General features: G+C 36.0%; 6 protein-coding genes, 2 long non-coding RNA genes and 1 pseudogene across 12 annotated transcripts; 1 reads left to right on the top strand and 8 right to left on the bottom strand.

Moving 5' to 3' along the window:
* Nucleotides 1–6323: 6323 nt before the first annotated feature.
* On the bottom strand, nt 6324–7388 carry LOC136064022 (uncharacterized). The gene has a single exon (XM_065765151.1). It carries the CDS (start codon nt 7386–7388, stop codon nt 6324–6326), a length of 1065 nt encoding a protein of 354 aa, XP_065621223.1.
* A 6920-nt stretch (nt 7389–14308) lies between these two features.
* On the bottom strand, nt 14309–19071 carry LOC112038614 (DNA polymerase epsilon subunit B). Its single transcript, XM_065765162.1, has 13 exons — nt 18828–19071; nt 18547–18739; nt 18244–18397; nt 18012–18144; nt 17710–17786; nt 16620–16724; nt 16411–16491; nt 16193–16323; nt 16009–16103; nt 15822–15921; nt 15448–15562; nt 15222–15332; nt 14309–14749 (listed from the first exon to the last, which is right to left on the bottom strand). The coding sequence occupies exons 1-13, from the start codon at nt 19000–19002 to the stop codon at nt 14609–14611; spliced, it is 1611 nt and encodes a 536-aa protein (XP_065621234.1). The 5' UTR covers nt 19003–19071; the 3' UTR covers nt 14309–14608.
* Nucleotides 19072–38366: 19295 nt separating this feature from the next.
* Nucleotides 38367–44080, bottom strand: LOC112038575 (glutamate decarboxylase). Its single transcript, XM_065765147.1, has 5 exons — nt 43848–44080; nt 41574–41774; nt 40656–41124; nt 39881–39933; nt 38367–39042 (listed from the first exon to the last, which is right to left on the bottom strand). The coding sequence occupies exons 1-5, from the start codon at nt 44043–44045 to the stop codon at nt 38545–38547; spliced, it is 1419 nt and encodes a 472-aa protein (XP_065621219.1). The 5' UTR covers nt 44046–44080; the 3' UTR covers nt 38367–38544.
* A 26389-nt stretch (nt 44081–70469) lies between these two features.
* Nucleotides 70470–72202, bottom strand: LOC111991483 (probable glutathione S-transferase; annotated as a pseudogene).
* Nucleotides 72203–80233: 8031 nt separating this feature from the next.
* Nucleotides 80234–80724, bottom strand: LOC136064025 (uncharacterized). 2 transcript variants are annotated; one of them, XR_010625674.1, is made up of 2 exons: nt 80681–80724; nt 80234–80450 (listed from the first exon to the last, which is right to left on the bottom strand). It is a non-coding gene; the product is annotated as an uncharacterized LOC136064025 (long non-coding RNA). The 2 variants fall into 2 exon arrangements; XR_010625675.1 differs by having other exon boundaries at nt 80653–80723.
* A 9058-nt stretch (nt 80725–89782) lies between these two features.
* Nucleotides 89783–94216, top strand: LOC111991443 (uncharacterized). Of its 4 annotated transcripts, XR_010625679.1 has the most exons (6): nt 89783–90115; nt 90350–90489; nt 90823–90905; nt 91619–91642; nt 91716–91811; nt 93236–94216. It is a non-coding gene; the product is annotated as an uncharacterized LOC111991443 (long non-coding RNA). The 4 variants fall into 4 exon arrangements; XR_010625678.1 differs by lacking the exon at nt 91619–91642 and having other exon boundaries at nt 89787–90104; nt 93236–94215; XR_010625677.1 differs by lacking the exon at nt 91619–91642 and having other exon boundaries at nt 89788–90115; nt 93236–94215.
* A 972-nt stretch (nt 94217–95188) lies between these two features.
* LOC111991490 (probable glutathione S-transferase parC) lies at nt 95189–95993 on the bottom strand. Its single transcript, XM_065765152.1, has 2 exons — nt 95811–95993; nt 95189–95479 (listed from the first exon to the last, which is right to left on the bottom strand). Exons 1-2 carry the CDS (start codon nt 95991–95993, stop codon nt 95189–95191), a joined length of 474 nt encoding a protein of 157 aa, XP_065621224.1.
* A 1365-nt stretch (nt 95994–97358) lies between these two features.
* On the bottom strand, nt 97359–99394 carry LOC111991595 (glutathione S-transferase U19). Its single transcript, XM_024023382.2, has 2 exons — nt 98995–99394; nt 97359–97970 (listed from the first exon to the last, which is right to left on the bottom strand). The coding sequence occupies exons 1-2, from the start codon at nt 99313–99315 to the stop codon at nt 97626–97628; spliced, it is 666 nt and encodes a 221-aa protein (XP_023879150.1). The 5' UTR covers nt 99316–99394; the 3' UTR covers nt 97359–97625.
* A 1639-nt stretch (nt 99395–101033) lies between these two features.
* Nucleotides 101034–102645, bottom strand: LOC111991587 (probable glutathione S-transferase parC). Its single transcript, XM_024023370.2, has 2 exons — nt 102178–102645; nt 101034–101699 (listed from the first exon to the last, which is right to left on the bottom strand). Exons 1-2 carry the CDS (start codon nt 102490–102492, stop codon nt 101355–101357), a joined length of 660 nt encoding a protein of 219 aa, XP_023879138.1. The 5' UTR covers nt 102493–102645; the 3' UTR covers nt 101034–101354.
* Between the last annotated feature and the right edge of the window lie 20544 nt (nt 102646–123189).

The raw sequence follows: 123189 nt of genomic DNA on the forward strand, positions 1-123189 counted from the left end.
TGGTTTGCCTTGTCCGATGGAAGAGGGACAACCAGATGGGGTTCCTAGGATGTATGCCCCTTATAAGTCAGATTAATTTATAATTAAAGCTATTTTTATTTCTGACAAAAATTTCCTCTCATGTTTTAATGATTTTGCAGACAAGCGCGCCACTAGACGTAATTTCAGGCTGATCAATAGGGAGAGCTTAGACAGAATCCTACGATCTGAGGTGTATGTGAATCCCTCCGACGGCCAATTAAGAGCAGCACATTTAATACTCAAATACGACCCCGTTTCAAAAGCCTTTCAGGTTCCCAAGTACGTGATAAAGGCAAAAGATCCTCGGCTCCACCGTATCAGTGTAGCCTTTGAGGGATTCATCGTTCCTGAAGGCACCCCCGTTCCTGAAGGTGTACCCTTCACTGAATTATCGCCTAAGGCCATTCCCTCTATAGGAGCTTCATTATCATGCTCCGTTTCCCAAAAAGTAAGAGAGGGAGAAGAAGAAAGAGAAAAAGAGGTAGAAGAAGAAGAAGAAGAAGAAGAAACTTTGGGAGGACTTGTAGAGTTGTTTGATTCTGCCGACGAATTCGAAGTTTTAAACCAACCCCAATCTCCCGAGGTGACTTCTGAGAAAATGGGTATCCAAAGGAGAAGCCAGAGGAGCTTGAAAGACGTAATCGAGGGCCAGCCCGTCAGGGTGGTGGAAAAGCAAGTTCAGCCCAACCCCCTATCTCTCCCTCCTCTACATCCTCAGTCACCCCAACCGACTGTGACCGAGCCCAGCGATCCAAAGAAGAGGAGAGAACCAAAGGGTAAAGAAGTGATGGACGCAGGGAGGACTCACACTACCCGTGAAGATGAGGACCAAAGAGCTGTTAAGCAGCAGAAAACAAGCCATGAGTCACAGCGAGGGGTGGATAAGACAACCACTCAGTCCTCGGAACCTGGGGCCTGGCTTCCAGCCCCTATGCTCGATGAGAAGCCTCTGAGGGAGGATGCTTCAATCAGGGACTTTAGTGACGGACTTGGGTGCCGAGTCGCCTCAGCATTAGAGGAAACACTTCTTCTTCCCAAGGACATGGCTGAGCTGAGAGCAATCAAAAGAAACGAGGTCTTTCAAAATACCAAAAGATATTTGGGCATGGTATGACGCTTTTACCGTTATATTTTTATTGTCTTTCATCATCCACATTTTTCTGTTATGTATTTTTAATTCCTTTTACTTTAGGCCGTTCAAACCACCTTCAGGCTGGAGGAGATAGCTGAATCCTGCCACCAGCAAATAGACGAGGAGAGGAAGAAAAGGATAGCAGCTGTGCGTACACTCAATGCTTCTGAGCAAAACATTGTGCAGCTGAAGAAGAGGTTAACCGCCGAAGAAAGTGCTCGAAAGAGTGCTAACTCAGCTCTGGAGGGGTTCCAAAGACAGGCCAAGGACCAAAGGTAGCTTCTGCGTGACGCCAATGCCCAGCTAGCAACGTCTAAGGAACAGGTGCTAGCTCTGCAGAAACAACTGGAGGAAGTCCAGAAGCTCAGAGATCAAGCTGAGAAAGCCAAAGCTGAGGCTGAAAAAGAAAGAGACGTCGCTGAGCAGCATGGTTACGATGTGTGCGTCGCTGAGATAGAGGACACTTTCCGAGCTGAGGTTCCTGCTGTGTGCCGGGAGTACTGTGCCTTGACTTGGCAAGAGGCTCTCAACCGAGCTGGGGTTGAATCCTCATCAGAGTTGAGGAAACCTGAAAATGTTTATCTCCCCCCCAGCTATTCGGGCCTCCACTCCTTCTACTCCACAAGGGAAGGCATCCTCTACAGCTGCTGAGCCACCTAAGGAAGTTCAGACTCAGGCTCCTCCCTCGCTCAATCAGCAAGAGCAGCCAAAAATGCTTGAAAAAGCAAAAGATCTGTCCTCGGCTAAAGAAGTAGAAGGGCCCAAAAATGGAGCGGCCTCTCAAACTTTTGAACAGGCCTTAGCCTCAACCACCCTGCCTGCTGGAGAAGCTCCTATGGCGCAGGAAAAGGACGTTCCTCCTGAGGCAGCTGGCAAGGCCCCTCCACCCAAGATCCAAATAAAGTTAACCAAGTAGTTACTTGTAGTCAAATTCCTGTTAGTGTCCTTTTCATCTCATTTTTCCTTTTTTTTAAAAAAAAAAATCCTTTTAAGGATGTTCCTGGTTGCAATGTGTACTTCTTTTTGAAAACTTATAAGAGATATTGGGGTTTCGTTTATCACTTATATAATTTCATGTATGACTGCTCTTCATTACTTACGTTTATTTATCTACTTTTCTTATGATCTCGGACTGTAAAAGGATGAAAGTTGACATTATAGGGAAGAATCATAACTTTATACACAATCATTGAGAACTCAAAACAGGCTATAATAGTGACCTCCACGGCCTTATAAAGGCTCCCTGTAGCATTCATTAAAAAAGTATACGTGTCTAGGATAGCACTTTTACATTTCATCTAGAGAGGTATTGACCCCCTTGAAACGCTTTAAGTGATGCTCATAGCATCTACTTCGATATGTATCTCTAGTCACACGAACCCCTTTTAGAAGACATAGATTCCAACTGAGTTTGATGTCTAAATAGTCTGTTATACCTTAACCCGAAAGTAATACTGAGGACCTAATATAGCTTAGTTTCGGTTTAACACTTCTATTTATAGTGTACTAATTTCCACTAAGTTGTGGTCCGAGGACCTGACATGACTTAGCTTCTGTTTAATACTTCCATTCATAGTGTACTAATTTCCACTAAGTTGTGGTTTGAGGACCTGACATGACTTAGTTTCTGTTTAATACTTCCATTCATAGTGTACTAATTTCCACTAAGTTGTGGTCCGAGGACCTGACATGACTTAGCTTCTGTTTAATACTTCCATTCATAGTGTACTAATTTCCACTAAGTTGTGGTCCGAGGACCTGACATGACTTAGCTTCTGTTTAATACTTCCATTCATTTCAGAAGCACATATTGCAGGAGCAAGATAAATTATAAAGGAAAGTAAAGCACAACTTGTTAATAATAATACCTTCTCAGGTTGCTTACATTCCAGGGATGGAGTATAGTTTTTTCATCTAAATCTTCTAAATAGTAAGCCCCTATCCCTGCTACAGATGTAATACGATATGGCCCTTCCCAATTGGGCCCCAACTTTCCCCAGGCTGGGTTCTTGGTATTTCCCAAGACCTTCCTCAACACCAAGTCTCCCGGAGCTAATGGCCTTAGTCTGACGTTTGCATCATAGCCCTGCTTCAGCTTGTGCTGGTAGTACGCTAATTGAACCATAGCTTTTTCTCGTCGCTCATCTATTAAGTCTAGACTTTTCCTCAACAGCTCATCATTTCCATCTGGGGTGAAATTACTAGTTTTCAGTGTTGGAAAGCCCGTTTCAATAGGGATCACGGCCTCAGCTCCATACGTCATTGAGAATGGGGTCTCCCCTGTTGATCGTCGGGGCGTCGTCCTATACGCCCAGAGAACATGCGGAAGTTCTTCCACCCATCTTCCCTTTGCATCATCCAACCTTTTCTTAAGTCCACCCACTATGACTTTGTTGACAGCCTCGGCCTGTCCATTTCCCTGTGGATAGGCTGGGGTGGAATACCTATTTTTTATCCCCAAGTCGGAACAATACCTTCTGAAAGCCTTGCTATCAAATTGCAGACCGTTGTCCGAGATGAGAGTTTGAGGAACCCCAAATCGAGTAATGATATTCCTTAATAGGAATCTTTTGACGTCAACATCCCTGATGTTAGCCAGAGGCTCAGCTTCAACCCACTTCGTGAAATAATCCGTGCCAACCAGCAGGTACTTCTTATTTCCTACTGCTCTAGGGAAAGGGCCAACGATATCCAAGCCCCACTGAGCGAAAGGCCAAGGACTAGAAAGAGGATTGAGAACTCCTCCAGGCTGATGAATATTTGGTGCGAACCTTTGGCATTGATCACATTTCCTCACATACTCCTGTGCTTCCTTTTGCATGCCTGGCCACCAGTACCCTTGGGTGATCGCCCTGTGAGACAAAGACCTTCCTCCAGTATGACTGCCACAAATTCCTTCATGTAGTTCTTCTAGCAGATCCTCCGACGCTTCAGGGCGTACACAGAGCAGATAAGGCCCAGAGTAAGAGCGTTTGTACAACTTCTTATCCTCGGATAGCCAAAATCGGGGAGCCTTCCTTCGTATCTTTTCTGCCTCTGACTTGTCCTCGGGCAGTGTATCCTTCTCAAGGAATAGTATTATAGGATCCATCCAACTACGCGCTGAACTGATTTGGTTGACCTGTAGCGTTTCCGTTGTTCCTCGGGTAGGTGTGCCCAAGTCCTCGATCATGATCATCCGAGGTAAGTTTTGAGCCGAGGAGGTGGCAAGAGTAGCCAGAGAGTCTGCATGGGCATTTCCACTCCTAGGGACATGGGTTATTTTAAAAAATTCAAAATTGGCTTGTATACGCCTAACCTGGCTCAAGTATTCCTGCATTCTTGTATCTCGAGCCTCTAGTTCCCCTCTGACCTGGCCCACCACAAGCCCCGAGTCCGAGAAGATTTCCACAGCCTTTCCACCCAGCTTATCGACCATTGCCATTCCTGTTAGTAAGGCTTCATACTCCGCTTCATTATTAGTAGCTGAGAATCCCAGCCTAAGAGACTTCTCAATGATGACTTCCTCAGGAGATATCAATACAAGTCCCACTCCAGACCCCCGCTGATTTGCTGCCCCATCTACATACACCGTCCAAGGTAAGATAGGTTGCGCGGAAATGAGGCCAACCGATTTTTCATCCATGCCACCTGGGCTTGTCTCTATCTCTTCAGGACCTTCAGCAAACTCGGCCACTAGATCGGCGAGCACCTGACCCTTCACGGAAGTACGGGGCATATACTTGACATCAAAAGCCCCTAAAATTGTGCCCCACTTGGCAACCCTACCAGTATAGTCTGCACTTCGAAGTACTGCTTTGATCGGATATTGAGTCAGGACAACCACTGTATGCGCCTGAAAATAATGGGGAAGTTTTCTGGTGGCGTGCACCACTGCTAAAATGGCCTTTTCCAATGGCAGGTAGCGTATTTCGGCCTCGTGAAGAGACTTACTCACATAGTAGACTGGCCGCTGTACTCCATTGTCCACTCGTATCAGAACAAAACTAATCGCATAAGTGGTGATCGCTAGGTAGGAAAAAAGAACCTCGTCTACCTCGGGGCTAGACATGATGGGTGGCCGAGATAGATACTCCTTCAGCTGTTGAAATGCTAAGGCACACTCCTCAGTCCATTCGTATCCTTTCCACTTGTGGAGCAGCAAGAAAAAAGGCCTGCACCTATCCGCCGACCTAGATATGAATCTATTCAATGCGGCGGTCATCCCGGTCAGCTTCTGGACCTCCTTGGGATTCCGAGGTGGTTGCAAGTTAGCTATGGCTCTAATTTGATTAGGGTTGACCTCAATTCTCCTATGAGTCACCATGTAACCCAGGAACTTACCTGAACTTACTCCAAATGAGCATTTGGATGCGTTCAGCCGCAATTTATGCCTTCTTAAAATCTCAAAAGTGTGGTTAAGGTCCGTCACGTGCTCGGCCACTACCTTACTCTTTACGACCATATCATCAATATAAATCTCAATGTTTCTGCCCAACTGCGGCTCAAACATTTTCGTCATCATTCTCTGGTAGGTAGACCTTGCGTTCTTCAGACCAAAGGGCATTACCTTGTAGTGATAATTTCCAGTGGGAGTGAGAAAAGTGGTCTTCTCCTAGTCGCCCAATGCCAGTGGGATTTGATGGTAGCCTTGAAAGGCGTCTAGAAAACTCATCCGAGGATGACCCACTGTTGCATCCACCAACTGATCTATACGGGGCATAGGAAAAGGGTCCTTTAGGCACGCTCTGTTGAGGTCCGTAAAATCAACACACACACGCCATTTTCCATTTTTCTTTTTCATTACGACTGTATTGGCTAACCACTGAGGGTAAAATACCTCATTGATAGCCCCAGCCTGCTTTAACTTGGTCACCTCGTCTTTAATAGCCTCGACGTGTACCCTGGACAGAGGCCGAGGTGGTTGTTTCTTTGGAATACATGAGGGATTGACGTTCAGATGATGACAAATGAACTCCGGATCCACTTCCGGGGCTTCATAGACACTCCATGCAAACACATTAACGTTTCTCCTAAGAACCTCAACCAACTGCTCTTTCTCTGACAAAGGCAACTGAGCCCCGACCTAAAAGTACTTCTCTAGATCATCACCAACGCTCACCCTTTCCAAATCTTCACACCTCATTTCCTCTGCGGAAGCGCCGAACTGGGCTCCCTGAATCCTTAATTGCTATAAATCATCCTCGGCTGCAGCCGAAGTACTTGTCTTTCGCCGATGTTGAATGGCCATTATCATGCACTGCCTAGCCATGGTCTGATTTCCCAAAATTTCTGAAACCTCGCCTCCCGAGGGATACTTCACTTTCTGATGAAGAGTGGAAGAAACAGCCCCTAAAGCATGCAACCAAGGTCTGCCCAAAATAGCCGTATACGGAGAAAAATCATCCACCACAATAAAATCCACCTCCACCATATCTGAACCAGTCTGCACAGGTAATCTAACCATCCCCAACGGAGTGACCGATTTGCCCTCGAAGCCCACCAGCGGGGAACTGTATGTTGTCAGATCTTCAGGTTTCAAATTCAGCCCCCTGAATAAATCAGGGTACATCACCTCGGCGGCACTTCCATCATCAACCATCACTCTTCTCACGTCGTACCCTCCGATCATAATCGTAACCACCAAAGCATCATCATGTGGTTGTATGGTTCCTCTCTTATCCTCTTCTGAGAAGCCTAACACCAACGACGTGCCCGGTCTGGCTCTCTTCGGCCTCAAACTGGAGCCCTCCTCCGAGCACTGAGACACAGACATTACCCTGGAAGGGCAAGACCCAGTTCTCCCCGGGGCAGCAAATATAGCGTTTATCGTGCCCAAAGGGGGTCCCCTCGAAGCATCCCCCTGAAACGCCGAGCCTACGTGGCCTCCTCGGCCGCCGAAGTGATGCAGAAGTTGGGTCAACTTCCCCTCTTGCACCAACTGTTCTAAGTGGTCCCACAGATTTTTACAATCTTCGGTGATATGTCCATGGTCTTGATGGTACTGGCAATAAAGGTTCCGATTACGCTTCGCAGGATCCCCCGCCATCCTATTGGGCCACCTAAAGAACGGCTCGTCCTTTATCTTCTCTAGAACTCGCTGCACTGGTTCTCGGAACACGGCACTAACCGCCTGGGAGTTGGCAGGTCCTGATTGCCCCCCAAAGTCCTTCCGAGGTCGGTTGTTATTATACCGGTCCGGTCTGGAATCCCTCCTCTCCTGAGTTACTGCCTTAGACTTTCCTCTGCCCTGCATCTAATCCTCCTCTACTCTTCTATATTTGTCTATCCGATCCATAAGCTAACGCACACTAGTAACAGGCTTGCCAGTCAAAGACTTCCTCAGACCGTGCTCGGTTGGAAGACCTTCCTTAAAAGTGTTCATAGCCACGTCATCGTGAGCTCCATCTACCTCATTGAACATTTCCCAATATCTGTCCGAGTAGGCTTTCAGGGTTTCCCCCTCCCGCATAGACATGGATAGTAGCGATCCCAGGGGTTGAACAACCCTCCTACATGTAATGAAGCGGGCACCAAAAGCCTGGGTGAGCTTCTCAAAAAAGTCAATTGTATTAGTTCTCAGGCCATTAAACCATCTCATTGCCACTGGGCCCAGGCTAGATGGGAAAACCTTGCACATTAAGGCCTCATCCCTGGCATGAATAGCCATTCTCTGACTGTAGTGGCTAACATGTTCTACTGGGTCTGTTCGACCATTATAAATGGTGAACACAGGCTGGTGGAATCGCCGGGGAAGACTAGCGTCCTCAATACGTTGCGTGAAGGGCGACTTAGAGACCTGACTCAAAGCTTTGTTCAAGGCGTCATTCCCCTGACCCTGGCGAGGCGGACTCTTATTCCTTCGCCCATGGTGGTACTCCTCCTCACACGAAAAAGATTCGCTGGGTGGAGTTCTCGACCTTCGCCTATAACTAGTGTCATCCGACTCCTCAGAGGAGTGCCCAGAGTTATGAGCCTCACGCCTCCGTCACTCATGTCGCAACTCCCTCTTCAACTTGTCAATCTCACGCTGCATATTTCCTTCGTCCTTTACAGGGGAAACATGGCCTTTCCCCCGAGAGCGACTTCTATTTGTATTAATTGTTTGTGGACTTCCCTCACGATCCCCCCTGTGTTCGTGGGCTACCAATGGATTACTATGCTGAGAGCCCTTAGACTCTGCCTGGTGCTGATTAGCATCCACCTGTTGCGGGCCCGTCAATGGTTGCAGCGGTACTCCTCCTTCCATCGCAAGTATCACACTTGCCTTTCCTTCTCAACAGATCAAGTTTTTCCCACAGACGACGCTAATTGTAGGGACTCAAATTGGATTGGACCTAGAGTATGCATGGGTTTTCAGCCCAACAAGCCCAAACAATAAATTTTTAGAGCATGGGTACAAGAACTAGTTCTGTTCGACAGGAAAGGTTATATTCGCTGATTAATAAGGGATATGTAAGGTTGATCTATGAGAAAAATTCTCCTCGGCTAGGTTTTAGTGAGCCTCTCTTATGCATGGAATATCCGTTCTTTCTTCTTTTTTTCTTTTCAATATCATCCGTTTCCATGTTATATACTCCGTTCTTTTCTCCATTTCCATCGTACACGTGTAGTTCTCATCTTGGGAACTCCTTTCTGTCCCATCCAGCACCTACCGGAACCTTTGCTCAGTGACCATAAAGCTACTTAGTTACTGTTCAGGTATCACCTCCACATTAATGCGGCCAGAGGGTTAGCTGGAAAGCATTTAATGTGGAGGTGATAGCATTGGAAGATATTTGCTACCTTCCCCGACTCCTCCTTAGGTTTATACTCAATTTTCAGTTCAAATACAACTTTGCAGAGTCTTCTAAATAAAATGAAAGTTACGTTCACTTTGGACTTTGATGTCCTCGGACGTGTGCCATGCCACTATACACGATATCCATCATTTTCTCCTATATTATCCCCTCAATAATTCTTTTACACTATCCTCGGATAACTAAGCGTCCTCGGATTGGGCCGTTGGGCCCTGAGCCCACTTCTGAGGATTTCTATACCCTTTTAAATAACAGGCCCCACAAAAAACATTTTTGGTTAGCTGAAATTAAAAAGATAGGTTTTTGAATAAAAAGTAGAAATACTAAAATATGTCGTTACTAGAATTTGAACTCTAATGCTAACTCATCAAATGAGACAAATTCATTAAATTAAATGCGTGTTTTCATTGACTTTCGAAAATTAAAAACTAAAAACAACTTTCTACATGTTTTCACTTTCTTTCACAAATTGAGTTTTGAGAACAATTTTTTTTTCTGTCCATTTTGGGTTATCAAACAAGTTTTTTAATTTCAAAAATAAAAAATTGATTTTGAACACAGAAAATAAGGGAAAAAAATAGTTACCAAGCATATCCTTACACTCTATTTGTTTTGACGAAAAATATCAACTTAAACATACTAAAATGTGACAAATTTTCAAATAATTTATTTAACTATATTTTTTGTGTGTAAATTGTGAGTTTGAGATATGTTTTCCATTTGAATTTCCCAAATATCCTAAAGAATTTTTTTTTAAAAAAAAAAGGTTTTCTATTTAGGGTATTTTCTTTATAAAATGGTTTTCTATTTAGGGTATTTTTGTGAATGAAAAAAATTATGTTCATATAATTATTTAGAATCATAAGAAATAGCAATACTTGTTCGTGCAAGTCATTTACAAAGTCAACCGAACGTAACCAAAGCATCACAAGACTCACAATAACATCCAAAGGTTGGCAAAGTCAACACTAACTAAGGACTGGGCGAGTGGAATTCAATAAAGGTTGAAAGAAGGGCTTCGTAATCAAAAACAATAAATTAAAATGAATTAGTTTTCTTGGAAAATGTTTTCCAAAAAATGAATCAATCATTTTTTGAGATATGTTTTATGTCGAGGGTTGAGGAAAAAGGAATGTTAGGTCTAAGTAATTAAAAAGTATAGTGAAATTAAGACATAAGAAAAGGAACCTAAATTCTTTTTTTAGGTGTGATAAAATAGAGTGTGGGGGGTATAATTACGCTTTTTAACATATATGATGGATTCGAGTACAAAGTTCTAGATAACAAAATTTGGGCATGTGGATTTGAATTTAAGTGATTAAAATTCAAATACTATATTTGATAGTTTTTAAAAATGAAAGATTTGGATTAGACCAAATCCATCATGGATTTTAAAATTTTAAAATTAATGAATTAACTAAAATCAATAAATTTAAAATCCAAACCAAAATTCACATTCAAATTTCCAAACGCAACCTTGGTTAAACAATCTTTCCCTTTTCTCGTAACAAATTCGTAAGAGAAGTTGCAGTCAACGCATGTAACTTTCTCCTACAAGCTTTGCCAAGCGAGGAATATCAAATTTGCAGCGATGTTTTTCCTTTCCGAAAATGTGTAGTCGAACCAATATAACTGTTTTAGCACTAACCTGAAGGGAAGGCCAAATATCTATGTTCCTTAAATTACAGATTACCGCTCCTAACTGCTTCATGTACGGAGAGCTCTTTCTTGACTGTTCACCAGCTTTACCTACTTTTTCTTCAAGCCATTCAGCGATTATATTGACCAAAATTAATTTTCTTTATACGAGGAAACTTCATTCTATTACACATTTGCATGTCTATTAGAATATAGAACCATAGGATTTCTTGTTGAAGCTGTCTCTCCTAACAATAAATACAATCTTGTCTAACAGAAACACCGAGTTAATTAAACCCAATAAGGCAAGGCATCTTGTCTATGTAATTAGTGAACTACAATCCAAGTATTCTTCACAGTGGATCACCAAAACACTCCCTAGCTAGCATAAGATTCCGGCTACATTTATTAATTAGCTAGTCAATCTGGATAATTTAACTAATCTTATATAACTGGATCTGGAGAGAATGTTGTTATAAACATCTCTGCTAGTGGAAAAACATGAATGCGTGTAAATGTAATCATCACACCTGTAGAAAATTTCCTTGTATATTACACTAGAACCTTAAAAAAACGAAAAAGATTATCAAGCATATCTACAATATGATATGCATGAGACACGCACAGTCGCAAATTAAACAAACCCATATATATATTCACATTAACAACAAGACTTAGCCATCTAATTTGAATAAACATGTTGACATATATGTTTTTCGTAAAACCTGTTACTTTCAGCTTTTTATTAAGCTGTGACTAAATTCAGATTTATGCCCTTAATTATTGGTTCAAGTCATCATCTGTAAAACCTGTTACTTTCTACTTTTTATTAAGCTGTGAATAAATTCAGATTTATGCCCTTAATTATTGGTTCAAGTCATCATCTGATATGACGCATAGTCACCTCGTGTGGGATAAAGGTTTTCTCAAGGCCATGGGTCCACACTCATCTAAACTTCTCAACTGTGAAACCACCGAATGAAAGCCAACTTGTGAACCATTTGAAAGGATTCTAGCTTTTCTAAGCTTGACTCAAGAAGAGGTACGCCTACCTACCAATGTATATTAGGAGTAGGACAATCACCGCCCAATTCACAATTTTCTTCCCTATTTTCATCTTATTTTCATTGTGTTTGTTCTCCAAATGTCAAGGCCATCTCTTTCACCACTACCAGTACCAGTATAGTAGTGTCTATATATATATATATATATCTATTCTTGACTCTTTTAGAACTTTATAAATAGTAAGTTTATTCTAAAATACAGCGGTTGTGGTAAATAATAAATAGAATAGAACATATATATATATATATATATGCTTATTGAGTGCAACTCACTTTTGGGCTTGTGGGTATTAGGTAGAAGACAGAGATGTAAGTGTCATTGTTTGGCACGGATACACATTCCTTTAAATGGATTTTTGTACTAACCTTGATGGAATATAGCACCTTTATATTTTGTAATTGAAACTGGATGCGCCTTTTCCTATATGTTTCCTGGATCGACATATCTCTTTCGCTTGAGTTGAAACAGTGAAGATTAACAGATAAAAGTAACAGCATGTAACTTTGTATCATATATATATATATATATAAATACATTTGAAGGTGATGTCTTCAAAACATGAGCTACTGCAGTCGTCAGTAAGTTATGTTTTGATTGATACTACAGAGCTCCCACTAGCGTATTGGACGTGTAATTGAAGAAAGGGTTTGCTTTATAGTATTATAAGTAGGATATTCTATCAATAGCATAAAGAACAAATGCACTCAAAACATTTCTTTCGGCTCAAGTGTAGATTGGCGCAATAAGCTCACAAGTCCAAAATGATTACAACATTTTGTCGTGTTCAAATTCTGACTGATGAAGAGCTTATATCCTCATAACAACCCAATCTAGAGGTAATCAAGGAGAAAAAGCATCAAGAATCTTCAACATTACTCAAGAGTGCAGCAGCATTCACTGAAAGAAGGCCACTAAGTTGATGACATACTCAATATCCAATCACAAATTCCCAAGCTAGGGGTGCAAATTGTCAAATTTCGTGCCACGGTGTATTCCACAAAGGTCGAAATTATTATATAATGTCTGCGTGAAGACGAAGGAATACCTGCTCATCAACTGTTCCTTGCCATCCCAATTTCTATGTTCTCAGTCAAAACATCAATGATGCTAAAAACAAAATGAGTGCTACCACTAATATGGAAGGTTCCTTCTGTAATTAACTCACATGTAGATGGATCTTTATACAAATCATATTAATACTGTCACTTTTCCTGCTATATATAACACAAGGAATTATCCTGATGTAAAGGATGATATAGAAGAGAGCACTTTGTTTTTTAGGTGATAATTTATAGCAGCCAATGGATTCTGCAAAACCTTATATAGAGCTATAATTTTAATTGAAAAAACATAAGTAGTATATCTAAAAGATCAGTATGCTTGTTTAAACCTGACATAGAGAGGAGACAAAACTACAGTAGTAGAAGGTATTGGAAAAAGAAAAACACACCAATGATGATAGATTTGAGAGTTGAGACAACTACGTAGAAAGATGCTATGGACGCATAAAAAAAGTTGGTATAGATCATATATTTCGATTTTGTTAACTCTGTCTATTACTGAATTCCTAAAAAGGGATTTGTAGAACCATATGCCCATGTTTGTCCCCATACAAACATATTGTTCAAGCACATCCCTGAAAACAAAAGGAAATGCATGGAAAACAGCTATTTGAATCTTCAAGACCATGGTCAGGCATACAAGGAGGAAAAAGGTCGAATTGTTTCTAATTTAAAAGTTTGGTTTACTTCCAGTAGTTTTTTAACTAGAAATCTCTTTTTGTTTTAAATACACAAAAGCAAGTGATAATGAGTTTTAATCTCCACTTTTTATTTAGTTAGTAAGTGATATGACAGTTTCTTATTAAAATAAAATGAGATTCCAGTTATAAAAAAATACTAGAGGTAAGCCAAACCTCTAATTTAAGTCTCCACACCAATTTGAGCCCAAAAAAAAAAAGGTTCCCTCTCAAGGCTTGAGATTTGAAACTAAGGGGTTTTATTACCCAAATGCCATACTCATCTGCTTCTTTTCATTGAAATAAAACCATGTGGAAGTTAAGAAGGTAAAATTTCTCGCTAAAATATAGTCCTCAATTTGATTTAAGAGAAAGGGGGGGGGGGGGGGGGGGGGGGGGAGGGACAAATATCCTCCAACTTATTATATTACTATTTAAATGACGATCCACATGATTCATTAAATCATGTAAGAAAATGTCACGACTTTTTAAATAAATAATGTCACACAACTTTTTAAATAAATAACATAATTAAAATACATGTGAATGCTCATTTAGATAGTCATTTGGTAAATTGGAAGAACTTTTCTTTATATTTGAGGGAAACTTCCATAATTTATATGAAAATGCTAATAGTGATCCCCCAAAATCAAATACCTATAAAAAATGACCCTCAACTCCAAATTATATTCATTTATACCTTTATTTTGGGCCCCTGTAAATAATATTCAGGTTCCCCTCCCCCCCCCCCCCCCCTTCTCTTCTATGTATAGAAAAGACTGCATAGTGCATACTAAGATTGACCAAAAGGGAGTTAAATAATTAGTGTGTTGACACCACAATCCTTATTATATTTTAAATCATTTCGTTAGTGAATTGATGGAATTGCTATTTTTCCACACTGTTTGTTGAAGGCATGATTTTACAAAGGAGACATAATGAATGCACGAACTGAATCATTTTGACAAGCAATATTTACATGACAGCAGAATTCTCTACCCCAGAAGTACCATGTGCTTCCACTTAAAACTATCAACTGCCTAATCTTCTACACCACAAATTTCTAGTGATTGAAGGGCTAATTTTCAATTAAATATTGGAACAATTGAGCTGTAATCCTATTCCACCTAACATCACATAGAATGCATTGAATCAGATTGGCCTGCTGAAGAACAGTGTAGAAAACCTTGCTCAGATTCCTTCATCACTGACAATCATGCAGCATCTCACAAATGCCTACAGGGCTGACAATTCAACTTCCTGAGTACAAGGTCGATATGCCACAAATGTATAGTCAATTGAGAAGGAACCGGGATTGAAACAAGTGATTCCTGTGTATTTGAATGCCTTCTGCTCACTTTTGTCCCCTAAAACAATCTGAATGAAAAGACAAGAATGAAACAAGCGTCAGATTGTTCTTGTCAAAACTAATCACTATGCAGTTCTGATGGCATCAGCCAGCAAGTCTAATTTCTTTCCAGTTATTCAGTTTTAAATGTTATGAATCAATTTAAAAAGAGCCACAAGTTCCCATTCTTCAATGTATTTTGAACATGTAATGAGTTCAAGTCAAGAAATCTGCCTCCAAGATCATAATTTAACGTTGTCAAGCAATTTTGCCCCCAACATCCGCTTCTTTCTTGAATTTATGAGAAAAGATCAGAAATATAATCAACAGATTCAATTTGAATTCTCTGGTTGTATATCATAGCTTTTAACATCATTACCATGGATGACCTTGCCTTTCATGTGTTTATTGTTCTAATGACGGGAAAATGAGCGATTCAGAACATCATAAAACATAACAATGTTAAACAAAGCACAAAACATTTGGAATTAGTATCAGTACCGTATGTGGAGTAGGATAGAGATAGAGACAGTGGTCATAATTCCAGACAATAGGTTGTACAATAAGCGGGAGTGGACAGAGATGACTTTGATGAGTTATGGTAGCAACAAGCTGCAATAAAAGCTCAAAAGCCATTTAGCACAATCAGCTAATATCCACAAGCAAAAAAATGGGTCAAAGATGTATCTAAAAAATATGAAGATATAAGAAAGAAAGAACAGATTACATGCTGAAAAGGATCGGTAGTTTCTTCCATAGAAGGGGGCATCAGACATGAGCGACGCATTCTATAGAGCAGATCCTGACGGAAAAATACAATTTCTTGGGTATAGAATTTGATTCTGTACACACATGATAAATGTATAATTATGAGGAAAATTATAGCCACATCAGTTTCTATTAGCAAGCGCACAAGATAATTTCAAATTCCAAGCAACAATTATGATCTCAATCTCATAACTACATTTTCTTATTTCCGTTATCAGATGGTACTTCAATCAAAGAACACAACTTAAAAATAACATTCAATGCTGCAGACATCAGGAGAGTGTCTTTGGAAGGATATTAAACCTATCTTCACAAGTGATCAGAAAGGTTAACCTGCAAGGATTGCTTGAAAATATGGCATTTGGAATGTGCTTCTGAAGCTCTTCAGTTAAATATTTAGGTAAAGCACACCTGGGTAGAACTGTTGATGGACCTGAAAATGTCAAAAAATAAGAATTTTCTCAAGCATGCCACTAAATGTGAGGGACATTTGAAGTATGTGGTAGTCAGTTTAGTATACCTGCATCATCAGGTCCTGGAATAAAAAGAAATCGACTATGTTCCTTAAGCCGTGGATGGGCTGCAATCAATTGCCCAAGCTTGCCGAACTGTGATCTGCACACCTCAGTTGCTCATTATTCCTTTTACTTGACATAATTATTTTTATTGTTGTTATTATCAGACAAGAGTAAGCTATATCTCACCTGAGACTTGAGAAAGAATGGAAGGAAAGGTTACAGGGGTGAGAACAAAAATTCCCCATGAATACAAATAAGGAAGGAACCACCTCAACACTCTCAAAACCATTGAGGACAATCTCCAGTTTTCCCATAACCTTCTCATGAAGAATAGAGTATAAAGATTAGACTGAGCTATTCAGGAGGTAAAAAAACAAATAAACAAGAGAGACATCATTAATCACCTCTTCATTGTCTAGCCAAATGTCAGAGAGTATGACAAACATGTCGTTAACTGCTCTCTTTTCAAACTCTGCAAGTCTGAGCTATGGGAAGAGTATAGGAAATTTTATGAATTCAAAAGTGTTAAAAGTTATCAAAGAAACTTCAATTTTTTTTTTACTAGAAATGCTTTTTCAATTCTTAATCATAGCAAAGGCAATTTATAAGATACAGTCTCTTCTTTAGTTAGTATGCCACCACCGAAGAAGTCATGTCCTGCTAGTGATTTGAGCGACTTATCTCTGTCCTCTAATGGAGGAAATCCACAAGTAATTACCTTCACAACAGAGAGCAAGTTTTAGCATAAAAATCAACTCAAAAGATGCTCATGGAACTTTGGAAAATAGACATGTGATTCTCAAAACAAGATTGCTAGCAGAGTATAAAAGTAGTATGTCCCTCAGTAATGACAAGTTTTATTCAAAATTATGATAGCTAGATAATTTTGGAACCTCACATCATAATTATTCCACTGAGCTTATTAAAATGATACTACCTCATTCAAACATTAAAACGTCTACACGTGAGAGACTTATTATGATGATTTCACAACAGTTGCAAGGTGAGAAAAAAAAAATTAGATTGGTTGCTCAACAGTTAAAAGAACAGCCAGAGTCTTAATTAGAATAAGGAAAAGAAAGGAAAAGAAAAGGTATGAGGTTCCTTTAGTACAAAAATTTTCTAAAAAATCATCAACTGTCTAGGTAAGGATTTGCCCACTATGTTACATTAATTGAATTCATACATTAATATCCTCCATCTCTATCGAGAACCCCACTCTTAGTCTCTTATACAATACATTTTGGTACCCTAGTTCCAAATTAATGATATGAGATTATAATTTTAGAAGAATTTCCTTATAAATTTATAGGAGACCATCCTAAATTATATAGCAGACACCATATTTTGTAGACAGGAACATTAAACTATCGGTATGAATATTAGTATTTCTTCCAGAACCAATATTCCCAATAATGCAAAACATGACTGCCAAGACAAGAGGTACTGAAAATTTCCAAGATGTTTTGATTGAATGTCCAATGTGCTGACCCAAAACATCATGGAAGCAACAAAAAAAACTTTTTTACCAAAAAATCCTTGTCATTTGCCAAAACCAATTGTTTTTGGACAAATTATTACAGAGTAATATATAATAAATATATAAAAATTAAAGCACATACAAACTTGAGAAAATATCTGCAGTTGTTAAAAGATCAGATTTATTAAAGGCAGATTTCAAGAAAACGAAATATAGCACCAACCTGAAATATGCCCTCTAGGAGCATCTCACCTTCTGCTACAACAATGGTATTCTCTGAGAAAAACCCTGTAGTTATCTTGTATTCCTTGTCAAAGAAAAACCCTGTTTGTATATCTCCATTTTGAACACAACAGGCAGCACCAAAATGGGTCCAAAGTAAAGAATACAAAATTCAAAAAAAGGGACAATCCACAGAGCCAATTGAAACTAGTGTAGCAAACAGAATTATGAAGATTTTATACGCCATTACCAAGTAGTTGTCAAATTAAGTATTACTACAGTCACGTAAGTATGTTAAGGATATTGCATTAGATAAATTGATTTCGACGGAAGCAGTTAGGTCTTCCAAGTAATAATGGCCATCTTCCAATTGAGATATCACACCCATGACCCATCTTCTTCCAGTCTGGCCAACTAGAGACTGAATTGGAGATATCTGGCAGACACAAGCATTCAGAATCAGAGTCAATGAATGAAAAATTAATTAATAAAGTGGATGTGGGTTTGAGTTTTGAGTTTTGAGTTTTGAGAGCACCTCACAACTTCCAACTTGTGAAATTTCAGTATCAAACGCAGGTTTGGAAAAATGGTGGTCACGAGCAAGCCTCTGGAACAGTAATAGGAAGCGGTCCCTATACAAACCCGCTTTGGCAGAAGCTTCCCCATGAATTGCTAGACTTCCCGTATGCCTATCAATATCATTCATCAAATTCAATAACCCACTCTCTATGCATAAAAGATTAGAACATTGCTGAATTGCACTTTTATCCTTCCCTAAGTTTGAAAAGTAATAGTAGTAGAATTTTTTTTTTGAAGAGGAGAGGGTGACATGACATACTCGTAGAAAATCTTTTTGATGGGGTCGTAACGAAATTTGGGGACGAAGAAGGCATCAACAACGCGAATAGCAGAGGAGGAGGAGGGCCCACCGGTGGCTTCGTCGTCAACGTCGTTGTCGACAGCTGCTTCGGCTTCTAGTAAAAGGGTGACGACACGGTGCACGGGTTCCCTGTCGATTATTGAAGATTTCACTGAAAACAAACAAACAAACAAACAAAGAGAGTAAAGAGAATGCATTTAGATTAGATTTAGATTTAGATGAGAAAAAAAGAGATATACAGGAATCGTGGTCGAGGAGATGGTCGAGGAGGAGGTCGAGGGCGTCGTCTTCAGCGCCTTGGAAACGGTTGACGAAAGAGAGGATCTCATCGAGAGCATCGACTTTCAGAGTGTATCCTCTTATCTTGCATTTCCTCTGCACCTTCTTCCTTATCATCATCGTCCCACTATCCATCTCTCTTTCTCTCTCTCTCTCTCTCTCTCTCTCTCTGATTTCTTTCTTTGACTCTTAGATCGATCGCTCTTGGCGGGAAAATTGAGCTTTTTCAATGCTCAAAATGGCGGGAAACTATTGTATTAAATAAATAAATGAATGAATATAACCTCTCTGTCTAATGTCTGTCTCCTCCTCCTGCCGGCTATTTTCTTCTTTGTATAATATATATATACATATATATCAATATAACTACCCTCCTAGGGTACGTTTGGTATGATAAATGGAAATTACAACATGAATTGTAATTTTTATTACTAAAAATAAAATATGTTGTAATATAATAACTAAACATATTTATAAGCTTGGTTGTGAGTTATAACATTAGAATAAAACTTAAGATTTATTTTAAGAAATATCTTACTCATGCAATTATATATCCTTAAAAATTATAATTTTTTTAAATTTAAGAGAAATATATGTTATTTTTTATTTTTATAATTGTTAGATATATATATATATATATATAGAAAGTTTGTTTATTTCGAAATATATTAAGTTTTAAAATTATTGCACTTACTAAAAAATAGCTAATACAACCCTTTTAAAGATGAATAGTTATTCCTCATTTTGAAGAATAGCTATTCATAAGGAATGACTATTCATTGTAATAAAAATATAATAAAACTAAAGAATAACTAAACCATTGGAATAACTATTTCATTACAAGACCTATTTCAGTTTACCAAACATACTCCTAATAGTGTAGTGATATCGTCTGAGCTTTTTTTAATTTTTACCTAAATGCTCCCTACCTCGAACTGGGGACATCCTTTTTCCACTTTCAACGGTTTTTTTTAAGGGGTAAAATTTGTACTTTTGCTTTTCAAACTCACTGCTTGATCATATAACAAGCCTGTTTGGGATCCATTTATTTTACTAAAACTGAAAATTTTTTACTAAAAGTATTGTAGATAAAGGTAAAAGTGAGCTGAAATAGTACAGTAAGACCCATGAATAGTAGCAAGAATAAGCTGAATAGTAAAATAAGTTGACAAAATTAATCATGCCGAATAGACATAACATATCAGACTTTTTTCTTCTTTTTTTTTTTCCCTTTTTTAGGTGGCAATTCCTAGAATCGTATTCACGCATCAACTTATAAATATTCGACTATATAGGTTGGCATCAAGGTGGCTTTTCGTGTTCATAGGTCGAGTTCATGTCATGTTGAACCATGAGTACTCGGCTATATATGTTGACCCAAACCCCACTTATTTAGTAAACGTGTCAAAAATTCTCAACCCTAACTCGACCCGACACGACACATTTAACCCATTTAATTTTCAAGTCATGTAAAGGTCAATACAAATGACCCGTTTAATAACCTATTTGATTAATAGGTCAAACCTGACTTGAATTACTATATTTAACAACTATAAATATAGTAATAAACATATAATTACAACAAAAAATTAAGCAATAATAACAAATTTTAATGCTTTTATAACCTAAAAAGGTCAAACGGGTCAGACAAGTTCACCTGTTGAACATGAACACGACTCGTTTATTAAATGGATCAGATGTATCGACCTGAATATGAACCAAACCCATTTTGCCTCAACTCATGACTTGTCTATAAACAAGTTAGTCGTGTTGATTTCACGGGTTGTGTCAAATTTTGCCACCCCTACTTGGCATAAACACAACACATTTATTAATAGCGTAAATGCACTTTTAGTCCTTACATTTTGGATTTTTTCCATTTTGGTCCCTACATTTTAATTTCATCACTTTTAGTCCCTAAATCAATTAACGTGTGTTATTTTGGTCCTTTCTGTCAGTCAACAGCCAGAAATATCTGAGGTGGCTAACGGAAGATTTAAATATTATTAAAAATCCACATCACCCATGACACATTAGCATATAAATTTAAAAAATTAATTTATTAATTTTAACTAAATAAAAAAAAAAATAAAAACAGAATTAAAAACCAAAATTCACATGAATTAATATCTAAAAGTTTCTTGAACAAGAACACCAATCCAGATCTAAAAGTTTCTCCCATTCTTTTCATTATTTTTTCTTTTCATCATTATTTTTTCTTTCTATTATTTTGTTGGAAGATCATGCATTTGTTATGTTCTTTTTGTTCTTTCCCACTTCCCCAGGATTGTTCAAGTTCTTCCTCACTTTCCCAGAATGGTTCATGTTCTTCCTCAAATAACTCGTTGCCCAGAAAATTATAAAAATCAATATTTTTTTTTTATTTCACTTCTTGCATTTTCTTAGCAACCAAACGTACAAAACACACAGCAATCTTCAAATGAGACCAAAACCCAACAATCACAAAAATACCAAAACACATCTCAACCCAAACACTAAAACATCTCTACCAGACCCAACCAACCAAACACCAAACGTCAAAACTCAACCAAACAAAGCAATAGACCAAGAAAATCCTCCCCTGAGCCACCACCTTCAAACCCCACCAATGGCCAAAAAATCCAAATCTACCCACCACCTGTGATCCCAACTAACCACCGCCACCCAGATCTAAAAAATTTCCTTTCACAAACTCATATTATCCCTTTTCAAATTTATCAAAAATGCAAAAGAAATACAGTAGACTCAACCCAGATAAAGAGAGAGTGAGATGAAAAAGTGAGGAGGGAGAGGGGTTTCGAATCTACCTAGAAACCCACATGATGGCACCGACGCAGACATCTTGCCACCTCACCATGCTTCTCAACCTCACCCTCACACTCACACCCACTCTCACCACCAGCACTAGCAAATGATTCTCGGTGATAGCAATGGCAGCGATGACAATCATGAAGTTGAAGTCGAAGTCAAGGCTCCCAAAGGCGAGCCGAGACATGGGTCCAAGATGAGAGCCCAAACGTGGGTCCAAGCCGAAATTGAACAAGAACTTATGGGAGCAGATTTCATCAGAGATGAGAGAAATTGATCACCCACTATGTGCATCGACAAGTGGAGGAACTTGCTTAAAGAGTTCAAGAAGGCTAAGCACCAAGATAGGGGGAGAAAGAAGAAAAAGGAAAAGAAATAAAGAAGACAAAAGAAAGAATGGGAGGCGGAGAAAGATCTGGGGAAGACTAAGAAAATAAAGAAGAAAAAGAAACTAAGTACAAACAAAACAAATCTAAATTCCACCATTTTTTTGTTTTTAATTATTTTTTTATAATTTTTATAATTTTTAAATTGATAAATTTAATTTTTTAAGTTAGATGCTGATGTGGACGTTGACGCAGATGTTGAAGTTGCCTTTTTTAATACTATTTTAATAGACACATTAGTATTTACTGTGCAAACAGTGCATTCCGTTAGCCACCTCAAATATTTTCAACTGTTGACTGACAGAAATGACCAAAATAACACGCATTAATTGATTTAGGGACTAGAAATGGTGAAATTAAAATGTAGGGGCCAAAATGAAAAAAAGCCAAAATGTAGAGACCAAAAGTGCATTTACGCCTTTATTAATTATATCAAATTCTCTCAATTCTAATATGATATATTTATTAAACAAGTTGATATGACACAACTTGTATAACTTGTTTCATAAACAAGTCTTGTTAAGGTCAACATGATCTAACACAAACCATTTGATAAATAAGTCATGTAATGAAGTTAACACGTTGTGAGTCCGTTTTTTGGACAATTCCCAGACCCAATGCTAACGTGGATCCTAGGTCACTAAGAAGGGCTTGGAGTAGGTATTGGGTGAACTGGGCTCAGCTCACCACGGCCTTGTTAGGCTATTATACAAATTGATCTGTGTACAAGTCAAATGAACTCCACAATAAATATATGTATTATATTGACTAAGCAAAGAGAACAGCAAGTACACAGCATGAAAGTGAATAATGATAATTGTGAATGCTTCAAGAAAGTTTTATTTGATTAAGTCAAGTGTTAGGAGTACATTTGGTCTCACAAAGCTTTATTTGATTAAGTGTTAGGAGTACATTTGGTCTCACATTGTGAGGATACTCCACAAGATCCAATAAGCCTCAAAGATCACAGACTTGGCTAGTCCCCTTTGGGTTCCTAAGACTTATGAAATTTGAGCCCTTTGAATCCAAGTGGTTCCTTGAATATAATTTTAGGGACCTCTTACAATGTTCTTTTACACTCAATGAACTCAATTTGAATCACTGAAAATTTGTTTCTTATATTTCTAGTCTTTTTGTACCTTGCTTGTCTTTCTTTTCATGTCTCCCTTGCTCCTCTTTTATACTGCTCTTTGAAGGCCTCAAATTGCAGTTTTATCCCTTTACTTCTCTTGGTAACATGGCTTAGTTTCTTTGCCTGGAACATTGGTGGTTGTTCCTTTCCTCATCTTCTCTTATTTTGTTCTTCTGGGAACTCACCCCCGAAAGTGTACTGGTGGGTTTTCCACTCATAGAAGCCTCTTTTTTGAGACAAATCAGATCATCCTCTAAGGTCAACGTTTCGAGACCTGTTTTCAAAGCTTAAAAGGACATTTCGAAGGTCTTAGAAGCTTGATGTCAACTTCTCTTGGTTGGGCATTTTCCTAGAAATGGCATAGATCCCTCCTTGCAATGGGTGAACTTGGAAAGTTTCTGACTATCCTTCCTCTTACTGCATATCCTCCACTCTAACCGAGTTCCCTTAGTTCCTTCACCGGGTTTAGGGACATCACTTGTCACTTTCACTTCTCTCAGCCTCCGAGGAACTTGATTTTGATAGGACATCCAATGGTTCCGTCCCTCTTTTCCTTTCTCAAGGATACATATGACTCATTCCCAGACTATCTTCTAGATTGCTTACATCCTTCTCAGCATTTTTTGACTTTCCCCCAAAGGACCCACTTCTTGGGGATGGATGACCCGTTCGTGGCCCAAGTTTGGGTTCTCTTCCTTTTGCCTTTTCTTTCACCTTTCTTTGACTTCCTTCACTTGTTGGGCCTTCATAGCCCTTCTTAACTTCACAAACTAGGCTTTCTCTTGTCAAGGCCTACGGCCCTTCCTAGATTGGACTTCCTTGTTGCATTTTTGGACCTCAACACACGTTTACCTAATACAAACAACCTGTTAACAATTCTCTTTATATACATATATATATATATATATATATATATATATATGTAATGCATAAGAATACAGCTAGATTCTAAACAAAGTCACCAATAATTAAAATATAATTACAAAACTATGAAGGGTAAATTGGTTGAAATTAATCTTTAGTTAAATGAGTTAGACAAATTCAAATGGGTTTTGCATGTCAAGCTCGAATTGTCAATTTGTGTTGACCTAAATTTATCACAAACCCATTAAGTCTAAAACTTAACCTGCTAACTTTGTGTTATGTTCATGGATCATGTCAATAATTGCCACCCCTACCTATAACTAAAGATTAAGAATTAGAGCCTTTTTTGTTTTTAGACGCATTAAAGTTTCTAATTAAAAATGGGCGGATTCTTTTACCAACCTTTTATTTTTTTTTTTTAAAATAATAATAAAAGAAAAGAAGAGTTTCTTGGGATCTAAGTGATAGCTTAATAGTAACAGTATCTTTTATGATGTTCGATGTAAGTTTTATTGTTGCATTACCAATGTTACATCTCTAAAAACTTGATTGAATCATAATTTCCTCTTTAATGCTTGTTGATACTCATTTTTGCAACACATTTTCTACAAGCCCGACTTCCTTGTGGGCTCAATTAATGTATTATATTTTATTTTATTCTTTTAAGCATGGCCCAAGCCCGTGCGACTTATTAGGGGAAATTGAGGAAGTGTGGTTTAGAGAGTATAGGTCGGTTCCTTTTGGACCTTTTGCATGTGCCCAACACATACATACTACCAAGTGGGTAAGGGACACTGGTAGCACCTTAGGCTCATGGAGGAGGTCTTGTACCTGAAATTTCCAACCAAAAACAGTTTTTATGCTCTGAGTGTCTGTGGCCCAACTTTTCTGCTATACCATTTTTGCCTAAAACACATAGCTGACCCTAAGTGGCTGGCCTGGTCTGCTGCAACAACCAAATGCAATCTCTAAGGACCTATCATGTCTAGGAAACATCAGCTCATGAATTTAGACTACTTTATTTCCCAGATTATGCAAAAAACAAGGCATCTCTCTTACCCAATTAAATCAAATATGACCATTGTGCGTACCCAAATTCTACTATATGGACTGGGCTTAGAATTGGGCTCACAATCTACTTGTATAGTGGGCCTAGTATTTTCTACTAAGGGCAGTTCCACCTCAAATCACTCTATTACTTCCCTTAATCCCAATAAACACCCTTACTTTGCTCTTTGTGTTACTCACTCCCGGGTCTCATTTATTTGCTCTCTCTCTCTCTCTCTCTCTCTCTCTCTCTCTCTCTCTCTCTCTCTCTCTCTCTCTCTTTCTTTTTCTCTCTAGAATTGCTAACCCCCTCTTCTCATTCCATTCTCCTAATTATAGCTTGAGTTGGGTGGAGGTTTCATGATTACATTCTGGTTTCACTTGTATGGGTGGGGGTCCAACGGGGTTATTCCTGACCAGGAATATGCCGCATTAGAAACAACAGTAATGGCATTGGAACTGGTTCTCGTCTCCTCAAGATGGCCTGGCAGCGATACTCTCCAAGGCAATACCGAACTATCGGGGACGTAGGCTGTTCCGAGCGAACGTACTCCTGAGCAAGCTATAATGGTCTGGATGTGGGCCTGTTTGTCATGCCTCCAAAATGACAAGGACTTTCTATATGTCTTGGTCTCAGCTTCGGCCCTTGTGAATATTAGGGCCAAGGCCCAATGGGCCTGAGGTCATATCCTTGACTTTCTGTGAGGATTAGACTTAACCTTGGCCCTTGGGCATGTTCGGGCCCAAGTCCAATAAGCCTAAGGTCACATCCCCTAAAACCATAACTTCTTTGATTCATACCTTAGGGTTCAAAACCTCTTCTATTGACCAAAAACAGTCACTTAGAGCACCCCAAGTTCAATACAAAAGGCCCAATCAGATTAAAAATCAATTAACCACGTTCTACCCATATACCTGAAACTTCAAAGCAAAAGCCTATTAAGCCAGTCAACAATCACAAAATTCTGAAGTTTTGGGGTGGAAATATAGGTACAAGGGAACCTTCCCTTTCTTCCTTACAACCTCTCTCAATTTTCTCTTCACACTGACTGTGGGTCGAAGTTTCAGACCTGTTGAACCACATTTTCCCCAAAAAGCTGAAACTTGAGAGCAAAAACCACTGAGCCAGGAAACATTCTCACAATTCTGAACCTTAGGGGTGGAAATATGGGTACAGGGGGACCTTCCCTCTCTTCCTCACAACCTCTCTCAATTTCCTCTTCTCAGTGATTGTGGGTCGAAATTTCAGATCTGTTATGTTTTTATACTTTTTCTGCACTTTTGTTATTAGCATTTTGATTCTCTTTTATCAAAGCACAATTAGCCTTTTGTTCATTATATATTGGAATTTGTGCTTGATTCTCCACAATAAACACCTCTAAAGAACTCAAGGGGAGATTTGGGCCGTTTTCGCATTTTTGGCCATTGTTGCAAAAATGTCTCCGACAATGCTCAAGTCTTTTTAACTAATACTCTAATAGTTCTCGTCAATGCCATTTCTCAACAAAATCCTGAAAGGAAAATTATACTCACTTCTTCACTCCTCAAAGAAGAAAATGAGAGAAATAGAATATCTCGAATTCTAAACAACGCTTTTAAAAGTTTTTCATCTTGTACTATGTACAACTCATGTCTCTTCAATGCCTATTGGCAAGTAAGGAATTTGTGATTTCATAACAAAGATTTAATTATTTTTATTATTATTATTCTTTCATATTCATTTTTCCTTGTGATTTTGTTGATTCTTTTTCCTTCTTTTTGATCCATTTTTATTCATAATTTTTTTTTCTCTTTTGTAACCTTTTTATTTTATTTTTATTTTTTTACTTTAGATCCATTTTCTTTTCAAAGTGTGATAACATTGAGTTTGTTTGAGTCATATTATATGGCCACTACTCAACAGACTTACATGGTTCCTTGGTTGAAGAGATCCAGTTACTTGATTGATAATATCACAAAAGAAAAAACTTAACCAACAAGAAAAAAAAAACAAAAAAACAAAAAAACAAAAAAAAAACAAAAAAAAAACAAAAAAAAAAAAACAAAAACAAAACAAAACTTATGACGAACGAGTCTTGTCGTAATGTTCTACAAGTCTGACTTAACCAAGCCCAACTTCCTTATGAGTATAATTCATGTATTTAATTATATTTTATTCTTTTAAGCATGACCCAAGCCCATGCTACTTATTGGGGAAATTGAAAAAGTGTGGTTTTGAGAGTATGGTTTTCTTTCGAACCTTTTGCATGAGCTTAGCCCATGCGTGCTACCAAGTGGACAAGGGATATTGATAACACCTCTAGCTCATGGAGGAGGTTTTATACCTAAAATTTCTATCTTAAAAGAGTTTTTATGTTTTGACTAACTGTAGCCCAACTTTTTTGCTTTACATTTTTTTTTGCCTAAAACACATAGATGACCCTAAGTGACTAGCATTGTCTACTACAACAACCAAATGCAGTCTCCAAGGACTTGTCATGTCTAGGAAACATCAGCCCATGAATTTAGGCCACTTCATTTCCCAAAAAGCAAGCAAACTCTCTTACCCAATTAAAGCAAATTTGACCATAACCTCTTTGATTAATACCTTGGGATTCAAAGCATCTTCTATTGACCAAAAACCAATCACTTAGAGCACCCCAAACTCAAGAAAAAATGCCCAAATCAAATTCAAAAGGAGCAAACCACGTTCTACCCTTAGAGCTGAAACTTTAGAGTAAAAGCCCATCCAGCCAACTATCATTCTCACAATTCAGAAGTTTAGGAGTGAAAATATGGGTATAGGGAAACCTTCCCTCTCTTTTTCACAATCTCTCTCAATTTCCTCTTCTCGCTGATTGTGGGTCGAAGTTTCAGAATTGTGTTATTTTTATGCATTTTTCAAAATTTTTGTTATTTGTGTTTTGATTTCTCTCTTGTTAAAGCATCATTAGCCTTTATTTACTAAATATTAGAATTTTGGGCTTAATACTCTCCACAAATAATCACTCCTAAAGAACCCAATGAGAAATTTGGGCCATTCTCGCATTTTTTGCCCTTGTCTCAAAACGTCCCCAGGGCATGTCCTTTATTTTGACTATTTCAGCAAATAGAAGTATGTTCTTTTTTTTTCTTTTTTCTTTTTTTTAATGAATAAACTTTCTAACCTCTTCTCAAAAAAAGAAGAAGCTGATTTTTTTTTTCTATATTATAATGGGGTTCAATTAATACCCAATGGTCCTAACACCTCTTATGTTGTCTAGGTAAGTGGGTATTAGAGTTGCAACCAAAGTAGTCGGATACTAGCCATTGAACTGGTACAAATTTTCTCTCTCAACCTTAATTCTCAAGTCCTTTTTAACCAATAATTCTCATCAACACTGTTTCTCACAAAATTCTAAAAAGAGAATTCTACTCTCTTCTTCACTCCTTGGAGAATAAAATGAGAGAAGAAGAACATCTCTAATCTAATTCTAAAAAGCAGTTTGAAAAGTTTTTTGTATTGTTCTGTGTACAATTCTTGTCCCTTTAATGCCTATTGGCAACTGGCAAGTAAGGAATTTTGTGATTTAAAAAAAAAAATTATTCTTTCATGTTCATTTTTCTGTGTGATTTAGTCATTTCTTTTTCCTTCTTTTTGATCCATTTCTCTTCATAATTTTTTTCTTTGTTTTTTTTTCTTTTCTTTTCTTTTCTCTTTCATATATGTTTTTGTTTTGTTTTTTGTTTTTTTTTTTCAGATCCATTTTTCTTTTCAAAGTGTGATGATATTGAGTTTGTCTGAGTTATATTATATGGCCATTATTTAACAGTCTTGTATGTTACTTGATTGAAGAGATCCAGTTGCATCTGACAATTTATTGTTTCTAGGAGTTTGCTTTTGTACATAGATATGAGAATAGAGTGGCCAAATTGATAATATCACAAAGAAAAAATTTATAAAAATAAATAAATAAATAAATTATGACTTACAGGTCTTATAGTAATGTTAATCTTTTTTTGGAGGACATAGCCTCTATTTTTGTGGTTGTTTCAGAAAATAAATGTATATTCATTTTTAAGTTTATGAATAAAATTTCTAACTTGAAACTCGAAGAAAAAAAAAAGAAGTTAAATGGGGTTGAAGGGATACTTAATGGTCCTAACACCTCTTATGTTGTCCAGCTCAGTGGGCATTAGGGTTCAAACCTTAGACAATGCTCAATTCTCAATACCATATTAGCCACTGAACTGATACAAATTCCTTTCTTGAAACATATTGGATATAGATAGCAACATATATATAGAACACCTAATCCTAGATGATATCTGACTAGTTTCAGCTTCTGTAATTTTCTTTCTCTGTTGTACTCCAATTTCGCTTGTTGAATGAAAGTTTTTCTGATTCCCCATAAAAATAAAATAAAATAAAATAAAAGATAGCAACATATATAAACTATAGTAGGAATTTTTGGGGTGTTTCAGCCGGTATTTATATTTTAACCATTGGTCTAGCTTACCTCCAATGAAATTTTAACAGGAATTCTCTTTTTATTTCAAGAAAAAAACCATAAGGAAAGACACATTGATGCTATAATTTCAGGAGGTGTTGGTGACAAGCAATGGAGGTTTACAAGTTTCTACGGCAACCCGGAGACCAGCAAGAGAGAGGAATCCTGGGAACGCCTTGAGCTCCTGGCGAGGGGAAACAATTTGCCCTGGATCTGTATGGGGGACTTTAATGAGTTGATGCATATTGGGGAAAAGAAAGGTAGGGGTCACCGCCCAACAAAACAAATGGACCGATTTTGTGAGGCAATTAACCACTGTGGTCTATGCAACATGGGTTTTGTAGGACAAGAATTCACATGGAGAAGGAAGAAAGGTGTCCATGGTTGGGTCCGAGAAAGGTTGGATAAGGCTTTAGTCTCCACTAGCTGGGTGTCTTGTTTTCCTAGGTTCCAGGTGTACCACAAGGCTGATTCTACCTCTGATCACTGTATGCTCTTACTTCGTGATTTGCCACCTCGTTGTAGACCTTCTACTCGGCCAAAGCTATTTCGGTTTGAGGCCATGTGGCTTCAGGATAAGGGTTGTGCTGAGGTTGTGGATAAGGCCTGGGAAAGGGGTATCAACAATACATTAGAGAACATTTTTCCTAAATGCCTAGAGGAATGTCGTTACTCCCTTACAATCTGGAACAAAAACAATTTTGGGCACGTGGGCAGAAAAGTAGCTTCCCTTCAGGAGCAATTACAAAGGCTGGAATGTCAGTATGATGCCTTAGTGAATATGGAGGAAATCCAGAACACAAAGATGGAATTTAACAAAATGCTCAACATTGAGGAGATTTTGTGGAAGCAACGTTCTCGAAATTCTTGGCTAAAGGAGGGGGACAGGAATACCTCCTTTTTCCACACAAAAGCCTCAAATAGACACCAACGAAATTCTATCTTGGGTGTGAAGGACAGCAATGGCTCTTGGTAGAAAGATGCAAATGAGATTGGAAAAATCTTTGTGGATTACTATGAGAATCTGTTTTCCACAAGCAACCAGATAGTCAATGATGAGATGTTAAGCGCCATCCATGTAAAGGTTTCTGCTCAAATGAACTCTGTACTAACTAGTGACTTCCATGCCCATGAAGTGGAGAGAGCTCTAAAGTAGATGCATCCCACTACGGCCCCTGGCTTGGATGGTAAGCCTCCTTTATTTTATCAGCATTTTTGGCCTACTGTTGGTAATATTGTCATAAAAACTGTTCTGAATTTTCTTAATAGAAGTATCATTCCCCCAAAATTTAACGAAACTCATATAATCTTAATCCCAAAGGTCAAAAACCCCTAACTTGTTACTGATTATAGGCCTATTAGCTTGTGCAATGTGATCTATAAACTGACATCAACAACATTGGCCAATAGACTGAAAAGGGTGCTGCCAAGTATTGTATGTGAGAATCAAAGTGCTTTTGTCTCTGAAAGACTAATAACAAACAATATCTTGATGGCGTCAGAAATAATGCACCATATCAACCAAAAGAGAAAAGGAGAATTAGGAGAGATGGCTGTGAAATTAGGCATGAGTAAGGCATATGATCGAGTGGAATGGAGGTACTTGCAAAAAATCGTGCTAAAACTAGGCTTTCATGAGAGATGGGTGAAACTTGTTATGCTATGTATTTCTACTATATCTTATGCTATTCATATCAACGAGGTTCCCCAAGGTCACATCACCCCTTCTAAAGGCTTACGCCAAGGGGATCCTTATCTCCTTATCTATTTTTGTTATGTGCAGAAGGTTTATCGGCCCTACTGCATAAAGCAGTGCATGTTAAAGTGTTGAGGGGCGTGTCGGCTTGCCAAAAGGGCCCTAAGATATCTCACTTGTTTTTCACTGATGATTGTTTGATTTTTGGCCAGGCAGCCATTAAAGAATGTGAGGAAATTTTGAGGTTACTGAAGGTCTATGGGGAGTCATCAGGCCAACAACTAAACAAACAGAAAACATCACTTTTCTTCAGCTGCAACACAAATAGGAGAATTCAAGAAGCAATCAAAGGTAGATTTGGCGCCCAGGTTATCTAACAACTTGAAACCTACCTAGGCCTCCCATTATTGGTGGGTAGATCTAAAAGGAATACATTTGCAGAACTCAAGGCGAGGGTGGCAAGCAAATTGGATGGTTGGAAAGAGAAATTGTTATCCACAGTCAGGAAGGAATTTTTAATCAAAACAGTTGCCCAAGCTATGTCTACCTACACAATGAGCTGCTTTAAGCTCCCCAAGGCCCTATGTGATAAACTAACATGGTAAGCCAATTTTGGTGGGGCTAAAAGAAAGAAGAGAAGAAAATGTCTTGGCTGAGTTGGGAAAAGATGTGCCTCCCGAAGGAGTAAGGTGGCATGGGGTTTAGGGACCTAAAAACTTTCAATCTGGCTATCCTAGCAAAACAAGGTTGGAGATTGCAAAATCTTTCCGACTCTCTGTTCTATCGAGTCTTTAAGGCCAAATACTTCCTTCATAGTAATTTTATGGATGCTGCCACAGGGTCTCACCCTTCCTATGTGTGGTGGAGCATTTTGGCGGCTCAAGGAATTGTGAGAAAAGGTTTAAGGTGGAGAGTTGGTAATGGGGAAAGAATTCAAATATGGCAGGACAGCTGGCTTCCCTCTCCAACAACATTCAAAGTACCTCCTACCAAGTGATGCAAATGTGAGTTTACTCATTAATGTTGAAAAAGGGGAATCGGATGTGGGTTTGGTGAAATAGATCTTCTTAGCTCATGATGCAGAGACTATTCTAAGCACACCGCTTAATAACCGTTGTTAATGGTCATTTTCGCGACAAATTTTATGGCTCGACGGAATGACTAAGCCCAATTGCTTAGCGAGTCCGAATAATGTATTTTTGTCAATGTATTCTGCTTTGTTGCATGGCCCGAGCCCATGTGAATGGTTGGGGAATTGAGTAGGAATGGTTTTGGTGGGTGTGGGTTAGTTCCCATTGGACCTTTTTACATAGGCCCGACCTGTACGTGCCGCGAAGTGGGCCAAGGACGTTGGGGGCATCTAGGGCCCATGAAGGAGGTCCAATGTCAGAAATTTCCACCCCAGACTTTACTCCATGCTCTATGTGACTGTGCCCTTTATTTTCAGCTTAACTCCATTTTCCCACACCAAGGCAGCTGACTCTAAGAAAAAGCTGAGTAGCCTAGCCCACTCAGCCACCCAAATGTGGTTTTCAAGGCCTACAAAGACCAGAGACAGCAGCTGTAAATAGGAAATAACTTTGTTTCCAAAATCATGCAAAAAGCAACCAAAACCTTTCCCTAAGCATAAAACATAATGCACCAAGTCATAGAAATAGCATCTGAAAGGTCCAAGGGCTTCCTCCCACCTAAAAACTGGTCACAAGCATCCCCTAGAGCTTGATATAAATATGTATCACCAGCCCACAAGAGGGGCAACGTTTTTCCCTACAAAAAACCCAAAACTTTGACACAAAAAGCCCAAAACTTTGACACAAAAAGCCCAGTCAGCTACCTAGTGTATGGGACGATTTGAAGGCCTGGGGGTGAAAATATTGATATAGGGGAACTCTCCCTCTCTTGCTCGGGACCTCCTTCGATTTCCTCCTCTGTGTGACTACGTGCTGAAATTTCTAACTCATGAAATATATAGTTTCTGCACTTTCTTGTGTTTTCATTTTTGTGTTGTTTTCTCTTTCCATAAAGCACCATTAGCCTTTGTGTACCTCACATCGTGAATTTTGGGCTTGGCTCTCCAAATAACTGACGAATTTAATGAACCCAAGGGGAGTTTTGGGCTCATTTCTGCGATCTCGGCCCTTGTCGCAAAACGTCCCCGACAACCGTCTCCCTCCAGACAAGGTTATTTGGGCTGCCAACAGAAATGGAAGATTCTCCGTTAGAAGCGTTTACAGACTAGCAATGGAGGAGTTTTGGAAGGAAAGAAATGGAGATTGCTCAAATTGCTCTACAATGAAACAGGTATGAAAAAGAGTCTGGGGATTGGAGACTCCAAATAAAATCCAGAACTTCACTTGGAAAGCCTGCCATAATATACTAGCCACTAAAGAAAACTTACTGAAAAGGCACATCACTACAGATGACAAATGTGAAGAATGTGGTAAGGAGTCTGAACCCATCTACCACTTGTTTTGGTTTTGTGATAAAGCAAAGGAAGTTTGGGCAAACACTAAACTTGTTTTCCCTTTCCAAATAGGTCGGACATGGGGTTTTGTGGATATGGTTTGGCAAATTGTTAGAAGCGCTTCAGTCTCTCCCAATCTATTGGAAAAGGTTGCTGCAATTTGTTGGGGCATCTGGAAGAATAGGTGTGAGGTGTGGCATGGGGGGCATCGTCGTTCAAGTAGTGACATTGCCCGCAGATCTCTTATCTTTCTGGAGGAATTTCAAGTGGCAAGTAAACTGTCTAATCCCCCCATCATTAAAGAAAACATTAAGTGGTCCCCCCCAGCTGTAGGCCGATACAAATTAAACGTTGATGGGGCAAATTTCTCCCAAATCAAAGCAACAAGTTTAGGTATGGTCCTTTGTGATGATGCGGGGCTGGTTGTTGCTGCCATAAGCGAGAAGATTTCCTTCTCGTTGGGCCCATTAGAAGCTGAAGCAAAAGCTATGGAAGCAGCTATTCAATTTGCAATTGATATTGGGGTCAGAGAAGTTACCTTTGAGACTGACTTCCTTCTCCTATACAATGCCCTTCAAGGGAACAATGCAGCTACCTCTTCCATAGAGAATGTAGTCTCTGGTATTCTCTTTCAAATTCAAAACTTTAGATTTGCAGGTTTCTCTCATATCAAAAGGCTTGGCAACTTGCCTACCCATGTACTTGCTTAGCATGCTAAACATGTTGAAGATTTCGAGACTTGGTTGGAGGAAACTCCTAGCCTAATTAAGCACTCGTGCACTCAAGATGTAATCAACTTGTCTTCCATTGTTAGTTAATGAAATTTCTAGATGTCCTATCAAAAAAAAAAAAAAAAAAAATAGCAACATCACCCACTATTAAACTAGCGGTAGTAATTAAAACTCAATGTCACGCCATTTTATTTTAAGCAAAAACTAACAGAACAAACCTTTTGAGCTAACAACTCGTTAACGCTTGAAGTTTAAACATCTTTTTTTTTTTTCTTCTTCTACAGCATCAACTTTGCAGTACTGGTGTGAACACACAACTGGGCAAAACTTTAATCTGTTCCCCATTGTTTCAGAGTAAGCATCTGGCTTTTTTTGTTCAAAATTTTTTATGTGATTTCCGCACACAAAGGAATAGTCAGATAAAAACAAATCTCAGAAGAATGCCAACGATGTGGTTTCTAAATCTTCAAATTATGTTGCTAAGTAACAGAGAATCAAAACATAAATAGTCTTGTTATTTTGTAATTTTCCATGATGAACGCAGGTTGCTTTGAAATGGGGGTGGCGTGCTTTGTAAAAGGGTGACAAAATATGCAGAAAAGCATCTGTTTGGAAAAAAAAACCTAGCAAAAAAGCATGCGGTTGATAAATTTTAGTAAGTTAGACTGTTTTTTTTTTTTTTTTTTTAAAAAAAAGTGGAACTCGAGTCTATGAAACTCGAGTTCCAAGATTTTTTACAAGGAACTCGAGTTTACGAAACTCGAGTTCTGTTCAAATGGAAGTCGAGTTTCCTAGACTCAATTTCCACATTTTTTTTTTCCAAACTTCACGTAAGAGGGAATTGTACAAAAACAGTCCAACTTACTAATATATTTCATCTGCATGCTATGCACCAAAATTTTTTCTAAAAAGCTACTATTTGGCAAATTTTGCTGTAAAAGGGCAGTTTTTTATTTTGGGTTTAAAAATAAGACATGCCAAGTGTTTGAGAAAAGTTCCATTTAGAATTTCAAATTGGGGCAACTATTAATTGGCCAAAATGGCCATATACTACTATTTGGGAAAATATATATGTATCTACAACTGTTTGCAAAATATTTAGGAATCTATCCTTTTTTTGAAGAAATAGCCATCAAATTTGTGGTGTTGTTTTTTATGGAACTCGAGTTTCATAAAAAAATTTCAAAATTTTTCCATAGAACTCGAGTACAATGGAAAAACGCGAGTTCCCCAATCTCGAGTTCCCAACTAGTAGTAGATTCTTACATATTTCAGAAATAGTGGTAGATTGCATAATATTTTCAAAAACAGTGGTATTTAGCCATTTTGACCGCTATTAATTATTTCAAAAGTACAGGTGTATTTACCTTCTTGTAAATCTTCTTCAAGATTAGATCAATAAAAATTTCTCATTAATATTAGAAGTCTCTCTTGATGACAATTTTCTTTAATTTTTTTTTGAATAAGGAAGAACTAGCTATCTAGAAAAAAATAAAAATAATAAAATAAAATAAAAAGGGAGAGAGAGGGAGAACCTTGGCCAGAAAAACATATTTTGCTCATTAGTCAATTCTTATTTCTTCTCCCATTCAAATTTTTGCCTAGAAAAGTTGTGCCTTCACACTTGTGCTGCGAATGGTGATGCAGCGAAAAAAAACAATGATGTTTAAACTTCAAGAGCTAATACGTCGTTAGCTCAAAAGGTTCGTTCGGTTAATTTTTGCTTAAAATAAAATGATGTGGCATTGAGTTTTAATCACTACCGTTGGTTTGTTAGTGAGTGATGTAGTTGTTTCTCCTTGGAACAAAAGGAGATGTCCAGTTAAAATTTTCACTGAAGGTAAGCTAGACCCTTTGTGAGGGTTTGGATACAGCTGAAAGTTGCGTTGCATTTCTGCCTTGCGTTTTCTCCTTTTTTTTTTCTTTTTTCTTTTTTTTACCGCATTGTTTGACTTTAAGAGACAAAAGTACTGTGCATGAACAGTGCGTGCACTGTTCATGCACTATTTATGCATTAAAAATAGGTCCCACGGTACTATTCATACATTTAAAAATTATTTTGCTACAGTGTTTTCAACAACAATAAATTGTATCCAAACGGTAAGCATTATAAGTTTCTTAAAAAAAAAAAAAAAACCATTACAAGAAAACTAATGAACAATGTTTTCAAAATGGTCATAAAACATGTTATTTAACTGGATATCTACAGGTGCGTACGCCATCCCTAGTTGGTGTCTCGCTCTATTCCTCTTGCTTCCAATCTTGTTTTCATGAAGAACAAGATATGAGGATTTTCTCGCTTCACTAAGACTTGAAGTTCTCGAACTGCTCATAGATTCCCCAAACCATGGCAATCATGGTGCTCGAAAGTTCAAACTAGGTGCAAGCACACTTTGAAGCTTCGAATAATACCAATCATTGCTCTGTTAGAGATATATTAGCCCATTAGCGTAAGCCCAAACCTATTTCTACTTTGTGTGCAAGCCAAGTCTCCTACTTGAAGTAGAAGTCTATTAGTCTAGGGTTTAGTCTATTATATATACACATGTTATAATTCATTGTAACACAGGATTTGTACTACACTATAATATATTATTGATGTAACCCTTTAGAGTTTCCTTCGTGGATGTAGGCCGTTAGGCTGAACCATGTAACCCTCGTGTGTTATTGTGTTCTATACTTTATACTTTCGTTTTCGTATCCATGCTAGCATATTCAATGTGGTGTATCAATGCTAATATTTAACATGGTATTAGAGCCACCTTCTTGTGGCCATGGTTTTTTGTCCTTGCGGTATATTTAAGAGTAATCTTTGTCTTCCTCGGTGTTTTTTTTCCGTTGCGTTCATCTTTTTTGGCTTCCTACTGCTGCCGTCAAAACTCTCTGGTATAGTTATGCTACCGTTAGAAGTTGCATCAACACTGCAAGACCATTGCCTTCCTCAAACTATCGTAACAGAGCCAAACTTCATTCAAGGGATCTTCTCAACCTTATCAAATCTCAAGATTTCATCAAGCTTTCATCTTGAGTTTAAGAGGGGGTGTTAGAGATATGTTAGCCCATTAGCGTAAGCCTAAATCTAATTTTACTTTGTGTACAAGTCAAGTCTCTTACTTGAACTAGAAGTCTATTAGTCTATGGTTTAGTCTATTATATATACACATGTTATAATTCATTGTAACATAGGATTTGTACTACACTATAATATATTATTGATGTAGTCTTTTAGGGTTTCTTTCGTGGATGTAGGCCGTTAGGCTGAATCACGTAACCCTCGTGTGTTATTGTGTTCTATACTTTATGCTTTCGTTTCCGCATCCATACTAGCATATTCAACGTGGTGTATCAATGCTAATATTTAACATGCTTCAATGACCCTTTTTGGTTCTTTGTCAACCTTTACAAATGAAGCTTCCCTCTGGCCTAATCTTGCTTTTTTCAGTTCTTGAACTAGTTCAAGAACTGAAAAAAAGGAATGAAAGGTTCTAAATGGGGCAGTTTCAGTACATGTATTGAATAGGGGGTGCACGAAGGTTGCAACTTAAGAAACTTGGATAGGAGAGGAGATGGAGATGTATGGAAGTGGAGATGGGAAAGCGGAGGTGGCAAGGACAAAGAGGTGGGAAACAAAATGGAACTAGGAAAGGAGGAAAAAATACCCAAGGGTACTAGCACTGAACACGGTCAAGCTAGTGGCTAAAAGATCTCAAGTGAAGGCCGAGAGGGGGGACGGGTGGATTTGGCTGATGATCAACTGTTCTCATAACTGCATCTGAAGTTTTCAAGAACTAAACTTCATTTGTCTAGGGAACATTAAGACCGCATTCATTTCCTCTAATTATTTTTGTGAGTTATAATGAAAGAACTTAAGTCATTTTACTTACAGATATAGATGCATCAGATTTTATAGTGAAAACCATATGTAAAACAAATTCATTAACAATCCCATACAAAGTTAATACATCCAGTCCTGAAGAAAGCCAAGCAATTTCATCAATATTACAAAAAATTGCAGAAGACAGTGCCGTTATATATATATATATATATATATAGGAGCAGACAGTGCTTTAATTTGGAGGACTAGCAAATTCCAGTTCTCTTGCGAGCCACAAGCTGCCTCCAGTAGGTGGCTATCTCCTCCGGAGTCTCCCTCGCACTCTTTTTTATGTGCTTTTTGCCTCCATCATCTCCGTCTTGTGTTTCATCAACAGTAGCTGTGACATGGGCAGTTTTGGTGGAAACACGGATGGGGTGTGTCTCCATCTCCTTCATAACTTTCACTATGTCTGAAATAAGTCTCTCAGCCAAGGCCCGGCTGAAATCCTCTCTAATTACTACACGAAGAACAGCAATGTGTTCAGCATTAGGTGGCATTGTGTAGGCTGGAACGATCCACCCAAACCTTCTCAAACTCCCTGATATCTCAAACACATCGTATTTGCTACTGTCTTTGAGAGAGAAGGCTACCAGGGGTACTCCATCATCCTTGGAGACAATGTTAAACAACCCCGTTTTCTCAATTCCTTCTTTCAGTGCTCTGGCATTCTCCAAGCAATTCTCCATGACGTTCTTGTAACCCTTACATAACATAGACAAAAGAACCACAAAATTACATTTAAAAATAAATAAATAAATAAAGGGTACCCAACTATAAGCAATCTATACTATTACCAGGCAATCTACTTCAAATATATAAGTTGCTTCTAGAATAGCTTATGGGTTGATTTTTGCCCTCACTTTATCTTTCATTTTAATAACCATGGTTTACAATTCTAATTGTAACCAACTTTGCATTCACTAATGGCATGTTTTATCATTCCATAAAGATTATGTCGTCTATTATGGTTTCAATTGTGGGATTCTGTGAAATGCAGCCCTTTTAAACCTTTTCAAACTCTTTCCCTTGTCTGAGTTGATGTCTATAACTTCTTTCAGGGACCAACATTTTTGGTGACAAACTTGTAATAAGATCATAAGAGGCTAAAACAAAAAAAGTTCATTCTTGTTTACTGGACGCTCCTAAAGGAATATTTTCCAACAATTCCTCAGGAAATCTATACTAATTCTATTTGTTACTCCAAAAATGGACTCTGACAGAGCATACTTTACTTTTTCAATATCCTAATTTGTGGATATGCCTAGAGCAATTCTCATATCAGTCTTTCGGTTTTCCCCTTCTAATTGGGGCATATTTCTAAGCCTAAGCTCAATATAATGCCAGTACTCTTTCTTGGCCATATATTGTACATTTTATCTCAAATTCTATATTGCAAGATAACAGACCATGGAACCCAATTAACATTGCATATCAAAATACAGATAAAACTAGGAAAAAGATGAAAGAATAAAAGTAACCTCCAATATGCTGAATCAAGCCATGAAGGTATCCTTCAATTCAGAATAAAGAAACCATTACCTCAAAGCCCAGCCGAACAAACTGATAATATTGAGCAATGATTTGACTAGAGCCTGCCAGAATTGAAAATGTTGGAAAATAAATAGAGAGAAGATTAATGATAAGGAGAACAGATTGATTAAACTCATTACTGAGAAAATCCCAAGTCTACAAATCCTTTTCAATGAGATGAATGTATTCAATTTCAAAGGGACATCTATGTTGAGAGTGCATGAACACCAATGGAGTCCACCCTGGATTTTGCTCATTAATTGAGCTTGTGTGGTGAGGTACTTAGTACAATGGGATTTCTACTTCCTTTTTTATTAGGTTGTGTGCCTATAGGAAGGCAGCCTTTTCTCAATATTGGTAAAAGACATGTGAGGCTTTAGGGGTGAGAGAGCAGCCTAAGATTATTTTTTTGATTGGTAAGTTACATACGCATCCAATGGGTCTTGAACCAAAGCCCTCCACCTAAAATGTGTACAGGGAGGAGAGGACAGATTCACTAGAGTTCTTTGGATTTTCATATAATTATTTTTTACAGTGATAAGTTCCAAGATTGCCTGAATTTATGATGGTTTCTATTTTGTTAAAAGATAAAGACCATTTGCCTTCTTATGAAATTCTGCTTAAAAAATTGATGGAAATGATTCAGTATCAAGATTGAATTTAAAAACAAGCTGGGTGAGTACATTTTACAAAAGCAAAGGATTCACCAAGACTTAAGCAGATGCATATAAATCCGTGGATGTGTCACAACTATATATGCACGTATATTATATATAGATATTACCTTTGGAGAAGTTGAGGGTGAATGTGGGTTGATCAGATCCAAGATAGTTGATGTGAAAGACAAGGTCATCAGGTAAGTCCTCTTTAGTCCTCCAAACAACCCAGCCAACACCAGGGTAGACAAGGCCATACTTATGACCACTAGCATTTATGCTCTTCACTAAAGGCAAACGGAAATCCCACTCAAGATTAGGGTAAATGAATGGGGCAATAAAACCGCCACTAGCAGCATCAACATGAATTGGGGTGTCCCATCCTGTCTCCTTATTCTTTTCAGTGAGGAGTTCACTAAGGAGTTTCACATTCTCAAACTCTCCAGTCAAGGTTGATCCCAGAATTGCTGCAACACAGATGGTGTTCTCATCCACCATCTCAACTGCTTTCACAGGATCCATCACATAATATCCCTCTGACAGTTTTACCTCCTTCAGTTCAACCTCAAAGTACCTAGCGAACTTCTCCCAGCAAACCTGGGAGAGCATATTTTGAGGTAAATCAGATATTGATGCACTAAGGGACTAATCCTGAACCAGAATCATCAATGAAATCATCTTTAGCTGTAGCAGTGTTGTAAAATTATCTTGCAAACATCAAGTTCCATTCATGCAAAAATAGCCAAAGAAATAGCCAAAATGGTTCCAAAAATCAAACATATATCACACATAGACATTTGGTCAGATTCAGGAGTTACTAAATTACAGTTCAACAAAGTCTTAATCCCAATACAGAGGGATCTATCGGTGTACATATTTCGACCACAGTGTCAAGAGTTTAATCTTCTTTTTGTAAATTCATGATAGTGGTAAATTTAAACAAGAACAATGTACTTCACAGTCACATTAGATAAAAATATGAACAAAGGATGCATTTATAATATTTTAGCAGCTTAAAGTACTAATAACCAAAATGTAAAACCCACCTGAACATTAGCTCCAGTGACTATGTTGGGCTTATCATATGGTTTGCCCTCTAATTTTCTCTTCGACTGCCACTTCCTTTTAAAAGCTAGACCTGCCAGCATTATTGCCTCTGATGATCCCACAGTACCCACACCAACAGCAGTATCAGTTTCTCCAACAGGAGCATTAAAAAGGCGGGCTATCATATTCACACACCGATTCTGCAGAGTTAATACATTAGCAATGCTTCATAATTAACCACAGGAACATTTAGACGGAAAATTATTAGATACTCCTAAAGTACCATAAATGCGTACTCCCCTCTCTCACATGAATGGTGGGTCCCACCATGAATTTAATTAGTGAGACTCACCATTCATGTGAAGAGGAGGGAGTATTTATGACACTCCGTGAGTATACAATAATTTCCCCTAAAATTCATTGATCTCATTTTCCAAAATAAAGAGGTTGTGCCTTAAGAGCTGACATGTTTGACCAACACTATCATTATTCACGAAGAAGAATGATTCATTTTCCATATCATGAAGAGTAAGTCAAAGAATTGATTTCCATAAGCAAATCACGTGTGATTGAAGCAATCAATTATCTAGTTCAGGTTTTGTATGTCATCACCTTGTTAATTAATTTTTATTATCTACCATCTTATTCATCTTCTTATATTCAATAAGAAATATTACTGCTTTTTATGCATAATGGCAATTTTACCTGTGAATTTTTAGCTCCTAGAAGGCTAGAGCCTTGCAGCATCGCAAAGGATTTCGTCACATTAATATTGAAGTAAATCAGGGAAGCATCTTTTGTAGATTTCTAATTGAGGGAGTTTCTTTTTTTGGTAGGAAATTGAGGAAGTTTCTTTTGAATGGTAGTACTTTTACGTGGCTTTGGAGAATCCAATTTGGTTCACAAACTAAGTTTCACCTTTTATTGTCCACTTTCCTTGCATACCAAAAGAGTAGTATAAGCTAGTTTAGAAGAAATTTTCAGTTTCTAAAAAGTTTGGTTCCATACACCCATAAGAAAATAACATGTCCAGTCATGTGTAATGTTCATGACTCACTTAGTTTGTTTGTTTAAATGAGTCATTTCATGTGCATTGCACATGACAATGACAAATATTATCTTCCTGTTAGTCATTGGAGCTCAAGGCTCTAAACATGTTTGAAGACAAATTTTGTTCATTTACGGGATGAAAAAATAACTTTTTAAAGTTGGAAAACATTTTCCTCCGATCTAGGTTGGAGGAATCTTTTCAAACCCATAATCCATTATTAGGTGGTAGTTTATAAGACTATTGATCTACTTGTTTTTAATCCATAGTTTTAAAAACTAGACCGGCTGGTTTAACTGGAACTAGGCACCAATCTGGTCCAGTAAAAAGCCCTAAAGCCAGTTAAAAACTAGGAATCGAGAACTAAAACTAGTTCTTTGACCGTACCGATTTTTACAACCATGTTTAAATCATATAATTCATTAATTCATTTAAACAAATTACATGACTATTAAATAGGTCATGCGACTAAGAGTATGCCTATATGGAGTAGTTTTTTAAGTTGCAATGTAGTAGTGGGTTAGAAGAACTTTCTTCCAAACTATTTGTAGGAAAATCTTTGTGATTTAAGTGTTAGGAACGAAAAACATGTTTCATGCAAACTTTTGGAAAGAAAACAATATTTTAACTCTTTTATTATTATTTTGTGTGTGTGTGTGTTCGTTTTTAAAAGAAAGGCTTGTACTTATCAAACTAGTTCACTTATTTTATCCATAATAATATATATAAAACCTAAATAGTTGGATATTTTTGGTAAACTTGCCATATAAATTTTTAAGACCTCACCATTTTACACGTTATTATTGTAGTATATTTAAATTGAATTTAAATTCAATTTTGACACGTCATTTTTTATATAAAAAAAAAAAAAGGATAGAATATGTAGTTCTGACAGTTTTATATTATAGTTTTTATTTATTTATTATATATATGGCACAAAGAAAGAATATCCACTGTGTCACAACTCACAACCATAGTTTTGAAGAGGCCTAAGTTTTATTATAGATTGAAATCTTTGACCTTTTGTTGCCATATAAATTTTCAACAGCACACATTTTGTATCTCATGATCTCATCATTTAAAAATGTGTTTTTTTAAATAAAAAAAATTGATTTTTACAGGTACAAGTTGAACTGATTATATTATTTTTTTTTTAAAAAAAAAATCTCAGTAGTACATAAATTAAAATTGAAAAGAAGAGAGAGAGAGAGAGAGAGAGAGAGACCTGGAGCTCGGTGGTAACAGGGTATTCGTCCATGTCAACATAGTTTTTGTTGATGGAGGCCATCATAAGCTTCTCGCATTCAGGCTCCATCCAAGTGGTCACAAATGAAGCCAAGTTCAGCCTGGGTGTCCCATCCAGCATCAACTCGTCATTTATTATCTGATATGCTGCTTCTTTTGGTATTGGATTCGCAGGCATCTTGTACCTATAACATCATCATCGTCATCACTCAAAAGGTATTTCATGATCGAGTAGATCCAGTTCACATGAGCGAGCGAGCGAGCGAGTTTCACTACCGCATGCAAGAGTTTAGTAACCTTATAAAACCGTCTTATAAGATAAGATAATTTTAAGAATTTTGTTTACTGTACACAAGCGGTAATGACCCAGGCGAAAAAAAGTTATGGAAATTAATTAGCTTTAGACAGTCACGTTATTACTACAAAAATAGATAAATCTGGGTTTAGAGGACCTTTTAAAAATAAAAATTAAAAAAAAAAAAAAAAAAAAAAAAAAAACAGAACAACCCAAGAGGGGATGAATGAATATTAGTTTGCTTTGCTTTGCTGTAAATAATGACGATACCACCAATCAAATGAGGACACGTAGCGTATAAGAAAGTGTACTAGGTTGCGTAAGTAAATACCCCTACCCTTCTACTTTTGTTTTTTTTTGGAAGGTTACCCTTCTACTTTTTAATTGCAAGCAGCAGCAGATCAATGTTATTTTTATTATTTTGTAATGATAAGAATGTAATTTTATCATCCCCCTTGGTCCTCGAAGAAATAGAGTTCGGCGGCACGAATTATTTTTGTCAATTTATTTTACTATTCAGCTCAATTTTATTATTATTTATGAGTCTCACTGTACTTTTTAGTACTATTTTTAGATCTCACTTTACTATTTCAGTTAACTTTTACTATTATCTACAGTATTTTCAACAAAAACTTTTCAATTTCAATAAAATAAACAGATCTCAAACAGACACTTAGTGCATGGGGCTTATTTATTTAGGACAAAATTTAATTACAAAATTTATTGTAATTTAAGGTTACAACCTTATTCAATATTTTTTTTATTAGAAGTAAATTTTGATAAATTCGTCATTAGATTACATCTTCTTCTTATATCCTCCATGCATGCTTACAAAATTTAAAAAAAAAATTAAAAAACAATAATTATGTCATTAATATATTGTTTAAATTACAAGTTTTTATAATTTAAAATTATGCATAATATATAATTGACACAAAATTTGACGTGTATTAAAAATGTAAATAACATAAAATTTAACAATTAAATTTTCAAAATATATAAAATTTTTATTTTATTGAGTAATGTTGTAATCTTAAACTACAACAATGTTATAACTAAATTTTGTCCATTTATTTATATTTTAGCGTAGCATCTTGGTTGGTTGAGTGGAAAGTTGGTACTAGACTACTTACTTACCAGTCTCTATTATCTTTTAAGTCCTTTCCCTACCCTTACCATGGTCACCACGGAAATAATATGTTATGTTAGGATAAAGTGAGACATGGTGATTGATGGTCCCCCAACACTCTCTCTCCTTTTTTTTTTCCTTAATTTTAATGCCTTCCGCGGTCCTACCATATCAAACTAATTTTTCTATAATAATATTTATATACAATATTTTAATTTTAATCCTAAAATCAAAATGAATCCAATTGTTAAGAAATCCTTCTATATGATAAAGAAATATAATTAACACTATATATGTATAATATAAAGCAAAGCACCATATAGTATTATTATTTAGTAGTTGAGATTAAAAGTTAGAGACCGTTAAGCAGCCCATTTACGATTTGCGTTTGCGTTTTTTCCTTTTTTTATGCTTTCAGCCGTATAAATTCTGTAAATGCACTGTTCATGATACTGTGCGGCTACTGTTCAATGAACAGTAGCCGCACTTGTTGACTTTTGTTAATGAACAGTACACTTGTGCACTGTTTATGGACCCACAATTTTTACTTTTCAGCAACTTTTTCATTAAAAATAGGTCCCACGATACTATTCACACATTTAAAAATTATTTTGTTACAGTGTTTTCAGTTTTCAGTTTTCAATTTTCAATTTTCAGCTGCATCCAAACGGGCCCTTACTTACACCTGATCTCAATCACCTCCACTCCAACTCCTGTGCAGTCCGCATGAGTCGACACTCCTCCACGTCTCCTACTTTTAGCCTGTCCAGTTTTGGGCACGTATGCTCGATTGGGACTCGAAGACTATATTAGTACATTTAGTATTACTTTTGTTTTTTTTTCTTTTCTCCTTCTTTTGGGTTCCACCAGCTACAAGAGAATTAATACTGCAACATAAATAAATTATTAGATGTATGGTCCCAGACTCCTATAATTTAATTTCCCAAGTCTAATATTTTGATTTATTTACACGCAACTGCTTTTTTGACCTCATTTACCTTCCAATTTTTTTTTTTTTGATGTTTTTCTTTTTGACCCTTTTTTTTTTTAATTCAAGTTTTCGATCGTTCCTGTTTTCAAAAAATTTCATCCCAACCAAAGACAGCCTATTGTGTTGGCGTTAGTTATTTAATTTAACCTAGTCATTCAACTGGTTCATAATTATTGACCATAAATCCTAATCATACCATTAATTGTTACTTACTTTAGAAGTAGAAGGGTGAAAGTGGAATAAGGAATTACCCTTTGTGGAAGAGGAGGACGGCCGATGTCTCCGTATAGCTTTGGATGCTTAAAAAGTTAAAATAAAAGCAGTAGTCTGGTCTGGTCGGGGCAGAAAGAGTAGTTCTCATTGTCTGTCTGTTGAGTGGGGTGGAGGTGAATGGGCACATGGCACATGGGGCCGGGTGAAGTATTTGAATTGGGGAAAGTAAACAATGTGCTAGCACAACTAATAAATAATAATTTAATTAATTAATAATTAATTAAGGGAATAACTAATAAATAATAATTTAATTAACTAATATATTATAAAAGATAAATAAATTAAATTATGTTGGGTTAAAAATANGGACGGCCGATGTCTCCGTATAGCTTTGGATGCTTAAAAAGTTAAAATAAAAGCAGTAGTCTGGTCTGGTCGGGGCAGAAAGAGTAGTTTTAAGACTTAAAATTATTTTATAATTTTTTTGTCACAATTTTAATGTAGCAGATTATAAGTTGTTAACTATCATTTATATATAGACCCCTTATTTTTTTTACCAATCATATTTTGCCATGTCATAATTATGACAAAAAATTATAAAAAATGACGTGGATGTGGAGTTTTCCAGTCGAAAATGGCATGAGCATCTTGTTGAGAACCAAGTCCTGGACATATTTATTCAAAAAAAAAAAAAAAAAAAAGGTCTTGGACATATTTAATTAAAAGCAGATCAGATCACCTAAAGGTCCTACGTAAGTTTCAAATTTTCAATTGCTGGTCGGCCACTACCTGTGCTTGATATTTTAGAGGCCTGCCTCGCACCGTTTTAATGATGTATTTTTTTTTTTTTTTATTTTTAGGAGTTTCACCTTATAATATTTACGGTAGTTATTTATCATTAGACCAAGAGACTAATTAATTTTCTTTCTCATTAACTCTTACAATTTTCAATATCTTATATTTTTATTTAAGAGATTTAAATGGATAAATTTTTGCTATAGTGTTTTAACTTTTACTCTATTATAGATGATGTCTCGCACAATGCGTAGATTATTTTACAATTTCATTTGAAATCATTTTTATAGATATTAAGACCTACATATAATACATACTTTTTTTGTTGTATAATAATATTTATGTTTGCCCACAATGTTGTTGAATACTTTGAAACTTGATTTTCTTAATTCATATTTTATTTTTAAAAAATTATATAACACTATAAGAGTATAACATATTATAATATTTGCCGTTAAAAATAGATTTATTTTTTAAACTGATTTGTTAGGACATATATTTTTAACTTGTTTAAGAACATATGTCACTTAGTTATGTAAATTGGCTAATCCTTTGACAAAACGCACTCTGCTTGTAATTGGGTAGTTCTAGGTGTTTTTAATACTTCAAGAAACAATGTTTCAAGGTCAAGTGTTGAAGTCATCAAGTCTGTCCAAGAGAAAGCAAGTTGAAGTGCACAGTTTTTAAATCTCGACACCTCTCGACAGCTACCTCGACACCTGCTATCTATCGAGATTTAAAAAGTCAGATTTCCAATCTGATTTTCTTGGGATCCGTGAATATGTTTTTGGGCCTTCTTTTCTTCTAACCCTAAACATATAAAAGGATTATTTTAAGAGCCGTTTTGTGAGACACAAGTTGCATGATCATTGAGCAATCTCTGTTTAAGCAAATTGTGATCAACAGACGAAGTTCTTGACCTAGTTCATCTTCCATCAAGAAGTTGCTGTGTATTTGCACCATAGGTTTTGTAACCAAGCATCTTCCTGCTATTCATCAGAAAGGATGATCTGAAGAACTTTGCAGCCAACCATTCTTCCTCAGTTGGTGTTCTGAAGTCGCGTACTTGGATCCGCGCATTGGTTAGTCACGTACTTGGGAGCCGTGCATCAAAGGTGGAGACTATCACTACAGATCAAGTCCAATTGGGTATTGGGGTAAGGGTTCAACTGTAGGTTGGTAACGTACTTGGGATTCCTTTACTTGTAACCGCTTGATTTGATAATAATGGAGTTTCGGGAGTGGTGACCTGAAAATCACCCGGTGGGGTTTTTGCCATTAGGGTTTTCCCCATTCGTATACAAATCACTGTGTTATTTATTTTCCGCTGCATATTTAGTTGATTGGTGATTTGTTTGTGCTTCCATAAAATTGCATGATTAATTGATTAATTAATTACTTGGCTAAATTAATTAATTAGGGTTAATCACAAGGGGTCATTCAGATTGTGACCTATCATGATTAAATTATTTTGAAATCTTTAGATAAGAATTTAAAGCATAAAATAAGATTTTATCAAAATTTAATTGTCTTTAATTGGGATTCTGTGTCCTTTAAAAAAATGGAAAATTCTTTGAAATCATCATCGATTTTTATTTTTTATCACTATGGCTCATACAACACAAAATAGCAGTAAAAAACCTACAAAGAAACCTACAAATTATGAGTTCTAACACAAAATTAAAAAATAGCAATAATTAATAATTTTATAATTAATGATATAATAATATAACAAATTATATTTTATAAAAGACAAACAAATTAATGAAACAACTAAACAACAATAATTAATAATTTTATTAATATTTTAAATGAAATTATTGTTTATTTTTTTGCTAGAATTATGGACAAATATTTAATAAGAAAACCACGTATCAAAGATTCATCTCTTGTGCAAGATTCATCTTCATCTCGTTGATGATGGCTTCGAATCTTTCAACTAAAAAAAAAAATTAGGAACACCCTGAAAAAAATTCATGGAGTCGCCACTGCTCATACGGGTTAAGATCAAACAATACTACAATGTTGGAGTTATGTAGGTGTCGTTGAAAGTAAATGGTATCGTTTTTTGTCTTAGTGTATTTAAGATGGAATGACATGAAACCAAGAGCTGTGGGCATGTGTCCATAAATGAGTAGAAGTTAGAAGGGTGAATGGACATGCAAAGAGTTTTTTTGCGTATGAGAAAGAGGAAAAGTCTTGAAACAACCAATGAAACAAATAATAGTCTTAAAACATTGAATAAAAAATGTAATAAAAATTAGTCTTGAAACATTGAACCAAAAGAAATAAAGAGTGCTTATTTTTAAATTTATTCTTATTTTTGATGTGGCTTAAAAGTATTTCAATTCTTTCATATAGTGCGCCACATAGCAGAACCCCATACTCTCTCGCATGAAGTCTCTGCTTATATATATATATATATATATATTGATTTTAGATTTATCAATTAAATTTAAATTTAACTGACTAAAAAACGTTAATCAAATAACATTGGAAATTACAATTTATAGAAAATAGATTGGTTGAAGTTACAGTTACAATTGGTGTAATTTTTAAAAAGTTACATCTTTTTAAGATCGTTGAACCCCGTTATTGGTATAAAATAGAGATTACTTGGTTATTTTTCATTAAGAAAAGGTCACTGTATTTTTGTTCTTTTACTATTGTTTTATTTGCCTGCCGTAAATCATTTGCAACAGCTCTGCCTGTCGTAAGTACGCTCCTGGCAGATGAGGCCTAGTTTGCGCATAAGCCAGCCCAAAGTGAGTTACAGTTGGGCCAATCTCAACTCTCCTACTCAGAATACTCAGGCCCATCACCGCAGGAGGCAGCCTAGTCCAACCCGCGACACAAAAAAGGCCCCTACATTAAAATGGCGACTCCACTAGGGAGTTGAGAAACAGATTAGAGACAAGAGCCCTCGCAAACAAATGCCTTCGAAGTCCAGGACAACGCGAAACGTGAGTGTCATGCCTTCGCAAGCAGAATCTAGGCCAACGACGCCTCACCAACAACAGTCTAACCAAACGGAAGGTGCCAACAGAATGGGGGCTGGACCTCAACCCCCTCCAAGAATCCCCGCAAACAATGCCAACACCTTCATCGAGGTGTTACAGGCTCTGCAGCACTCACAACAAAAAATGATGGAAGAAATCCGTCAACTGAAGACAGACAGGACGAAAGAAAAAGGAAGCCAGCATGATCCAGAACATGCAGTAGAAGAGACACTAGTAGGAGGTGTCCCACAGAACACGGATCAACGTTTTATTACTATGGTTGAGGTAGCAGCTCTCCTAGAGTAAGAGAGAGCCATGGGACCAAAGGAGAGATTCTACGCACGTAAGCCTCCATACCCACTAAGGGTGCTCAGTAAACCATACCCCGAGAGGTATGAGCCGCAAGTTTTCGCACAATATGATGGCAGGAAGGGAAGTGCTGTTGAGTATGTGAGCAAGTTCATTGATACGCTTGGCCCTTACGCCGCAGACGAGGACTTATGTCTTCGAGAATTTTCTAAATCACTGTGTGACCGGGCTTACACCTAGTACATTGGCTTAAAGTCAGGATCGATCCCAACATGGGATGATATGGTGGATGTATTTTGTACCAAATACTTCCACGGAGAAGAAACGGTGACACTTGCAACACTGCAAGCGACCAAACAAAGAAATGGTGAAGACTTGATGGAGTACATCAAGAGATTCAGGGATATAGCATTTGACCGCTATGACCACTGCGAAGAAAGGACACTAGTAAAGATATGTATGACGAATATGATCAGGGAGTACAGGGCAGTGCTAGAGAACTTAGAGATCTCTCAGTTCGCCCAGTTGTTGCAAAAGGCAAGAAAAACTGCCTAATCCGTAAAGCCAAGCACGGAAAAAAGAAGTGTCCTGCAAGCCATAGCGATGTCCACCGATGGGCAGAGGAGAAAGACTAACGGGAGAGAGTACGACACTCCCCCACCAATACCATGCACCTCAAAGGAGCTAGACATACTACTAGACAAATGGATAGCAGATGGAATTTTCAAACCTAACCAGGTTGCTAAGGAGCCCATAGAGGAGGAACGTAGGGACCTACTTTTTGTCGTTTACACAATTATGTCTAACATTCTGCAGCAGAATGTTGGGCACTCCGCAAACTAGTGCATCGCAGGATCAAAGAAGGGACTCTAGAACTGTCCCAGCAGGAAGTCCAAAGAAATTCACTCCCAAACCACAAAGGGAAAGGTGTAGCAGCAATGGTAATTTGCGCAGATCTAGGAGAAGACGAAGAAGAAAACTTGGCCTTGCCCGCAGCGGTCATTACCACTTTACAACAGAGTTCCAAGTTCAAAAATTTGTTCGACCAGCTAGGACTCATAGCAAAGGAAAGAAAGGTAGCCACGGAGGCTTTAGTGAGCATTGCCTCTGGTGCAGGAGTAGAATGTCTATCGGCAGAAATACCAGATGATAGGACTTTCTTATAGGAGTCAACTAAAATTTAGTGATGAAGATAGGAGGTGGGACACCCAGATCACAGAGGGGGGGGGGGGGGGGGGAATGCAAACCAAGTTCCCAAAACTCACGCGGGAAAATCGAGACATGTTTGCACGTCGAACACATCTTGGCCATACACGTGGCGCTCAACCACCCAGACATCAAATCGTCGTAAATGCGTAGCATACGAAATACAAAGCGGTAGACGAATTGTTCTTATCTCGTCTAAAAGATGAGATAACGAACAAGGGGGCAACTGATGGACCAGAAATTTATGGTCGTCATTATAAGAAGGTCATCATTCACCCAGAGAAGACGTTATGCATTTATTACGATCATTGATGATAAAACGTAATTGATGGACCAATGGTCACAGAATGAGCTGTGACCTCCAAACAGAGATTCTGTAACGCACTAGCCATTGAGCATAAATGCAGCATATCATTGCCCATTAATGAGGCATAAAAATATAAAAGAGAAGATAACAGAAACCCAAGGTACGCCCAATTACTTACAAATACTCTACAAAATCTCTCTTAACTCGTTTTCTCTCTAGAATCTTTCTCCCTTACTGACTTAAGCATCGGGGGCGGTTTGGCTGACGCCACACCAGCGTGTTACTCTTCCCCTCTGTTCATTTATAGGTTCTCTATCTACAGAGACGACCCCATTCATAACATCGTCCATCCATTACAGCGAGGAGCTCAACTGTTGATTTTGTTTTGCATCATCAGACACCTTTTGACTTTTTGTTAACCGCTCCTTATTACACCACATGGGTACATAAATTACTGCCATGTATAAATTTAAAAACATAGAACAGTTGTGTCTTTTCATTTTCCAATAAGCACATTTTCAGTCAATAGGCACATTTTCGGCTAATAGATGCATTTTTGGCCAATAGAGACTTTTTGGTATATCAAATTTGAAGGGTTATGACGTTTCAATTGGCACTTTTTGACATATATATTACAACCTATCTTATATATATATCTATATATACAATACAAACTAAACCAAAGACATAACATGTCTTTTATTTCATGTCCCACAAAAAAACTAATAAATAAAACTACATTGCTTTCTTCTACCTAACTAATAATATTTTTTGCAATTTCTATCAATATCATTTAAAAAAAAATATTTAATGCATTTTTCCTTACTACAACTCAAAAATAATAGCTTTTATTTTTTTTATTTTTTCTACTTGAATGTCATTCAATAGCTATTTCTGTGCATCGCACGGGTTAACAACTAGTCTATATATATATAACCGAAATCTTTGAAGCTCTCACAAATTTACACATCAGCAATATTAAAAACAAAAAAAAGAACTAATTAAAAAACCTCCCTTTCTTCCCTAAAAGCAAACCCGATATTTTATAATAATAATAATAATAATAATAATAATAATAAAGCAAACCTGATAAAACTCTTAAACAAAGGATACGTTAACCACTTCGAATAGTTGAAGTTTTTAGCTAGGCATTTGAATACCAATTCAATTGGCTTTGACGTAGTCAATTTGTATTCAACTCCAATTCCTTCTCTACAAAGGATACGTTACTGAACCAACTTTGAATTTTATATTTATAATCTTCCAAATTAAAGTAGAATACAGGATTGGAATATTGAGAAGATGTATAATTCCTTTTCATAGGGAATCAAGTTTTTTTTTTTTACTCCAAATTTAACAAAAAGTGAAACTCTCTCTCTAACAAGTCTAACTCAAACTCAAACGTTGATAATTTATTTCCAAATTTGCGAGGTTGATTATGAACACCATAAAAGCAATGTAAACCCCGATATTTTTTTTTTTTTTTTTATAGCCAAATTGTTATGTTGTGGATTTCGATTGCCCCCTTTTTCAAGCCTAACACACTTGACCCTGCATTGTTATGTCCTGGACGATTAGATCGAAAAGTTGAGTTTGACCTTCCAGATGTGGATAGTAGGACCCAGATATTTAAGATCCATGCACAAAAAATGAACTGCAAACGAGATATAAGATTTGAACTTTTGGCTGGACTTTGCCCAAATTGCACTGGTAAGAACCATTTATTATGGATAGTCTTGCAAGGCACTGCTATTTGCTATTTGTTCACTATGCCAAGGGTGTGTAATGACATTGGTTTTCTAAAATGAGTTTCTCTCTTGGGAGCTGAAATAAGAAGCATGTGCATTGAAGCTGGCATGTTTGCCATCCGAGCACGGGGGAAATCTATGACAGAAAGATTTCCTTGACGCAGTGGACAAGGTCATCAAGGGATACAAGAAATTCAGTGCAACACCCACGTACATGGTTTACAACTGATTTAGCTGTTATGAACCATAAGGTTCTGCTAGGATTATTTCATTCATCATTAGGCTGCATAGCTTGGAACAATTGTACTTATTAGGGAGCTTTCTCCATGTGAAGTTGTGAAAGTGTATAACACTATGTTTTGCTACAAATTTAAGCCGTGACTTCTACAATACCCGTTAAAATTTAAAACTTATTGCTTTATGGGTTTGTGTACTTTTTTCTTTTATTTGTATTTCTCTTTTGAATAGTCATATCTTTTTTGAATTGTTTCAATAACTTATTCTTTAATTTTATATCTTTTTTAGCATTTTGGAAGTTTTAACAGTTGAATTGGTGTTAGTTTTTGCAATATTTGAACATGTTTAACATATTTGAATGACTATACTATGTATCATTCTTTTGAAGGTAATCAGTTTTTCTTTTATATTTCTCTATTGTGTAATCATATACATTTTTTAAAAAAAATTTATGGGAAGTAAATCTTATGATTTTTTAATATTTTTTTGGTATTTCAAAAGTTTTAACATTTGAATTATTATTCTTTTAATTCCTTTCAATAGTTATAACTATAGATTATTCTTTCGAATGTAACTCATCTTTCTCTTATATTTCTCTATTGTTTAGTCATATATATATATATATATATATTTGTTTCAATAATTTCTAAGCAGTGGACCATCTGATTCTTTAATATTTTTTTATCTTTCAAAAGTTTTAATATCTGAATCTGTCTGACAAATTTTTTGTAAGTTATTGCATGTTCAAGCAATGGCTAATACAAATTGAAATCATATAAGAGCAAAACATGCAATGATGTAGTTTCTTAATTAATTTAAAATTTTATAAAATTAAATTTAGTCTACCCCACAAATAGGTAGGTTTCTGTGCATAGCAGGGTTAGCGACTAGTATAGTATAAAACCGAAACCTAACATGTTTTTTAAACCATTTTTTGACCTTCTAAGTACTTGCCACATAGGATTTGGAGTACTCACAATTTTTCACGTCAGCAACATTTAAAAAATTAAAAAAATAAAGTCTTTGCCTCCAAAAAAAAAAAATCGATACTTCCCCCAACTCTCTCTTCTCACTACTGATAAAAAAAAAATTAAAAAAAAAAAAAACTCTCTCATCTCATTTCTTGCAAATGCTACCGATCTCCTTCCCCCAAAAACAAAACCCAAAACTCAGATCCTCTCTCTTCTCACTATTGATCTCCTTCCTCACAACTTGCTCTTCTAACTACCAGTGTCCTCAAGTACTACATCGAGACCAACACTCCCTAGGTGGGTAAAGGAGATGATAAAAAAATGTTTTTATTTTTATTATTTTATAAAGAGAGGCCAACCCCATCACCTAAGTGTTTGACAAAATGTCTGACTGAAATCAAAATCAGTAAAGATTAAAAGCTTCATAATCCACACCAGTACATTGTAAAACTATGATGGAAGGTCTTTCATCCATACAATTAAAATTAGTTTTAAAAAAAAATCCACATCATTTTATTGACTTTCTATTGACCTTCTCTGAGGCTGCCATGTCAACTTGGAGGTCTCACAATTTTCAAATTATTTAAATTTGGAAATATGATTAGATTTTGGTATTGTGGTCACTGATCGGATTGGTTTTCATTTAGGAATTTGAATTCGTTTGGTCCACACAATAGTGGCTACTTATGTGTTTGACTAAATGCTTGAGTTAAAATCTGGTCAGGAAACATACTTATGAACGCATATATGTTTGGTTGCAACACTTGCATGTTCTATGATATCTATTTTTAATGTCTTTCTTTTAGACTAGGTTGAGAAGTCTGCAAAAAATTTATAACCCGATAGGATGGTAATTATTTGTAGCTTCGTTGATAGTATGTACTTAAAATGATTTCAAGCAACTTCATTGATGGCATGTAATTAAATGATTTCAAGCAATTGCAGCATATATATATATATATATATATTTATGTTCTTGCTCATAGAAATAGCTATTAATAAATTATTGCATTGTCTCTATTTAAAGGAACATTTCTGCATTTAAATTTTTTTTTTCCATAGAAAGTGGCTTGTTTAAGCCTAATAGCACCACTTGGAATAATTGCGTATTGCTTTCAACCCAACATTTTTTAAATTGATTGTATGTCTTAAGATGTATATGAAGATTTTAGGAAATTTGGTTTTAATTGTTTATAGAGATAGTTGAAATTGAAATAAATAGACATTTTGTTTGATTCCTTTCAAATAGACACCATTTCAAACTACCAAAAAGTGACAAACAAGAACAAAAAAATAAGCAATCACCCAAATTTACTATTAAAAAAAAATAAATAAATAAAAAGGAAGAAGAGCAACATATTCATCACACTGGACAAAGCTTGCCCAGGAAATCAAATGATTAAATATAAAAAGGAAGAGGCAACGTCCAGGAAAAAAAAGAAAAAGAAAAGAGAGGCAATGCCCAAGAAAAAAGAAAACAAGAAGAGCAAAAAGAGGTTCGTTATTTACCTATCAAACTCCCCCACCTAGTGTTCTCCCCATTTTGGGGAGAAAACTTTTTGGTGTGCCGGGAGAGAAAACATTTAGGCCCACCATCATTTTCCCCTCTCTCCCTTCCAACCAAACACTCTCCAAAAAAAAATTCTCCTCATTTCTTAGAGTAAGGTAACGCGATACTCTATCCTCTTAAATTTATGGTTGAGTTCCATCTAAATTTGATAGAAGGGAGAACCGCATCACCATAGTCCAGGAGCTTCATTGTGCATTAAGTAATTGTTAAGAAACTAGCTACTCGATGTATGTGCTAGTATTATCATATGAGCACTGTATGATTAGCATTGCTAATTGAGTAGTTGTTGTGCTAAGTTGTATTCAGTTAGTTAATTGAATTCTGTTAGTCAATTAGTTAGTTGCATTAGTTAGATAGTTTAGGTAGGAAATGGGATTGAATTTGATAAGTAAAATTACAGTATACAAGGCACTCCAAATCTAACCCGTTGGTCTTGCTTGTAATATGAAGCCTACAACTTAAGATGACGAGGTCAGGGGGGTCAATAGCTGAAGACCCTAAAGCTGGCGGCTCCATTGTATCACTTGATCACCATGCATGAATATATAAGGAAATGTCTTGCATTTCATGCTTAGTGATAGTCTCCTACAAGGAAAGGATTCCGCAATATACGCTCATGGTCATTCCCATAAGGAAAGGACTTCTACCCCAAGGAAGAGAGGTCAACCTTCTACTACTATAAAACCCCAATACCCTCACAAACCAAGGTACGCATAATTCACCCCAGTTTTGATACTCTAGAGTTGTGAACAAGAGATTTCTCTAACTTGACCTTCAGAGGGTATTTGGTCAGTACCACACAGGTACTCCTCTTAAGGTCTTCAGCTTTTGTGTTGTGTAGGTTCTTATTTGGAGCACGTGAGAGCTGTGTGACTTGCTGGTATTTTTTGACGTCATCAGTTGGCACAGTCTGTGGGAAACATTCTTGCGATTTGAAAGCCATTATCGCTTCCCAGACAAAAGAGTTGCATGGTACTCACTCGCTCGATGGCAACCATTAACAACATTCAAGAAGAGGAACCACCCACAACTGCCCTTGAGAAACAAGTTTCAACTCTCGTCGTTGCAGTGGAATGCCTCACCAAACAAAACCGAGACTTGGACGAATAGCTGCACCAGAAAAATGCAGCAATGAATAATCAAAGAGAGGATCAAGAAGGGACAAGCACTGAAAGAAGAAACCAAGAAGGACCTCAAGGTAGCAACGGCCCGAGCTGACAAGAACGACAGGAAACTAGCTGTCCCTTCGGCTTCGATACAACCCCCCCTTACATGGTCGCGGAGATGCAATTGATGAAGGAAAGGATGGACCTTATGATGAACGCCCTCAAAGGATGGATATCTAATGACCTCGACGATTTGGTCCATTGAACCGATTTGCCGTTCATCGCCTCCATCAACTCTTTCCCACTGCAGCAGAAGTTTCGCATGCCGCAGATAGAAAGCTACGACGGGCCTAAGGACCTTCTTGATTACCTGGAGACTTTCAAGACCCTAATGCATCTTCAAGGTATAGCAGACGAGATCATGTGTAGGGCTTTCCCTACAACGCTAAAGCGTCCCACGAGAATTTGGTTCAGCCAGCTGACGTCCAACTCCATCAGCACTTTTAAAGAGCCAAGCACCCAATTCACTTCGCACTTTATTGGAGGGCACAGGTATAAGAAGTTTACTGTGTGCTTGATGAGTATTAGACAGCGAGAGAATGGGACGCTGAGATCTTACATAGCCCACTTTAATAAGGAAGCATTCTTGATCGATGAAGCTGACGACAAAATACTTGTAGCAGCATTTATGAATGGGTTGCGAAAGGGTAAGTTCCTGTTTTCACTATATAAAAATGACCCAAAGACTATGTTGGACGTGCTTTATAAGGCCACCAAGCACATGAATGCCAAAGATGCACTGTTAGCTTACGAAGAGAAGCACAAGAAGAGAGAAAGGCAGAAAGATACCTGACAAGAAAGAGGGCGGAAGATGGCGAGAACCGGAGAGCAAAGGGAGGATAGGCACTCTAAGCCCCCTGCAGGGAGATTCACAAGTTTCATCCCATTGAACACCCCGATTGACCAAGTCTTAATGCAAATCAAAGATGAGCCTTGACTTTCCCTGGAAAGCTGAAAGGAGATCCCAACAAGTGATCTAGAGAAAAATACTGTTGTTTGCATCGCAACCACGGTCGTGACACAGCTGACTGTTATGATTTGAAACAGCAGATTGAAGCCCTCATTTGACAAGGGAAGTTACAAAAGTTCGTAAGCAAGGAGAGCAGATCCATCTCCTTAAGAGCAAGCTCCTCGATGAGACAACGAGCATCCAAGACAACCCTTAGGAGACATAAGGATGATTGTAGGAGGTGCAGCCGCCAATGGCTTATCAAAAAAGGCTCAAAAGACTTATCTCGGAATGGTTCAGAATGTCTAGCTCACGGGCGTCATCCTGAAGGCTCCACGGATCAACAATCCCATCATTGGTTTCTCAAAAGAAGATGCCCGACGTCTTCACCATCCGCATGACGATGCGCTTGTCGTTAGCATCCAGGTAGGAGACTATAACATGTACTGGGTCTTGGTCGATAACGGAAGATCTGCAGATATTCTCTACTACCCAGCAAACTAATAAATGCAGATCAGCAGGGAGTGACTAGTTCCAACCAACGCCCCACTCGTCGAGTTCGGAGGGACCAAAGTGTACCCCCTAGGCGCAGTCACATTACTTGTCACTATTGGAGACTATCCTCAAAAAATCACTAAGGATATTACATTCCTTGTGGGCGACTGCTTCTTTGCGTACAATGCCATTATAGGGCGACCAACCTTTAACTTATGGAAGGCCATAACTTCGACCTATCATCTGATGATCAAATTCCCTACTAAACACGGAATAGGGGAATTGTGATGGGACCAAATAGCTGCGCGTGAATGCTATATTGCGATGCTGGAAATGGGCGACCATTTGCAAACCATAAGCATAGAAGAACAACAGATGGGCGCAGAACCCGTAAAAAAGCTTAAGGAGATACCCCTCGATAGCTTCAGGCCGGACAGGACCACAAGACTTGGTACTTTTGCTAGCCTGACGGTTCGCTTAGCACTCGTAACTTTCCTTAAAGAAAATCAGTACATGTTCACCTGGAGTCATGAAGATATGCCAGGGATTGACCCTTCAATCATGGTACAGAGGCTGAATGTGTCACCATCTTTCCCACCCGCCTGACAAAAGAAGTAAGTCTTCGCCCTAGAGCGGGACCGAGCAATAGCAGAAGAAGTCGGCAAGTTACAAGAGGCTGGCTTCATTAGGGAAGTATACTACCCCGATTGGTTAGCGACCGTGGTAATGGTCAAAAAAGCCAATGGAAAATGGAGGATGTGCGTGAACTTCACCGACCTAAACAAAGGATGCCCCAAAGACAGCTATCCCTTCCCGAGGGTCGACGTTCTAGTAAATTTTACGGCTCAACACAAGCTATTAATCTTTATGGATGCTTTTTCAGGTTACAACCAAATTCGAATGCACGAAGCTGATCAAGAGAAAACTTTGTTTGTGATAAGCTAAGGCCTCTTCTGTTATAAAGTGATGTCGATCAGCCTAAAGAATGCGGGCCCGACATATCAGAGACTTATGAACAAGATGTTTGTGCAGCAGATTAGGAGAAATGTCCAAATCTACGTTGACGATATGCTGGTAAAAAACCGAAGGGAGGAAGATCACCTGTAAGACCTCAAGGAAACATTCGACACCCTTCGCTCTTACAACATGAAGCTTAACCCATGAAAGTGCGCCTTCAGGGTGACGGCAAGAAAATTCCTAGGATTCATGGTGTCGCAGAAGGGCATCGAGGCCAACCCAGACAAAATCTGGGCTATAATGGAGATGGCACCCCCAAGAAATGTGCAGGAAGTACAAAGTCTCAACGGCAAAATAGCAGCGCTAAATAGATTTGTGTCAAGGGCAAAGGACAAGTGTTTACCCTTCTTTCAAACGCTATAGAAATCCTTTAAGTGGACTGCTGAATGTCAGCAAGCATTCGAGGAGTTAAAAATTTATCTCTCGTCCCTGCCGCTACTAAGCCCCTCGCAGCCAGGTGAAGAACTTTTTCTTTATCTGGTCATCTCCCCTGCCGCCGTCAGCACCGCCTTGGTCAAAGAAGAAGAAAGAGTGCAAAAGCCCATGTATTATGCTAGCTGGGCACTTTGCGGTACCGAAGAAAGATACTCGCCCATGGAAAAACTCATCTTCGCACTGGTTACGGTAGCCTGCAAACTTAAATCGTACTTTCAAGCCCACACGATGATCGTCCTAATCGACAAGCCCTTGCGGCGGGCAATGAGCAATCCTAAAGCTGCTGGATGGTTGGCACTATGGTTTGACATCCAATATTGCCCATGAACCGCTATCAAAGGATAGATCGTCGCGGATTTCATAGCAGAGTTTACTAGTGGGGAGGACAAAGGGGTAGAGGAGTCTCCTCAATGGAGCATACATGTAGATGGCTCGTTCAACAGGCAGGCAGGGGAGGCTGGTGTCGTACTACTATTACCCGAAGGGGATGCGGTCTAGTGTATGATCTGCCTCGATTTCCCCACCACCAACAATGAAGCGGAGTACAAAGCTTTAGTAGCGGGGCTTGATCTCGCCAAAGCTGCTAGAGCCAAAAACATGGTCATTTATTGCGACTTTCAGGTCGTCACCAACTAGATAAATAAGGACTACGAGTGTAGAGGTGAAAGAATGAAGAGGTATCTAGACCAAGTACGAAGGAGGGTAGACGAGCTGAAGGCCAAATTATACATATCCCTAGGGGAGAAAACGAGCAAGCCGACTGCTTGGCCAAAGCTGCTTCAGCTAAACATATGACCATCCTTGATAACGTACTCTCTTTTGTTCAGCTCTCTCTACTAACAGATTCCATCAATGTGCAGGAGATAGGTTCTGAAAGTAATTGGACAACACCGTTAGTCTCTTATTTGAAAAATGACATCTTACTAGATGGAAAGGAGGCCGCAAGAAAGTTGAAAGTCCAAGCTGCGAGATTCATCTTAATAAGAGACATCTTGTACAAGAGAGGCTTCTACTGCCCATACCTAAGATGTTTAGGTCCTGACGAAGTAGACTACGTCATGAGAGAAGTACAAGAGGGAGTTTGCAAAAACCATTCAGAGTCAAGATCATTAGTGCACAAGCTAGTGTGAGTAGGGTACTTTTGGCCCACCATGCAAAAGGATGTTGAAGCTTATGTCAAGACCTGCAACAAGTGCCAAAGGTTCAGCAATATCATTAGACAACCAATCGAAGAATTGACCCCGATAACAGCCCCATGGTTGTTTGCTCAGTAGGGACTAGACATCATGGGACCATTTCCTACAGCAGTACGACAGCTGAAGTTCCTGGTAGTAGGCATTGACTACTTTACAAAGTGGGTGAAAGTTGAAGCCTTGGCCACTATTACGGAGAAGAACGTGCAGAGTTTCATCTGGAGATGTATCATATGTAGATTTGGCATACCTAAAGTCTTAGTCTCAGACAACGGGAAGCAATTTGACAACGAATCCTTTTGGGACTTTTGCTCGCAGTTGGGGATACGAAACCACTACTCCTCCCCCTGCCCACCCTCAAGCTAATAGACAGGTCGAAATCACGAACTGATCCTTGCTCAAGATCATCAAGACTTAGCTTGAGGGGGCAAAGGGTATATGGCCTGAAGAGTTCCCAAGCATACTATGGGCATACAGGACAACAGCGAGGACATCTGCAGGAGAGACACCATTCCGACTAACATACGGGAGCGAAGTAGTCATCTTAGCCGAAGTCGAACTCATAAGTTACAGGGTGTACAACTATGACGAGAGCAAGAACGACGAGGTCATATGTCTACAGCTTGATCTAGTAAACGAAGTTAGGGCGACAGTAGAACAAAGGCTTGCACAGTACCAGGATTGCATGGCTAAGCACTACAATTCTCAGGTTTGACACAGAGACTTCCAGGTTGGAGATCTTGTTCTAAGGAAAGTTATGGGCACTGCAAGAGACCCAACCGAAGGGAAACTTGGGCTAAATTGGGAAGGACCTTGCTGAATCACGACATGGCAGAGGAAGGGCACCTACTACCTGGAGACGTTAGATGGACGGAAGCTACCACATCCATGGAATGCTGAGCACTTACGGAAGTACTACAAGTAGAGTTGACGACATGGAGAACAACACCCCATTTTATTTACTGTTCACCGTAGCGAATTTTAGTTATACTCCTCAATTTTATCATTTACTTTAAGTTTTTGCTGCAATACCTGTTTTCCTTTTAAGCCCAAAGGACAGGACATTTTTTCTTTTTAAGAACTACTTTTTTTCTATGAACGCATAACAATAAGAGGAGTTTATTCAAAATGGTTGAAGTTTCTATTTAAAAGTTTACAGTTCACAAAAAAGTGGGCAACTTTAAGTCCATAAGGTGGACGGACCCATCCTAAGAGGATGGAGTATGGTTGGACTCCCTCGAATGGGCAAAAAACCAAGTCCAAATTCGGACAAATCCATAAGAAGCAGATGACTTCATCAAAACCACATAACATCAATTTATCCTAAAGGGATAGAAAAAAAAAATTTCAGCCAATAAAGTTAACAGGCTCATCAAAGGGACGAGATTATAAAAATGATAAGTTCAAGGTTTGTAACATGGACTAGGCTATAAAGCTGACGAGCCTATAAAGAACGATGAGCTCGTCATTTTCCATAAAATGAACAAGCTAATAAATATCCGTGAAGAAAATGACCCCATGAAATACTACCGACTACTCACATTATCATCAAGTGGACAACTTCATCCCATAGAATGTGAAAGTATTAAACCCATAAAACTCACGTCCACAATGAAAACAGATCGATAAAGCAGAAAACCCTAATACGCAGTCCAAAAAATGGACGACTCTATCTCAAGAAGATAGAAAATTATTAAGTCCATAAAGTGGACGACTTTATTATTCAAAGCCCGTGATGTAGGCAACTTCACCCCAAGAGGATGAAATTATGATTAAAATCCCTTGAAGGGATAGACTAAGTCCATAAGGTAGATGGGTTTGAACCTGTTACTTAATAAAGTAGATGGCTTCACTAATAAGGTCATTGGAGCTAACGGCTTCACTAAATTACCATTTACTCAAAAATGGTCACTGGAGCTGATGGTTTCGCTAGAGTACCCTTTTCATAAAAATGGTCATTGAAGCTAACGGTTTCCTTTAAACGCCATCAAAGGATGACAACATCATGAAAAGACCATTATCCAACAATGGACGGGTCTCCCAAGTCAAACAAAATCAGACGCCAATAAAAGTTGACAAGAATTAAAAGCGGCAGGTCTATCAGTCCTTAAAATAGGCAAGCTCTTCCCAAAAGAGCAAAATCGTGATTATAAAAGTAGACGGACTTGTAACTAAGGAAACGGGTCCATAATCATGCACGAAAATGGTGAATTGATACTATTAAGTCTTGATCCATGACTAAGCTGACAAGCCCAACAAACGACCAGGAAATAGCCATTAAGTCTACAAAGCAAACACCCCTAGGAAAGAGAAGCAAAAGGACAAATGGCAATGCATACATGTTAAAAACGATGGTTTCCAAGTATCACAAGCAAGAGTAAATCACTTACAAATAAAAACCCAAAAACAAAGGGGCACTTAGAAACATTGTTTGCAAATTAAATAAAATATAACAATATAATAAAAATAAAAATAAAGCTATGGCCAGGCAGCAGGAGTGTCACTTGAAGTCTTTTTACTTTTTTGAACAAGAGGGTTTTCCACGTCTAGATCCTCAACAGAAGGGTTGGAAGTAGTAACGGGAGGATTTGCAGCAGTTTGAGCTAAAACAATGCCACTATCTTTGGGAGGAATGGCATCTTCGGAGTCGTCACCTTCAACAATGACGGTATCCTAAGCAGGTGTCGACGATGGGGGCTCATCCATAGTGATCCCATATAAATCCAACTCAGGAAAGGCTGACGCAACTTGCTTGAGGCAATCATCGAACACAGTGCCGTAGTATCCACCACAGGAATCGATGAAGAAATCTGATGCCTTGAATTTTTGGATAGCGTCATCCCTAGCCGTCTCCACCTGCTCACGAAGGGTCGTCAACTCTTGTTCTAACTTCTCCTTCTGACGACCCGCCTCTTCCAACTTTTCCTTTGTCTCTTTCAACTCAACATTTAGGAGACAGATAGCCTCCTTGTACTGCCCCTGCTGGTTCAACAAGTTAGCATTATGCTTCTTGATGCGGTTGACAACACCCTCCTTGGCCACACACCGGTCCTAGAGTGCTTTTACATGTACCAAGGCCTAAGAAGGGCACAGTCGTCAGTCAATAAACAAGACAAAGATAAGATAAAAGCTAGCCAGGGAAGACAGCTTACCCATGTTAGATCAAAAAGAGCTGACGCCCCCAAGTCCTCCATCCCCAACTGAGCACAAGGATTTATGTCCATCGGTATTATGAAAGATTCTACTTTTTCAACAGTATAATCTTTGTGCGTCAGTAGGCAACGGGGTCCCTTAATGATGGGACCAAAAGAAGTCCTCACCCTCTCCCCTGGCCCATGGCTTGAATTGGGGGGTGACTTTTCTAGGGGCTCGTCTCTAGGAGTGATGGCCACCTTTTTAAGAGGATGGCCGTCCTTCCCATCGGGTTTCCTCTTGGACAAACCCTTAGTGACGGTTTTGGGAGCTAACGAAGACGACAATTCCCCCTTTGCCTTCTTTTCCTCCTTTTGACAGGTAGTCGTAGCCCTTATCCTTTGCTTAGCTGCCTCCATCTCTACAAAGATAACAGATATGCATTAGGAAAATTAATGATATGAGCGAAAGTGACGGAACGATAAAAAAGACTACTTATGACGACGAGAAAATTCCTCCAACTTGCGAGCTTCAAAGGTCGGTTCTAGACCCCTGCAGTATGAATGAAGAGTGTCAAGAGTGATTAAGTCCCGACACTTTTGTTGCTCTAAGGGAATATCTAAAACCAGACAGATAAAATCCTTCTGCTCTTCAGTTATGAGGGGGCGGATGTTGGCTAAAAAGAAAAACATGTTGACGACATTAAAACACTTTAAAAAAAAATAATTATAAATGAAAATATATGATTAAAGACTGATGGGATCAAAAGCTGTCGACTAAAACCTGAATCCCTGACAAGAGCCCAAGTATTATCAAAATAACCACGGGGCATTGTCTTCCATTCTTCCTAATGACACACCCAGTTCGTCCTTTCAACAAAAAAGTACCTTCTCTTCTAGTCTCTATTTGAGTTTGGCATCTCAGACGCTAATCTCAAATCCCTTTCCCTAACGGCAAAATGGTACGTTCCCTTAGAAGAAACAACGTGCTGAGGTCTGTAGCAATAGAAGAACTCGTCCAAAGAAAGCTGAAGGTGTCCTTTGCTTAGACGACCCCATAAGATCTCAGCACTTATAAAGATCCTTCATGCATTCGAAGCAATCTGACTAACAGACAACCCTAGAAAGTCAGCAAGCTAACGATGTAAAGCCGACAAGGGTAGTCTGAGCCTTGCCGCCAATATAGCATCGTACATGCCGACGTCTGCGGTTTTCCCCGTATAGCACTTTTCATTTTCCTTGGAGAGACGAATGGGGATGTGGTTTGGGATTTGATAACGTGTACGCAACTCTTTGAAAACCCTATCACTCATTTTTGGTAAAAATTTATTGACGGCCCATTCCTCGGGAAGAATGAAGAGACGGCTACCTCCAGAACTTCTTGAAGTTCCCTTACAGGACTCCTAGTCATCTTCATCTTCATCACTATCCCTTTCCTCTCCCTCCTCAACTTCACCCTCCTCACTTACTACTTCCTCCTGACCTTCATCTCCATCATTCCCCACTTCTTCGTCAGGAGATTGAGCTGACGTCTCCCTCTCTGACGACCATGAAAAGTTCATAGACTCATAACCTAAACCAAATACCTCGTCGTAGCCCACTCCATCACAGACAGACAACTAATCACTCGACGTGTCACTTGACATCTGACTACCTACAAGTGATGGATTCATTATAAGCACCTAAGATGCCAACCTCACTATGGAGAAATCAATCAGAATAAAATGTATACAAAGAAAAAGAACTTACAAGTCTTTTAAAGCGGGTGACGGCTTTGAAAGCGACGGTGGCAACACAAACAACGATGTAGATGAATTGACGGAACAAAGGCGACGAGTCTTCTCTCAAGGAATCAACAAAGATGAAATAAGAGAAATGAGGAGGAGAGGCGGGTTATATATAAAGGGAAAATGCACGGAAGATGAAGCGACGCCCTCGTCCAGAAACAGAGCCAACCAGAATGCGCCACATATTCGAGCATTTAATAATGGCTGCTTGAGGAATCGCCCATGAATGATTTTCTCTCTCTCCTAGCCAAAAGGAAAATTAGCAATGAAAATATAACTCCATAACTCGTCAGTTTAAACTGACGAGGATATGGAGTAGGGGGCAACTGATAAGTAAAATTACAGTATACAAGGCACTCCAAATCTAACCCGTTGGTCTTGCTTGTAATATGGAGCCTACAGCTTAAGCTGACGAGGTTAGGAAAGGTCAAAAGCTGAAGACCCTAAAGCTGATGGCTCCAATGTATCCTTGACTTGATCACCACGCATGAATATATGAGGAAATGTCTTGCATCCCATGCTTAGTGACAGTCTCCTACAAGGAAAGTATTCTGTAATATATGCTCATGGTCATTCCTATAAGGAAAGGATTTCTAGCCCAAGGAAGAAAGGTCAATCCTTTACTACTATAAAAGCACTAATACCCTTACAAACTAAGGTACGCATAATTCACCCTAACTCTGGCACTCTAGAGTTGTGAATAAGAGATTTCTCTAATTTGACCTTCGGAGGGTATTTGGTACTACATTGGTACTCCTCTTAAGGTCTTCAACTTTTGTGTTGTGCAGGTTCTTGTTTGGAGCATGTGAGAGCCGTGTGACTTGCTAGTGATTTTTTGACATCATCAGAATTGTACAAAAGAGATTTCAGTTGTGGAATAAGGATCATCCAGAGAATTAACCAACTTTGTTCTTCCTATTTCTCTCTAAGTCCCTCTTCTTTCCTTCTTTAAGTCTTTCCATTGCTAAGGAGGTGGTTACCCTCGAAGTAATTGATATTTCTTTTCCATGCCCATTTTCTCTTCTTCCATTCCAGAATAGCCACACTCTTAACAATTGGTACCACTTGTTAGGAACGCAGTGGTTCCTAATGGGGACAAATAGATATTATAGGAGAATTGATGAGAATTGTAAGGAAATTGACTTCATTTGAGGTAGTCACCCTCTATAGAGAATTATTGAGAGAGAGAGAGAGAGAGAGAGAGAGAGAGAGAGAGAGAGAGAGAGAGAGAGAGAGAGAGAATGCACTAAGTAATGAGTTGGGTTATTCTTTAATGATGGAAATATGATTACAGGTAAGTATTTATAGAATCATAAAACTATTCTGTTGACCCATATGGCCTTCTCTTAATGGTCCTATTATTTGCATTAATATTTCTAACTAGTGTTAAATGTGATTAACATGCTTGGAATTATAACTAACTAACTAAATCCCAATAGAACAATTATTATCCATATGCTTATAGAATTCCTAACATTTCCCTCCTCTTCAAAACACCTTGCCCACAAGGTGTTGTTATTGGGTGACACCTTCTTTAGGGGGAACTGACCACTAATCCAATACACCGAAGCATCTTAACCGTTGAACACATCAAATATTTCCAAACATTTACCCACAGGCCATAACTTGAGCAAGCTAGTCCCATTTCTACGCATGCCAAATCCCCAATAATATTCCTCATTAGATTGCTTCGGTTCCCATATATTCTGGAGATAATCATCTTTTTGTATAGTTTCAATACCAATAATTGGACCTTGGCATATAGTACTCAAATAGAGAATTTTGTTTGTTGGCAGAACCAACGAGATGGAAAGGAACAAACCCATCGCACACCCAGTAACATTACAACTTGGTTCATTTCCTTTCCCAAAATTTTCTGTAAGGCTAGGCAAAGATGATTGGTCCCAACAAGAAACAAAGAACACATAACTGAGATCCCAAGCTATAACATTGTTATGGATTGGACCAATCTTGAACAATGAATTAACAAACTCATCAATCTTGAACCAAGTTGGCTGGATTGTAACGTCACCTCGATTTTGCAAAGCTCTCTTGAAGCCATAACCAAAATCTTTCACCAATAAAGCTGATATGTCTGAACTTTTCTTTGGTTGAGAAGCTGCCACATTAAGAGCAAGTTCCTTAATATGCCGACAGATAGAACATAAAGATTCATATTCTATATGCGATCCAGGAACCGTCGATCTTGAAATGGGTGAATATGACCGACAAGAAATCTTGAAAGACTTACGACAAATGGTGAATAAAGTTTCAGAGAAGGTTAAGGCCTTGACAGAATCTCACAAGGTTATTACAAAGAAAGTTAAGGCCTTGGCTGAATCTAACAAGGCCATGAATGAAGAGCTCTCAAAATTGCAAGGGGGTCTCAAGAACATGACAAAAGAAGAGTTACTAATCCTTGAATATATAGAAAATCCTACTCCACGATGTGCATCTCCACAGGTTGCTATTTGTGAATTTGAGGAAGTCTCTATGATTGCTTCATAGTCCTTGTTTCCAATTTTGGGCAATAGTGTGGATTCACCGTTCGGGTTAGTGGAAGGACAGCAACACACAGGCTCTGACAAGGTGGCAATGAACTTTGTAAGGATTGATGAAGGGAGTACATTGTTGATTTAATGGAAGTTGATGCCTCTAGGTCACATATAGAATATGAATCTTTATGTTCTATCAGTCCGCATACTAAGGAACTTGCTGAACATATCAACTTTATTGATGAAAAAGTTTGGTGATGGCTTCAAAAGAGCTTTATAAAATCGAGGTAATGTTACAATTCTGCCAACTTGGTTCAAGATTGATGAGTTTGTTAATTCATCGTTCAAGATTGTTACAATTGTTGATTCATTGTTCAACTTCAAGATTGGTCCAATGCATAACAATTTTGTAACATGGGATCTCAGTTATGTGTTCTTTGTTTCTTGTTGGGACCCATCATCTTTGGCTAGCCTTAAAGAAAATTTTGGAAAAGGAAATGAACCAAGTTGTAATGTTACTGGGTGTGTGATGGGTTTGTTCCTTTCCATCTTGTTGGTTCTGCCAACAAACAAAGTTCTCTCTGAGAACTATATGCCAAGGTCGAATTATTGGTATTCAAACTATACAAAAAGATGATTATCTCCAGAACGTATGGGAACCGAAGCAATCTAATGAGGCACATTACTGGGGATTTGGCATGCGTAGAAATGGGACTAGCTTACTCAAGTTGTAGCCTGTGGGTAAATGCTTGGAAATATTTGATGTGTTCGACAGTCAAGATTATTTGGCTTATTGGATTTGTTTGTTTGTTTAGATCCCTTAAAGCAGAATCTTTAACCTAATATATTAGTTAGGTGATTACTTAGGTTAAATATTCAGATTTAGGTTAAACAATAATAAATCATATCATGCAAAGTAGCGGAAAGTAACTTTCCACTATGGAGGAGCATGCAATAATTGAGAATGGCATTATATGGATGCAAGTAAATATTATCTCTATATATGACATTTAGCAATGTATAGTGGAACTATCTTTTTATTGTGAAATTATATTTCTTTCTAAAAACAGTATTTTCTATTTTTCTAATTTATTGTAAAATTATGCATAAAAACTTAAAGCAGAGTAATCTTTATTTTGTTATAGAGATACTCAACAAGGTGTCTTTCTTATTCATTGAATAAAATACATGCCCATTCTTTTTAAAGCTCAGCAGACACATATCAAAGTGTCTTACAATTTCAATGGACCTAGATGAAACAAACCTAAACTATCTTTTGAAAGTAAACAAACTTGAAACTAGTACATTACAAAAGGAACGAATGCTATTACACAACCACTAAAAGCCATTCTAATATGCTAAACACTCCAAGAGTTGGGCTAAACCATTTCTCTACTCCAAGCCACGTATTTTCCTCAATTGCCCAACAGCCTCATAAACCTTCTTCTGGTCAGCAAGAGAGTTGGCCACAGTCTCCTTCCGCAAGCACCTCTTTGCCCATGCAATAATCTTGGGGCAAATACCTCAAAGGCATGGAACCAGCTATAGAACGTGACAAGAGAAAGGTCCACAAACCCAAATGTTTCACCCCCAAAGTAAGGCTTGTCACCAAGCTCTCCCTCCAATATCTTGAAGGTTTCAAAGAATTCCTTCTTTCCTGCCTCCAGCTCTTCACCTTTTGTGGTCCATAACTTCTTTGAAACATCATAAACCTGTATTTTCCACATACATTGTATTACCACTTTCCACGGATTAAATAAATTGATGAACAATGACAGTAATGAATTTCAAATCATATTTTCTGGGGGAAAAGAATATTTCTCTAAACCTTAAGAAAAAAATATCCTGTGAGATGAAAATTCATATGACCTCTCTCATAGCATGTTTGAAAAGGGTGGAGTTAAGGCTTATATATATATATATATATATTTTTTTTTTGATAGGATAGGATTTAAAATTTAGTGCTTCTCTTTCGTGATGATCTTTTCTTTATCATCATGCCGATACACCCCTATTATAGGCAGAATTCAAATCCAAGCCCATTATTAGATGAAGAAAAACTTGACAAGTTAAACTAACACACACCAACACATATTAGAGGATTCCGTGTGAGATATAAGTCTTAGAGACAGACTACAGGACTCTTCTAAAAAAAATGACATTACATACTATTAACATAAAAAATGGTAGGAGCCGGCATAAAGAAGGTTCAAATTAAATCAGTACCCAAAAGGGGTTTAACTTGTTTTCCAACTGCACTCAGCTATGATCTCTAAGATCTGCGAGGATTAGAAACAAAAACTTGAGATTGAAACAGAATTGCAGGATCAGATACAACACAATAGACTCAAATATATATATATATATATGAATCCGTAGTAAATAAACTTATATTGATTGTGGTATAGAATAATAAGACTCAGCATCTTAGTCGAATCCGCAACTATGAAATTCATAGAAAATATACTCATTTCAAATTTCAAGGCGTTTCTAGTCTTAAAAGACAACAGAAATGGCATTAAAGGTACCTTCTTATCAACAAAATCAGACCAAAACTTGGCATGAGCTCCCTGTATGGATCAGAGGGCAGCAATGGAGACTTATCGTTCCAGACCTCATCTATGTACTGAACAATGATGAGAGACTCACACACAAGTTTGCCATTGTGGATGAGAATTGGGATCTTCTTGAGAATATATGGGGTTCAACTCTAAAAGCAGAGGGATCTCGTTACTCAACAAGTCCTCTTGCTTGTACTCATACTTGATACCCTTCTCGGCCAGTGCAATCTTGACCCTCATCCCAAACATTTGGAGCCAGAAATCCAGCAGAATCACCAAAGAAGTAAAGATATTGAAGCAATTAGAGAAGCTAGGCAAAGAAAGAAGAGAGAAGAAGGTAGTGGTAGTATATGCAAAAACACTTCGAAGAGAGCGGGGGTTTATAGTCATAGGCGGTGGTTCGGGCTTTCATTAATAATTAATTAAATAATGCTGAAGTGTGCTGGTAATAAAAACTAGCGGCGTGTGATGAGGTTTTTTTTTTTATTTGATAGAGGTCTTATTTTGTAGAAGAAAAAAAACTATGTTTTTTTTTTTTAATTTTATATATATATATATAATTTTTATTTTGAAAATCTAATTTATAGGTGAATAAATCAATTTGAAAATTAATAAGAGAGTGGTCATATTTTTTAGTCAATGTTCTCATGGGAGTTCGATTTACATTTTTACTAAATTGTCTTTTAGTTTTGTCTCTACTTAAATATAAGGGTGTAGGGGCATTTTTGAACTAAAAAAATGAGGAATCCAAACAGGAAAAACCCCTTAAATAATAGTATAGATAAGAGTAGGAGTTTATTAGAAGTAGAAAGGTATTTTAACGTAGAAGTAGGAATTTATTATTTTTGTCAATTTACTATTTTAACCCCATTTTTAAGTTTTAGGTATAGGTATTTTTTTAAAGTAAAAAAAATAATAACTAACTTTATTTTGCCAATTTACTATTTTAACTCTATTTTTAAGTTTCAACATGTTCAGCTAAAGGGGAATAGGTTGGCACATGGCCTGGCTAGAAAAGCAATTTTATCTGTTAACACTAATGTATGGGTAAAAGAACTGCCTAATGATTTAGAAGATGTATTCCAATTTGATTTAGTTTAATTTTCTTAGAAAATTTCGCTTACCTTCTTCTTAAAAAAAAAATTAAAATTTAAAAATTAAAAATAATGCTAAAGTACGAAGTGTATTCAGCACGCATTGGGGTTATTATTCAGTACTCCCCTCACTATCTTATGAATGATAAGTTTGATTCCCCAATCTGGTTGATGTCATTGCTTTGGTCATGTTATTTTTCACTTCAGTCTGTAGCATTGCTGCCTGAGTGGGTGTTGCGTCTTTGACTCTTTTGACACTCTTTTTCTTTTTTTCTTCCCCCGAATAATCAGCTATTTTCTTATATCTTGGTCTAAAGAGGAACTATAAATCTACAGATGTGTTATCAATTACGAATTGATGTATTATCAATCTTGAAAAAATAATTCAAATATTTATTTATGAAGTAATTAAAGTCCACTTATCACTTTGATTGTGATATTAATTTGTAAGTATTATGTAAAAAAACTGATGTATTTAGAATATTTTATATATTTTAATTGATTGCTTTAAAAGCCTGAGCATTCACAACAAAACACTTAAAATTTTTAGCTTCTAACAACTCAAAAACTCATTTTATCTATTTTAATAATTTACTTTATAATACACCAAACATCAAAACATCTATTTTTCACTTTAGCTAAAAACTTTTTATTTTTTTATTCATTTCTCTCTCTCTCTCCCTACTGTCACAGTCTCCCTTACCACATCCACAAACCCTCAACCAAACACTCACCGCCTCCACAAACCCATAACCAACCACCACAAGCCTGCATAAATCCCAAACAACCACCACAAACATCCACAACCCACTACCATCAAATCCTCAATCTCACCAAAAATGTCTTTCTATCCCTCGGATCAGAACTGTCTCTTCAAGCACTCTCTCTGAAAGTCCATGACCGAAGCTCAAGGAGCTTAACCACAATCACCATGAGCCGCCATCGTTACCCACGACACAACCAACCACTGAACCCACCATCGTTACCCAACAACCCAAGCAAAAAAAACCCACCATCATTAACTACTTTGCTCAGCAACCCATGCAAGAAATCAAGTAAAACAACAACAAAAAGAAAAACAAAACCCCAATGTTGTGCACGTTCTGCCCACCTCCGAGCCCGAACTTAAACCGAGGCACCTTCGATATAAACAACCAAGACCCACTAGCACCGACCCACTCACCCACCAAACCAAACCCACGAACCGCCGGACCACAATTGCCACCGAGGCCTACCAAATCAGCCCACTCACCCACCAAATCAAACCCACATCACCACCGTGCCTCATGACCACAATCGCCGAACCACCACCATTTTTCTTGACCATAATCGTCGGACCATATCGCAGAACAACCAAGCACAAACAAAGCACAAGAGTGACTAGTGAGTGAAGAGAGAAGAGAGAAGAGAGAAATGGGAGAGGAAACAGAAGAGAGGAGACTGAGGGGGAAAAAAAGAGTCGTTGGTCAATAAAAAAAAATTGTTTTTGTGTTTACCTTCATTCTACAATGAGCTGTTATTGATAATTCACTGTAGCATGAAGGCTAGTAAAATTTTTTACCTATAGCAACTTTACTATGGGCCTATTTTTAGTGTTTAGGTTACTAAAATGACTAAGCAACCTCACAATGAGTGCTCTAAGTACATATATAACAACAACAACAACAACAACAACAAAAAGTAACATATTTTAGCCAACCAAGCTCAAAATTCACTTATATCATGTCATGCAAAATTATGTAAAAATATGTGGTTGTTATAGTAACTGTGTAAATTTACACTGTCACTATTCATGCTTTTATTTATTTTATTTTTTTTTAATTTCTTTACTTATCCCATGAAGGAATAAAGTGGATGGTGGTTGTTGTGCATGAAGAAAGAGAAACATTTTAAAAAAAAATGAAAATTTTGATATTTTAATGAAATGTAGTGTAAAAAAAATATATTGATGTGGGGTGTTTTGAAATATAAGTATGTTAAAAAAAATAAAAAATAAAAAGTTCTTATGCTAAAATGGATAGAAATATTTGCACGAGTTGATGTGAATGCTCTTAGTATTGTTCTCTCTTTTCTAGAACATTAGTATTGTTCTCTCTTCTCTCTTAGTATAATACATTTGCTCCAATAAGCATAAAGCTGCTAAAGTCGTCCTAAATGCTTGCAAGGCTGGTTGCATTTTGTAGACACCTCTGTTTGTTTTAATGAAGTTTGTTGATTATAATTTTTTTTTTTAAAGTACATTAGTCTATGAAGTAGTATGGCTGTAACCGATATCAAGAAGGAGTAAGTATCATCCTATTGGGCTGTGGAGGTAGCTAAATAGGAGAATTTGCCTTCTTTAATTTGGTAATAGGGATATTATATGAACAAAACAACTACCCTGCCATCGAGGTTGTTTCAGTGCAAATTCTTTTACATCCCAGACTTATAAGGTTATTGTGGTAGTTCAGCCCAAGAGACTGACGCTTCTAGGCTTTATTCTCCACTTTATTTATATTGTGGATCAAAAATATCCAACAATGAGAGGCCCAAGAGTTGGCAATGCTACTACTATGGTGGATAGATTGGAGTTACACTCTTTTATCCTTGCTACATAAATGCCCCCTTCTTTACTAAGGAAATTCAAGCTACATCTCTTTCTTCCCGGGAAGGCTTTTTCCTCACCACGCTCGTATCTCTCTCCCCTAATTCTTCAACCCCTTTCTTCCTTAATCTCCTTCCCATAATATACCCAACCCCCTTGAGTGGGTTAGCCATCATGAGGGGTCCCTTACACTAGGTAGGTGGGCCCCTTTTTGCTGCATATACCTGGATGAGTGGGATCCACTCAATATTCTTGAAATGACACCATTTGAACTTATGCCAGCCTCCAAATTTGCATTCGACAGATGGATTCCCCCAAGGCATTATATCATGCCTTTGACAAAATCTTATGGTAATTAGTTCGAACTATGCTCTGTTCGAGCCTTTCAACAATGTTTAGTAAAGCTCAAGTGGGTCTAACTTAAATGGGCCATGATCTTGGGCCGGGCTTTGATTTGTGGACCATATAGTCATATATCAAAAGCAAATTCCACTAATGGAGTATCTAATATAAAGAAGTCTTGTTGTAGGTTGACATCCATCTTTGCAAGAAAGTTAGCACAAGAGTTGGCTTTTCTAAAATAGTGGTTAATTGTCCATTGGGAGGTTTGGTTCAACATTTGAGGAATCATTATTGGTGAGCAAGCTAACAACATATTTGGCATCAATTTCTATTTCAACATATTGGATTTGGAGTAGGATGCAGAGTCAAAGGCCATCCCTTACTACCCATAATTCAACTTCTAAATTATACATTCAATATAACCCTATATATGTTATGAAAGTGATTCAATGACTAGCTCAAAGTCAAACCCAAGCAAGCAGGTAGAAAATTTAATCAAGAATACAAAAACTCATCAATCAATATATATATATATATAAGTAGAGACCTCATACAAGAGAGCATGAGGTTCTGCTATGTGGCACACTCTATTAAGCTATATTAAAGATAAGAACAAATTCAAAAGTAGAGTCTCTTTATTTCCTTTGGTCTAATGTTTCAAGACTACTTTTTATTACATTTTCTATTCAATGTTTTAAGACTACTATTTGTTTCATTTTGGTTCAATGTTTCAAGATTTTTCATCTCTCTCACACACAAAAAACTCTTTGCATTTTCATTCACCATTTTCACTTCTAAGCCGATATATACCCATGCCCATAGCCCTTCATTCCATCCCATCTCAAATACACTTAGACCAAAAATGATGTCATTTTCCTTCAACCCTCAATTATACCTACATAACATCAACATTGCAATATCATTGATCCTAACCTATATGAGTAGGCTATGACCAAGGAAGGGGACTTATGTTTTTTATTTAGTGATATTAGCTTACAATTTTGATATTGAAGTCAGACACTATGGATTTTGTGAAGGTTATGATTCGCTTTAAGTCTTTGGGTATTCAAAATTTTGGTTTGGGAAAATCATGAATGTTTTATGTTTTAGAACTAAAGAAAAAGAAACATTCTAATTGATTATTTATGAAGTTAGCTTTTTTTTTTTCTTTTTTTTTTCTTTTAAATTTGTGTTAGAACTTATAATTTGTAGGGTTTTTTTTTATTTTTATTTTTATTTTTATTTTTTATTGCTATTTTGTGCAATATGAGTGTGGAACGACTAAATTTCTAGTTTGAAATAAATCAAATAAGTAAAATAGTTTCACAAATGCGAATTTGTATTGATGAATATGTGGTACAATTCTTTGTGATTACAAAAGAGTGATCCTATTATTCAATCTCCTTGAAAGACTTGTTGATTGGAATTGAAATAATGTGATTTTGACCTAAATACCAAATATCCTTCAATTTTGCTGAAGGATGGATCAAAGACCCTAGAAATAGAATTACAATGAATTTCTGGCTATGAGCTTGTTAGAAACTCTTTGTTCTTCGTGTGTTCTTCGTATTCTTCGTGCGTTCTTCGTCTTTGAAGGTTTGTGGTGAAAGTTCTTCAATGCTTTGGAGGCTTGAATCTGTATAGCTTCACTAATTTGTGGTTTGTTGAGATTTCTAGAGGTTTTTAATCTTGATTTTAGAGAACTTTGAGATCTAGGAAGATGATTTGGATGATTTTTCTTCGAATGGTCTTCGTACTCGAAGATTTGTGGCGGAAGTTCTACGAGGATTTGGAGGCTTGAATCCATAGAGCTTCACCAATTTGTAGTTTTTTGAAGTTTCTGGAGGCTTTTGAGCTCGATTTCAATGACCTTTGAGATCTAGGAAGATGATTTGGATGATTTCTCTTCGAATGTTCTTCGTATTCGAAATTGAAGTTCTTGAAGTTCTTGGAGGCTTTAGGGCTTGATTCCAGTAGAGCTTCTGCACTTCTAAATCTTCTTTGACGTTGCTTGCGCTCTAGATGTCTTGGTCTCTTAGTGTGTTCCAAGATGTGTTGGTGTCTTAGTGTGTTGAAATGCCTTAGGAAGGCTTCTATTTATAAGAGTTTGAGGGTGGGTGAGTGACACGTGGTGAAGTTTGATTAGTGACATGTGTCACAGTCTGATTGGAAGGGCTTTAAGACTTTTTCTCCAGGACACATGGCATCTTTTGATTGGCCAAAATGTTTTGATTTTCAAGGTGGCACATGTCAACACTCGATTGGACTGTCTATGTCATTACTTACACACGCCGGGCTACTTATGTCATTGCTTACATGCGCTGATATGTGATTAGTTTTTGCATGCATTTTATGCCCCTATTGCAAAACACTTGGCAAATTTCTGTTAGTTTTTTGAGTAATGATAGAAAAACCTAGCAACAATATGTAGCGCTTTGTAATTGGTCATATTTTGTAGACTTGGTAGTATGATGTGTCAGTTTATGATAGGTTGGGAATTTTCCCTCTCTACAATGAGAAATAGTGATAAAAATAAAAATCGATAATAATTTCAAAGTATTTTCTGTTTTTTTTTTTTAAAATGATGCGGAAGCCAACTAAAGATAATTAAATTTTGATAAATGGATGTGTTTTTAGCCAATTTATCTTTGTTTAATCACATTCTCTTTATGTTGATACTTACAAATGATTTCTTTAATTTCTTTGAGATAATGAATTGGGTGTTTGTGATTGAGGTCTCCATATTTGATTGTGAGAATAAAGTAGTTGAGGAAGTGTTTGAGAGTTTGCTTAAATTTATCTAATTTTAAGATATAAAAGTATTTTATACTTTAAATGCTTATTTATGGATTCTTATTTATGGATTTCAAAATCATTTAACCAGCTTGAAAAAAAAAATCTACTTTTAAATGTAAATATTATAATATTTTATAGTCTTATAGTGTTATAATTTTTTTACTTTTTATAAAATATGAATTAAGAAAATCAAGTTTCAAAATATTCAATGAATAATAATGTGGACAAACAAAATATTATACAACAAAATAAATATTATACGTAAATCTTAATAGATATAAAAATTATTTCAAATTATATTGTTAAGTAGTTCGTGCATTGTGTAGGATATCATCTGATTCACTATAAAAATGAGTTTATTATATTTATAAATACGGTGGCTAATATGTCCCCACATACACACATTTACCAAAATTTTGTTTATTCCAAATATAATTAAGGTACAACATGATCTAAAATTTAGAAGACACAACAAGGTGTCTTTCTTATTCATAATACAATACATGCCCATTTGATTTAAAGCTCAGAAATCACATATCAAAGTGTCTTACAAGTTCAACGGACCCAAATGAAACAAACCTAAACTTACAAATTTGAGAGTAATCAAACTTGAAACTTGTAGTATTACAAGCACTACAAGAAAAGAGTCTACTAGCGAGGCTCAAATACCCTCACAAAAATTCAAATATCATCGCAAAAGGTTATTAACGAGGGCATATGGCCCTCGAAGGCCGTCGTATTTGCTGTTGTTACTAAAAGAGATTTTGCAACCATACCTTCGCAAATAAATAATTTACAAAGGCAATCCACCGTCGGTACTGAACAAATTCGCCCTCACAAATATATTACCAAACGACGAAAAAAATCGACGACTTATTTTTAGCGAGAGAAAACAGTCGTCGTTAACAACTATTTGTGAGAACCTTTATACCCTCACAATTAGTTATTTGCGAATTCCAAATTGACAACATACTTTTTAGTGACAAATAATAGCATCGCTAAAATTTATTTGTGAGGGCTTTTAACCCCTCACAACTTATTTTTAGCAAGGGAAAACAGTCATCGTTAACAACTATTTGTGAAGACCTTTATACCCTCGCAATTAAACATCGCTAAAATTTATTTGTGAGAACTTTTAACCCCTCGCAACTTATTTTTAGTGAGAGGAAGCAATCGTCATTAATAATTATTTGTGAGGACCTTTACACCCTCGCAATTAGTTATTTGCAAATTTCAAATTAACGACAAGACAAATAATGAAGTCGCTAAAATTTATTTGCAAAGGTTGTTAACCCCCTCGCAATTAGTTAGGAATAATAGTGACAATATTAAGTTGTCACTTAAACCATTTTTGCAAGAGGTAAAGGAGTGTCGCTATTCTATTAATTGCGAGGGACTTTGTCGTCACTATAAAGTTATTTATGATCAAATTTTTATGTCATCAATGGTAATATTTTATATAATTTTTGAATTTATTTTATATCATTTTTGTTTAACTATCATGTCACAATAGTACAATAATTACTAAAAATTGATACAATAGTCCAATAATTACTAAAAATTGATCCATCAAAAGATAAAAATTCATATAAGTTCAAACTTTAAAATATAAAATATACAAAGAAATCCTGAATTTAAACCTTGTTTTAAACTTAAATAACTAGAATTATGACAATATCTATTAGTCTTCCTTTGAGTCACCCTCCAAGTTGTTTTCAACCTCTATGTTATTGTTTGAGTTGTCCTCTTCATCTCTGCTAGTACCATCCTAAAAATTTAAAAAAAAATTAAAAAAAAATTAAACATGAGTTAAAATGAAACAGTAAAGTGTATTTGTGTTTGTAACAATGCTTCAATAATAAGTACACATACCATATCAAATCTAATCATATAAAATATATCATAAACAACAGTAAACTCCTTATGGTCTCAGATAAGCTATAAGTACGGAAAGCTATATTGCAACTTACCTTTTCAAAAGAGGGGTTGAAAGGTTACCTAGATGAAGAAAGATTATTGAGTTCGGCAATGGCAACCTCGTATAGATCATGGTTAGCTTTGTGATTCATGAATGCTGAAAGTGAAAGACCGAAGACAAAGCAAGGAACATGAAGGTAGAGACAAAGATAGCTTTAGCTTTACCTTTTTTTTTGTTAGGGTTTTCAATAAGGGATATGAGCTGCATAAAAAGAAAGAATGAACAAGGCTGCTAGACATGTGGAATAAAAAGGTAGCATATGGTACACTCAAGGGATTAGTATAAGCAGACGACCCCACTTAGATAAAAGAAAGGAGAGAGAAATAAACGTGTACAATAGCCTTTTATGATATATCTAGAGAGCATGGTATTTTATGATTTCTGTTAATGTTAATCTTGTAGTTTGGACTATATCATGGAGATGAAATGGATGACTTTTAAAATACATTTGACTCGGTAAAGGTAGAAAGCATATTGCGATGGTAGCAGCTTTGGAATCTTAAATACAATCTATGTATTTTCTTTTTATTCAAAGTCTTCTTCAATCAACTTTCATTGTTTGAACATCTTTTCCTCTCCCTTATGTGTGGTTGTTTCTAAAAATAAAAAATAAAAAGCTTCCATGCTATTTTATTGTGTCTCTAATTTTCTATATGCTTAAAGAGAGTGCGATTGTTGCAAGAATTTGTTCCCTTAGAAATAGAAGCATTGGCCATGGCGTACATTGAGGGCTGGAATATATGCCTGGCACAATTAATACCATGATCAAGTCCAAGAAGAAAAAACAACTTGCAATAGTGAAGTGAAACTGACCAGTCTCTTCTGCTTCTCATTGTAGACAGTATAGGTGCTTCTATTGAGTGATTAAGATGCCCTTCAATAATCTATCTCATAAATCTAAATTTCAAATGTGTCTTAGGCATTTACATTGTGTATCTTCAATCTTGTAACTGTTTTATGAAGATTTACTAGCCCCTACTAACAAGATACATAATTTTATTACTCTATTAGCCCTTTTTTTTTTACCTAACCTTCTTACAGGGTCTTTTAAATTCAAGCCTCTTTTTTTAATTTTTATTTTTTAAAGAATGCTTCCATAGTAGTTCTAATTCAAATATTTTGTTCTCATTTCTCTTCTGATTATGGTCTTGACTTACAATAGATCAGCTGCCTGTGGGGTCTTCCTCTTTCGAGACTGTTATTTGTATCTGTATATCAGTTGAATTTCCCACTGACCGGTTTGTTTGAGGAAATCTTAAGAGTATTGAAGCATGGTGGGACAATCCTAATTCATAAGAATCCTTAGTCTACTGTTGGAGAAACAGATAAGGTAATCAGTTTGAAGTTTTGTGATTATATGAAATTAGTTTGAAGTGATAGATTTTAATAGGATTTTCTTACAGACAACCTCTGCTCTTGAGCACAAGTTACTGTTGGTGGGTTTCTTAGAAGTGGGAGTTCTCAAATCAACGGTTCCATTAGAAGTTCAGTCTTTTGGGGTAAGTTTCTGTCTCTAAGCCTGTTTAAAGTGGTACTATTTTGTTCTCTACCCCCTCAATGCAACCCTTTCTAAAAATTGGAGATTTCAAGATGTATGTATCATATGGTAAGGAATTTGGCTTTGTTTCCAAAACTGATTATAACTGCATAGCTCCAAAGGCCATGTACTTTATTATTCTTTGAGCCGTGAAGGTGAACCTAGTATATGCAAATCTTATGGTGCTTTGATGCTTGAACTTCAAATGTCTTCCAAAGTAATAAATAGATAGTGAATTCAAAGCCTAATGAAGTTATTCTATAATTGCTGTGATCTAAATTTATTTCATTATATTTTCTCATTTTTCCATATGAACCAGCAGTCCATAGGAGTCGCAAGCTGTCAGCCTTTAGCAATAAAAATGACAAATGACTGTGGGTCTCCCCTGTTCCTTTCACCTTTTTCTAGTAAGATTTTGAGATTCTTGAAAGCAAGTCCAAAGTTTCTCAACTTGCAAATGATGTGAAAGATCATGTTAGGTGTATTGAGAACAAACACAGTAACAAGAGTAAAAAAACAGGATGAAACATCCATTGAGAAATGGTCTCATGTTTGAATCAATATCAGTTAAAGAGGCTGTGTATCAAACTTTCTATGAGAAAAGGGATACTACCTTTTTTTTTTCCTTGACATTAGCAATTGAAGTATTGTCCATTGCAAAGAAAAAAAAAATATGCTTGATTTCAATCTTTTACTTTGTTAGATAAGAAGACTATCCACTCACCTACTCATTGCTACTATTTGATTCAAAATAAAGTAGGGAGAAAGTAATAAAGAGGGAAGGTGAAAATTCCATGATGAACATGAAAGTCAATTTCTCCATTATTGTTTAGGTTCTAAATGAGACAATATATCTTCATGACGCTGAGAAATATCCTTGCAAAGGCCTTGTAAGTTGTAAGTCTAACCTTGCAAAAATTTAATCGGCTAGAGTGAAATTATGATGGAGGTACTTTCGCATGTGCAAATACCTCTCAATTGTCCATATTCTCAACACCTGGATGACATTTAGGGAAAGCAATAAGGTGTGAGTTGAATGATGATCTTCACAATGCAGCAACATTTTATGTCCTTCAAAATTGTGTCGATGCTAACTGATTTGTTGAGTAAGATGATCTTCACAAAAATTACTTCTTTGATATTCTCATGATATGATATTAAAATTGATTAGGATATTTAACTGTGTGTAGAGAACATAAGAACATCTTTACAAATGCAAGTGTTCTTGACATTGATAGGGTGCATAGACAAGAATTTATTGCGTCGTTTGAAAAAAGAGTAAGATAGTAATTTATTTTGAAAATGCATGTTTGTTTATATTTTAACTACTACAACTTGAGTTTAACCTTATTTAGGTTTTATTGTAGATCACAAACTTGTATAATACAAGGCAAGTTGATGGGCATATGCTTTCATTAGCTCAGGGCCCTGAGAAAAGGGCTATTTTTTTTATCAAGGTTACAATGCTAATGGGTTCAGATTTCATACAAATCAATGTGATGAAAGTAAAAAAACACAAAATAATTGAGTTATGATGAGAGGGGAGGATCAAAGTTGCAATGTGTCTTATTATGGACAACTAATAGACATTGTTGAACTTTAATATACTGAAGGGGAAAAAGTTGTGTTGTTTAAATGTGATTGGTATGATGTATCTTGTGAAGGAATTGGTTATAAGAGAGATCGGCATGGAACCACTATTGTTAATACATCACGAAAGTTGAAAACCGTAGAGCTATTGTATTAGCATGTCAAGCAACTCAAGTTTACTATGTTAATGGAATAAAAGATCCCACATGGAATGTTGTGATTGAAACCAAGCCACGAAACCTTTATGAAATGCCATCAAATGAAGAAGAGCCATACCAAAAAGAAGAAAATTTACACTGTAATGCAAATGTGCTGCAAGAAGAAAATGAGGATGATGATATAGATTGGAGTAGGAGTGGGGTTGAGAATATGATAATCGAGTGACTTCAAAGGCTTAAAAGGACTATTTAATGTAATTCTTCTTTGTTTCTAATAAAGCATTTCTATCCATTTTAGCTCCAAAAAAAAAAAAAAAAATACTTGACTTATTTGATAAGTTTATATTGTGATTGACTTACATTTAATTGGACAAGCTTGCTTTCCTTGATGGGAAGAAAATTTTATTCACTTTTGAGAAAGAGAGTACAAAAGGTTGCTATTTTTAAAATTCAGGCTATCATTTTGAAGTTGAAATTGATATCATTTTTTTATGGGTAAAATTTATTAGAAAATAAAGACAGAACTTTCATATATAGGATGTATATAAAAGACATTTTTTTCAGGTTGTAAACAAAAAGTTCATCTAAAGAATACAAAGTACTATATGTTTATGTATTTCTTTTTATTTTTCTTTGAATTTTAGAATAACTAATAATTTCATGATTATTTGCGAAGGCCAATTGTGGCCCTCACAAATAATTTAGTATTAGTGAGGGTATATTTTTAACTCACACAAAAAAACAAACTTTTTGCAAGGAATTTTTATTGGCTCTCGGAAATAATTTGGTGGGAACATTTCCCTCCAACTTTTTTTTACATTTTAATGATTATTTGTGAAGGTCGATCCTAGCCCTCGCAAATAATTTAGTACTAGTAACGGCATTTTTTTAACTGTCACAAATAATACACTTTTTGCGAGATATTTTTAATTGTCCCTCGCAAATAATATGGAGGGAAAATTTCCCTCCAAAATATTAGTATTTGTGACGGTTATAACACATAATTGCAACAACCTTTTTTGTTGGTCACAAATATTTCACATTTTACCAAGTATTTGTGAGGGCTTTATTTTGCCATCACAAATAAGATTTTTTGAGAGGGCTTTTTGGGTCCCTTAAAAATTCTTGGTCGCTAATAGACATTTTTTTTGTAGTGAAGGTTATTTTGGTCATTATATAAGTTTGGGGGTATTTTTGTCATTTTGATGAGGCTAATGGTATTTTAATCATTTCAAATATGAAACCTCGGAAATGTATGAAATCACAAGTACTATTCAGACCTCCAAATTAAAGATTACGGCTCGATTAATTTTACTCTAACTTAAACTAAGTGTAGAATAGAGTAAATGCGAGAAAAACAAACAATAAAACTACTCTAAGCCATATTCATCAAATCACAGTAGTAAAGTAAAAACTAAAAGAGTAAGAAAGAAGAATGCAAACACAAGATAACACGCCGATGTGTTATTGAAGAGAAAACCGAAGTACTCGGCGTAAAACCTCTCTGCCGCCATCCAAGTGGTAAATCAATCCACAAGACAATTAATTGGAATACACGAATAGTAAAAGACCCTCCAAGCCTAATCTACCCAGTACACCTGAGTCCTCCAAGCTCCTACTTTAATAAAACTTCTTGGAACCATGTCTTGTCTAATTCTCCGGATCTCGCAATACACCCGATTGCATCTGCCAAAGCTTGGCTTCTTCCAATGCTTCCTAGCAGCACCAAAACCTCACTTGACACTAAGAATGGGTGTGGTAAGTTTTTAGGCTATCAACCTCTCAAGAATATGGAAATGGAGAGGTAGGAGTTGAGGAAAACCATAATGGATTGTGTAGAGAATTGTGGGTATAACAATCTCTCACTTTCAAAGGTTGTGGTTAGGGTTTTCTCCCTGAAAAGCACTCCTTAACATCTATGGATAATGTGGGTATATATATTTTGGTTAGGGACAGGGTGTATCAGAATTGACAAATTGGAAAAACAAAATGTTTCGCGGGTATCTCGCTAGAAGGCCTTACCCGTGAGACACTCGCAAAACCCAGTTGTCTTCAGCAGTCATGACTCTTCGCATTCCAATCATGTGCTGAGCACATGCTTCACTTCGCGGGAAGGTTTCTCATAAGCTACTCGCGAAAACTTCTTGCTCTTCACTTTGCCTTGAGTCTTCACACACTCTCTCACACATAACCCTTACAATGAACTCCCATATAAAATACAGGGTACATAATATTAAACATAATTACAATCAAATTTAGCATGAAATTAAAGCCAACATAAAATAGGTGTAAATCACAACTTTACAATCTCCCCCTTTGGCTATTCTGTAACAAAACCCCTAAAACAAACTCTAGACTTAAATGTGAGTTTGGGAACAATGGTAAAACTCACTCACACCTAATCTAGAAGCTGTGAAGCACTTGCATATATATACATGTAACCTGAAACACTCGCACACAAACAAAACTTTCATTAAGCTTATGACAAGTTGAAACACGGTACGTATATAAGCAAGTAAAATGCAATCAAGGTCATAAACATTATATAAACAATTAAGCATATCTTGATCATACAAGAATAGTCATTAAAGAATGATTACAATGATCATTTAGCTAGTAAATGATCATCCGGACACATAATGCAATTAAGAGCAATGCACATATCAATTGCATGTCCAACGCACAACCAATGCAACATACAAGAAGTATTTGCATCAAGGATATAAGATCCAACAAGGGTACAAGTGTGTAGTACTCAAGATGATTCAACAACATCTGAAAGTACAAAAAAAAATGCTACAAAGCTGTGATATAAACAAAGTACTGAATATTAAACTGATATAAAAACAAAGTACTTGAAGCTTTAAAAAAAAGCAATGTAAATATAAACAAAGGTTTAAAAAAAAACATAAACCACTAAACCACCAAAAATAAGGCTAATCCTTTGGCACGATAGTAAGGCCACTTGGAATCTTCAGTTTTGTCTTTACAATGAGCCCCATGATGAGAGTGGGTAATGGCATGATTGTCCTTGTGTTCCTTTTAGTGATGCTCTTGGTTAGGAGGTGGTATATGTGTCCACAAATGTCGATCTCTTTATGTGTGTAGACATCATATGGGAAAATGGTCATTGGCCCAGACAGTGCTATCAAGTTTGTGATTGCATATAGGTTGTGGATCATGACATATGCTAATGTCTACATCTTCTCATTGAACGGGATGGTGTTCATTGACTTTTTCTTGAGTGAACCACCCAGAAGCTCTGCCATTGGCTCAAAAGACTCCAATCTGTCATCATATTGTATGGCGATTTGCTGAGAAGGTGGACGAACTTTTAAGAATTCTTGGATGGAGTCCCTTTTGATAACAAATTCCTTGTGTCTCACCCAGTAGTTAATGTGATCTCCATCCACAGTGGCATTGGAGAAGAATTCTCATATTATTTCTTCATAAACATTGCCACTTGGATTTAGCAGCTTCATCCAAGTTCTCTACTTGAACACCTCAGGGATGAAAGTGTGCTCAAGTGTCTCCAATCGGACAACCCTCTCCATAATGATTGTTGCTCGTTTGTAGCAGTCATTATATGCCATGTCTGCCTCAATGGACCTGAAGTTGTCAGAGTTTATGCATGGACACTTGGTAGATTTCTTGGAGGTAGAGTGCTTGGTGGGAGACATCTGCACAAATAAACATAAAATAAAGAAAACAAGTGCAGAAACACAAAATAGGAACACAAACTTGATTAGTGTCAAGTTAGTCCAAAACATAAGCACCAAAACTTTAGACAAAACACAACAGTGTCAAATGAACATGATATAAGTGCTAAAACATGTAATCATCATTAAAATGCAAAGAAAATGACAACTGTGCATAAAAAAAAAAAAAAAAAAAAAAAAACACACACACACACACACACACACAGGGGAGATGGAAATAGGTTCTAACACAAAAGTGTTGAGAATCCATAGTTGGCTTAAAATCATATGGGACTAAGGCTTTTGTCAAATGGGGAGGAGCATGATAGAAAATGGCTACTGTATTCAAAAGATACGGACCAATTATTTTGTTTTTGTTGCAAGTTGTTTGAAAAGGAGATGTTAGGAGAACTTGAATACAAAAATTTAATTAGTCAATTTGCATCTCAAAAGGCAAGAAAAATAGATTTTAAATGAAATATATTATAATATAAAAATATAAAATAAACATTAATTTAATTAATATATAAATATAAAAAATGTCTCATTTCAAGTTACACTTGATGTAACTCAAAAAAATGTTACACCTCCCAGTAACTTATTATTAAATTCATATTTTGAAAATCCAACCGTTGGATTACATGTTCTCTATGGTCTTAACATGCATGCCAATTTTTGTGCCAATCGCATGTAATTTACCATTTGATCTATAAAGTCATCTTTTATGCATTATTTTAAACTACTTAAACTTGAATTTAGACAATTGATTGCTGACATGACTATTAATCTTTAATTACCTTGAAATTTTGTAAGCATAAAAAATATACGAAGATAATGTAATCTAATGGTAGATTTGTCAAAATTCAAATCGAATTAAGAAATATAGGATTGGGTTCAAGTTACACCTGACGTAATTCTAAAAAATGTTATACCACCTAATAACTTATTATTGAATTCATATAACTTATTATTCAAAGTTATTCCTTAGAGGATAAGTATAAGGGCGCAGAGGCGGCTCAACATAATTTGGGGCTTAAGACGAAAATTCATATGAAGCATTTTATATGTAAATATTAATTAAATAAAATTATTTAATATTAATCAAATCAAGGTTAATTTAATACAATATTAAATACTTAATTTGAAGAATAATACCAACTTAACTAATGTTAATTTCATATAGAGAATTTAATATCATAGTTCAACCATAAATTTTAATAAAAAGAAATAAAAATATATGTCAATTAAAAGAAGATACTTTATTTTGGATATATGACAATGTATAGTTAAATAAAATTGTAATCTAATTTTTAATTTTATTACTTGTTTATGAGAGAGAGAGAGAGAGAGAGAGAGAGAGAGAGATTAATCTATAATTGGTGATTTAACACATTTGTAGCATTTTTTTGAAACATTTTAGGATTTCAATTGGGTTAGGTTGCTATTGGTCTTGTATTTTGGAAGTCTTGATAGAAATGAAAAGGAAAAATGCATTAGTGGTACTAAAAAATGTTCACAATATAATATGAAAATGATTATAATCAATAAGCTTTAACAACCTAATTATGAATGTTTAAATTTCTTTTTTGTGATAGGTAACATGTTAGTTTGTAATCCTATAGTAAATTTGTGTTATCCTTAGTATCACTAATAATTATAAACAACCATTATATATATACACACACACCTACACATATATACATACATACATATACACATACATATTTAATTTATTTCATTAGTTAACCTATGTATTTTATATACATACTCCTATTTATTCTTCTTTATTATAAAAAATTATACTAATTGTTTAAACTTTAAACCTTATAAACTTCAAACCACATGCCGCTACATATATTCTAAAATTAAAATTAACAAAAAAAAATTTCTTATAACACACAATTTCTTATAAAACTTTTTTTAAGCTCAGAACGATAAAAATCTTTTATTAAATGTCAAATATAGTCATACAAAGTAAACTAGTGCGTACACTAGTATAGGTGGGACATTCACTACATACAATGTAGTCCCAAATAAAATAAAACACCACAGAGAGCCATTAAGACCAAAAGAAGAAAGCTCCATGCCCAACAGGCCAACACCTCTATATAATTATTTCTTATAAAACGTTAAACCTTAGCGCCACGTGTCCATCAATTCCTCTCTCCCTCAAATTTTTTTTTTTCACTTTTCCCTCTAACACTCCCTCCTCTCAACTCCCTCGGAATACAATTCCCCTTTCCCTCTAAATTTTTTCACTTTTCCCTCTCAACACTCCCAACTCACGCCAACTGACAACACATAACTGCGCGGCAAGACACCCAAAAAAAACAAAATGACCTCTGCAAAAGCGACTCAGCAACGCTGCAACAGCCACACCTAGAGCAGTCTACGGCGAGATCGGAGATTCCCTTACCCAAATCAGAGATTGGCGACGGCGAGATCGGGATAGGAACCTCAGGTAACATCGAGGTATTTCAGTTCTCTCTCTTTTTCTTTATCTCATCGCTGCTCTGAGCCTCTAAGTGAGAGCGGTGTTCTCTCTCTCTTTTTCTCTATCTCATAGTCTGCCTTGTGACTATTTTTTGATAATGGTGTATTGACATATTGGATGGAATCAAATGGAGTTTTGTACTTGTTTGCTGGTGTTTTTGATGTGCACAGCTTCTAGGAAGGGTTTTGTTTTATGGTTTATTCGTTATGCAGGAGTTGGGAAGTCATGTCTTCTTCTTCAGTTCACGGACAAGCGGTTCCAGCTGGTCCATGACCTCACCATCGGTGTCGAGTTTGGGGCTCGGATGATCACCATCGACAACAAACCCATTAAGCTTCAAATCTGGGATACTGTAATTTTTCTCTCCTTCTTTCCTTTCTGTTTTGCAATTTACACTGAATTCTACTTTGAACACAAGCACATTATAACTATTGGCATCTTCACCTTTCTTTCTTTCGTTCGTTCCATGGGTATCACAAATGCGAATTTGATGCAAAAATCAATCTGAGCATTTTCAGCATAACATTAGTTCGTTATCAGAATTTGGCTTGATGATTATTATGAAATGGGTTGCTTATTTATCAAGCGTATTTCCTTAAATTTCTGTGAGCTTGTGGAGGAATTCTATTTTGTACGTTAACTGAATAAAGTTGTAGATGCTAAAGTTTCCTTGGAAATATTCCAGGGTGGTCAAGAATTCTTTAGATCTATTACGAGGTCCTATTACAGAGGGGCTGCTGGTGCATTGCTTGTCTATGATATAACCAGGTACTGTTTTCATTGAAATTTGATCATTCATTTGCTTATAGTCTTGTACAGAAAAAAATTAATTGTTTTAAGTTTGTTCTATAAGTGGGCTTTTCACACATACCCTATGAATTTAATATATCTTATTGTACACCTTACCATCATTAGGAACGCATCATTGTGTGGTACCCTTATAACATTCCAATAGTCATTTTTGATCTAGTGAATCATCAGAACTTTTACATTTCATTTCAAAACACTCTACAAATCAATGTCTAGTGAAAATAAAATCAGCATTGCCAAAGAAAGTTGAACAAAAATTCCACAATTTAGGCTTAAGACTTGCTGACTATTTTTTTGTCTTTTGAAATCTCTCTTTTTCTTTGCTCTGACTTAGACCTACGCTTTCCTCTAGTTCTCTTTTGGCTAAATTGGCTTTTTGTGTAAGTGTATACATGTAAATATGTAATGGTGTATTTGTGTTGACTGTTGATTGGCTATTGTCTCTTGAGTGGCATTGGATTGAGGTAGTGGTCCTGGTCCACTTAAAAGCAACACCCAGAACAACACATTATTAAAAGACAAAAATAAAAAATAAACTATGTTAGGCAGTGGGTTGAGTCAAGTGAATGATTTAGTGCATTTATATTCTTTACATTGTGCAAAGCTAACTAAATAGTAGCAGAAGCAAAAATTGGAACCCACAGGTCTCTCAAAAATTTTTTTTTTCTCAGTCTACTGTTGGAGAAACAGATAAGGTAATTAGTTTGAAGTTTTGTGATTATATGAAATTAGTTTGAAGTGATAGATTTTAATAGGATTTTCTTACAGATAACCTCTGCTCTTGAGCGCAAGTTACTGTTGGCGAGTTTCTTAGAAGTGGGAGTTCTCAAATCAACGGTTCCATCAGAAGTTCAGTCTTTTGGGGTAAGTTTCTGTCTCTAAGCCTGTTTAAAGTGGTACTATTTTGTTCTCTACCCCCTCAATGCAACCCTTTCTAAAAATTGGAGATTTTAAGATGTATATATCATATGGTAAGGAATTTCGCTTTGTTTCCAAAACTGATTATAACTGCATAGCTCCAAAGGCCATGTACTTTATTATTCTTTGAGCCGTGAAGGTGAACCAAGTATATGCAAATCTTATGGTGCTTTGATGCTTGAACTTCAAATGTCTTCCAAAGTAATAAATAGATAGTGAAATCAAAGCCTAATGAAGTTCTTCTATAATTGCTGTGATCTAAATTTATTTGGTTATATTTTCTCATTTTTCCATATGAGCCAGCAGTCCATAGGAGTTGCAAGCTGTCAGCCTTTAGCAATAAAAATGACAAATGCTACCTAAAAATCTACCAAGCAAAATGTTTACCTTTTTCCTCTATGAGATTGGTAGTCCTACACATTTCATCTCTATAAAGTTTATCTTTTTCCTTGCTCCTAATTTTGAGTTCCTCCAGTTCCTTTCCATCTATAAGCAGGATTCAATCACAGTAGAGAATGTCAGATTAACATGGTGCTAACACACAATTCTGCAAATAAATCTATAATTAAGTTATATCTTAGTAATATAACCCAAATGATCCTCATTTAGAACCTGAACAGATTTTACAGGAAAATATTTTGCATGAGAACATTCACGAATTCTAATAGTTTCTTCTGCAGACTCTTAACTTTAGGGACAGACACTGCATTTATTGATTTAAACCATTAAGAGTGAATAAATAAACTTCCTGATAGTTTATCTTCAAAAAACTCCTTATCTTTCTCACCTGGCTCCAACGTCTTACTGTAAAGTATTCTTTGAGGAATGTGACAATATCAGTTCAATTATTTGTGTTTTTATTTAAGTTTTACTTTATACATGGCATGCAAGCCATCCTAGTACGAGGGATATAAGGTTCATTTAGAATGATGAATTTACAGTCAAGAACCCCTTTAAGAATCCATCTTAATTTGGGATCATAGTTTTTTCCTCATTAAGGCCAACTTCAAACTTGTACTATGTTCCAATCTTCACACTCGTACTTTTTATTATTTGGCTGTGTCAGTTTCTTGAAGACATTAAATAGAATTTAGTTATGCATATATCTCCTTTCCTTTCCCTTCTTATTTTGTATTTTGTATTTAAAAGAAGTAGATTGAGAAGTGGGTACACATTACTCCATATTACTATAAGTCGGTAGTGAAAAAATGCCTAGGTTGAGTTTGTGAAGAGAGTGAAAATTTTGTTAGTGAATAGTTTTATGTTCTAATTCTTTGTAAACGGGGTGGGGGATTTCATAGGTCATTAATTTGTTTTGCAGTTGCAATGCCAAAAGCGTGTAAATACCTAATGAATTCTATGTTTGACAGTGCAGAATGGATCTGCAGTAATTCAAGGACTGCTGTGGGATTGGATTTGGACCTTGGGGCTCTAAATTGGTGATTGGAGAAGAACATAAGTAGAGTTGGGGCTGATGGGTATTCCAGAATATCCCTCTTTCATGGCAATGGCTTGCAACCTCTTGAGGCCAAGCTAGTCAACTTTGAGCCTCAAGAACTGATAAGTAAAATTACACTCCAAGAGGGCAAAGATGGTTCTGAGACTTGTGCATTGGAATCTACTGTGCAAGTGGGATCTATTGCTGATGATAAGTACATGAAGAGTTTGCCATTGCCTCCTAGAGACATTGTTTGTGCATTTAACTATAGCTGCTGTTGTCTCCATAAACGTGCAGAGCTGGTTTTGTATTTTAAGCATGTCCTTGATGCCTTGTCAAAGAAAGGTGGTATATTTGTGATGGATTTATATGGTGGGACATCATCAGAGCACAAGCTAAGACATCGGAGAAGATTTGCCAATTTTATGGTATAATCTTTCTGCCCCAAATAGTAATGACATTAATAGTATCAGAAGGAAGATCGCAGATATAAATCTATTTGACCAGGTTCAGGTTCAGGTTCAGGTTCAAAGGAATCTTTTATCAAATTGGTGAGATATCCAAAATATAGGTTATATGACAGCAATTATCATTAAGCTAGAGACTTTTAATACATGAGAAAGTGAAATCTAAATCTCTCCTTATATAGCTTAATGCTATTAAAGTTGCTAAGACATGGAAGAAGCTAATTTATTATTTTGTGTTCATTCCTGTCAAGGGCACAACATAAATCAAAATATATTTGTAGGACAAATCTGATGTTGGACATCTATCTAATAAGCATTTTCCACAAAATGGAAAGGAAACACAAGTTGTTTGTTTGTAATTGCTAAAAGTTTATTAATGCTTCTGTGTTAAAAGGACTATTTAATGTAATTCTTCTTTGTTTCTAATAAAGCATTTCTATCCTTTTTAGGTCAAAAAAGAAAAAAAGACTTGACTTATTTGATAATGTTTATATTGTGATTGGCTTATATTTCAATTGGACAAGCTCGCTTTCCTTGATGGGAAGAAAATTTTATTCACTTTTGAGAAAGAGAGAGTACAAAAGGCTGCTATTTTTGAATTTCAAGCTACTATTTTGAAGTTGAAATTGCTATAATTTTTTTATGGGTAAAATTTATTAGAAAATAAGGACAGACCTTTTATATATAGGATGTATATAAAAGGCATTTTTTTAGGCTATAAACAAAAGGTTCATCTAAAGAATACAAAGTACTATATGTTTATGTATTTCTTTTTATTTTTCTTTGAATTTTAGAATAACTAATAATTTCATGATTATTTGTGAAGGCCAATTGTGGCCCTCGCAAATAATTTAGTATTAGTGAGGGTATATTTTTAACTCACACAAAAAATAAACTTTTTGCAAGGAATTTTTATTGTCCCTCGGAAATAATTTGGTGGGAACATTTCCCTCCAAATTTTTTTATATTTTAATGATTATTTGTGAAGGTCGATCTTAGCCCTCGCAAATAATTTAGTATTAGTGATAGCATTTTTTTAACCGTCACAAATAATACACTTTTTGAGAGAGATTTTTAATTGTCCCTCGCAAATAATATGGAGGGAAAATTTGCCTCCAAAATATTAGTATTTGTGACGGCTATAACACATAATTGCGACAGCTTTTTTTGATGGTCACAAATATTTCACATTTTACCAAATATTTGTGAGGGTTTTATTTTGCCATTACAAATAAGATTTTTTGAGAGGGCTTTCTGGGTCCGTCACAAATTTTTGGTCGCTAATAGACATTTTTTTTGTAGTGAATATGAATGAACTTTATTACACAGCCACTGAAAACTGTAATTCGGGCTAAACCATTTCTCTACTCGTAGCCACGTATTTTCCTCAATTGCACAACAGCCTCATAAACTTTCTTCTAGTCGGCAAGAGACTTTGCCATAGTCTCCTTTTGGAGGCACCTTTTAGCCCATGCAATAATCTTGGGGCACTCTGCCTCTATGTTGATATTGTCAAATACCTCATAGGCATGGAACCAGCTGTAGAAAGTGACAAGAGAAAGGTCCACAAACCCAAATGTTTCACCCCCAAAGTAAGGCTTGTCACCAAGCTCCCCCTCCAATATCTTGAAGGTTTCAAAGAATTCCTTCTTGCCTGCCTCTAGCTCTTCTCCTTTTGTAGCCCATAACTTCCTTGAAACACCACTAACCTGTATTTTCCACACATTGCATTACAAGGATGAACAGTAACAGTAATGAATTTTAAATCAAATCTATAGAGATGGGAAGAATATTTCTTTAAATCTCAAGAAAAAAAGTACGAAATTTATAGAAAATATACTCATTTCAAATTAAATCTTTCAAATGTCATTGCCTTGAAATTAAAACCTGTTAACCCAGAACGAAAAGAAATTAAAATAATGTAAAAGACAAAACAAATGGCATTAAAGGTACCTTCTTATCAACAAAATCAGCCCAGACCCTGGCATGAGCTCTCTGGTATGGCTCAGAGGGAAGCAATGGAGACTTATCGTTCTAGACCTCATCTATGTACTGAACAATGATGAGAGACTCACACACAGGTTTCCCATTATGGATGAGAACTGGGATCATCTTGTGAATGGGGTTCGCCTCTAAAAGCAGAGGGCTCTTGTTACTCAAGTCCTCTTGACCCTCATCCCATACATACTGAGCCAGGAGTCTAGCAGAATCACCTCGTCCCATACATACCCTTCTAGGCCAGTTAAAATTCACATAAACCTGTCATACAATAGGTCCAATCATATCATACTATATTATTATTTTAATTTATTTATGTCACATAAATTTAATAGCCTAAAAAAATCAATAATCTCAATCTACAAACATATCAACCACCACTGACAGCACAAACCTCATTGCATTTCTTACAATCACACCCAGCTCAACACTGGTAAGAATCCTCAAAAGTATGCCTCTATCAAAAGTAAACCATTAAATAGTGAAAAAAGTTAATGAATGTCTTAATTAGGGTATTGATTTAGGAAACATTTATAGGAACTTTTTATTAGAAATGAATGTCTAATATAAGTGATACACACTACATTATCTTCGTATAATATTGCCGAGTTATCTTTGATTAATGAAAATTCACATCGTTCTTAAATATGTTGAATTGTCAATCTCAACTAAACACATTCACAACTTGCTTCATGTATTGCAACAATCCATATGCGAATTGAAGAAATAGCATATTGTTTACTTCTTCTTAAAAATAAAAGCATATTGTTTACTTAATAGATCTTCATGAAATGCAAGGTGGCCATAAGTGAACAAATATTATTTTTTGATTGGCCTTTACATGGATTAGAAATATGTAAAGCATTAACAACAAGGGGAAAAAAAAAATAAGAGCACTAATCTTAGAAAATTTAATTCACAACTATAAGATTGTGAAAATGTTTTATGTGTAGTAATCTAAGTAGTTTCTTCTATAGATCTTACGGATTTCCAATCTTCAAAACAGTATTATAAACTCTATTTTATTATGATAAATTGAATGGATTTGTGCCTTAATTATTCAATTGACTTTACATGAAAAGTTGTTCCACCAAAAGATATTAGAATGAAGATATGTTTTTCAGTTTTTGCCTATAGACAGAAAAAAAAAACAAAACATTTCACGTGAATTTGACGGATTGGTTCTCATATGTGATTATTCACTTATTAATGATTACTTGGGTGACATGAGTGTATTTTTATTTTTTATTTTTTATTTTTTTGGTGATTATTCACTACATACGGTAATGCTTTCTATTTTTATTTATTTTTATTTTTTTATGACCATATAATATACCATAGACAATTTTTTTTTCACAATATTTTTCAAAACTTGCTAAGGTAACAACTTGTTATTGTAACAGATATCGCTTTCACATGAAACTATCACTTATGCCAGTTTTGCAATTGTCCCAATCACAACATTCTATGTTAAGAGTGTAAAAAATATTGTAAAAAGTTGGAAGTTTTGTTTCCTCGGATTGTTGGTACTGATACTTTTGTATACACTTGATGGCAAAATGGAAGAGTTTGAATAAGTTTGATCTAAAATTTAGCTCACACAACAAAGTGTCTTTCTTATTTATGATTCGGTACAAGCCCTTTAGATCTAAGGCTCAGCAGAGACACACCATAGTAACTTACAAGTTAAACAGTACAATACATGCCCTCTAGAAATGCTCAGCAGACACGTCAAAGTGTCTTGCAAGCTAAACGGACGCTAATGAAACAAATCCAAACATAAACATTACAAAAAAACAACGCTATTACATAACCATCCAAAACCATCATATGCTAGCACTTCCAGCAGATTGAGGCCTACGCCGAAACATACTTTTTCCTTGTCTGAGCAACAAAGTCATAAACCTTCTTCTGGTCAGGAAAAGTCTTGGCCACAGTCTCCCTCTGCATGCACCTCTTAGCCCACGCAATAATCTTGGGGCACTCCGCCTCCATATTGATATTGTCTAAGACCTTGTAGGCATGGAACCAGCTGTAGAAGGGAATAAGAGAAATGTCCACATACCCAAATGTTTCACCCCCAAAGTAAGGCTTGTCGCCAAGCTCCCCCTCCATTGTCTTTAAGGTTTCAAGGAATTCCTTCTTGCCTTCCTCTTGCTCTTCTACTTTTGGCCTCCATACCTTCCTTGAAGCTACATAAACCTGAATTTTCCACACATTGTGTTACTAGGATGAAGAATGACAGTAATGAATTTCAAATCAAGTCTACTGGGCAAACTGAATGTTTCTCTAGAACTTAGCAAGTGGGAAAGGCCCATAAAATATGTTCTTGATTGTATGATAGAGGGAGACTACAGAACTCTCCTAACTTTTATTTTAATTAGTGACTTACACACAAACGAATGGGTCTTGAACATGACTAATGCTAAGACTGGAAGGAAATAAGGGGTCTTGAACATAAATTGAACATGGTAAATAATAGATTTCAATTTGAATTGAAAAACTTTAACTGAGGAATGATAGATTACAATTTGAATTGAAGGCCAATATAAAAGCTCCATATCTCAAAAAAGTACCTTAATTTCAGTAGGAAATCATATTTGAATTTTTTTTTTTTCCGTGAATTCTCAAGATGATGTAGGACAGAGTATGGGGTTGCCTTTTATCCACTGTAATTTAATTTAATTTTTTTAAATTTTCATGTAATTTTCTGAATTTTATATTTTAGGTTGTTATTTAATCTTCCTCAAATATATGAAATCCTTGGTGAACAACTTAATGGATGAAGAACAAGACCCAGTATCTTAGACTACTTATCAAATGATAAAACTCTAGGAGTTTTAAGATTTAGTCCAAATTCACAATTTTTTTTTTTAATCACAATATTTTATGTAGTTTCATAGAATTAGTAAGTTCTTTGGTCAAATATTTTATACAGTCATCCTGCATGTCTAATTGAATCACCGCCTTGACATGACCTACGAATTAGTAAATTATAATAGAATCTATAAACATTCCAACATAACATTTTTTAAAAGACATCTAGCGAATCCAACCTCAGAAACATAAACATAAAATATTTCACGCAGTATTAAGTACTAACTGAACATGAAAAAACTAAAAAAGAAAAAAGAAAAAAAAAAAAGGGTCAAATGTATGAGACTCGGACACCAATGAAAACCGAGAAAAAGAAAAACGCAAGGAAAAAAAATTGTACAAAAGGTACCTTCTTATCAACAAAATCAGCCCAGAACCTGGCTTGAGCTCTCTGGTAAGGATCAGAGGGAAGCAATGGAGACTGATCGTTCCAGACCTCGTCTATGTACTGAACAATGATGAGGGACTCACACACAGGCTTCCCGTTGTGGATGAGAACTGGGATCTGCTTGATAATGGGGTTCATCTCTAAAAGCAGAGGGCTCTTGTTGCTCAAGTCCTCTTCCTTGGACTCATACTTGATACCCTTCTCAGCCAGAGCAATCCTGACCCTCAGCCCAAACAGGCTAGGCCAGAAATTCAACAGAACCACCTCGCCCGCCATTGTCATAGAACTCTAGGTGTTGAAGCAAATGAGAGAAAAGCAAAAGTAAGTGTGAGAGAGTGCAAAGAGACTTGGATGAGAGCGTCAATTTATAGTCATTGGCGGTGGTTCGGGCTTTCATTAATAATTAATTAAATAGTGCTAAAGTATGCTGGTAAGAAAATAACAATAATAAAAACAATGCTAAAGTATGACTTCGACTACGAAGTGTATTGGGACCGTATTTGAGTTTCTGGATCATTTCATTATCCGGACGATGTCATTGCTTTGCTCATGTTTGATTCCCAAGTTCGTTTTGAGTTTCTGAGTTGCGTCTTTGACTCTCTTGACTCTCTTTTTACCTAAATTGACTATTTTCTTTAATCTCATTCTCTTTAGTATAATTTTTTTTTTTTTTATATTCTATATAGTCACTTTAAAAATTTCACATGGCATGTGATCTATTTTATTAAAATACCACTTTTTTTTTTTTAATTTTATTATTTCTTCTTTCTTTACATACATCAACTACTATCCACTTTTCTTTTCTTTTTTTCATCCTAGGATATGTAAACAAAGAATAAAAAATTAAATGTGAAATAAGTGTCGGTGTAAATTTAAATAGTTACTATATTTACATATTTTTAACTTGACTGATAATGTGAGTGATTTTGCGGCTTAAATGTGTAACATTGAACCATTTTTCTATTATCTGCTGCAAATGCTCTAAAATGAGTGTTTTTTTTTTTTTTTTTTAATTACTACATCCACATTATTTTTATAAAACTTTTACAAAAAATCCTAAGTAGTAAGTTTTTATTGGTTCTAATTTGAAACCACCACTTATTTTATTTTTGGCCCACCAATAACAATCAATAACAACTTGTCACTTAGAATTTATTGTAAAAGTAGTACAACTACAGATATTACAAGTTTTACTAAATTGAGTTTACAAACTGATATATCATCAATTATAAAGAGATAATTCAGATAGTCATTTGTGAGGAAGTTGAAACCCACCAATCACATTGATAATAATATCAATTTGTAAGCATTATGTCAAGCATTTTTCCTTTTTAATTTATTTTGTAGCTTTTTTCTCTCTTTTCTAGTACACCTATGGGTAATTCTTAGGTACTCCTGAAGTATGGAGAATGGTGCCCCCTCTTCTCACATTCATAGTTAGGTCCACTTATCTCTCATATAAACATCATGAGATAATAATATATATATATATATATATTGTTAAGTTAAAATCATCTTTTCTTTCATTTGTTATTTACTTTGCTTGAAAATACTTACTGAAATTATATATATATATATATAGAAATTAATTAGTTTTTTTGTGTATAATAACATATAAAATTATATTAAAATAAAAATAGCATACTACTAAATTAAAATGTAATAAAATATATAACTTAACATATATGGTCATTCGTTTCTTAAAATTAAAAAAAAAAAATAATATATATATATATATATAGTCGTTCTTTATTTTTGGAATTTTTGTTCAAATTCGTAATATACGTGAATGTATTACTAATGATGCTACATAATTTATAATTATATTTTATTATTTCTTTTGGATAGAAATGTCTATAAAAAAATTATTTGGATTTTAATTTTTAGATTAAATAAATTAAATAGATTATGAAATAGCAGTTTTCTACTAATGAAAATTTAATTAATAGATTTAAATTTTATTAATATATGAATCTGAAATAATTAGATGAAAAAGGTCATTTCATATCACAAATATTTTTTATTTGAGTAAAATATCCAATAGTATACACACACAAAAGACATAAGGATACAATTTCATCTAAAACATAGCAGACACAACAAAGTGTCTTTCTTATTACAATACCATACATGCCCTTTACATTCAAAGATTAGCACGGACCCAGATGAAACACAACCATCTCTTTTTTTTTTTCTTTTTTTTTTTTGAGGCAAAACTAACTCAAACTTAAAACATCACAAAATGTAACCAACAAGATTACACAACCATCCAAAACCATTAAGAAATGCTGGTACTTCCAGATTTGGGCTTAAACATTGCTCTACTCCAAGCCAAACCTTTTCCTCATTTGTCCAACAAACTCATAAACCTTCTTCTGGTCAGGAAGTATCTTGGCCACAGTCTCTTTTTGCAAGCACCTCTTAGCCCATGCGACAATCTTGGGGCACTCTGCCTCCATGTTGAATTCTCCAAAGGTCTCAATTGCATAGAACCAACTGTAGAAGGGGATAAGAGAAAGGTCCACAAACGCAAATGTTTCACCCCCAAAGTAAGGCTTGTCACCAAGCTCTCCCTCCAATATCTTGAAGATTTCAAGGAATTCCTTCTTGCCTGCCTCTTTTTCTTCTCCTTTTGTGGCCCATACCTTCCTTGAAACTTCATAAACCTACATATTCCACACATTTTACTACCAATTCCCACATATTATATAACATGCATGAACAATGACATTGACAGTAGTGAATTTCAAATCAAGTCCAGTTTACTTGAAACCTTAGCAAAGGTGGAAGGCCCATATAAGATGCTCTTGATTGCAGGACATTAATCTTACTCAAATATATTAAATCAGTAGTAATTCACTTATTTTTATAATCACAACACTTTCTATGGTTTGCTAGAACTCTCAAACTTTATTCATGTTTGGTCAAATTAAGTACTAGAGTCATCATGTCTAATTGAATCTTACAAACATCATCCTGCAAAATACTAACCTCTAATAATAGAATCTAAACAAAACACACAATATTTTTTTTTTCCAGAGAAATCTGACGAATCTAACTTAACAATCTTTAAAAAACAAATACAAAAACAAAAACAGAACATACAAAAGGAAAGAGAATGAATAGAAATTGCAGAAAACGTACCTTCTTATCAACAAAATCAGCCCAGAACCTGGCATGAGCTCTCTGGTAAGGATCAGTGGGCAACAATGGAGACTTGGTCTTCCAGACCTCATCTATGTACTGAACAATGATGAGGGACTCACATACCGGTTTCCCATTGTGGATGAGAACTGGGATTTTCTTGTGAATGGGGTTCATCTCTAAAAGCAGAGGACTCTTGTTCATCAGGTCCTCTTCCTTGTACTCATACTCGATACCTTTCTCCGCCAGAGCAATCCTGACCCTCATCCCAAACATGCTTGGCCAGAAATCCAACAGAACCACCTCGTCCGCCATTGTCACAGAACTCTAGGTATTGAAGCAAATGGTAAAAACAAGTGAGAATCTCGACAATGCGAAGACACTTTATAATTTGAGAATCAAATGCAAAGACACTTGGAACTCTTGGAAGAGTACCGAGACTTCTAGTGCGGAGGCGATGGGTCCGACTTAATTATTAATCAATAAGATATATTCAAATTAAGCGTGATAGGTACGCCTCCTAATGTTGATACTTGATAGACAATGGGTTCTACATGAATCTTCCGGAAGAAAAGCTATTTTTGAAAAAGCATTTTGCATAAAATGAGATACGTGTATAAAAAATAACCACTCATTGACACGTTTAACTTGCATTAAATTATTACTTATAAAATAAAAACACTCCCTCACTATCTCACATTTTTAAAACAACTATAAATTTATTATTTTTTTAAATAGAAAAATAAATTATGGATTATCACATCAATTAAATAGGTTTAACTACAAAATATTTTAGGAAAAATTCCCATTCGTCCACTTTTTTTTTAATTCTTAAAAAAAAAAAAGCCAAAAAAAAACTCCCATCTTCTATGCAAATTAAAAAAAAAAACAAAACAAAAATCGGCATGGATAAACACATATACAAATCCCAAAAATCTAAAACCTCCCACTAACCCACATATAGTTCATCTGTTTCCTATGCACACACTACACACCAAAACTACCTCCTCACTGTTCTTCTTCCACTCCATCTCCTTCCCAACAAGGCAACAACTACAAACCAACCCCAAAACCTGATCACTACAACGTGACTGCAGTAGCCATGGCAGACAGGCAAAGTAGCATTTAAATGAATATTGCTAACAATACATTTTTGGTTTTTTTTTTTCCCCTTACTTTGTTTTTGAAAATGAAAATTGAAGTGTTTACAATTTGTTAAAGTAGGTTTACAAAAATTTTGCCACTGACAATGACAAATGATAAAAGTTTCGTATAAATTTAGCATCTTATTTGTTCTCCATCCTATAGTTAAATAAGCCCTACACTTTTTCTTTAATTGAAAAATTACAAAATATGCTCATGCTTTGGCATATTGGTCTATCTAAACATTGATGCCAGCTTTTATTTTAGGAACATACACAGTGGTGCCACTTTCCTGGGGGAATTCTGCAGCCGTTTTTGTTGTACGCAGTAAGTGCAATTCTCACTCCCAGATCTTATAATAATTAATAGGTAACACTTCAAATACATAAATCTATATGTTTATTTGATTAGTAATTCTTATTTAATTGGGATCCCTTGCTTCATAGGATGATGCAATACACATGAAAATGAAAATTGGTTGTTGTTCATATACAATTTGATTTAGAATGGATTTTCAATGATGTAGTGTGTGTTTGTCGCCAAATTAAAAAATCAGCTTATTTTACTATTTAGCTTATTTTTGTTACTATTTAGCTTATTTTTGCTACTATTCATAAGTTTCATTGTATTTTTTGATACTATTTATGAGTCCCACTATACTATTTCAGTTAACTTTTACCTATAGTATTTTCAGCAAAAAGTTTTCAATTTCAGTAAAATAAGCAGATCTCAAACAGAGGCATTTGTGAGCATTACAATTTTCATTAGATACCAATTGAGTAAATAAACACTCTCTCTTTTGGTCATTGTTCAATTAAAGAAAATTGTTTCTTTGGATGCTAAGGAACCATAAACTTTTTTTTTTCTACACATTGATGCTTTAGAAATTTCATGGTTGAAGACTTACTTTTCACGAAGCTTTTTTTTTTTTTTTAAAGCATTCTTTGAACTTATTATTTTACATTTTACTTTTCCATGAAATCTAATTGACATTTTTAGGTAATGCCTTGATTTCTATGAATTCTCTATTTTTTTTTTCTTTCTATCTATCTTAGGAGCTGGGAGGTCTGCCCTAGATGATGATAGCAAGAAAAACTATTTGCCCGAAATTCATAAGTCAGTTTGATTTGCACCAAGGCATTGGTATTTGTTTCTATCACCATTTTAGGAGGAATATGAAATTAGGAAGGGGATCAGGGGATAAAAGAAGGGCAAGGGAAGTTTAGAAAATTGCGTAAATATGAAATATGTGGTTATACGCTTACTGCTTTCGATGAAATCTATTATCCTTTCTCTCTTTCTCTTTAATATTCCTCATCATCTTAATGTAAGTTCATATAATGTATCAAATGCTTAAAGTCATATCCATATGAATGGATTTGGAAATGCTTTATGGTGGCTTCATCTTTGTCTTCTCAAAAAAAAAAAAAAGTTCTGTTTTGTTTTTGTTTATTTTTCGTGTGAGGATTATGTTTATGCTGTGAAATTTCATAAAATTTTCCTATTTAGGAAAAATCATGTGAAAAAAAAAAAAAAAAAACTAAATATAAATCACAATTACAATGGGAAAATATATATTGAGTAGAATATATTTTCCTTTTTTTATAATCAAAATGGGGAGTGTATTTGTAATTTTTTTTTTTTTTTTTTTTTTTTTTTTGTTGGTAATGGACATTCGCACAACAATTTTTTGTAATGGATATTCCCACAACAATTTTTTGTAATGGATATTCCCACAACAATTTTTTGTAATGGATAGTCCCACAACAATTTTCAGTATTGTGTCTCAAGATTTTAAACCATGGCAAATTTTTCATCCACATTCTCACCTTTTATTTTACTCTGTTATTTAAGCACTAGACCATAGACCTTTGTTTTTACTCCCGTAGAAATGGGTTACAAGGATCCTCAACTCTAAACTAGCTTCTTCTTCTTCTTCTTCTTCTTCTTCTTTTGGGTAAAGGTTTTCAATTATCACTGGCCTTTGAGCACGCGCTCATGCGTGTACACAAAGGCTCTTCTATTTTTTGGATAAATTTTAATAATTTACATCTATTATAATTTTGGATTACTACATTTTTGAATCACAAAAAAATCTAGGGGTGTGATGAAAAAATTATTTCACCCACAAGCATAATAATCATCACACCCATAGTTTTTTTTTTTTTTTTTTTTTTTGGTGATTGGAAAATATAGTGATTCCAAATTATAATGGATGCAAATTATTAAAATTTACCCAAAAAAGAGAAGAGCCTCTAAGCATGCGCATGAGCGCGTGCTCAAAGGCTAGTTTATTACTAAATATCTTCTTTCAAAGAGTTGTGTTGTGTGTTGTTCTCTAGATGTTGTAGAGATGATGTATGAGAATATTATTGCGAAGAGTAATGTTCATTACATAGACTCTAATCCACATCTTTTTTCACATACACTCCAAATTCACACAATTTCAAATGGGTGTGTGCGCAAAATTTTGAAATTGTGACTCCAATCATGAATATTGTTGTTTTGGGGGTGTGTGTGCAAAACTATGTGTATTAGCTTACGTACAACAATTTTTTACTTATGTGAAACTTGTTGAAGAGAGTTCACGTAGTATTGATGCAACACGTATCTCATTAAGGTTTTGTTAGTTTGAAAGAACGAGAAAAGTGGGGGATAGAAAATAGTGAAAGAATGGAAAACTGGGAGAATAAAAAATATTTTATTTTCCACCCTATGTGTTTAGTTAGAGATAAAAATTGAGGGATAAAAAACTAAAATTAACCCACCTTTGTTTGTTTGGTTACATAAGTTTTTTTTTTTCAAGATACTGTAAATAAAATTGATACACATACCTATTAGGAAATTTTAGAATACACAAATAGATACACACATAATTAATTTATAATTTTTTCTAAAAAAATAATTTATAATGGGCTAATTTTTTATATATATATATATATATAAATGTCAATAGACTGTGATGACAAAGAATAAAATACATCCTCAATAAAGACGAGAAGAATAGTGATTGACATTTCTAAAATAAAAATAAAAAAGAGTATGTAGCTCAAATTAAAGCACAACCACATCCAAAAAAAAACCAAAACACATGTTTTTTTTTTCTTTTCTTTTTTTAAATATCAACATAAATCTTCTTTTTTTTTTAAAGAATAAATCCATCAATGAAATTATGTAATTAGTAGGTAAATCAACCATAACAAGAGAAAGATAGTTGAAAGGAACATCCTTCATCCAAACTAACAAAAGGGAAGAAAGTTTTGCTCTCCTAGCTAAGGTATGTGCTACAATATTACCTTGCCAATAAATATGAGAAAAAGTATAACTCTATAAAAAGTTTGTTCTATATATAAGCATATACAATGATAGGGTATAAAAATGATATATAAGTTTGGAGAGTATATCATTTGTATAAAATAATAATGTGAAATTCAAGTTTAGGAATTTTTGACCGATCAAAGTGTTGAAGGAATTGGTTTTAAAAGTTGCTATCAGTTTAACTACTAGCTCGATCAATCAAGATCTTTCGATTGCTAGCTCAACACCTAGTTTGATCAATCGAGATTGCGATAAGAGTTTTCTACTAAATTTTTTAGTAATTGTTATGAACTTTTGAAAGGGTTCTGCACCTAATGGATGTTTTTTAAAACATTGTAACTCTTTATTGGTACCTATTGGAGGGTAATAACCCTTTGGGTATAAATAATGGTTCATGTTCACTTGATAACTAATCTTTTTGTCCCTCTCTAATATATATATATATATATGAATTTGTAATGAGTTGAAATATATGGATTTGTAATGAGTAATCCTATTTTTTAAGGGGGGGGGGGGACTCAAATTTTTTTATCCTTCTAGCCCCCTTCTCCCGTTAATTTTTTTTTTAATTATTTATAACTTAAATTAATTGGGTATTCATTAACTTGTTATAAACATATAGTTTTTAACAATTATCTCAAAAAAAAAAAATTATGACCTTTGCTCCTACGTCGTTAAAAAGAAATAATAATAATAATTCATCTTGCTTACTTTGGCTATGATAGCAGTGTTTCTCAAAAATTACGCCACTACAAAACACAACACCACTAGCAACTCTACAATTGAATTGTTAAGCAACTCACTTTGAGTTTACAGGTCTATTTGGGATCCACTTATTTTATTAAAATTGAAAACTTTTTTGTTAAAAATATTGTAAATAAAGGTAAAAGTTAGCTGAAATAGTACAATATGACTCATAAACAGTACCAAAAAGTATAGTGAGGCCATAAATAATAGCAAAAATAAGCTAAATAGTAAATTAAGTCGTCAAAAAATAAGCTATCCAAATGAAACCTAAGTTGCTTCAATTTCAAGAAAATCTACTGTCCACGTGTATGGTTAAAAACCTCACACTTAGCAATGTTAATTAACATAGTAAAGGCATATCTCTTTCTCTCTCTTCTAATTTTGTGAAAGTAACTATTTTTTTTCTCTACTCTCCATGTAATATATGTATGTGATTCTTCTTCTTATATTCTTATTTTTTTAATTGATAGATATTTTATAATATAACATATAATATAATAGACGAATAGTTTGATAAAAGCATATAATATATCATATAAATAAATAAAATAATGGAAGAAATCTTTAACCAATTAGTAAATTTTTATCCTAATTATAATACTAAATCTAGGTCTATTGACAAATTAAAAACTATTACGTTATAAAGTACTTAACTGTGAGGCCCGTGGGCCTGACAGCCACAGCCCATCGCGTAGTAGGCCCAAGGCCAGCGCCGAGGAAGACTGACCAGCCCAGGCTAAGTTAGGGAAAGCCTCTTTTTTGACCCACGCCGAGGACCTCTTCGTCCTCGGCATACTAAGGATAATTTTTGGGAGGGATAAGCCCAGAGCAAGCTGTCACATTCACACTTAATGTATTCACCTAACCCCTCTGGCCGCATTAATGGGGATATAACCCCTTAGCAGGGTAACGTCGATCAGAGTGAACCACTTGAGTACCGATAAGGCCTCTGATGGGATGAACGGGAGAAGAGAGGCGAATGGGTGATCAACAGATGGAAGAAGGAGATAGGAAGATGAAGACTATATAAGAAAAGCAAGTAAAGTAAAGAAAGGGGGGGGGGGGAAGAAGGAGAAGAAAAGGGGCTCCTCGGCCATGGGCCGAGGAGCATCCCCCAGTTGTAAAGAAACTCTAAGTATTTTCTTTTATAAAAAAGAGTTCATGCTTGATGAACGACGGCCAGCGCCTAAACCTTTAACCCACTCTCTATAAATTTATTGTTTGGGCTTGTTAGGCTGAAAACCCATTCATACTCAAGGTCAAATCCAAATTGAGTCCCTTCAACTGGCGCCGTCTGTGGGGAGGATTAGGGTGCTGGCCGGCGCACCAAGCGATTGTTCTAAGTGGTCGTTTTACAGTAGGCTGGCGAAGTAAAAAAAAAAAAAAAAAATTGACAGCGAAAAGAGAAATCTTGATATTATTATTTTATAAATAGAAACAGTACAAATTACAATCAGAGGCTTAGGCAGGCATGTTTCACAAACAAATTTACAAGCTAATCTTACCAGCTAGTTCTACAATCAGAGGCCCAGGTGGAGCCGCCCTAAAAAAACTAGCCAGAAGGAAGTGTCAAGCCGTGCTTTTATTGGTATAAAGAGAATGGGAGAGCTTGACACAAAAAGCAGGGAAGGGGGAGGGCCATCTTGTTTCCAGGCCACCAACAACTCCCTTCTCGGCGCGGCGGAGCTGGAACAAAGAGAGGAGCAGATGCAGGGGCTCTGGGATACCTTCCCTCATGATGATCCCTTGATTCTCTCCAATCCTCACGAGTGTTGGCCGTTGGAGACGGCAACACTCGAGCACCGCCCATGAGATGAATTCGCACGTCTTCTTCGTCGGGGGTGCACTCCGAGGAGAGACGTTAGGTACTCTAACAACATCCCTCCGGGCCACCTTGTATGGCACCATCGGGGTTACGCCTAGACTCTGCCGCACCGGAAGTCCAGTGGGGGCTGCGGCCATAATGGCTCTTGGCACGGATGTCCTCACACCCGCCAAAGCCGCCTCATATTTGCCAACTCCAGTCACAATTCCGGCGGGGTTGTTAAAAGGGATTGGGGAGCTGAAAGGATGTGTTTTTCTTTTTGTTTGTGTTGGGAGGTTCATGGATTGTGGAGAAACCATCTCCCCACCTTATATAAGGGATGAGGGTTGGTGAGAATTAATTCATGCAGAATTCGAAAAGAGAATTATCAGCTGGGCAAATAATGAAGCTACCAATTTCCAAGGAGGCCATAGACCGTTGGACTCCTGTTAATTCACGAGGACATTAATGAAGGCGCGTTTCGCTCACCGAAGCGTCAAGCGCGGAACACGAATGGACAAAGGGCGCTTCATAAATGAAAAAGATGGGGCCTTGAGCTGGAGGCGAGATCAATGCCACGTGTAAAGATCATAATCCGACCCAAGGAGGAATCATCTCCAATAAAGCGGTCCGAGGACAAACCTATACTTACAGAAAAATAGAAGTGGTAGACAGAACCAAGGTATTGCATGGTCCTCGGACCCAAGCCTATGGTAAAACTATTCACACCATTATACCTGGGTACTAGACAGAACCAAGGTATTCCATGGTCCTCGGACTCAAATCTATGGGGAAACTAGATACTTACAGAAAAATAAAAGTGGTAGACAGAACCAAGGTATTGCATGGTCCTCGGACCCAAGCCTATGGTAAAACTATTCACACCATTATACCTGGGTACTAGACAGAACCAAGGTATTACATGGTCCTCGGACTCAAACCTATGGGAAAACTAGATACTTACAGAAAAATAGAAGTGGTAGACAGAACTAAGGTATTGCATGGTCCTCGGACCCAAGCCTATGGTAAAACTATTCACACCATTATACCTGGGTACTAGACAGAACCAAGGTATTGCATGGTCCTCGGACTCAAACCTATGGGGAAACTAGATACTTACAGAAAAATAGAAGTGGTAGACAAAACCAAGGTATTGCATAGTCCTCGGACCTAAGCCTATGGTAAAACTATTCACACCATTATACCTGGGTACTAGACAGAACCAAGGTATTGCATGGTCCTCGGACTCAAACCTATGGGGAAACTAGATACTTACAGAAAAATAGAAGTGGTAGACAGAACCAAAGTATTGCATGGTCCTCGGACCTAAGCCTATGGTAAAACTATTCACACCATTATACCTGGGTACTAGACAGAACCAAGGTATTGCATGGTCCTCAGATCCAAACCTATGGAAAACTAGATACTTATAGAAAAATAGAAGTACTAGACAGAACCAAGGTATTGCATGGTCCTCGGACCCAAACCTATGGGGAAACTAGATACTTATAGAAAAATAGAAGTACTAGACAGAACCAAGGTATTGCATAGTCCTCGGACCCAAACCTATGGAAAACTAGATACTTATAGAAAAATAAAAGTACTAGACAGAACCAAGGTATTGCATGGTCCTCGGACCCAAACCTATGGAAAACTAGATACTTATAGAAAAATAGAAGTACTAGACAGAACCAAGGTATTGCATGGTCCTCGGACCCAAACCTATGGAAAATTAGATACTTATAGAAAAATAAAAGTACTAGACATAACCAGGGTATTGCATAGTCCTCGGACTCGAACCCATGGAGAAAGTAACTATCTGGAGAAAAATCAAAGCGTTACCTAGAGTCAAGCTACAAAACGGTTTTTAGATTTATATTTAAAGGATAACAGATGGTTTCATGAGGCTAACTCCAGAATAGGACACGAATATAGAGCAGAATATTATAGTAAAGCAAATAAAAGAAAATATCATTAGTTGGAAGCAAAGTATTAAGTATTCAGTTGAAACGGAAAGTATACAACTTCCTTACAACGCCACTGAGGCAAGAAACAAAATGAGATAAACGAGAAGATAAAAGAGAAAATAAACAAAATTATCCTATGTCGTATACTAGTCTCCCCAACTCAGTAGGCAAATTAATTCGATAAGCAAATTAAAAGGCTTTAGCCAAGGCCTAAGGGCTTTGAATCGAAGGGTCCGCAGGAGGCCTCACCACATCTTATGGTATTTCCTGACCCTCGGCTCTAACTCCCCCAACGTCCTCTGGGTTCAATCTCCTCGGATGGTTGGTCAGTTAAAGATATATCCTCGGCGGTCTTATCGTGACTCTCAACCGCTGGTAATGAGGACCCCTCCTCGGGAGCAGCAGGGGTAGTCTCGCGAATTGCAATAGGGTAATATACCCTATCCTCCCTCCTAAGGTCAAATGAGGCATCAACCCCTGCTTGGTTGAGGGCTTCATGCCAAGTCTGAGAACAGTAATGCCTGCACACCGCAGGAACTTGAGCCCGAAAGATGGCTTCAGTCTTAGCCACCCCATCTGCGAAAGCCTCCTCCTCTGCCTGTTCTACAGAGCGCTCAGCGTCTATTTTTGCAAATACCGCCTCGTCTTTAGCTCTCACAGCCTCATCCCTGGCATACTCGGCAACACCTTTCTCATGGATTGCCACGGTCAGCTTTTCCTTCATATAGGCAATGTCCTCTTTGGCAGTCTGTAGTTGACCCTCAACGTCTTGCAAGCGATTATTTTGATCCTCAGCTTGCTTCCTGGCCACGGCTAGATCGGAGGCAGCAGCGTCCCTAGCCTTCATCATCTCCTCCAGATCCTCGGTTGCCTTTTTTAGGTCGGCCTCAGATCTCTTGAGGGTATTAGCAGCTTCCAAGAACTTGTCATGCTTTGCGCTTAGGCATTGCTCTGGCCATCGATCTCCTCATCTAACCTGAAAAGAGCCTGGATAGCCTGCCAATGAAAACAAGTAACTCCGTGAAAAGAAAGGAAGGTACTAAGTGACAAAATTCGAATAAAGTAAATTGGTGCCAAAGGACCCACCATGCCTAGGTATTTCTTAAGGTCAAGGACAACCTCTGACCCACTCATATTTCTTAGCTCGGCCATGTCAGTAGGAAGAAGAAGAGATTTCTCCAAGGCATTGGCTACAAGAGCCCCCTCGGCCCCTTGAGATTCCCGCAGCGGGCAGCCAGGCTTGAGCCTCGGACTGCTGGATGATCTTCTTACCTTTCCGTTGACCACCGAGCTTCAGTTGCTTTGGAGGCCTGCGAAGTCTACCCTCCTCGGGCGAGGAATGGGATTTGCTCCCATCCATAGGCTCCTTACCCTTAGAAGGTCTTTTCCTCTTCGGGTCATGAGACTCGGTTTGAAGGTCTGATACTGTGGGGACAGAGGATGACTTGGTGTGCACAGTCAAAATCTGGGGCGGAGGTGCTGGGGGCTGGAGCTGCGACTCTTCCGGTGCANTCTTGGATATGCCAGAGTTGGAGGCCATGGTTATTGGGAATGCTAACACTAGTGCTACTACTAGTGAAAGTGAAGTTCGAAGTGAAGCTCGAAGTCAAGCTATTGATATTGAGGATGATGATGTTAGTGTTTGATTGTCTTGTTGATTGTCTTGCTGATTATCTTTATTTTGTTTTAGTTTCGAACTTGTGAGTTGTAGTCTAATTTCCAAACATTATGGAATGTTTTAGTTTTAATCTTGTGGGTTGTATTGAATTTATGAACATCTTGTTTTAATTATTATCTACTATTGCTCTTAAATTTGGTATATGTTTATATAATGTGAAAAAGTGTGCTTAGCAATATATTAAAAATATAAATAAATATATTTTTAATAATTTTTTAATCGCCGAGTCCCGCCGCACCCGCACCCACCTTTTTCAAAAATTGCCGAGTCCCGCACCCGCACCCGCGCTCGAGTCCCGAAACGCACCCGTGCTTCCTAGCCCTCATCCCAAACATGCTTGGCCAGAAATCCAGCAGAACCACCTCGTCCGCCATTGTCACAGAACTCTAGGCATTGAAGCAAATGGTAAAGACAAGTGAAAATCTGGAGAATGAGAAGAAACTTTATATTTTGAGAATCAAATGCAAAGACACTTGGAACTCTTGGAAGAGTACCGAGACTTCTAGTGCGTAGGCGATGGGTCCGACTTAATTATTAATCAGTAACATATATTCAAATTAAGCGTGATAGGTACGCTTCCTAACGTTGATAGGCAATGGATTCTACAGGAGTCTTCCGGAAGAAAAGCTATTTTTGTAAAAGCATTTACATAAAAGGCTGCATTCGTTTTTGGTGAAAATGATTTCAGGAAATTATTTTCCGTAAAATAGGCTATTTGGTTGATTTTGAAAATAGCATTTTTCGGAAATCAATTTCCTTTGACTGTGTAAAATATGGCTTTGACCTGGAAATGGTTTTACAGTTTTATTTTCCCTTCAAACCATTTCCAGAAAACGCAAAAGAGGGAAAGAATGAGAGAAAGAAGAGAGAAGGAGAGCTCACTCCGAGTTCGACAATCGCACTAGTCTCGCACCGATCCTCGATCTAGCCATCGCACCGCGCCATCACACCGGTCTCGCGCTAATCGCAGCACCTCGCCATTGCACCGGTCTCGCACCTCGCCATCGCATCGCGCCGATCAATCAAAGGGAAATTGCAGAACCATGCCGATCGCTCCAACGCCGCTCAACCCAGACCCATCGCCTCCTCGATCTCGCCATCGCACCTCTTCGTCTTCCCAGACCTAGACCTGTCACTCCCTCTTCTTCGATCTCTCAGTTTTTTTGTTTTAAAGTTTGATTGTTGTTGTTGTTGTGGTGGTGTGGTGGTGATGTTTTGGTGGTTGTGACTTTTGATTGCCGGAATTTGTTGATGAATTGGCTGTGATTTTGAAATTTTTTGTAACAAAATTTGTTTTGATGCTGAGAAAATAGATGAGAAAAAGTGAAAAATTGTAGGAAAATAGCATTTTCCTAATAGAACCAAACACATGAAAATATTTTCTACAACAATTTTCATAATACAACCAAACACTTGAAAATATTTTTCTTTTCCGGAAAATAGCATTTTCAGAAAATAGGTATTTTTCGGAAAATATTTTACGGGAACCAAACGGACCCAAAATGATACCATGTCATTCCTACCAAAATTTAATAAATGAAATACGTATATAAAAAATAACTACTCATTAACTTACACTAAAACATTATCTATAAGATAAGAACACTCTCTCACTAACTCACTTTTTCAAAATAATTGTACAATTATTATTATTATTTTTTTTTAAATTTAAAAATAGATTATGAATTATCACATCAATTAAATAGGTTTAACTATAAAAAAATTTAAGAAAAAAAATCCCTATCCGTCCACTTTTTCTTTTAATTCTTAAAAAAAACACTCCCATCTTTTGTGCAAATTTAAATTTTTTTTAAAAAAATGGCATGGGTAAACACATACAAATCCCAAAAATCTAAAACATCCCACTAACCCACATACAGTTTATCTGTTTCCTATGCACACACTACACACCAAAACTACCTCCTCGCTCTTCTTCTTCTTCCACCCCATCTCCTTCCCAACAAGGCAACAACTACAAACCAACCCCAAAACCCGATCACTACAACGTGACTGCAGTAGCCATGGCAGACAGGCAGAGTAGCATTTAAATGAATATTGCTTACAATAAATTTTTGGTTTTTTTTTTCCTCTTACTTTGTTTTTGAAAATGAAAATTGAAGTGTTCACAATTTGTTAAAGTAGGTTCCCAAAAATTTTGACACTGACAATGACAAATGATAAAAATATCGTATAAGTTTAGCATCTTATTTGTTCTTCATCCTATAGTTAAATAAGCCTTACACTTTTTCTTTAATTGAAAAATTACAAAATATGCCCATGCTTTGGCATATTGGTCTATCTAAACATCGATGCCAGCTTTTATTTTAGGAACATACACAGTGGTGCCACTTTCCCTGGGGAATTCTGCAGCCGTTTTTGTTACATGCAGTTAGTGCAATTCTCACTCCCAGGTCTTATAATAATTAATAGGTAACACTTCAAATACATAAATCTAGAAGTTTATTTGATTGGTAATTCTTATTTAATTGGGGTCCCTTGCTTCATAGGATGATGCAATACACATGAAAATGAAAACTAGTTGTTGTTCATATACAATTTGATTTAGAATGGATTTTCAAAGATGTAGTGTGTTTTTGATTCCAAATTAAAAAGCCAACTTATTTTACTATTTAGCTTATTTTTGTTACTATTCATGGGTCCCATTGCACTTTTTGGTTCTATTCATGGATCTCACTGTACTACTTCAGCTAACTTATACATTTATTTACATTACTTTCAACATAAAGTTTTCACTTTCAATAAAATAAGCAGATCCCAAACAAAGGCATTTGTGAGCGTTACAATTTTCATTAGATACCAATTAAGTAAATAAACACTATCTCTTTTGGTCATTGTTCAATTAAATAAAAATTGTTTCTTTGGATGCTAAGGAACCATAAACTTTTTTTTCTACACGTTGATGCTTTAGAAATTTCATGGTTGAAGACTTACATTTCACGAATCTTTTTTTTTTTTTTTTTTTTTTTGCATTCTTTGAACTTATTATTTTACATTTTACTTTTCCATGAAATCTAATTGACATTTTTAGGTAATGCCTTGATTTCTATGGATTCTCTATTATTCTTTCTCTCTTTCTCTTTAATATGCCCTATCCTCTAAATGTAAGTTCATATAATGTATCAAATGCTTAAAGTCATATCCATATGAAAGGATTTGGAAATGATTTATGGTGGCTTCATCTTTGTCTTCTCAAAAAAAAAAAAAAAAAAAAGTTCTGTTTTGTTTTTGTTTATTTTTAGTGTGAGGACTATGCTGTGAAATTTTATAAATTTTTTTTATTTAGGAAAAATCATGTGAAAAAAAAAAACTAAAAATAAATCACAATTACAATGGGAAGATATATATTGCGTAGAATATATTTTCCCATTTTTATAACCAAAATGGGGAGTGTATTTGGATTTTTTTTTTTTTTTTTGGTAATGGACATTTGCACAACATTTTTTTGTAATGGATATTCCCACAACAATTTTAAGTATTGTGTCTCAAGATTTTAAACCATGGCAAATTTTCATCCACATTCTTACCTTTTATTTTACTCTATTATTTAAGCACTAGGCCATAGACCTTTTTTTTTTTTTTTTTTACTCCCGTAGAAAATGGGATACAATGATCCTCAACTCTAAACTAGCTTCTTCTTCTTCTTCTTCTTCCTTTTTTGGGTAAAGGTTTATAATTTTCAATTATCACTAGCCTTTGAGCATGTGCTCATGTGTGTGCTCAGAGGCTCTTTTATTTTTTGGATAAATTTTAATAATTTGCATCCATTATAATTTTGGATTACTACATTTTCGAATTACCAAAAAAAAAAAAAAACTTAGGGGTGTGATGAAAAAATTATTTCACCCACAAGTGCATAATACTCATCACACCCATAAGTTTTTTTGTGATTGAAAAATGTAGTGATCCCAAATTATAATGAACGCAAATTATTAAAATTTACCCAAAAACTAGAAGAGTCTCTAAGCATGTGCATGAGTGCGTGCTCAGAAGCTAATTTATTACTAAATATCTTCTTCCGAAGAGTTGTGTGATGTGTTGTTGTCTAGATGTTGTAGGGATGATGTATGAGAATATTATTGTGAAGAGTAATGTTCATTACATAGACTCTACTCCACGTCTTTTTTCACATACACTCCAAATTCACACGATTTCAAATGGGTGTGTGCACAAAATTTTGAAATCGTGACTCCAAGTCTTGAATACTGTTGTTTTGGCGTGTGTGTAACTGCGTGTGTTAGCTTACGTACAACAATTTTTTACTTATGTGAAACTTGTTGAAGAGAGTTCACGTAGTATTGACGCAACATGTATCTCATTAAGGGTTTTGTTTGTTTGAAAGAATGAAAAAGTGAGGGATAGAAAATAGTGAGAGAATGGAAAACTGGGAGAATAAAAAATATTTTATTTTCCACCCTATGTGTTTAGTTAGAGATGGAAAATTGAAGGTTAAAAAACTAAAATTAACCACCTTTGTTTGTTTGGTTACATAAGCTTTTTTTTTCTTTCTTTTTTTCTTTTTTAAGATACTATAAATAAAATCGATACACATATCTATTGGGAAATTTTAGAATACACAAATCGATATGCATATGATTAATTTATAATTTTTTCTAAAAAAATGTAATTTATAATGGGCTAATTTGATTTTTAATAATTGTCAATAGACTGTGATGACAAAGAATAAAATTCCTCAATAAAGAAGAGAAGAATAATGACTGACATTTCTAAAATAAAAATAAAAAAGAGTTTGTGGCTCAAATTAAAGCACAACCACATCCAAAAAAAAACCAAAACACATCTTTTTTTTATTTATTCTAATACCAACATAAATCTTTTTTTTTTTTTTAAAGAATAAATCCATCAATGACATTATGTAATTAGCAGGTAAATCAACCATAACAAGAGAAAGATAGTTGAAAGGAACATCCTTCATCCAAACTAATAAAGGGGAAGAAAGTTTTGCTCTCCTATCTAAGGTATGTGCTACAATATTACCTTACCAATAAATATGACAAAAAGAATAACTCCGTCAAAAGTTTGTTCTATATATAAGTATATACAATGATAGGGTGTAAAAATGATATATGTCGGGGATGTTTTTTGCGACAAGAGCCAAAAATGTAAGAATGGCCCAAATCTCCCCTTGGGTTCTTTAAAAATGTTTCTTGTGGAGAATCAAGCCCAAAATTCCAAATGTATAATGGACAAAAGGCTAATGGTGCTTTGAAAAGAGAGAATCAAAATGCTAATAACAAAAGTGTAGAAAAAATATAAAAACATAACAGGCCTGAAACTTCGACCCACAGTTATCAAGAAGAGGAAAATGAGAGAGGTTGTGAGGAAGAGAAGGAAGGTTCCCTTGTACCCATATTTCCACCCCTAAGGTTTAGAATTTTGAGAATATGTCCTAGCTCAGTGGGTTTTTGCTCTCAAGTTTTAGCTCTATAGGGAAAACGTGTTTCAACAGGTCTGAAACTTCGACCCACAATCACCGAGAAGAGGAAATTGAGAGAGGCTGTGAGGAAGAGAAGAAAGGTTTCTCTGTACCCATATTTCCACCCCTAAGGTTCGGAATTGTAAGATTGTTGACTGGCTGAATAGTCTTTTGCTCTGAAGTTTCAGGTCTCTAGATAGAATGTGGTTAGTTGATTTTGAATATGATTGGGGCCTTTTGTATTGGACTGGGGGTTCTCTAAGTGACTGTTTTTGGTCAATAGAAGAAGCTTTGAACTCTAAGGTATGAATCAAAGAAGTTATGGTCAGATTTGATTTAATTGGGTAAGAGGGATGCCTTGCTTTTTGCATAATTTGGGAAATAAAGTAGCCTAAATTTATGGGCTGATGTTTCCTAGACTTGGCAGGTCCTTGGATATTGCATTTGGGTGGCTGAGTAAGCTAGGCTGTTCAACCTTTTTCTTAGAGTTAGTTGTGTTTTGGTGTGGAAAATGGAGTTGGGCTAAAAATTAAGGGCACAGTCACCCAAAGCATAAAAGCACTTTTGAGGTGGAAATTTTGGATACACGACCTCTTCCATGATTCTGAGGTGCTACCAATGTCTCTTGCCCACTTGGTAGCATGCATGGGCTGGGCTCATGCAAAAGGTCCGAAAGGAACTGACCCATACCCTCCAAACCACACTTCCTCAATTTCCCCCATAAGTCACATGGGCTTGGACCATGCTTAATAGAATAAAATAAAAAATAATACATGAATTGAGACTATAAGGAAGTCGGGCTTGGTCTAATCGGACTTGTAAAAAATATGTCACAAAAATGAGTATCAACATTAGCCCCCCAAGCACGCGTGGCGCTTGCAGCATGCGTGTGAGTAGTTGATGTTTTCCGTTACTTATAAATTTTGTGGGTTTGGGAATTAGCATACCCAAAAACTTCATTTTTGTTGAGAATGTGCGGTTAAAGGAGCTTGTCTGTAGAAATACCGTAGTCATAGGGCCCACTTGTAGAAAAAATCATGGGTCAAAGAAGCCCTTTTGTTGAAATGTCGTGGTCACGAGTTCAAGAAAGTCAAGTTATAACCAAGTGATAGGTCCAACCCAAAACGCTCCTTGCCTTTCACGCCTATATGTAGCTTCAATTTGCATGTTGAATTCATTGTGTGCACATGTGATAAACCCGAATTTAATTTATTAAACATTGCATTTGGATTGAAAAATAAATTATAGTGAATGTGTGTGGATGGTGATATCCTAGATTCAAGAATTTGAAAGAATTCTTAAACAAACTTCTTTTTCATATTTTTTATATGGATTTAAGAGCAAAACTAGTGATATATATGAACATATGATGAATAACCAAGAACATGTGAAGAACACATAAGAACATATAAGAACATTCAAACATATTCAGGGGAATTTAAATAATTATTATCATGCTTTAATCCTAAATTCTCATCATGGCAACATAAAAAACCAATTAGGGAAAGGGATTATACCTTCATGGAAGATTCATATGGTGGAGGAGGAGACTCTTAATAGAGGTCTTAAGGGTGGAGGAAAAAAAGAGTTAGAAGAGGAAGATTGAGTCTCACTCAATACCTTGAGTCTCAGGAAGACCAAGATATGACAAGACTACTCACTTCACTAGAACTCAAGAGAGGAGAAGAGATGGGGGATTTTTGTGTGTTTTGGAATGAAGGAGAAGAAGGGTTTATATAGTAGTGGTGGAGGAAATATGAATGGAAGGCCATTTAATGAGGGTTGACAAAGAATCATGAACCTAGATCTCATTTTGGTGAAATAAAATGAAAGAAACCAAACCATGAAAGATTGCAGTCAAATTCCTAGGGAAGAAACCAGGATGTGGGAAGTAGGATTTTAACTATGGTGGGGGAATACAAACTTGCATTTATTTAGTATCAACAAAGAAAATACTATTCCCTCAAAAAAAAAAAAAAAAAAAAAAAACTAAAACAGCTATATGCTTTTCATTTAACTAGAAACTTAAAAACTAATTCAAGAGGTAACATGATTAATGCCACATTAATATTAATTAATAAATAACCAGATTGTTATAAAATTTACTTTAAAATGTCAATGAATGTGATTAGTGTCATATTAACAACATAATAAATAAATCTCTTAATTATTATGTTTTTATTAAAAAAAACAATTTTTATAATTTTTTTAATAAAAAAATTGATAAGGCTAACCTAGTAAAATTTTATAGTCGATGTGGCATCATTTTAAATAAATTCTCTTGACTAATCAATAAATATAAAAATAAATAATAGAAAAACCCAAAAAATTTTAGCTTTGGGTCCTAAGCAGTAAATAACTAAAGCCAAAAAAATCTAAAAATACAAGTTAGTTGAATAAAAAAAAAAAATCCAAATTTTCACAAACGTATTTTGAACTTTCAAGTTGAAAACAACATCTTTCTCAAAAAAAAAAAAAAAGTTAAAAACAACACATGCACAATATCTCATAGGTACAGTCACACTTAATCTTACAATGCATATGGCATAGTCACTAAACTTTTGCATCTTTTTTCTTTTTTTTATTTCTATGAAGAATGAAGTATACTACCACATTACCGCACATAAATTTTATGCATAATATTTCTATTTGTGTATCAATGGTCATCACTAAAACAACATCTAATACCAAGGTCAGCTTTTTTTTTTTTTCTTTTTTCCTTTTTTTTGTTTCTCAAAAAAAAAAAAAAAAAAAAAAAACTCTTTTAATAAGCCATGTAGATAATTTCCTGAGTTTTCCTAACTGTAAGAAAGCGTAATAATTTTAGTCATATATATTCTCATTGGTTTTTTTTATTTTTTTATTTTTTTATTATTATTTTAGAAACAAACACAAACACAAGGGAAAGGGAAATGAGTTTTAACTTTTAACACAAAGGCACACCATAAATTCTAATCAAAAGCCATGGTAACTTTTAAGGGAGGGTAGAGCAAATTATACTACACATAACACACTCTCTTAAGCAATGTGAGACAATTACCTATTTAAAAATATAAATAAATAAACACACACATACATACTCTCACTAGATGATGATTTTTTACAAAATATTTTATACATTTTGAATATTGTCTGAAATAAGATTTTTAGTCTAAAGTTGATGGTTTATATTAATCTTTCAAACTAAATATTTTAGAAGATCGACTATTAAGAGAAAAAAATTTAGTTAATTTACTAAATTATGTAGAAGAACTAAACTCTTTCTGAATACATGTATTGCTAACAATATTTTATGGGTAATTATAGTGTACTTTCAGAGTACTATAAATGTATACTATCTCCTTTAATATAATGGTGGGATCCAATAATTAAATTCACGGTGGAACTCAAAATTCATGTGAAATAAGAGTATACGCATTTATGGTACTTCTGAAGTATTCAATAATTTTTCATATTTTATTAATAATATATGTCAATGACTTTTATAGAAAAAAGTTTCTTATAAAAAAAATGAATTAGATTTTAAATTCATAATTTCATAGTGCTATGATTGTGCTATTCAACATTAGAAAATGTTAACAAATGTTCTAAGAACATTTGTTTACGAACTATTTTTTAGAAATATTTTATTAAAAAATGATAAAATAATTAATTATATTGACAGTTTCTCGTATTTTCTGTGAAAATGATGTTTAAACTTTCTTAATATAATTTATTAATAATTTTCCTAAAAACACCCGTTAACATGACCCTTTAATGCATTACGAAAACTTTCTTCATTTTACTAGATGCTATTAGCCTTTTTTCTTTTTCTTTTTCTTTAAAAAAAAATTAAATTACAGAGAGGACATATCATGAGGATTCTTGTGTAAATTATAAATAAGAATTAATTTTATAATTTTAGCATAGCAATTTTCTTTCCAAATTTAATGAGTAAAATGACGTACCTACTACCTATAATGATGTTCTTCGGTTTGCTGCAATGGTAACTTCCTTCTGTATTCTGACAATCCCACTTGATTGGACAAGAATTGAGATTTGGATCAGCGCATTCATTTATATCTGATACAGTACAGGTATAACCAAAAAAAAAAAAAAAAACCTAATAAATTGATTAATTCTTAAAGGCATTTTGGATCTCAATCACATGCCACCGCACGAAGTGATTTTATTTTTCTGTAAATACAATAAAATTTGAATTGACGATGTCTATACTATGATGCTTATTTTTTATCATCAAGTTAAAACATTAATTAACATTTATGAAGTAAGAATTCAAATTCAAATCTCCTATTCGACGACAAGAACTTAGTTCAAACACAGAAGTTAGTATTGTTTCGTTGTATGATTGTTTTGACCAATAAATTTAGGAAACAATTAATCATCTCACCATTCTATATAATTATATTATAATTTTATGACTATTATAGTGAACAATAACTTTATTTTTAGAAGAGTGAACAATACACTACAAGAAAATGTATTTTTAGTGACGAAAATTTTCGTCACTAAAAATCCAGTTTTTCGTCACTAAGAACCTTTAGCGACGAAATTGGACTTTTAGTGATGAAATTCGTTTCGTCGCTGTAGCCCCGTCACTAAAAGTCCTGGCGACTTTTAGCGACGAAAAATTTCGTCACTAAAAGTCCAATTTGGTAATAAAAAAAAAAACTTTTAGCGACGAAAACGTTTCGTCGCTAAATGTTTTCCTCGCTAAAAACAGTATTTAGTGACGAAAATATTTTGTCACTAAAACCATTTCAGTTTATTAAATCATATTTAGTGACGAAAAATTTCGTCACTAAAACTATTTTCGGGTACATATAGTGACGAAAATATTCGTCACTAAAACTATTTTTAAAAAAATATTTTTTTTTTTTTTTTTTTTTTTTTTTTTTAA

This window comes from Quercus suber, unplaced genomic scaffold (assembly GCF_002906115.3).
Source record: "Quercus suber isolate HL8 unplaced genomic scaffold, Cork oak 2.0 scaffold_611, whole genome shotgun sequence".
Taxonomy (NCBI): domain Eukaryota; kingdom Viridiplantae; phylum Streptophyta; class Magnoliopsida; order Fagales; family Fagaceae; genus Quercus; species Quercus suber.

Bases quoted from the DNA above. Each gene is read 5' to 3' on its own strand.
- LOC136064022 (XM_065765151.1), bottom strand. From the start codon at position 7,388: ATGCAGGGCAGAGGAAAGTCTAAGGCAGTAACTCAGGAGAGGAGGGAT.
- LOC112038614 (XM_065765162.1), bottom strand. From the start codon at position 19,002: ATGGATAGTGGGACGATGATGATAAGGAAGAAGGTGCAGAGGAAATGC. The intron at 15,922-16,008 runs GTATACTAAACT...TGACATTTTCAG, and splicing joins TCCAGGACCTGATGATGCAG to GTCCATCAACAGTTCTACCC. The intron at 14,750-15,221 runs GTACTGATACTA...CTTTTCATTCAG, and splicing joins TCTATCCTACTCCACATACG to ATTGTTTTAGGGGACAAAAG.
- LOC112038575 (XM_065765147.1), bottom strand. From the start codon at position 44,045: ATGCCTGCGAATCCAATACCAAAAGAAGCAGCATATCAGATAATAAAT. The intron at 41,125-41,573 runs GTGGGTTTTACA...ATGCTCTCCCAG, and splicing joins TCACTGGAGCTAATGTTCAG to GTTTGCTGGGAGAAGTTCGC. The intron at 39,934-40,655 runs GTAATATCTATA...CAATTCTGGCAG, and splicing joins CACCCTCAACTTCTCCAAAG to GCTCTAGTCAAATCATTGCT.
- LOC111991490 (XM_065765152.1), bottom strand. From the start codon at position 95,993: ATGGGACGAGGTGATTCTGCTAGACTCCTGGCTCAGTATGTATGGGAT. The intron at 95,480-95,810 runs GTCTAGAACGAT...TGGAAAATACAG, and splicing joins TTGTTCAGTACATAGATGAG to GTTAGTGGTGTTTCAAGGAA.
- LOC111991595 (XM_024023382.2), bottom strand. From the start codon at position 99,315: ATGACAATGGCGGGCGAGGTGGTTCTGTTGAATTTCTGGCCTAGCCTG. The intron at 97,971-98,994 runs GTACCTTTTGTA...TGGAAAATTCAG, and splicing joins CTGATTTTGTTGATAAGAAG to GTTTATGTAGCTTCAAGGAA.
- LOC111991587 (XM_024023370.2), bottom strand. From the start codon at position 102,492: ATGGCGGACGAGGTGGTTCTGTTGGATTTCTGGCCAAGCATGTTTGGG. The intron at 101,700-102,177 runs GTACGTTTTCTG...TGGAATATGTAG, and splicing joins CTGATTTTGTTGATAAGAAG to GTTTATGAAGTTTCAAGGAA.